Source organism: Triturus cristatus, chromosome 4_1 (assembly GCF_964204655.1).
Source record: "Triturus cristatus chromosome 4_1, aTriCri1.1, whole genome shotgun sequence".
NCBI lineage: Eukaryota > Metazoa > Chordata > Amphibia > Caudata > Salamandridae > Triturus > Triturus cristatus.
In genome coordinates, this window is record NC_140585.1 from 55,894,060 (window position 1) to 56,038,238 (window position 144,179).

At 45.8% G+C, this 144,179-nt stretch overlaps 1 pseudogene; it reads right to left on the bottom strand.

Moving 5' to 3' along the window:
• Positions 1-1,750: 1,750 nt before the first annotated feature.
• LOC146839477 (uncharacterized) lies at positions 1,751-117,162 on the bottom strand (annotated as a pseudogene).
• Positions 117,163-144,179: the final 27,017 nt, after the last annotated feature.

Sequence of the window (144,179 nt, forward strand, 5' to 3'; positions counted from 1 at the left end):
CTTAACTAAAGCAAAAATAACCTACAAAAACATGGCGGATAAGTTGCAGTAGGGGTCTAGTTATTTTTTGGGCATTTCATTTTTATCTTTTGTAGGCAGAAAGGTTGCTTAGATAAGTATATTTTCTCCATGTTACTTACATTTGCACTATTAATTAACTATACTATATGGCCTAGTCTGACCACCGGCTATCCCACCAGTACAATTCATTGGGTATATGAAACAACAGTTTCTGTGGTATGTGTTACTAAATATCATTTAGCCCGGAGATGTCATTGGATTAAATTAAAAATGTTTGTTTTACTTTGCTTTTTTAATGTATTTCACGTTTTGTTCTGCAAAGAGTGTACTTTGGTGGGGTAATAATATTTGATGCCTTGGGAAGATGTGTGTTGTAAAAATGTTATAGCTCATTTAATCTTGATTTTTGGCATTGCTGAATTAATGCTGTGTTCTCTGGGTTACCATACATTCTTTGTCTGGCCGGTGTGTGTGTGTGTGTTTGCTATAGGCCACCATTTGTCTTTGTTCTCCGTGCTGTGTGGCCGGTGACCACACAGCACAGCCTTGGAGAACGGCACACTGGTTTTATACAACACATCATACAAATTACTGGTTGTAGTATGCCACTCAGAGAGGGGTTTCCCTTTTAAGGATATAATTTGTTTAGTTTAGAACTTGTTGCTGTTAACATGAAAGTAAAGTGAGTTTGACCCTGGAGCAAACCCCTGTAGTGCGTTATGTATAAGGATGGGTGTGCTGAAGAGCAGTCTTGTTGCTGTTCCTCACTGGCTGTGTGGTGGTGGTGGTGGTGATGATGGTGGGCAGCAGGAAAAACTTCCCAGACTCAGCACTTTGTTAAAATGACCTCGGTGGAAAGCATTAGTTTTTACTATCTTTGGCTACTGAAGATGTATCCTTTCTTCTGATGTGCATATTATATTGGTGAACTCCTTCAATTAAGCAAGGCTGGGCCATAAGAACACTGTGTATTTGGCAGTTCCAGCAACACAAAAGCACCTTACAGATGATTCAGAATCCTACGATCTATCTTATTTGTGGTCTGAGGACATCCCAACGGCATCACAAAGATTCAATGTTTGCTCATGAGGCAGCACATACTTTTTATGTCCATTCATTGACCGGCAGTTTATACAACAGGTGTTTCTTTTTACTTGTAAACACAAACCTGAATATCATTTATGTCAAAAATCTGTATCATTTGTGTTCCTTTACTTCTGAATCCAGATTTATTTTCCAGTGCCAAGGTTCAAGAAATGTAAAGCAGGGAGTCAATAGTTCTGGACTCTAAGAGCTGGAATTCTTTACTGCTCAAGATTCAATCTTTACCTAACCATCAAGCTTTCAGAAACCTATTCAGAACTAAACTTTTCAACAGCTCTCTCTCCGATCAATAATTCTGCCATCATGCACTGATTCTGTCCTTTCACCAGTTAGGAGTTGGTTGGGTGATTCTTTGTAAATAAGACACGTCTAAAATATATTCATATACAATTAATCTCACCGTGAATCATTTACATAGTCAGTGGTGAGCCAGCAAATTTCCCAAGAGTCCAGCTTGATATTGGACACCACTAAGGAAGTGCCACTATGGTGGGTGCTTTTACATATGCATGTGATGATCGAAATGAGCATCATTTTTTCCCGCGTCAGGGTTTCGGAGGTAAATGTTGTGGACTGCAAGCATTAACTCTCAGAGTTACAGGTCACATTTTCTTACTTTGACTTCTTGTGCCTTTGGACGTTGTTCTCTAGCAGCTGTCATTAAACCAGTTGTCGCACAAAATGGCCAAACACCAAAACCAGCGACAAATATTCTCCAGTCTATGCTTGTTAAACTTATTTAAGTGTGTTGTTTTTATAGGTGTTATCACTAATCCCTGTAGTTAGCTGAAAATCCTTTCTGCAACTACTTCCAAATCCACTGCAATGGTATGGTTTCTCCCCTGTATGTGTTTGCTGATGTGTTCGTAGAACTGATAATCGACTAAAGCACTTCACACACTCACTGCACTTGAATGGCTTTTCCCCTAAGTGTGTTCGCTGATGATTTTTTAATGTTGAAGGGTCACTAAAACTATTTCCACATTTACTGCAGTGGTATGGTTTCTCCCCTGTGTGTGATCGTTGATGTCTTTGGAGTTGTGATAACTGACTGAAATTCTTCTCACATTCATTGCAATCGTATGGTTTTTCTCCTGTGTGTGTTCGCTGATGATCTTTTAGGAGTGCTAACTGACTAAAGTTCTTCACACATTCATTGCATTTGCACGTTGCTTCTCCTGTGTGTGTTTGTTGATGGCTCTTTAGTAGTGATGACAAACTAAAGCTCTTGCTGCATGTGTTTGATTCTTCTTTCTTGGTTAGTGTCTCTGGGTCGGCTTTAGAATTGTCTGCTTCCCATGACTGTGTTTCCTGAGGGGCTAACATGGTTGATAAAGCACTTGTGTTATTCTCACATTCTCTGTAAATGTGTGGTATGTTGGATGCTTGATTTCAGATTTCACAACGAAATACAAGACTCACCAACGACATATATTAGAATTGTGGCAAGTAAAGCTTCTTTGTAGGTGGTTATGTCTTTAGATTGTATAATGGTTTTGCATGTTTATGGGTAAAGATTAGTCTTCCTTCCGGTCGATGCAAATTGGGACAGTCTGTTGTAGATCAAAGACTCTCTCTTTCCTTTATCCTTCAGTTGTCTGGCTCCACTCCATTGTGCTTTTCTCTCGCTCCTGTGGTTTAGCCAGAAATAGTTTACAATATAACTAGCGCACTGAATGGTGGTCTGCCATCATTAGAGGAAACAGAGCAATGCTGTATCCACCTCACACCGATCTAATGATCAAAGCTTTGAGACTTGTTTATACAGGCAGTAGTTAGTTATTGTTGTTGTGTTATATTTCTAGAGGTCATTTCTTCGTCTTGTGGTGTGGAGGTGCACAGCTCAGGTTCTTACATCCACTGAATTGCTCTTGACTGCTTCTTCCAGGATCTATCAGTTTATGTTCAGGTTCCTCAGTCACTGACTGTGCAGCTCTTTACCTGAATATTGGAGCTCATTTTTTCTGATGGCTTTTTGGAGATTTACACGATTATTGTCATTATTCATAATCATTTGTGCATTCAAGGCTGGTTTCCTGTTGGATGTAAAGAGATTTATCACTAAATGGAAATGTAAGAGAATGTAAATACACAATATTTAAATATTTGTAAAAGACATCTCTTCTTTACCATTTTTTAAAGTAACCAAGAGACATTTCACCATACACAGATATTTAACTAAATGTTCTATTGAACATGCCACATCTTAATTCAGAAAAGGAGGTGATTTACCAGTGTTTACAGAGTAACTTAGTAAAGAAAGGGCACTCACGGAGCACCCATTCGCTAGAGGTATAGCTTTAGGAAGACGCACATGGTCAAGATTTCATTTAAACAAGAAGACATTGTGGAAAAAGAGATGAATCAGGATATGCTGCTTCAGTTTTACGAAGTGTATAATAACGGTAACTCTTCAGGAAGAATATGACAAAGGAAACTCTTCAAGATGTAATAAAGGTAACACTTCAGGAAGTATATAACAAATGCAGCTCCATTCACACTGTTCTTGACAATACTTTCCTGTTCACACAGGATCAGCTGAAGTTCCAACTCCTGTCTTTACTTTTCTGTTTGTTAAGTTATCTTTGCACTTACCTGGGGTTGGTCCAATCATTTGTGGGAAGATTGCAGCATTTATAATAGAGATTCAATCACTGCCAGTGATATACCGTCGATATCCCTGCTGCCAAGAAGTGTGTGCTTTTTGTCTTTTTCTACCTTACCATGGTATCTGACTTAATGTCTTACGCTTGCTTTAACTCGTCTAAGAAGTGGTCAGACGGACGCGCGCTGCTCCCGGAAGACATACAACTATTTTGTCATCACTGAATATTTAGTCAAGGCTCCCAACATGTGACTCCAACCAGCTGCTGGATGTCAATTGAGCCCATAGATGAGACTCCAACCGGCTGGTGGAGATTGTTTTGATCTCTGTAGAAAGACACCTGGAGCCAGGAGGTATTCTTAAGTCTTCTTTATTCAGTCTCCAGTTCAGGTTACATCTGTCTCTACTCCAGCCAGCCTAGTGTGGTACCAGCCCCACCAGGAGCAGCCTCCCTAGCTGCTCAGCCCATCTTCAACTGCCAACACTCATCCACTCAGACACCCAGGCATTCCATGCATCACTGGCACACCAACATTCTATGACCATCTGACGCTCTGGCTGAGCAGCTAGTGGCAGCAGGGCTGGACTACATGTTATACAATTAAGTAGGGTATAACAGAGATCCTCTGAGCAACAGTGATATTGCAGTTAGGAAGAACTCTCCTCATTGCGGCACTACTACTGAACTTGAACATTAGAGAAGTTTAACCATGGAAATGATTCACGCCTCCAAATTCCTGATCTCATTCATTGAAGAGTCTGCTTTGTGGCTGTCCACTCCTCCGTTCACAGTCCTGAGGAAGACCTCCTCTGATGCATACCAGTGTGCGCTGCTTCCAGGGTCGAAACGTCAACATCTTGATCACGATTTGATTCATCAATGGGTCTCGCATTCCATGTGTAAAATCATATAGGACAATACTTGAAAGATTTTTTTTCTTCCTTTTTTCATGTCACCAATGTATTTGTCATGTATATAGTGTACTGTTCATTTCACTATTCACTATATGTCACTCTCTCACGACAGTCACTCATTGTCTTCCTGCAATTTAATTTGTATTTGTGACAACCAGCGGTATTCAATACCCTTTACAATATATGATTAAATCTATTTCTCGTGTTGGTGTGTTCGTTTCTTTGTATGTGCTATAAATACTCTTTGGTTCGTTAAAGTAAATATATTACTCTAAGCAATTGTATAAACCCGATAGAACCATTTGTTCTATTTAATTCCGTTTGCTGCCAGCATGATACTCTGTGTGTGGTTGGGGCGTTGGCAGAGTGGGACAAGATGTCCGTTGCTTGAGGGTGAGTGCAGCATTTAAACCTTTGGGCATTTCTTAAATTCAGCTTTACCTTATTCCGTGTTCATCACTTTCCATACTCCTGTCACGTGGGTGCTAGAGTCATTGTCGACATCTTTTGTCGACATCTTTTAGTTAGCATGAGCCCGGTAGTATGTACCAACCCCGAACCTAGATGTCTTCAAGATAAAATGTGAGGCCGCCGAATTTTGTAGAAAGTTAAAACTCAAAGCCTTTTTCTCGAATAAAGATACTGAGAAAAAAGTAGGTGATACATCATTACGCCTCAAATCCACCTTCTGCCCACTAAATCACCAAGTTCCCATTGAGCTCCAGACATTTGAACAAGCCATAATGAAGGAAATCGGTGAACTGACAGAATCTACAAGAAAACCATTCATGAATTTAACAAGAGCTGAAAAACAAGCTCTGGAATCCTTGAAAAATGCCAAAGACATGATAATAAAACCAGCAGACAAGGGAGGAGGAATCGTCTTAATAAGTAAGGAAGGCTACAATCAACAATGCCTGAACCTACTATCCGACGAGAAATTCTACACTATTATTACAACAGATCCGACTGCAAGACTACAACAAACAATCAAGATCATGGTAGAAAAAGCCGAAATCAACAGGTGGATATCACAGAACGAAGCAGATTTCCTGAAGACTACATCCCCAAGAATACCATACTTCTATTCTCTCCCTAAGATACATAAAGAGAGGAGACCACCCCCAGGCCGCCCAATTGTGTCAGGCATTGGGTCTGTCCTAGAGCCTCTCTCACAATTTGCGGACCACTTCTTAAAACCTTTGGTTCAACAGACACCAACTTACCTGAAGGATACACGCGATCTATTGAACCTTTTGAAAAATGAAATTTACACTTCAAAAACAATGCTCCTAGCAGGTTTTGATGTAGCGAGTTTGTACACCAGCCTGCCTCAGCAGAAAACTCTCGAAACCCTCGAAACAATACTTTTTGATCAAGACTGGACATACCAGACTCCACGACATTTCGTATTGCAATGCTGCACCCTGGCGCTCACTGAGAACTACTTCGAGTACAAAGGGAAACTATACCATCAACGACACGGAACATCTATGGGGAGCACATTTGCGCCGAGCGTAGCGGGACTATACGTAAGCACCTTTGAAAAAATCTATATACAAAATGCAAGGAATCCATATCAAACTCACATCCGTTTTTGGAAACGATACATTGATGACATCATAGTGATTTTGGAAGGTGATCAAGAAAGCCTGAGGAAGTTCCACCAATGGATGAATGAACAAGATGAATGTTTGAGATTCACTTATACAGCTAATGACACACAGTTGGATTTTTTAGATCTCACGATTTACATTGAAGAAGACACCATCAAGACACAAACTTTCTTCAAACCGACTGCCAGAAACAGCCTATTATCATTTAACAGTTTCCACCGTCATCCGTTAAAAGAAAACCTACCATACAGCCAGTTCTTAAGGCTGAAGCGTAACTGCAGTGATTTAACGGAGTACAAGAAGCAAGCAAATGACCTTAGCCAAAAGCTTCTCAAACGAGACTATCCAACCAAAATAATATCTAAATGCAAAAAAAGGGCGAGAAATCAGCCAAGGGATTGTCTACTGGAAACAATGCAGAGAGATCCTACAGATGATACACCTACATGCGTGACAACCTACAGTACAGCGAGCAATGCTGTAAAGAAAATAATCAACAAAAATTGGCGGATTTTGACCTCAGGTACTTTAAAATGGCATAAACCCAGGTTTGCCAACAAAAGAACAAGGAACATAAAAGATACCTTGGTACATACTCGACCACCCCTTCCTTCCCCAAAAACGATCAACACCCTGTGGGACTTACAACCAGTCACAGGTCATTACCCTTGTGGACAGTGCTCAGTATGTCACCTAACTACATCAACAAAGACTATCCAACTAACACCAAACCTCAAGTGGACCATAAGACAACACACAAACTGTAATACATCCTTCGTTATCTACATGATCACATGTCCCTGTAACCTTAGATACATCGGAATGTCATGCAGGAAAATCAAAGTAAGAATTTGCGAACATAGAAGTAACGTAAAATGTAAACGAGAAACCACAAAGATGAGCCGACATTACATTGAACAAAAACACTCAGTGGATGATTTGAAATGGATTGTAATTGAAACACTACTAGGATCAAAGATTAATGCTGAAAAAATCCTATTTGAAAGAGAACAAAGATGGGTACACCGTCTATGTACAAATACCAAAGGATTGAACGATAACATACCCTGGTTAAGTTTCAAATAACTTCTCTGAATGATCTTGACTCTCTACACCCACAACGTGAGGAGCCCTTCCTGAACTAAGTCAGACGTACTTTCATTCTATACCTATGATGCGATGGACAATATTCTGCTTTATACGAGATAATCAAAACATTTTGACGCCAACTTGCTTTCACCATTTTTAATGCAACAAGATAACTATATCCACATGATTAGAACTTCTAAAGGCTTTGTTGTCAAAAAACGAAGTGTACAAATACATCACTATTACACATAAAAACACCTACACTTTTTAAAGTAAACCTTTGTATTTACAGTCCTTTTTCAAGAAAAACCTTACTTTAGTGCGCAAAACACGTCACACACAAAGTGAGTCTTTCTTCGATTGAATGACGTGTATAGTCCTTCCTCGATTTTCATCAAGAGAGCACAAAACGGCAAGAACACGGGATCTCGTTCAGTACGAGCCCTGCAAGCCAGCGTCAGCACAAGTTGTGCATAGCCCGCAAAGGAGGTACGATAGAGGAATCCTGTAAACAGCAACCAGCCCTGCAGCCTTCAACAACTACACGGTATTTCAAACCTCCCAACCCCTACCCATCCCAGCCCTATCCCGTTTTTAATTACAGGCTACGCGCTTACGGTGGCAAGGCAGCAGCCGCAACACGGATGCGCCTAAAGGTAACTCACGATGTTTTCTGTTCCTTTTCTGTCTCAAAGTATTAAGGGATACTTAAAGCTTGTAAACATACCGCTTATATGATTAACAATCTTTACGATGTGACGTGTTATTCTAATGCCAAATATTTCAGTTGAACATTTCCAGACCACTCCACTGCAATAACTTCTATTGTGATAGCGAGATCTATATACTATTTCTCCTCGCACCCAGCTCTCTATTCAAGTTCTTTGTGCTCAACTTAAATAGTAAACGGATACGAACTTTTGTGATCGCTCTCTCTAAATACAGTGAAGATTTGCCATTTTTGACATTGCTTTACAGTACAGTATTTTAAAGAATTGCCATTTTTTACAAAGATATCTGCTTTATAATCACCCTGATTGGTGTGCATTTCATTGTATTGTCTCTTTTATTTTATTTCATTTTACTTTATTTGTTCTTCCTTTCTGTAGGAAAAGAATAACCTTAAGATACTGATAGAGCCTTAGTTTATGGAAACAACCATAAACTTCCCCTTTTTTTGAACTGGATACTACCGGTTCACACATTCACTAGGTCCTGAAGAATGCCCAACGACCCCCTCCAGGGGCACTAGAGGGGCAGAAACATGTCGACCATTTTTTGATTTGGACACCATAATGTGCTGGGGTTACATAATTTGACCTACTGCACCACTATTTTAAATTTTTAAGAGTCTACCAACACACCTGACAGAATAAATTTTGTTTTTTGAGGGCAGTGTCGGTAAGACATTTTTAACGTCAACTTATCACTTTATTTTGCACCTTTTTGCACCAATATCTCTGATCACTACTGCGAATTAGCGGTTCCCTCCTGGTGGAGGAAGCATAACACACAAGAGACCCAATGATAATGCTGACACGTATTCATAAGGCGGAGAACCAAGATAAACCGCCAACACCACCAAAAATACGTGATTGAGGGTTCTCATAATACCTATTTAGGTATTAGTGGTTTAGATAACGACCTAAAAGACCCCTATTTCCAGTTACAAGTGATCCATTCCCTTATGATTCATGATATACAATTAGGAAGAAGAATGGATGACTGCTCCTTCTAGCTCCCTTTTTTGATTATAAGATATTGGTGTACACCGTCTCTTATTTCCGCAGCTGATAAGGTCACTTAGTGCATGGGTGCTACCACTTTGACCCTTTACAAGCGGGGGTGGGGTGAAGAGCCTTAGAAAGCAAACCACCTGGACGTTGCCTGCCTTGGGGAGAAGATGAGGGTCCAGGTGTCAGAAGATATCATAGAGGCAGAGAAGCAAAATCGTCAGTCTCTTTGCAGAAAAGTAAAGGATTTTGAATATTTCTAAGGTTAGGAGGCATAGAATTACATAGGGTCGGAGCTAGGACATGGAAGGAGTAACCTCCTGTTCTGGCTCGGCTGTGGCGAGGGATGTGGATGCACTGACAGAGAATAGTATTCTGAGGGCATTGAAAATTGCATCTAGGCAGCTAGGCTGGGTGCTCCTTGCTTGCATAGGATTTTGTGAGAGATGCATAGGGCTTTGAACTTTGAGCGCTTTCCAATAGGTAGCCAATGGAGCTTGCTCAAAAGTTGGGAAGCAGAGCTGAATTGGTTCAGAATAGATTTCTTTGAGCCCAAATAGAGACCGCAATATTCACTTCACCTGCAGAGCCATCAATTTGGGGAACAAAAGTGACAACAGATCATGTAGAGGTAGGTTGAATGACACTCTACTGACGCAATGCCAAGACCCCTGGAAATCAGAGACAGGATGGTACACATGGATAGAAGGTAAGAAGAAACTCAGTGTAGTCAGGTAGCTGTCAGTGTATTCCTTGTGTTTTAGGGGGAAAGGGACAATGCCCGTGGGGGGGGGGGGAGGAACAGCAAAATGCAAGAGTATAACCTATAATAATGATATCCAGTGGGGCACCTCCACCATGATGAACTGATACTGGTAATCGGCGCCCATGCCTACAGCCAGCTCGTCACAGACTGGAAAGGGGTTTGCTCACTGGTCACCCTCTACACGGCAACATTGGTCATACCCGGAGTAATATTTCTGCACTGCATCACCATCCCATCAGCAAAGGCACCCCGCTTCTACACCAAGTACGCAGAAGATGGTCAGCTGGGTACTTTGGTTTGGACAGATTCAAGACATTTCTGAAGTGTTCTGGCTCTTCACCGATGCGCAAATAGGTGTAGGAGGTTCAACCCGCTTCTTCACCGTGCAAACCAAGGCCTACACTCGGTGGCTGCAGATCACCAGGTGGGAACTGCTGAAAATGATAAACACCACCGAAGATGGCCTCAACAGAAAGAAAAAAGGCGCACCATCTTACTCCTGGTGATGCAGCACCGGTATGTGTTGGACTTAATGAACACAATGGAAGGGTGTGTATGCGCCAAGATAGGTACAACCTGCTGTACGTTCATCCCCATGAAAAACCTATACAAAGGCACACTGTCAACCTACAGCAGGTCATGATTAAAGAAGGTGGTGCCCCAAACATAGAATTGTTCACAGGTTTGTTTATGGATCGCAGACTTATGCAAAGCCTTGTTACCAGTGGTTGTAATCTTGCTCTTGCTGTGATGCAACCTACAACTAATATGTGGCTGTGTGAAGAAGGCTACCCAGAAAACAGGGGAATACACCTGATTAGGACAGCCAATGCCAGGGGAAACGCTCGTACCACAAGCCAGAAAGAGGAACCGTCCATGCTCAAGACACTCAATTAGATGGGGGAATGTTAGCTTCGGATTAATTTATAGAAAGATCCCGCTCTTAGGAGTCCAGCACACCACAGAACAACTGTTGCCTGCGCTACCTAAATTTACCATAAAACACTTGTTACGGTTTCAGAGTGACACTTTATCCGATCAACATAACACAGCCCCCTCTGTTCACCCCTAGCACTTCATGTGATGGAGACACCAGGGGCCAGATGTACTACCATGACAATTTGTGACTTGCGAATTGCGCTCGATTGGAAGTTGCAATTTGAGAGTCGGAAAACGCCATGTACAACAGTGTCTGAGACACTGTTAGCGATTCCCAATGGGGTCACAAATTGTATGCCTCATGAATATTCATGAGGCACTCGCAAATTGCAACCCCATTGGGAATGGCTGGTCCTCCCAGGGATGGTGGCCTGCTGGGTTCAGCAGACCTCCATGTCTGGGACTGATTTTAAATAAAGCAGCTTTTTTTTTTAAAGCAGTCTGATTTTGTTACATTTTTTTAAGGGCAGGTGGTGGTCCCTGGGACCCCTAAAAATATTTACCTGTGCAGTTGCAAACGGGACCTCTTCCCTTCATTTTTTAAAGGCAGGTTGTGGCCCCTGGGACCCCTAAAAAATATTTTCCCCTGCATTTGCAACGGGGACCCTTTCCTGTTTGTGAATGGGTTACCACCCTTTTGAAGAGGGTGGTAAATTACAAGTGTTTTGCAACCGCAATTGTGGTCACAAAACATTCTTACATAGGATAGCGAGTCGCTATTAGGAAGGGACCCCCTTGGAACGGCCCTTCCTAATAGAGAGTCTCAAATCCTATTTAGCGAGACGCAAAAAATTGTGACTCGCTACATAGGTTTTGTACATGGCCCTATTGTATTTTGCAAATCCGTTTGCGCATGCAAAATAGGGTCACCCATCTGGCCCGAGATATGGAACAAGTCTCAACACACCTGGAAGATTGCAGCAGTAAATCTCATATGGCCCCAGGATGTAATACCTAAATAAACAAGTCAGATGCACACACTCATAAACACAAATAAATGCACAGCAGAGAGCCTGCATTCCGGCTAAGGATGATTCCTGAGCAGCCAGTCAGTTGCACTCATCAAATAAAGCCCAAACAATGCCTAGCAGTAAGCGAGATAAAACACACAACACACTCAGCCATCTGGACCATCTCAGAATGTGACTTTCAGTTGGTATTTATGGTCCCTTCTATCAGAGGGAATCAAGCATGTAAAGACACAGTTTATGACCCACTGTACCAGTATTTCCTGCCCAAAGGGGGACAAGCTTCACTTTATTGCACCGGGCGTACAGAATAAAGCATGCCATGTACCTAATGCAAAGGGAATTTCAGCACGCAGCTGTAGGAGATGTGGCTGATGTTCCTGGCCATTATTGTTTAATTAAATGTAAACTGTTCCTGATTGCCAAGCCTCGCTGTTCTCCTTTTTGATAATCAGAACCTGCTTCAACATAGCAATCGTTACAACATTCCACATTATCTGCAGTTACGGAACATCTATATTTCCTTTCTGATGACATGGGTTAACAAGATTTCTTGTTGGGTCCTAGGTCACCACATTCTAAAAGATTCATATACACCACTTACAATGAACTGTGGAAACCGTTGAACGCTTAAGATAAATTGACAGGATTAATTTGGAAAATGCATCGGCTGTTGTGGACAATGCCTTGACAACATGGTCACATCACATATAGTCTTTAAATAATATTGTATCTTATGCATTCTATGTTACACTTAATGAAACGTCTCTCTTACAGCATGGACAAAGTCAACTGAGAACAATTATGCCATTGAGTGGAAATAGCAGGTTTTAAAATCAAACCGTGGGCCTTAGAAATGTCTAAACACAACAGAATTGTTTTTGCTTTAAAATTTAACACACACACAAAGACTGATGCAAAAACAGATGGAGGCTAACCATTCTACACAGGCTGGCTTTGTGATACATCTTAGTCAGGTATGGCAGTTTAGGCTAACCCAAGGTATCTGGCAAAGGGTACTTCCACTATGCCAGCAATCGTATAGATAGTGTTAGGTAGGAGTAGAATAATATAATCATATAACCACACAGTAATGTTATAATGGTGAACTTGTTGCACTGATTCCGTTGGTAAAGCAGAACTGTTTGTTAGGGCGACAGAATGTCAGAGTGTAGGGACTGAGTCTCTCTACAACGTCAGTACTTGTCGGCTCACTCCTGGCAGCTCACAGTGCCTCACTTGAACGCCTAATCTTTCCAGAGTAACAGGTGATTTCAGCAACCTCAAACAGGACCCTCTCTCCCCAAGGGCACTGTGGAAACAGATCCTCCCCTTGTGTTACTCACTCATGCATGCCCATTCTAAACACAAGAAAGACACAAAGAATGTTTACAATAAGTTTATTGAGACTATCATACTCTATTATGAAGCAAATGTGCTGCGATCATTAGGCAGATGCAACTAAAAGTTATTAGAATTACTAACTGATTGTAAAGGACAAGCATCCCAACCATGGCAAATTATATATGTGTCTAGTTCTACCCTTACTATGTGAGCATAGGGATACATTTGCGATCTCTGGGATTGGCCTAATACCCCATACCTAGTGTAAGTAGTAAGATGGTCGGTATCACAAGTGTAAACTTAGTTTATGCAGGGCTGCATGTCGGGCACTGCTGTCATTCCAGAACAGTCCTCTCTGCCGGAATTCTCCTCTCTGCCCCCAAGGAAACGGAACACCGTTTATATCATAAACTATTGTGCTGGAGTTGCAGTTGTGCGACCGTGTTATGTCTAAATGTAAGGAGCTGTTGCTGGATGAGCAAAGAAAACAGTACACTATGCTGTTATGTATTCCAAGCACCTTGTGTGAAATGTGTAGATGAAATCCCAAGAATAGTCTTTGAATAACAAAAGCGTACAGCGTATTCTCAAAATAATATCACAAACACAAATGTGTTATATTTGGCTATGCAGAGCGAGCACAGACAGCCTAAAATGCAAAACTAAGGGAGAACCGAAGTGGACCCAAAAGGGAAAGCATTATATCTTTGTCTTTTACACCATTCTTGTAATGTTGGTTACACTGCTTTGTTTGTTTTGCCTGATAATTGCAGCACACTCTTTTTACACAAGAATACGATTGTTTCAATAAATGTTTGAAAAGCAGCAATCACCATTTTGGAAGGGGACACGGATGTTCCTAGGTGCATCCAGCCAAATATCATGGGGTCTGTGGTGTTAGTTATCCTCCAAGGGAGGAAGCTCATTACCCTGAAGGATGCAGGTGCTGACAGGACTATAGTCGGGAGGGAGTATCCCGAGCATGAGGAGATTCTCTCTAGTGCCGGATGGCACAGGCTGGCTATCCAGTGGGGATGACATGGAGTGCCCATTGCCCGAGATGAAGGAGAAATTAATGTCACATCTACAACGGCCAATGAAGGTTGAGCGAGAAGCAAGGTGTAATGATGTGATTAACCCTGGTTAAGTACTGTTGTGTCCCCAATACAATTTAACACCACTGGACACAGTAGCTTAGTCTTCAGTATTTATTCGTGGGAACAACGAGCCAGCGCTCCTCTCACGACAGAAGAGAGGCACCAACTGTCTTTCTTAGAACTCCCCGCATCCCAACACCATGACAACACATGGGGTTCTGTATAGAACCTTAAACAAGCATATCTAGGTACAACATATTACCTCCTTTGGTTAAAAACAACCAAATTAAAAGCATACAATAAAAATAAACAAAGAAACAAAAATTAACAAAAGTCAGAATGCCTGAACATGGAAATACAAGGAAAATATCCAGTATAGAACAATTAATGCAGATGAGATAACATAGAAATTTTGAAAAGTTCATCGTAAACTCCAAGGAACTCGTCTAACACGAATAGACCTCCTTGGCACATGACTTGTCATAATGGTTTCAGAAGCATTACCTGAAGGTACATTAGTTGGTCCAGAATGAGAATTACCTGCAGAAACATTAGTTAGTCCAGAAGGCAAAACAACATCACCCCTGGTGCCATTACAATTATGTACAGTAGACTGAACTTTCACAACGTTTCCCGCATTCCACCAATGCCCACCACGTACCATAATGGCACCACCACAAACTTTCTCGACACAGACAGGTTCACCAAAGGACATACCACCTTTTTTGACAAAATTAGTGTTTCTGACCCGAACCATGTCCCCAGGACGCAAATTGACTGTCTTGGCTGACTTCTTTTGATCATACCTGTCGGACATCTTCTGCGCAACTTTGACTCGAGATTCTAAAGCAACATGATCCAACCAACATGAAACTTTGTCACAAACAGTTCTTAAAAGCCAAGCTGGATAAAGAGCAGAAGTGGGTACTCTACCTTTGAGTGAAACAAAGGGTGCAACTATTGTGAGAGAATGTGGCGTTGTGCGATAACACCACAACATGGATCTGACAGCACCCTCCACATCAAAACAATTATGTTTAGCCCACTTAATGCATTCCACCACAACCCTGTTCATCCTTTAAACCAGACCGTTGGTTTGAGGATGTCCAACCGAACTTCTTAGATGTTTCACGCCAGATTCATTCAAAAACACGCTCATTTCCTGATTGACAAACTGCACACCATTATCAGAAACTAGAGCCTCTGGAAACCCTTCTCTTATAAAGATCTATTTAAGGAAAAGAATAGCATTGCTTGCTGTGGGAGAAGCACAAAACTTGACTTCAGGCCACTTGCTGTGAAAATCCATTAACACAAACGCAAAGCGTAAGTTGGAGGGAAGAAAATTGAATGGACCCACCAAATCAATCCCCACCTTAAGCCATGGCTTTATAGGAAAAGAGATGAGCTGAAGAGGAGATCTGGGAATGTTGTATTCTGGGGAGTCTAATCACTTGATTCTCTGTGAGTGAGTAGGAGAGCAAGTGAGACACTATAGCTAGTCGGTCCTGGGCTTATGGGTACTCAGCTGGTAGGATGACTCAGTCCCTACTCACTAAGAACCCATAATCCTACGCATAGCTCTGTTCTTGGGCAGAATCCCTGCAACAGGGCCCTCTCTAAATTGTGTCCTGTCTGACATCCTACCCTGGGAGGCTTGATCAGTATCTTTAGTTGGGTCACAACCCTGCCCCTTGGAATGCAGGTGCCAATTCTACCCCTTCTTAACCAACCCAAGAAGGCCCCTCAAAGTCAGAGGTCTGCAATTTCTTTTGTGCCCCTAGATTATGGCTGTATTATTAGGAATGCACAAATGTTACTGTCCCCCCAGAACCCAGCTGTGAATTGGAGACCGTCAGATAGGCACATAGAGCCACGAGCACAGAAATGCCCACTTTCTCAAAGAGGTATTTCCAACATTGTAATGTCGGATCTACTCGCTCCACCGGAGAGGGTTAGCTATTTTGAATTCATCAATATCAAACACCATACTGCCACACTTCTGCATGCAAGAAATCCAGCTTCTGCGCCTTTCCACAGAACCCTCACAACAATCGAATGCGGGAAACATGCCCTACTGGACCGAACACACCACCTGGTGCCATTCATTACCAGTGCATGTAGCACAAACGCACACATGCCCTACCTCTTCCCGACACCGCACCCTGTCACTAGGAAGTACTCCGATATAGCAAGAGAATTGCAGAACCTTTCCAAGTAGCCTTTTAAATCCCAAGCCAAGTAACAGTAACCTACACACACAGACCCCGTCAGAGCAAACCTGTGGCACGTTTAAAGAGCTACCTCCGTGGGTGGCACAACAAGTGCAGCAGGCCCATGGAGGAGCCTTTGTGTTACATGTTCTAGATATATATCTCACCTATAGACAAAGGATTTACAGCTAACTCAATTCAGCCAATCATGTCTACACTAATCACCAGTATGTATATGACGGGCACAGCGTTTTGGCACTAAATGGCAGTGTCAAAAGGGCTCAAAATCCTAAGTCTAGCACATAGATCAGCGGAAAACCGGAAGGGAGAAAAGCAAAAAAAAGTCCAGGAAATGCACCATAGAAAGCGCTATTTCCAACAGAACTTATTAGGACTGGTATGTAGGATACAAAATTACAGATCTGTGCAGTATGTGTATTAACCTACGTGGAAGCTTACATTTGGCAATGAACCAACGTTATATGCTGAACTCACAAGCTGTTCCAGTAACATCAGAGCCTCGAGTGAGCAAATCAGGTTTGCCGAAAGGGAGTAGCCTTGACGAAGTTAGTAGACGTGCTCTGCCCAACATCTCGTAAGCGATTTGTCACGTCGTTTTAGACAGTATTCTAACTTCCGAGAATTTCTCATTTATTAACGTGCCTTCAGGGTTTGACTACAGGCGTCCCTTCAACTCCTCGAAGGACTCATGAGGCCCAGTGAAGGTCTCTGATCATGTATGTAATTAACCTCAATCACCACGGTAACATGACGATGTGCTTGCAATTTATGCTTTTTAAATGTTTATATGTTTGTAATGTCTTGTTAGTCCAATTATCACAGCATTTTCCCACTTTATACGCACTGTTTTGGTGTATTTTCACCACAGTGAATCACCAATGATTTTTAACCCATTGTAGACCAGAAGGTCGAGCCATTTTTTTAACCTTTTTCTTTCTCTTCGTACCTCTGCAAGACTTTTGAGATTTTAAGCAAACCAATTAGGTGCTGTATATATTTTTGTCCTTATTTTTATCACTTTAACTGTGCTGATAGCAACATCAGGAGTGGGAGCATCATTTCTCCTTTGAGGTCCTGACGAAAAGCCTTGGGGTAGGGCCTGAAACTAGTCGACCAACCAGGGAAACAGTAGGTAGTCACGCCTCTAGCATTTCCCGCTTGTCCCCAGATTTCTGTAACTCATTTAGGGGTAGAAAAAAAAAATTGTTTTTGTCACACTATTTTGATATTTTTAACGTTCACTTCCAAAACCCACTCCATCTTCATAACAAGACCACATAGGTGTTTAGGTGTACAGGGACACCCTTATTTTACTATTAAGTGCTCCCGCATATTTGTAGGTAGCAGCATGCCCCATCCATAGAGGGCAGGGATGGACCATGATGACGCATGCCACCGAGGGGAGACCTGGGGAAGGGGTGAGGGTTATTTGAAAGAAAACGTTTTTATTTTCTTTACAGTCCTAGCAAGGAGTGCGCTTTCCTTCTGCAATACAAGGGACTCTCGTTTTGGTTATTTGACAAGTTTCATGGAAGACGAGTCCCTATCTCTCCTACCTTTACTCTCCCCCTTGTGATTTGACATTAACCTATTTATACAGGAGGACGGTTGGAACCTAGGACCTCCTAGCTATCTCACTAAGGTAAAATTGGTAACACGCAGGAAAATACATTGATTCCTCCATTTGGTTAATTTACACCGTTTGTTGATTGGGAATAAATACCAGATCCACAGCTCTAAAGTTGGTTCAATTATTGGTGCCACTAAACAGCACATTACACCTATAACTCTTGAAGACTCACATTCAATTCACACTTAAATCACATTTTTAGCTCACAACATAATTAAACTTTTGGAAATTTCCACATAATGTTCATTACATTTCTTTTCCTGCCCTTCTTTAAGAAATCTCAGTCCCACCCCTACTAACGTATTTCTTTCACATTTTGATCAATATCTATTAACTACTTTACTCCACCCTTCGTGTTTTTCTGTCTGTTTCACTCTTATTTCTCTATTATGGCCTCTTCTAGCATTTTCTGCTTGTTCATCTTGTTCTCCCCTTACTGCTGAAGTGACAAGCAGAGCAGAATGGAATACTTTACATAGACTCCTATATCCTAGTACAATCCTCATCAACACACAGTTGACGAGAGAGTACAGTAACCCTTTGCAGCATTATCATACAAGTAGCCTTGGGTGCTTTTGTCACTCACACATTTGGAGGTTGTGCTGAAGTCTCACTCAAACCTTTATTGAGAACGCAGCCGATGTCTCTGTATTGTTTTGTTTTTGAAAATTAAATAAAGCTTTAAAAAAAAAAAAAAAAGTCTCACTCAAACCTGCCTAATTCTACCAAACTATGGGGAAGAACTTCACACGTGACTTTGCTCAGACGTCTGCAGTGTGCCGAGAAGTACCTGACTATTCTGCACAGAGCAGTCCCTCTTACATCCAGTGATCCTAAAGATTTCTGTACAGAGAGGAAAGGACAATAAGAGTGACTGACAGTCGCCAACATCTGCTAAGACAGACACCCTTTAAAAAGACACACTGTAGACGTGTCTCATAACACACACACACACACAGCCTGCAAGGACAACGCTACCCTGTTCACATGAACACACATAAAACCTGCAGAGATTAATCAAAAACACAGACACATACTGCTTGGAAGGCGTCCTACCTGAGAGACCCAAGGTCAATGCACATACACACAATCCCTGCAGCAGACACACAAAATCTGCAGCAGATAATGCTATAAGCCAACCTATGCCGCTGGAAACTATTGCAGTGACTGAGGTTTTACCTAGACTGAGATATGAAAACAGGGGCAAAGGGGCAAGGGAAGCCTTGACAGTAAACTGCCTGGGGGACATGCTTCTGACACAGGGGTACAGGTGGGCAAGTCAACAAACTAACAGCGAGAGCCGAGCAAAGAATGTGCACAGATTTCTCATAGAGCGCTAAGATGCAGTGCAATGTGAACAGATTTTTCACAGTGCAGTAAGATGCAGTGCAGTGGCACAAATTCCTCAGTACAGTAAGATGCATTGTAGTGACACAGATTCCTCATAGTGCAGTAAATGCAGTGTACATAGATCTGTCACAGTGCCTTAAGATGCAGTGCAGCGTGCACAGATTCCTCATAGTGCAGTAAGATGTAGTGCACAGATTCCTCACAGTGCAGTAAGATGCAGTGCAGCATGCACAGATTTTTCACAGTGCAGTATATGGCAGTGTAGTGCATAGATTCCTCATAGTGCAGTAAGGTGCACTGCAGCATGTACAGATTCCTCATAGTGTAGTGAGATGCACTGCAGCGTGTACAGATTCCTCACAATATAGTAAGATGAAGTGCAGGGACACAGATTTCTCATAGTGCAGTAAAATGCAGTGCAGTACACTGATTCCTCACAGTGCTGGAAGTTCAGTGCAGTGGCCCAGATTCTTCAGTGCAGTGACACAGATCCCTCATAGTGCAGTAAGATGCACTGCTGTGTGTACAAATTCCTCATAGTTCAGTAAAATGCAGTGCAGCATGCACAGATTTCTGATAGTGCAGTACAATGCAGTGCAGCATGCACAGATTTCTGATAGTGCAGTAAGATGCAAAGCACCGTGCACAGATCTTAATACAAATAATGACCACAAACACCCACAGGGCCAGAAGAAAAGCCTCCGTCCTCTCCCCCTCCTCACCCCTCACCCCTCACACCCCACCCCTCTCCCCCCTCCCCCCCCCCCCCCAAACACAGGAGAAGGTGCTGACAATCTCCTACCTGAGCAGAAACCTGTGCAGACATTTCCAGGCTCTCTCCTTCTCCTAGGGTGGAGGTGGGGCAGGTGCACATCTGGGGTCTGGGGGTGCTGTGAGGGTCTGAAGATGAAGATAATTGGACAGAAAGACAGGGCGTCCTTTGCCCTCTGCAGCAGGCTGGACACAGACGAAGAGGCCGGAAGTAATGTCAGCATCTGCTGCTGGTGCTGTCTCTGCCGGTGCTGACCTGGAACAGGAAACTCTTCTCCCTTTCATACAATGTGCCCAAGGATTAATCTCAGCAGGCGAGGAGCGCCCTCTACTGGCCACTAACAGAACCTCCATTTCCAGGCTCCAGGAGAGAATACATTTCACACGAACAAACATTTTGTGGCAGGAAAGACCTTTGATTTTAGATGCCACAGATATGGATGTTTTTAAGACACACACAGTCCTCGTACAGGGTCTCACTCTCGGTTGCTGCTGTAGAAAAGTATTTACAGCTTCAATTCACATGAGCATCTTCAAAACACTGATTTACAGGCAGTTGTCAACTGGAAGCGAGACTTTGTATTTCATTAAATATATGGGAACATGTGTTAGTGGTGCAATTAAACTGGAATGCTTATTTCTTTTTCATTTTATTTTTTAAACACTTTTATCGGGTTTTTCAAATGCACAGCAGGGTATACAGCAACGTAAATAGAGAAAAATACTATGAAGTTTTATTCACCAGATCAAATTCAGTTTGGCATAAGGCATGCTTTAATGCGGAAATTAAAAGAAGAGCCTGGAGGATTCATTACGGCAGTGCCAACACGTAAGTGTATTGTTTTGTTTGTGTTTGCTGGCTCTGCCTACAGCCCGTACACACTTTTCTTTGATGACTAGACATGTGGCAGCCGTTGGGCTCTGCAGGTGACAAGGCCAGGGTTTTTCAGGCCAGCTCAAGTCACTCTTCTTTCATTTCGCCGCTGCGCCTCCTTATCTCACTTTCCAGACCTTTGGCAGCAGGAGACAGCTCAGCGCCAGCCTCTGGCGCCCCTCCCCCATCCTGCAGGCTTGAGCAGAGCCCACTATGACTCTGCGGTGCTTTTCATGCTGTCCCCTCAGGTAGGGTTGACCCCTTTCCACAACATAATTACCGACCCGTTGTTGTTGTTTTAAGAGTCTGAAAGGCCTGGGTGTGACACCAAATAGGACTTTAAATAAAATCATATAAATAAGTTTATAACATCACTTTCTTAGTTTTCTCTTCATTATTAATCAGGGTATCGTACTCCGTACTCCTAGGTGCATCAGGGTACTCAATATGTCCTTGTGCTGTAAGGACACCGGTCTTAAGCCATTTTCCGCTCTCCTTACACACTTCACAATCCACAACACATGCCATGATCTGATCATCCATACAGGGTCACCAAAAATTCTCCCTTACCCGTTTTTTGTCATAGTTTGCCCTAAGTGCCCCTCACGATAATGTTTTTGCACCTCAAACCCTCAGGTGGAACAAACTTGTCATTTCTCATTAGAACTTTTGTGTCACTCGTTGTTAGTTCATCCAGAATCTTAACAAATGGTCTCACAGAAGGACCAACCACGCTCTCCCTACGCTCGCCATGCACTACCATTTGTTCCACACTCTTCAAGACTACGCCCGATCCATGCAGGAACGCCCACGGCATTAAGCGGGCCAGGTCCTGCCGGTGCTCACCGGCAGTTCTAAAAAGCAGGTACTGAGATTGTTCCCTATCGGGCTCTCCATTTATGACTTTATCCTCAGGGTGAAAAAAATATCTTAACTCTGCAGCAGTGCCACCCTTCACTGCCTTTGATGTAGCTTCAAAGCGCCTCGTTTTAGTTCTTTCACAATCTCATTTCAGAACGGAAGTATTTTCAGTACTATATACAACAAAGCCATAGTTGTTGCTTAATTATCGTAGGCAAATAACAACCAATGACAAAGCCAATAGTCCTAGTTTGTTGTAGGTGTAATCTTACGTGGTGTATTATATATGTGAATGCAATGACAGAAGCAGCATCATTTTTGTCAGGTGGCCCACTATGCTAAGCATAGGTTTTTAGCTTGTATGTTTTAAGCCACGCCCTTAATTACATCGACCACACCCCTTTAAGAGACCCCCAGTTTTCATCCCACTTAAGTCCCTGCGAACCCAATTCATCAGCACAGACCCAGCCACGGCTACATTCTTCCACATCGCACAATGAAGCCACAGCCCCTTCCTGATCCCAGGCAGACCCACTGGACACTCCAAAGACATACAAGAAGGCAGTCAGCTTGCGCGTTCTTCCATACTGATATGTGGGCAACGTTGCAACGATACTCCTGAAGTCTGGAAGCCAGTCTAGCTAGCCTAACTGAGCCCTTACCAGTACCACCAGGACTCAAAACTTTCACCAAGAGTTTGTGATCAATGCGTATGCAAAAATGTAAACCCCATAAATAGGTCCTAAAATGCTCGGCAGAGCAGGCAGCTGCTAGGGCCTCGAACTCTATAACTGAATAGTTGCTTTCATGTTCCCTCCATGGGCATGACGCAGAAGCCACCGTTTTTTTGGGTACCCGTCCACACCTGGGATAATACTGCCCCCAAACCATGCGCACTGGCATCCACCTTTAGAAATCTTTTAAGGTGAGTATCAAAAGGTGCAAGAATTCCCGCCTCACAAATGTCTCACCTTACACGATCAAAAGCACTTTGTTGAGCATTTCCCTAAACCACTGAACACCCCTTCCGCAATAACATTCTAGATTCTTCAGTCTTGTTTGCAAAATTAGGAAAATAAATTGTATAGTATTCGACCTAGCCCATAAATGAACGTAACTGGTCTTTATCATGTCAAATGGGTGCAGACTTAACAGCTTTCAAAAAGTAAATTTTAGATGGAATGCCCTGCCCCGAAATCGTACGGCCAAGGTTTTCAATTTCCTCTACAGGGAACTTGCAGTTCTCCTTCCTTAGGGTGAGACCAGCCTCCCTTATCCTACCCAACATGGACCTTAAGATGTTGTTGTGTTCCTGAATGGATGCTCCAAAAACCAGAATATTATCTTGGAAAAAGTTTAGGTTTTCCAGATCTCTGAAAACCTCCACCATAATCCTTTGAAGCATAAGACACACAATTGATGGCTGGAATGCAGAACAAATCAGAACATTCACCCCCAGTCAAGAGATCTGGGTTAAATTCATCATTCTTTTGCTCACCGTGCCACCTCAGTTTAGAACTGGCCATATGTAAATCAGTCTTGACCCTGTGCCTCATGGTAAGAGTCTAGCCCGAACTGCCAAGCCAGGTACTCCCTGGACCGGAAACAAGCATCCTGGTACCGGTTTCGGGGTTTCACCCATCATCAGCCAGGCTAGCTTGAATCCAGTGGCACAGTGAGCCTGGGACCCACGTCTGGGCATACCCTGCGCACTTAGGGTGAGACAACAGAAGACACACTATTCAGCCGCTGCAGGTAGGAGCAGTGGGGCCAGCTGGGAGAATTTCGAGAGACGACCACAAGGGAATATTAAATGAAAAATTAATTTTCCCTCCTGGTTGTCTCTCAAAATCCCCCCACCCCCAAGCCAGCCCACCTGCCTTACCGCTCTTACCTGCACCGGCCGTGACTGACACAATTGATCGACGGAATGGCGAACAAATCAGAACATCTATCCCCAGTCAAGAGATCTGGGTTAAATCCATCATTCTTTTGCTCACCATGCCACCCCAGTTTAGACCTGGCCATATGCAAATCAGTCTTGTCCCTGTGCCTCATGGGAACATTCCAGCCTGAACTGCCAAGTTAGGTCCTCACTGGACTGGAAACAAGCATCCTGGGACCAGTTTCGGGGTTTCGCCCCCTCATCAGCCAGGCTAAATTGAATCCAGTGGTACAGTGAGCCTGGGACCCACTTCTGGGTGCATACCAGGCGCACTTAGGGCAAAAAAACAAAAGACCAAGCAAAACCCCTTGTGCTAGGGTTAAAAACAGCAAGGTGAAAAAGAGGTATGACAGGAACCATTTTGATCAAGTCGTCCTCAACTTAAATCAACATGTTTCAGCCTATGACCTTGAAAGTGTCATGGCTTTCTTCAGGATAGTGAGTGAGCTACTGCTGTAATAGTGAAAAGAAATAACAACAATGGTAAGTGTTTCAGTAAACTGTATTTGATACTAGACCAGTGATCAAGGGGTAGCAAGATGGTGGATTCACTGGTGGTACCTGTAGGGGAACAAAAAATGTTTGAGTATGTATACAACTCATAGTGAGCCAGCCACTATGAGTTGTATACTTACTCATACATTGCCTGGTATGTTCTCCTTGCTGTTTTTAACCCTAGTATAAGGCAGCCAGAATAAAAGTATACGGTAAACCTTGTGGCTAGCTTTAATTCACGCTCATTAGCACTGTACCACTCACAACACTCTGCCAGCTCACATCGGGTCTGAATGAGAACCCCTCTGAAAACAAAACATCCCTGAGCTCTTCCCTCACAGCGAGAGGGTTGTAGCCCACATCATGACTAGGCTTCATTGTGCGAGGAGGATTCCCAATGATGAGGCATGCCAACTCTGCTGGGTAAGGGAAACTGTCCTTAAAAGGGACGCCTTCTACTTAGCCAGCCTCTCTTCCCTTTTTCGATCAATAACAATATGCAGGACAAACTGATATCCTTTGGCCCATCTTCAGCCACATAAGCTTTTCCCACGACCTGTTGTGATTTGAACTCAATGGGAGACAAAAAATATCCCAACACTTCTATCATTTCTCCCTGTAACCTCTAGGATTCATATCTTTGGGCAGAAGAGTAACATACGGCCTCTCCTTTCTGCACATCTTCTTAGGTACGAACTTCAATAAAGAGCTGGAGTCGATCCATCAGTTCCACCCATCTGTCCAGAATCTGGAATGATGCCTTTGCAGGGGCGGCTCCTCCACTAGGACGGAGGAGCGTCGCCCACCTGCTTTCTCGCAGTGCAAGAAAGCCAAAACATAAAATGATAATAACTTTTGGTTAGTACCATTTTATATTTCTTTCCACACTGCGGGCGGGCTGGTGAGCAGAGAGAAGTGGTTTGTCCACCCCTGGGTATGCCTGGGTATGCACGACTGGTTTGGTCGGCCCTCTCGGGCCGCCCAAACCAGTCATGCGTACTCTGGGTTGCAGCCTACATGGAGAATATGCAATCCCCTACAGCCCCTGGCTGGACGGCGTCCCGGCCAACCACAATGCTCCACTGGAGCATTGTGATTGGCTTAGGGGAGGGGAGGGAGGCTGCCTGCTTCCTGTTCTGGCCAGAGGCAGGAAAGCAGGAGCAGACCGAGCAGTGAAGACGCAGGTCCCGGGCCGGCAGAAAGATAGGTTTTATTTTTCTTAAATTATTGAACCCCCCTCCCAACGCGAACCCCTTCCCTCGTGACCCCTCGCCCGCCCCCCCCCCCCCACCCACCCATGAGCCATGCCGGCCATGACTGTGCCTTTGGTTGAATCCTTCTGACATATTCTCCCAAGCCAGGGAGAACCATCAACACACAATCCTCATTCTCGTCTTCCCAACTGAAGTCATCGGTAACTGCACCACGGGATTTGGCAGACTCTTTACAAACCCGGGCATATTGACCTCTATGGCCACGTCTTCTGCACTCCCTGTTTGAAGCAAAACACCACTTTGAGTCACTGGTATGATACGCACTGCCGCACCTGGAGCAACCATTTGCTTGTGCCTCTCTCTGTGCTTGATTATTGTATTTGCTTGGTCTTTCCAACTGCAGCAACTTCTCCTTCTACAGCCTCTTTCCTACTCATCTCTTTCATACAACCCTCCAATTCTTCAACAACCTTGGCAATGGAGATAGCATCCTTCAAGGAAGGATTTTTTGCTGCCCACATATGCTCTTTTTCACTCTGCCACTAGACAATAAGTTGGTCCCTGATCATCGGTCATTTGACCAAAATACAACTTTATAGAACGTTCACATAAATCTCATACACAGTCATCCAGCGATTTGCCTGGTTTTTGAGGGCTGCTATAAAACGCGTAACATTACATTACAATATTTTCCTCCTTGGCAAACCGTTTTTTCCAGACGTAGTTTTGCCTCCTTAAACACATCCTCGACAGGCTGATTGTCACTACCCAGCATCTCAGGTAAATATTTAAAAATATGATGAGCCTCCTTGCTAATGGTGTCTAATAACAACGCTTTATTCAATTCAGGAGTGAATTCCAGCCCATCCAGTGCAATAATGTAATTATCAAACAGGTCTATCCACTCCTCCCCTTGAATGGGAGGTTGACCCTGTTGTGCCAGAGGTGGGGGTGGAATCACAATTGAGGAACGTGCCATAATTAAATGCTAGGGGAGCTCTGGAAGGGTTAATGTCTTGCTGGGTCTTGCTTGCCGAGGTACTTTCTTCTACTGAAAACCACCCAGTCTACTCAGACAGAGGATACAGCCTTTCCTCTAATGTGTCACGTGAGCCATGACTCTCCGTCTTCAGAAGCGCCCCAGCCACAGAGCAGACTCGATGAATCGTCCTCCACAGTGTACACTGACCCAAAACGGTAGGGGACTGGCTCCAACAGGCGCGCCGTGTAGAGGGCGGGCAGACTTTACCAACACAAGACCAGTTGTGTAGTGTGTGTGCCCAGCCAGGCAGCTTAGCAGAGGCTTGTGCGGCAACGATACTCAGCAGCTACAGCGGGCAGACACCGCAGGCGAGACAGTCTGATGCGCCCATTACTCACAGCGATCCCCGGTCACACTTCGGCCCAAAACGCACATCTTGGCAGACGCAGTCTTCACACATTATAAGGCCAGCAGTGTAGAGCGCCCGACATGGCAGTTCAGCAGAGGCCTCGGTGCATGAGGCAATGTTACACTGCAGATAAAGCAGGCAGACACAGCAGGCAGGCATGCGAAAAGGAAAGGTGCCCATTGCTCACTTCGGCCACCTGACATGAATCTTGACTGGAAGCACTGACTTGAAACTCCTTTTCCAGTGCTACCCATGCCTCAAAATTCCTTTAGATGTGACACACACCCAGCGGCTGCTGCTGGCCCCAGCACCGACTCCACTCACACCACAGTCTGGTGTCATTCACAACATGTGACTGGCGATTGTTGCCAAAATGTTGAAGTGACTGCACCACACTAGTTGTAAAGGTAGAACACCTTTAGTAACAGACACCAATAATGTAGGATGATTGCCCCCTCCCCAGCCACAGAGAAACTTACTCGGGTCGAATCCCGCACCGACAACATTCCGACATGACATTGCATCATGACATTATCAAGACCATGAGCCCCGAGTACCACACAATGTATGTGGCACAGCCTGATAGTGGGCCTATCACGAGTGTCCAAACTGTACAGTGTGGAAAACTAGAATTCGAAATAAAAGCTGCGCCTTTCACCATGAGACCAGCTGCCTCAGGCTACAATGTAAAATAAAGTTGTGCCTGTTACAAGTTTGAAGTCATGTCTCAGCACTATACAAGCATTTCACATAGATGTAGCTGTCAACGTCTATGCTGTTATGCAATATCACAGGTAACAATAAATAAGCATATTTCCTGTTAGCTTCTTTACGATAGCTCCCTGCACTGTAAACAGACACCTGCATCTTGAGGGTGCTGTGCGGATCAGGCAAGCCTCTACTCCCAGAGTGTTATGTTCTGTATTGTATATGTTCACCCTGGTACTGTAATGCTGTTTCCCCGCAACATGGATGATTCCACTTCCGGAATCTGGTGTGTGTGGATGCTGAGAATCTCTGAAGCAGACAGTGCCCAGAGATCAGGGAGGTGCCAGGGGTCATTGTAACCTGCTGAATAACGCTCTAATTAATGTTATCCTCTGAGTCCTGTCTTACAAAACTGGCAACGAGGATGGGATTCTATTGAAGAGGACACAGTGCAGAGGAAGAAGATACTCGTTTTGACAGCGTTTTTACTTGTCAGCTCGACGTTATGGGGTTTTCAGTCTAAATTGTCGCCAAAATATAGTAAAGGACTCAGGAGAAGTTCCTGGGCGTTTTAACCTGTTTACTTTCGCCTCCCTGTTCAGCAAAGCACGACCGTTGCTAGTGCCTGCGTCATGTAGCTTTACACACGGGCGGTAACTCAACACTGGAACGCTCCAGTGAACAGGGAGGCGAAAGTAAACAGGTTAAAACGCCCCTGTGACTGGTTGGTGGCTGGTATGTGGGCCCATAGCTCCAACTAGTCCTTTTTAATGGTGTGTGTCCAGGGAGGTGATCTTTGACCTCTTCTTGCCCTGATGAATTTGCCACAAAATAATTGGCAATGAAACATGTTGGCCGTCATTAACAAGGTATTCAACATGCTGTGTTTTTAAACAGCGGGATAGACTCCTAACCAGAATAAATAAATATTTGAGAGTCTAACCCCCTTTTTTCTGTCTTTGTTGGCACAGTTTTTGTGTTCTTGTCTTCACAATACACCTCCTTTTGTTATGTGTTTCTTTTTTGCACTGGACACTGCACATTTTTCTTAAGAGAAAGTTACCAATGATGAAATAGACGTGGGCAAGCTGGTGAGAACCAACCAGTAGCTCCTCTGGTGGTGCGCACGTGAGGTACTTTCTCTTTCTTTACACATTTTTTCACCTCTTTTTTCCATTACTGAGGGTGTGTGTAGAGCTAATTAATCTGTGGACTGACTTCACATTTCTTTGTTTTCCCTTTCTCTGTTGACTTATACAATTTTTTTAATATTTGTAGCATACTGGATGGGGTGACACTATACAATACAATGAGCATTGGGGGTTTTTGACAAAGCATTCTCTCTCCCACCCGATCAAAAATAAATGTTTGCTACTGGGTGCCAGTACTTTTGTGTTGAAACTAAAGCCATATGTGGACAGGGCTGACATGGGCTTGCTCATGGCAACTGATGAGGGACAAGAAGAAGAGAGTGACCCACTCCCTGACCTCCTCTCACAGAACCCTGATGATGGGTTTGTTGATGGTGTAGCCTTGGCAGGCAGCCTCACTGCCCAGCAACAAGCTGATTGCAGACAGGTGTTCAATCAGTTCAGACACATGTTCTCACTGACTCCAAGTCAGACTACCTGGTGCACTCATGAAGTGGACACTGGGGACAGTCTGCCTATTAAAAATAAGATTTATAGGCAACCTGACCATGTCAGGGACTGTATCAGGACAGAAGTCCAGAAAATGTTGGATTTAGGTGTTATTGAACCCTCAGATAGCCCTTGGGCTAGTCCAGTGGTCCTTGTGCCAAAACCTCACACCAGTGGTGGAAAAAGAGAGATGAGGTTTTGTGTGGACGACAGGGGTCTCAATGCAATCACCAGGACTGATGTCCATCCAATACCAAGGGCAGATGAGCTTATAGATACTTTGGCCTCAGCCAAGTACATTAGCACATTTGACTTGACAGCTGGCTACCGGCAGATCAGGCTAGCTGATGATGCCAAGCCAAAGACAGCATTTTCAACCCCTAGTGGGCACTATCAATTTGTGGTAATGCCCTTTGGTCTGAAAAATGCGCCTGCCACTTTCCAAATGTTGGTGAATACAGTTCTCACAGGCCTGGAAGCCTTCAGTGCAGCATATCTAATGATATTGCTGTCTTTAGCTCCACCTGGGAGGATCACCTGGTCCACCTAAGGAAGCCCTGCAAAAAGCAGGCCTAACTTCCAAGGCTACTAAGTGTCAGATAGGGCAGAGTCAGGTTGTGTACCTGAGCCACCTTGTAGGTGGAGGCCAGGTTCAACCATTGCAGAGCAAAATCCAGACCATAATGGACTGGTTGCTCCCACTACCCAGACTCAGGTGAGAGCCTTCTTAGGCTGACTGGGTACTATAGGAGATTTGTCAAAGGCTATGGATCAATAGTGACACCCTTAAATGACTCAACTTCTAAGAAAATGCCCACAAAGTTTCAGTGCACAGCTAGCTGTCAAAAGGCATTTGATGACCTGAAGCAGGCCATGTGTACTGCTCCCATTCTGCAGACTCCTGACTACTCCAAAAAGTTCATTGTTCAAACTGATGCATCTGAATTGGGGGTTGGTGCTGTACTGTCACAATTGAATGAAGAAGGTCAGGATCAGCCAGTAGCTTTCATAAGCAGAAGGCTGACCCTTAGAGAGAAACGTTGGTCAGCCATCGAGAGGGAGGCCTTTGCTGTGGTTTAGGCTCTGAAGAAGTTGAGGCCATACTTATTTGGTACTCACTTCCTTCTTCAGACAGACCATAAGCTCCTCTTATGGCTCAAGCAAATGAAGGGTGAAAACCCCAAACTGCTTAGGTGGTCCATTTCCCTACAGGGGATGGACTTTACAGTGGAACATAGACCTGGGAGTAACCATGTCAATGCAGATGGACACTCTAGGTATTTCCACTTAGAACATGAAGACTCAACTGGTCAAGGTTAGTTTAATGTCCCTGCGTTTGAAGGGGGTGGGGGGGGTTTGTGTAGGAGAGTAGGATCTGCTTCACATGGGTACACCCACTTTTTGCTGGTGTTTCACTATTTTTCGACATTAGTCTGGCTGTGGCCCTGCCAATCAGGACCCCAGCCTAGCTGCTTCCTCTCTAAAATGGTTTGTGTTAGAAATGGGGGTCTCTAGTTGGCAAAGGCTGGCCACTGTCCAAGTAGGGACCCTTCTATCTAAGTCAGAGTAAGCGGACTACACCCTTTGATAACCCCTGCTCAACCCTGTGGTAATGTAGCACGAGCAGCTAGGCTTACCTAACAGTAAAAAGCCACAATACTAGAAAAATAGGGTTACTCTTGAAATACCGCAAAAATAGTTCAAAGTGTGCAAAGAGGAGTTCAGTTCAAAGCAGTGGTCTCTGCGATCCTTTTACTTAAAAAGCACCTGGATTATGTAGCAAAACAACCAAAATGTCGCAAAGGAGCTGTAGCGATGATTTACCTCATGCTAGGCCAGCGATGCGTTGAATCCTTGCCGCAAGGGAGGATGATGCGCTGATCTGCAGAAGCGTGTGGGACAAAGCGACAAACTTCTCCACTCTAAGCCGGCGATGCGTTGAAATCCTTGCCGCGAGGGAGGATGATGCGCCGGGCCTGTTGCATGTGCGATCCTGTTGCGATGAAAAGAAATGGCGGTTCGCGAGGGAGCGACAATCCCGGTGCGATGCGATGAAAATGGCGTATGCCCGGCGTCTGCGCTGCGATGTCGTGAAGGGATGAACTTGATGCGATGATCTTTAGTTAGCGAGCACTTGGAGGCCCGCAAACATGCGATGTGATAATCTTTGTGTTAGCGAGCAGTTGGCAGCCCGCAAACGTGCGATGCGATTATCCTCGGGTTAGCGAGCCTTTGGCAGCCCGCAAACGTGCGATGTGATGATTTCCGGTAGCGAGCCCTCAGTGGCAGCAGCGCGATGATTTTTCGTACGTGCTTCAGCTGCGGCGGCTCGCAAACGGGTGTTTGCGACGATTTTCAGCACTCTTTACTCTGTAGTAGAACTAGAGGCCCTGGAACTCACAGGAGCCTCACCTGCAGATAGAAATCCTCGCTGGGAGGAAACAGGAGGCTGGCGGTGGAGTCTGATGTGCCTGAGACTCCAGCAGGAGGCTAGCTCTCTTCTAGCCCTTGGGTGATTGCTTTAGCAAGTTGAAATAAAAGTTCTCTTCAAAGTCCTTTTCCTCTTCTTCCAAGTCCAGTAGTAACCACTGCAGGCCAATCCAAGAAACAGCACACAAGCACAAGGACAGTCACCTCCTGCGGATTCCTTCAGTTACACAGGCAGAGGTTCCTCTTGTTGTCCAGGAGCAATACAAATTGTAGGGGTTTCAGCACAGATATTTATACCCCAAAAGTCTTTGTTCTCAGAAGCTACAAGTCACTGAACCCAGCCAGAACCAGTTCTGCCCAGTCATGGAGCACATTGTTTACCAGGCTGCATCCTTCCTTTCAGAAAGAGGGGGTCTGCCATCAGACGCACAGTGGGAGGTGGAGCCAGCATTGTGGAGGGAAGGCACAGCCCTATTTCGGTCCCAGGTGCAACTCCTCCCATCCATCTAGATGCAGATCTATCTATTCACCACTGTGACACCTCACCCTGTCTCCTGGAATTCCCCAGCCCTGTCACTCCAAAACCAGACAGCCAATACACATAACAGCAGAGCACACTGGAAGGCTTAGGCAAGAAAATACCTACTTTCTAAAATAACTAAAAGGTGTATTTTAATATTCTGAGCTCAGGCATACTAAATTCGTTTATCTACCATGTTCTTTGGGTCAGTTAGGACTATAGAATGTAATAGTCAAACTGCCTATTCTGGCCTATGGAGAACAGGTAGCCTTACAGTAGTGAAAAATGAAATTGGGTGTAATTCGCTACCAGGACATGCTACACACAGCAGGGCATTTCCTACCTTACACATACAATGCATCCTACCATAGGGGTGGCTCACATGATGCCAAGGGAAGGTTCAGGGGCTGGGAAGTGGGTGCACTTCACAACCAAGATGGCAGTTCTGGACTGCGCACAGACACTGCAGTGGCAGGTCTGAGACACACTTTACAAGCTGCTTCTGTGGGTGATGCAAACCAGCGCTGCAGGCCCACCAGCAGCATTTGGGTTACCAGCCCTGGGCACACACAGGCCATGTTACTAGGGACTAACAGGTAAACCAAATAAGCCAATCAGGGACATACCAATTCACTGTCATATTTACCAAGGGAGAGCAAATGCACTTTAGCACTGATCAGCAGTCGTAAAGTGCCCATAGTCATAAAGCCAACAAAAACAGGTTAGGAAAAATCCAGGAGGAAGGCAAAAAGCTTAGGGATGACCCTGCAAAAAGGGCCATTTCCACCAGTTTGCATGTACATTAGGTACATATCTAATTGGATTCTGGAGTGCCTTATAAGCCCCTAGTATATGGTATACTATGTACCTAGGGCATAGGTACCTCAGAGGCCTACCAGGGGCTGCAGCATGTATTATGCCACCCCTGGGAAGCATTCCAATATGGCACCGCAGGTCTGCTACTGCAGCCTGGGTAAGGGTGTGATTGCACCCCTTACTGTGGTATAGGCTACCTATATCACTACCCTATACAGACACATATAAACCTATAAGCCACTCCTATGGCAGGCCTTGACAATCCTGAAGGCAGAGTGCTTGGTTTTATGCGAGAGGGTGCCCAAGCATGAGCTGAGCCCCTCTGCAGCTTTCGGAAATACTTCCTTATGGCTGTTCTGTGATACAGCCATACCATATACTCTTAAGTGCATTATAATCTCGCGGTAAATGATAACTTTGGAATGGCTGCATCAAAACATGTTGTGTTTGGTGTCAAACACTTTGGAATACTAACCCCCCACCAATTCTGGCGGCGGGTTTAGCATTCCACCCTTCTAGAGGGAGAGACATGTTCACACTGGCTAAACCCGGTAGGACTTTCCCGAGCCCTGCCATCACAGAATGGAAGCCTCTGCCACAGACATGGGTCTGGCCTCCTGCTGCTGACCGAAACTCCAGCAGGGGAGGCCTGGACAATAGGTTTCCTGCCGAAGGGAAGTGTGAGCACCTCTCCAGACAGGCTGATGTGTATTGGGGCTGGGCTGGAGCACTCTCTGGTGCTTTAAAGTCCTGCACTGGGGGCACGTTTGCGGTCCCTGTGCATAGCCCAGTTCAAACCGGTTGCAGGGGCTACATGCCCCTGCTCTGGTGTGAAACTGGACAAAGGAAATCGGTGTAACCAACCCTCTTTCCAAGCCCACCCATAGGTGGGGCCTTAGAGTTAGTCCATCCCCTAAACTTACTATAAGTATAGGAATCCAGTCCCTAGGACTTTAGATTACCCTGGACGAAACTCTCCAACATATATCCTGGACCTTCGACGTTCTATCCTGACTAGAAGACTGAAGAAATCTCTCTTGGGGTCAAGGAGTGACTCTCCTGCTTGGCAGGCACCAAAGAAGCAACTGACCGGTCTGCATCACTGAAGCTCCTGCTGGACGCAGAAGTCTTTGCATCACCAGAGGTGGATTTCCAGACTTCCCCGAGGCTACCCTGAGTCCACAGCAAAGCTGAGGCCCATGGCTATCATGGGTGACGTGGAACCGTGACCCCTGGACACCGTGAACTTTTGCAGCAACACTATCTTCCTGGTCCTCCTTGAAGTTGTGCTTTGGGCTCCGAGTAGCCCCAGCCTTGAGCACCTCCTGCACCGAAGATTGTTGGCCTCCACTCCACGAGTGACCTGTGGGCCAGCTTCAAGTGCGACCGCTCGAGGCTCCTTCACGATCAATAGCCCGTTGGCTAGCAAGTCCCCTCGAAGGAGACTCCTTTGTGATGTTGGGGCCCTAGGCCCTCATGCTGGGAATGACGGACACAGGACACATGCTTAGATAGTGGGTTAACTGGCCACGAGCACGCGCGCTCGGCCCTTTTATTAGCCTAGTCACCTGACCCAGTGACGTAGGTGGTGGGTGGGTGTAAAGTGTATGATTTACACATGTGAACACTAGAACGTGTCCATGCTAGGACACTACATCCTTTTCTGATTGGGCTTACCTGGTTGCTACAGACGTGCCCCGACTTACCCTCGCTGGGTGAGTCCCTCAGACCTTGCTGGTCTGCACCGCAGTATTTTCTCTGAATGGCAGTGACTTGCCGTTGCCAAGGCTTGTTGGGTCCATTCTGGTCGCCGACACCGCAGCACTCGACAGACTTCGTTCGACAGCTCGAATCCGGCTCGTGGACTTCGTCGACACCTCCTGGACCTCGTGGCTGAAGAGTCAAGACACCCATCAGCTCACCTGAAGCACCCATCTGTGGGCATTGGTCCATCCTGCCCTCAGTCACTGGCAAGTGACCCAGACTCTGTCCGCTCCGCTTTCAGGTTCCTTACATCCTAGATCCAGACTTGGATCTCTCCGGACACTTCTCTTCAAGGCAGCAGCAGTTCTTTGCAGGCTCCCATTGAAATCGACAACGCGACCCGACACCAAAAGACACCTATGCACCCGGCTTCCCTGGGTGAGGTAACTCGAGTACTCCGGTGCTCACGTCGGTGCTAGCCCTAGAACTACCCAAGTCGCAAAGGATTTGGTCCTGACTCGATTAGAAGTGTCCCTAATCTTTAAATTTCCAACCGCGACATTGCCCATAGAAGATAACGGGAACCCGCGGTTGTGTTTACACACTGCATACCGTCCTTGTGGGTCCCCTGTGTCACTACCTTGGGTGGTTCCTTGGGGTCCCAGCGATTCTAGAGGCAATAGACCTAGTGTCTATTCCAGTCGTGGTTCTTATACCACTTTTTTGGTATATGGTTTGGTACGCCCCTAGGGCCCAAACGTGTATTTGTGCTATTACTGATGATTGTTATCTTGTAACTTAAGTACTTCAAACTCTAGTCTCATAAAGAGACTAGAGGGGTGTGTGTTAACCTAAATACATATATTTTAAATATATACCTGGTGTGGTTGTCCTTTCATTTGATCATTCAAGAGATTATAGACTGGTAAAACAAGCTGCTTTACATTCCTTCAAGACTTAGCCTGAAGGCTGCTCTCCATAGCTACCTCTAGGATAGCTTTCAATAAAGGTTGTCTTTAACCTTTGCGCTTAATCTCTATTCAAATTTACTTTCACGTTTTCCTGAGCAACAGAGACCGCGCACCACCCTACCATGGATGACATTGAAATCAACAAAGAGAGCAGGACAGAGACTTTCATGTACACGCTCGAAGAAACACAACGTATCTACGCACTTTTTGAGGACACCACAGGAACCAGCTCTAATACAACTTCTGTTCAATCCAATATAAAACAGTTATTATACACATCCAAAAGAGCCATAAACCAACGTCTACATGCCAGCACCCTCATCAGGTACCACAAGGTTCAAAGGATCCCTAGAGGTTTACGCATCGCATTAAAATCAACCTTATGCAAGAATAATCCCAGATTTACAATACGTTGGGAAGCCATCCTCAACAAATGTTCGCTAGATTTAATACTCTTAATTGTGGAAGAACTATCCAAATTACTTGAAGAACTAACCAAAGAGATTGATGACTTGAGACAAGATATCTCCACGAACATGTCCGACACAGATTGGAATACTACACTCGCGGATATCAATAAACAACTTGATGCATACACCAATGAAATCACTGAGAGAAAAACCAGAAAATTTAAACGTGATACAGTGGACTACAAACTGGGAGAGGTCTACACTTGGGCTGATGTATATGCCACAAGAAGACAACAACGCAAACAAACAGGCCGTACGTTTGATGCAGATGCTACATCTTCAGATGAATCTTCTACCAACACTCGGCCCTCTACTAGCACAGCTACCAAAACATCCACTGAAACCCAAGAATCAACAGATACATTACAAACAACTCGTGATGAACCAACAACCACTGACAACAGACAACATTTTTTAGGATCAGGTTCAAAACCACCAGGAGATCCAGGAGGAAAATCAACGTTCAAAACCATAGCCAAAAGTACACGCAGTCAGAGAACTTAGTTATCAACATCTCCAGCCATACTCTCACACAGTTTCAAACACAAACCTTACAAAAAGGCACTTCATTCGTACCGACTTACCACTCCAACCAGTTTGAAACAGAAATCAGCCTTTTTAAATTCATGAGATCGTTGAGACTGAAACATTTTTTTCACAACATCTTAAAAACACCTGATACTCCTCGTGACAACACTTTACTTGGCCTAAGAAACAAAAGCACATTTATGGCCCCATCTAGCCATAAAGCACTAGATGCCTTTGAAACGATCGTGAAAAAAGATCTTAACAACATCACTTATCATACCAAAAGCAGTTTTGCCAACCTGACACGCAAAGAATACGATACTTTAAAACATCTTGCAAACAAACCTGAAATTACCTTCAGAGAAGCTGATAAAGGGGGAGCCCTGGTAATTATGGATTCTACTTTCTACCTAGACAGTGTCAATGAACATGTTCAAAACTCCGACATCTACATGCCCATAACATCAGATCCTACCAACGAATTCACTAATATTCTCAGAACCATCATCAATACTGCTCATGAAAAAGGCACCATCAAAGACGAGGATAGAAAATATCTTATCAAAGAACATCCGGCCATCCCATATATATACATGCTACCTAAGATCCATAAACACGCCACCAAACCTCCATTCAGACCCATCGTTTCTACAGTCAACTCAATCCATGAACCAGTGGGAGGATACTTGGACAGACACTTACAACCATTGGTACAATCCATGTCAACCTACATTGAGGATACTACCGACTTTCTTAATATCTTGGAGTCAACACAAAATCAAATCACCCCCAACATCATTCTAGCTACCATTGATGTAAAGGCATTATATACCTCAATTCCTCATGATCAAGGTCTCGAGGCAATCGAATCCTTTCTACTTCTAACAGACAAACCCAACGATCTGAAAATATTTCTCATGGAATTGATACACTTTACACTTTATCACAGTTACTTTGAATGGTCTGGAACATACTACATGCAATGCTCGGGCACATCCATGGGTAATTGTGCCGCGCCCACTTACGCCAACCTCTACATGTATCGTTTTGAACTTGATCATATCTTAAGTAAACAAGATTGGACAAACAACCTGATCCTTTACAAAAGATACATCGATGATATTTTCATCATTTGGAAAGGACCTGTTACTTTACTTAATCATCTAATCGACACACTGAATGCAGTGGATCATCGAATAGAATTCACCCACACCACCAGCCAAAATTCAGTTACCTTTCTAGATACTTTGGTTACCAACATTGGAGATCAACTCACTACACAAGTTTACACCAAACCAACTGATCGCAACAACTTATTACACTATGACAGTTTTCATCAACCATCCTTAAAAAAACACCTACCGTATTCTCAACTGTTACGATTGAAAAGAATTGCCAGTTCCAAGGACCTTTATGAAGCCAGTAAAGTTGCCTGCATTGACAAATTCAAAAAACGCAATTATCCATCCACCATACTGGAGAGTGCCATCACCAAAGCTAACACCCCTACGCGCCAGGACTTGCTTCAACCAAAGACGCAAGCCAAACAAGAAACCAGATCGGTATTTATCTCCAAATTTTCTACAAGAAGTCATCAAATTAAAAAAAACGTTTTAAGGTATTGGCCAATACTAAGTAACGAACCTGATTTTCAGCACATTTTTGATTCACCGCCCAGATTTGCCTACCAAAGATCCCGCAATCTGAAACAACTGCTGTCTACATCTTCAAATCAGACTACCACGGTTTACAAAGGCACTATTCCCTGCTCAAATTGTGGAAATTGCAACTCCATCATTAAAGGTAACAAGATCTCACATCCTCATAAAGGCTTTCCTATCAACTTGCTGGTTACAGCCACATGTAACAGTCAAAACGTAATTTACCTACTCAAATGCCCTTGTGGGCTTGTGTACGTTGGCAAGACAGAGAGAAAAATACGAATTCGACTCAACGAACACAAGAGTAACATACGTACCCATCATGCCAAATCTCCTATTGCCAACCATTTTGATTTACTACAACACAACATCTGCCAACTACGCTTTTTGATTTTGGAACAGGTTCCCATCATAAAAGGACGCAACAACACACAACATTTACTACAACGTGAAGCTTTTTGGATCAACAAACTAGACTCTATTCATCCCAAAGGACTTAATGAACGCTATGATCTGGGTTGTTTTTTGTAATGTTCTTTGATTCTTAAATATATTTCAATGTTCCGACTAACACGCTAGTATTCCATGTTTAGGAGCCCTACTCCTTGTCACCTGTGATCCCATAACCTTCTGCTTCCTGATGTTTCACACTTCTCGTACAGAAAAACACCACAAACTCTGTTAGTTTCATTCACTATTTTACTGCGACCGTCTTTTCTACACACAGGCTTTGTTCTTTTCATATATTACACCAACATAGACTGTTCAGTATTTTCCGCTTCCAGATTCCCGTTTCTCTCTCTCTCTGCTAACTCTTTTTTTTTCTCCCTCACTCTCACCACTATTCTCGATTATTTTTTTACCATTTTAACAAACGTGAACTTTTTTACATCTTCTCCTTTTTTACGTTCACACCCCATTCTCACACATTTGCCTTGGTTGGCATTACATTCTGTTCTCTGACCCCTCACTCACCCCAATGTTTTTTTAGTTTACCACTTTGTTTCAGGTTTCCCGTTTGCACCATTTTTGACCGTCTCAATACACACGCATCTTCTGATGCTTCTCACCAGGCTTTTACCTTTCACTTTTGATTGGTCGTTTACCTATCTCTGACGCCACTAACATAGACACACCTGTAACCCACTGACCTCCTGTAGACTCCGATTCATCTAATTGGTTCTACCGTCTCCCGACGCATTTACACGCTCCCTATACGTTCGCAGGTATACCCTCTAGACACACCATGTCATTGGCCAGTTTTGGCTTTCTGACACTTTGATTCGTGGCGATAAGCACGTGACAGAGTATAAATACCACTTACGTCACGCAGTAGATTCACCCGCCAAACGCCCACAGCTTATGAACACCGAGTAACGGATCTAAAGCTTGTATCACGTAAGTGTTTTTGTATTTTACCCCGTATCCCATACATGGGTTTTAACTCATTTCCCGTTCGCGTTTCCTGCTTACCTATGCACTTGTGACTTTGTTATCCGTTCATCCACCTTCCCTCACACTCACTATTTCGACGGTTTATGTACTCGTTCGTAGACCTACATCCCGCACGTATCTTTAAATCCACCGTGCACTGACGCACAACGGTTTCCTTGGGTTTCCCTCTTTTCTCACACATCTTTTCGTATTTTTGAATACCTTCTTTATTTTTTATTTTACGATATCACATATGCAAACTAGATACATGATTCTTTTCACAAACGGCACCTTTTCTTCACCACCAGCATCATCATCCTGTCAGGATCCGACCATGGCCGCGCCTCCCAAAATAACCCGACGAACTACAATACCCAGGAGCCCCTGAGGCTCACAGGATATAGGGAGTGCGGGCGCACCGGAAGTTGCGCGTAATTTTGAAACCAGGACTGAACACTTCCTCGGCGAGTTGCGGAGGAGTGAGGAATCAGAGCGCCGTTGGGGTTGCGGACGGAGTAGAAGCTCCGAAGGAAGACGCGAGCGGACACGGAGAGGGCAGTACGTGAGTACGTGTGGCACCGGTGGCGTGTCCGTCGAGTACTGAAGAGTTGCCGCGCAACTCCTAAAAGTAATAGGCATCAACCGGCAGGTGAGCAAACCGCGGTTGGGGGCCCCGTTGCCTATAGTTGTCAGAGCGGGAGCTGTTACACATCGAGGAAGGAATGTGCACCGTCTCTGTTCTCTGAGTAGCAAGGGCAAGTAACCTTACGGAACCGTTATTAGGGATACCGTTTTAGAGACTTTTGGGGGAATTCATTCGTGACTTTAGGGAGACAGCCTGGGAGAGCTTTCACATCTCCAGTGGATTTTGTGTTTATATTCTTTTGGGAGCGGGACTGTTCTTCCCCCTCGAACCAGCTGCTTATGTAAGGGAATGCTAGGGTAAACATGGTAGCGCTGAGCGTGATGGTAACGTGAAGCGTGTGACTTCCGTTTGTCTTCTTTTGTTTTACTAGGTTCAAGGAGAGCCTTAGGCGGGCCAGCTGTGTTCAGAGGTTGTGGCTTTTTGGTTGATACAGGTATATTCGAATACTAGTGAGACCTTATTGAGAGTAGCCATTCTTGCTGTGTATTGTCATTGTCTGTTTTGTCATTTCAGATCCTTTTATCCACTGCTGTCCCTTCCCTTCCTTTCCCCCGCCTGATCTTTCGCACACCCAGTTCCCCTTCGTGGTTGGGTGTGGGTCATATCTGGAGGTGGACCATTTTCTGCTGCGACCAAATCCTGCGAAGCTGGGCTTGACACATCCTGTCTTTATTAATCAGTTCATTCACTTTGAACACATCCATGTAAATTTTATTTACTGTTGTTCATCATTGATATGTACCATATTGTACCATATTGACTAAAGCTGCTTTCCTGTATCCTCTAATTTCAGTGCTGGCCCTGACGAAGGGCCACATTGGCCCGAAATGCATTGGGCTACATGGGCTATATCGAGTTATGACATTTAATATACTCGTTGTGATATGGAAATATTATGAAAACCTCGTCCTCGTAAGGACTCATTGAATGGATTTACTTGAATAAAAATTTCTTCGAATTACGGAACTTATCCTCGCTTGATTAATTTCTCCGTCGGAGTGCAATTCGAGTGACACGCTCTTGGCTAGAACGTGCTTTCTACTGTCTTTAACCTATCACCATAAGGGGTTGTTTGGACTGATACAAGGTGCCCACTAGAACTAGTGGACAGCATATATCAGGCCACCTTCTCACAGTATCCCTGAGACTTTGGTCAGGAGGCAACCTCACAACAAACCCTTGTAGTAGTATTCTGCAAGATGATAAAAGTTCTTTATAAGTTCCTTCTCCTTTCATTGGCAATGAAATGCAGGCCAACCCAGCAAACAGCACACTGGCAGAGGGGCAGTCCAAAATCCTGCAGCTTCCTTGGTTCTTCTCCTTGGCAAAAGGTTTGTCTTGTTCCCAGAAGTGATCTAAAGTCTTGAGGTCTGGGTCCCCATATTTATACTCACATTCTCTTTGTTCTCTGAAGGCAGAGAGGCCTCTGCCTAGTCCAAACTAGTTCTGGTCAGTCCTGGAGCACTTTGTTGACAAGACACCCTCTTTCCTTTCTCAGTGTAGGCCAGGGACATCAGACACAAAACAGGAGGTGGAGCCAGCATTGTGGAGGGAAGGCACAGCCCTATACAGGTCCCAGATGCAACTCCTCCCTCCCATCTAGATGCAGATCTCTCTATTCAGCACTGTGCTGACTCACCCTGTCTCCTGGAATCCCCCAGCCCATGTCACTCAAACTCCAGATAAGGAATACACAACCTAGCTGTGGCAGGATTGGATAGTTATGCAAGAAACAACCTACTTTCTAAAAAGTGGTACTTTCAAACACAGAATGTTAAAACCAACTTCACTAAAAGATATATTTTATCATTCTGAGTTCAGGCATACTAAACTAAATTTCTACCTAGTTTCCGAGTCAGTTAGGATTAGAAGATGTAATAATCAAACTGCCCATTCTGGCCTATGGGGAACAGATAGAATTGCAATAGTGAAAAACGAACATGGCTGTAATTCACTATTTGGACATGCCCCACAAACCAGGGCATGTCCTACCTTAAACTTAGAATGCACCCTGCCCTTGAGCCAACCTTGGGGGTGTCGGACATGAAGAAAGGGAAGGTTTAGGGACTGGCAAGTGGGTGCCCTTGCCAAGTCGACATGGCAGTCACAGACTGTGCACAGGCTCTGCAATGGCATTTAACATAGGGAGGACTTGCACTGTGGCACCGAATAGCAGTGGCACAGTGACAAAAAGCATCTAACCAGCAAAAATATATAAAAAAAAGAGGAGGCAATCAGTAAAAAATGGAAGGGAGGCTCACGCCAATGGTACCAGGTCTAACAGTAAGTAAGATAAGAAGTTCAGCCCCACCTGGAGCAGCATCCTTGCCGCTCAGCCCAAACACTCCAACTGTCTCTCTGTCACCCACACCAGGCACTCATGCATTCCACTACCTCATGAAGCATTCCAACAATCCACACACACCACATCTATAGTGGCTGAGCAGCAGGGAACAGGTAACTAAGGGAAAGGATGCATAATGAGGATACAAGTCATAACACACCTCCTTACAGCAGCCATGGAGCTGAGAGGCACACGGCAGTCAGAGGCAGGTTTGTTACATTCTGCACTGAAGCAGGCTGACTGACTCTGACACACTGGGCTCTAGCGCCATAAACAGAAGTATCTCTCATTCTTCCTTTGTTGCATCACAGACAACATGACACAGCACATTGGAGATGTGGAATGCACAGGTCTCACTGCATTCTCCTCTGGCTGTGTTCCTGGACGGCCTTCTTACTTTTTCTTCTTTTCTTCGTATCTCCCTTACAAAGTACTGTATGAACATCTCTCGGAGAGTTACTCCGCAACTCTCCAAGTCAGTCAGTGCTCCTCTAGATGTGTTGGACTCCATTCCTCAGTCAACAGTGTGAATAGGAGTAGGCCCAGAAAGAATTATAATTACACAAGCGGAGTTAGCGGAAATCAGAAACTCCGTGCTACGCGTGTAACGTGGAGTTCCTGGTAGATTCCACCATCTGGCGAGTAGCAGAATTATAATTCCATTCGCATGTACAAGACTTGTGTTGGAGTGTGCTGGCAAGTGCAATGAGATTTGCTGGTGCGGCTTCCGCTTGCACGGAGCCTACCCGTGCCACTTTTGTGATGCTGGCGAGTGCCTGCTGCTGCTTCTCGAGCAGATTCTATTCTCTAGAAGTAGCTAAATCAACTTAAAAATATGTTTTGAGTGACTATTCTACTCCAATGGACCATTCAGGTTGGTTTTTAGAACTTCCTGTTCCTGTCCAGCAGTAATTTGTCCATCTCTTGGTCACTTTTCATTTGGATTTTAAGGTGAAGGATCACTCTCTTTGTCTACAATTTCTTGTGCATATATATCATTGGATTTTGAAGGACTTTGTTTTTGCGATATCACAAATAAGTCCAAAAACGTTAGTATGAGGTGTTGTTTGATTGATAGAGGGCATTCACCAGTATTTATTTGTACTTTTATTCATTTTTAGGTCTTGCCTGGCATAGGCTGCGTGCATGTGCAGTCTCGCTGGCGAGATTTAATGAGAAGTGGTATTTTCTGTAAGGGGCTGTGGGAGCCGGCCTCGTGGCGTGGTCCTGTTTCCCCGCGCTAAGCCGCACGAGGTCCCATGCACATCGGGACTCCTCCATTTTGGATTGCACGTCACTCCACGTGACCACCTGTGTGACCCTGCTCTACCCGGCCTCGGTCCCAGCGAGGCCCGATATCGAGACGCCAACCCCTGGCCCGGGGGATACCACGTGAGCCCTTCCCACTCCCGGCGGAGGGCAGTATCGATGGGACCCCCAACCGTCTCTCCACACCTAGGTGTGATCGCCCCACAGCTCTCTGGGGCCTGGCGCCTCTCCTGCTGGGCGTCTGGCCGCTCCCTACCCGGCCTCTCCGCCCCCTCCGGGCGCAAGGGTCCGGACATCAAGGGGCTCCCGTCCTATATCTGGGGCGACCCGACAACAGGGCAGTAGTTGTATCCTGGAGTCCAGAGCCCTGCTGATCGGATCGCGGCTGACCCTACGGAAGAAGACTCACCCTGAACCACCACTTGAACCCTGCTGACGACGTCGCGGCTCCACCGTGCTTAAAGACCTTCACGAACCTTTGGGGCCCTGCTGACGCTGTCGCGGCCCGACCTTGTTGAACCTTACCACCAGAGCCCTGCTGACTGTGTCGCGGCTCGACCTGAGCGGAACGACCATCCGAGCCCTGCAGACGCCGTCGCGGCTCCCCACATCCGAGCCGCTCTGAGACCAGCATCCAAGGTCTGGCGCAGAGCCCTCCCGTACCTGCTTGGTACTAAGACTGTCCCGCTACCCTATCCTCCTAACGAACATTGAGACTCTGAAGGATCCCTCGATCCCTCTGGAACTATTGAACGTATTACTGCCGATAAAGAATCTAATCTCGCAACTGCTATTGAGTCCTGTGTGGTGGTGTTACTGGGCCTAGTACGATCATAGAAGAGAGACCTCCCCGAGGAGGCTTCTCAGCGGCGCTCGGCTATAACATTGCGGTAGGAAGGTGCCCTGCCCGGAATAGTCTCCCCGACTACCCGGTGGGCCTCCCTCCAATATTTGGTGGCCAGCGACGGGATCCGAGCCAGACGCAATCGTACAAGCAAGTAACGCAACCACTACCTGACCAGACGGGAAAAGAAAAAGGGAACCATGGATGGCCAAGAAGCAACCGTGGCCGCAACCTTCCAGTTGGAGAAACTGGAGGAATACACCCATAAAGAACTCAAACAATTCTGCAAGGACAAAGGGATCCCAACCACAGGATTGGGCACCAAGGAAGATATGCAGAGAGCCCTGAAAGCCTGGGCAGAGCTCGAGACCCCTCCACCCCGAGCCGAAGGGACCTCGGCCCGGGACAGAAACCTGCCGACCACGACCCCGACAAACGGGGAGCGAACCGTCCCTGACACCAGCCTTTCCCACGAAGAGATACGGGAACGGGAAAGGGCCCGGACACACGAAATGGACCTTGCCCGACTCCGGCTGGACGGCGAGCTCCTACTGGCGGAGAAAAAGATAGCCCTGGAGCAACTACGGCTGCAAGAGGAAATCGAGGAGAAGAAAAGGCATCGGGAGCTAGAGGAGAGACGGCTAACCCTCGAGCACGAGAGGAGCCTTAAAGAACTTGAACTAAAAGCTAAAACTGGGGAGACCAGCAACCCCGGAGCCCGGGACGCTCTGCCCCTGACCGAGCCAAAGGTTCACATCCCCAAGGATGTCGTCAAGGAGTACTATAAAAATGACGACATCCAGCAATGGTTCCGAGCGTACGAAGTAGCCATGACCTCCCATCGGGTACCCCGGAAGGATTGGGGTGCCGGCCTATGGGGGAGGTTCCTCAGCGAGGGACGGGATACCCTGCTGCAACTCCCCGACGCAGTGATGACCTCGTACGACCACATGAAGGAAGCCCTACTCACACGCTACGGACTATCGGCCGAGATGTACCGGCAACGCTTCCGGGACTGCAAGAAGATCCCCGGTACCACATGGGTCGAATACGTGGACTTCTTCAGCCGAGCGTTGGAAGGATGGATAAAAGGGAGCAAAGTCACCTCATATAATGAACTGTTCGACCTCATTGTCTGGGAACACCTCGCCAACAACTGCTTTGTGGAACTAAGGCAACACCTCCTGGACAGTAAACTGACCGAGCCCCGGAAGCTCGCCGCCGAAGCGGACCGATGGGTCAACACCCGGGTCCCCCGGAACCACGTGGGAGACTACACCCGGAGTACCACGGGACCTCCCCGCCAGCGGGGCGGAGGAGGGGGGTCCCACAGCAGTCGAGAATTCCCAGCCGGGCCGCCCAGAAGTCCGCCACGAGGGCAAGCAACCAACCCCGCTTCCCCGACCCAGGGCCGAAGGGGGACCCCTATCGCCCGGTCTGGACCACGACTGACAGTGACCTGCTTCGGATGTCAGCAGACCGGCCATTATGCCAGTGACCCGGCTTGCCCCGTGAACCGACGGAACGGGACCACGGGGCCACCTCCCCGACAAATAGCCGCCGCAGCCCTGGGGGAGGGAGAGGACGAGGAGGAAAACCACGATGACGGGTCCCCCGAGTGGGAGCCAGCCGCCATGTCACTTGTCTGCCTAGGCTCCCTGGAAATGGTGCCCCGGGCCACCATCCCAAGCAACACCCAGAAGTACCAGCAGTGGGTCACCATCAATGGGCGACGGGCCGAGGCCCTCCGGGACACCGGGGCCAGTGTGACCGCTGTCCGCTGCCATCTGGTAACCCCCGAACAGATCCTGCCACATGTCCTCTGCCCTGTCCGGACCGCAGACAACACCGAGAGCATGTGCCGAATGGCCCGAATCCCCTTCGAGTGGGGAGGAGTGTCCGGCACCCTAAAAGTAACTGTCCGCGACGACGCCCCGGTGGACTGCCTCCTGGGGAATGACCTAGAGAGCTCCCCCTGGGCCCAGGTGGAGCGCCGAGAGCATCTAGGGATGCTAGGACTACCAGAGTGGGCCTGTGCCACCACCCGGTCCATGACCACCCAGCCAGCCGCGGCCCCGGCCCCCGACAAGCCGGCGGGCCCGAACCATCCACCTCCTCCTGCCCGGAGGAACCTGACGAGGAGGCCGGACTATCCGAACTTTCTTCCAACGAGGCTGCTCCCCTCAGCGAGATCCCTGAGCTGGCCCAGTGGCGCCACGACGGGGGCCCCACCCGCGAACAATTCCAGCAAGAACAGAAGGGCTGCCCGTCCCTCGAGGGGGCCCGACAGCAGGCGGCCGCCCAGGCTGCGGGGGACCCCACGGGAACCCACTGGGTCCATTGGGACAATGACTTATTGTATAGCGAGCAGAAAATCGCCGAACTAGGGGCCAGCCGGGTGTTGGTGGTCCCCCTCCGATTTCGAGAGTTCCTCTTGAACCTGGCACATGACGTGCCCCTCGCCGGACATCTCGGGCGGGACAAGACTTACAGCCGCCTCGTGACCCATTTCTATTGGCCCCGAATGAGGCGAGACGTGGACCAGCACTGCCGGTCCTGCCCGACCTGCCAAGCTAGCGGGAAGACTGGGGGACGAGTGAAAGCCCCCCTACAACCATTTCCAGCCGTCCACACCCCGTTCGAGCGAGTGGGGATCGACATCGTGGGGCCCCTCAACCCCCGAACAGCCCTGGGCCACCGCTTCATCCTGGTACTGGTCGACCACGCCACCCGGTACCCAGAAGCTGTCCCCCTCCGAACTGTGACAGCTCCAGTGGTGGGCCGGGCCCTGATGGGCATCTTCTCCAGGGTGGGGTTCCCCCGAGAAGTGGTGAGCGACCGGGGGACGAACTTTATCTCGAAGTACATGAGATCCCTCTGGCAACAATGTGGGGTCACCTATAAATTCACCACCCCTTACCACCCCCAGGGGAACGGACTGGTCGAACGGTTTAACCGAACCCTGAAGGGGATGATCAAGGGTCTGGAAGAGCCCCTCAGGAGGAGATGGGATGTCCTGTTGCCCTGCCTCCTGTTCGCCTACTGGGAGGTACCACAGAAGTCTCTGGGCTTCAGCCCCTTCGAACTGTTGTATGGGCACCCCGTCCGAGGGCCCCTCAGCCTGGTCAAGGAGGGTTGGGAGGCGAACGTCCAAAATGCCCCGCCCGACGTCTACCGGTACCTCCTGACCCTGCGGAACCAGACTCGAAAGTTCCGGGCCCTGGCAGAAGCCAACCTTGAAGCCAGCCAAGAAGACATGAAACGCTGGTATGACGAGAATGCCTCAGCCGTCGAGTTTGAGCCGGGCCAGCAAGTCTGGGTCATGTCACCCGTGGACCCCTGCGCCCTGCAGGACAAGTGGACCGGGCCCTTCAAGGTAGTTGAGAGGAAGAGCCCCGTCACGTACCTGGTCGACATGGAGTCTCCGAGGAACCCCCTCCGGGTCCTGCACGCCAACCGGCTCAAGCCCCACTTTGCCCGAACTGAACTAAGCTTACTGCTGGCTACCGACGATGGGGGTGAAAGTGACTCCGAGCCCCTACCAGACCTCCTGGGGTCCTCGAGCCAAGACGGCTCCTTGGAGGGCGTCCGCCTCTCAGCCACCCTGACACCAGAACAACGCCATGATTGCCAGAAGCTACTGCAACCCTTCGCTGCCCTCTTCTCTCTCACGCCCGGGGTGACCCCCTGGTGCGTCCACGACGTGGACACGGGGGACAGCCCCCCTGTACGACACCGCGCTTATAGAGTGCCTGACCGAGTCCGGGCCTGCATAAAGACCGAGGTCGCCAAGATGCTTGCCCTCGGAGTCATCGAGCCTTCCGACAGCCCGTGGGCCAGCCCGGTAGTCTTGGTGCCGAAGGCCGCCGCCCCCGGCGCGGCCCCCAAACTCAGATTTTGTGTCGACTACCGGGGCCTGAACGCAGTCACCAAGACCGATGCCCACCCTTTGCCACGAGCCGATGAGCTGATTGATCGCTTAGGGGCCGCCCGCTACCTAAGCACCTTCGATCTCACCGCCGGGTACTGGCAGATCAAGCTCACTCCCGGCGCCCTAGAACGATCAGCTTTCTCTACCCCCCATGGTCACTACCACTTCCGGGTGATGCCCTTCGGCATGAAGAACGCCCCAGCGACCTTTCAGAGGCTAGTAAACAAGTTCCTGGCCGGTCTAGAAGCCTTCAGCGCGGCCTACCTCGATGACATTACTATCTTCAGCGACCACTGGGCCGCGCACCTAGGACACCTGGGGGAAGTCCTGGCCGCTCTCCAAAGAGCCGGGCTCACCATTAAAGCCAGTAAATGCCAGATCGGTCAAGGATCTGTGACCTATCTGGGCCACCAGGTGGGGAGTGGCCAGGTGGCCCCCCTCCAGTTAAAAGTCGACGCCATCCAGGCGTGGGAGCCTCCCGCCACCCAAACCGCTGTCCGGGCCTTCTTAGGCCTCACAGGTTACTACCGACGCTTCATAAAGGATTACAGCAGCATTGTGGGCCCCCTTACGGAACTCACTTCAAAGAAACAGCCCAAGACGGTGCACTGGACGCCCCGCTGCCCGACCGCATTTGATGCTCTCAAGGCGGCCATGTGCGCTGCCCCTGTGCTACAGGCCCCCGACTACAGCAAGGAATTTGTAGTCCAGACCGATGCATCGGAGTATGGGGTCGGGGCAGTCCTCTCCCAGCTGGACGCCAAGGGCCTCGACCGACCGGTGGCCTTTATCAGCCGCCGACTGCTGCCGCGAGAACAGAGGTGGAGCACCATCGAGCGGAAGGCCTTCGCTGTGGTATGGGCTCTCAAGAAGCTCCGGCCCTACCTTTTCGGTACCCACTTCAGGGTCCAGACTGACCACCGGCCCTTGCGGTGGCTCATGCAAATGCGGGGCGAGAACCCCAAGCTGTTACGCTGATCCATCTCGCTGCAAGGGATGGACTTCACAGTGGAACACCGGCCCGGCAACGACCACGCCAATGCTAACGGCCTGTACCGATTCTTCCGCCTCGGCGAGGAGAACCCCCAAGAAGATGGGTGACTCTCCCTGCCTTCAGCTGGGGGGGACGCGTGTGGGAGCCGGCCTCGTGGCGTGGTCCTGTTTCCCCGCGCTAAGCCGCACGAGGTCCCATGCACATCGGGACTCCTCCATTTTGGATTGCACGTCACTCCACGTGACCACCTGTGTGACCCTGCTCTACCCGGCCTTGGTCCCAGCGAGGCCCGACATCGAGACGCCAACCCCTGGCCCGGGGGATACCACATGAGCCCTTCCCACTCCCGGCAGAGGGCAGTATCGATGGGACCCCCAACCGTCTCTCCACACCTAGGTGTGATCGCCCCACAGCTCTCTGGGGCCTGGCGCCTCTCCTGCTGGGCGTCTGGCCGCTCCCTACCCGGCCTCTCTGCCCCTCCGGGCGCAAGGGTCCGGACATCAAGGGGCTCCCGTCCTATATCTGGGGCGACCCGACAACAGGGCAGTAGTTGTATCCTGGAGTCCAGAGCCCTGCTGATCGGATCGCGGATGAACCTACGGAAGAAGACTCACCCTGAACCACCACTTGAGCCCTGCTGACGACGTCGCGGCTCCACCGTGCTTAAAGACCTTCACGAACCTTTGGGGCCCTGCTGACGCTGTCGCGGCCCGACCTTGTTGAACCTTACCACCAGAGCCCTGCTGACTGTGTCGCGGCTCGACCGGAGCGGAACGACCATCCGAGCCCTGCAGACGCTGTCGCGGCTCCCCACGTCCGAGCCGCTCTGAGACCAGCATCCAAGGTCTGGCGCAGAGCCCTCCCGTACCTGCTTGGTACTAAGACTGTCCCGCTACCCTATCCTCCTAACGAACATTGAGACTCTGAAGGATCCCTCGATCCCTCTGTAACTATTGAACGTATTACTGCCGATAAAGAATCTAATCTCGCAACTGCTATTGAGTCCTGTGTGGTGGTGTTACTGGGCCTAGTACGATCATAGGAGAGAGACCTCCCCGAGGAGGCTTCTCAGCGGCGCTCGGCTATAACATTGCGGTAGGAAGGTGCCCGGAATAGTCTCCCCGACTACCCGGTGGGCCTCCCTCCAACAGGGGCATTAAGCCCCGCCCCTCTTTTCCAGTGGCTGGCATCACCGTTTATGCTAAAAGAGGGGTCAGTGACGTATTTGCTTGGCTTCCTGAGCCGTCCCTTTTGGACGGCCCCGCCTGGTTTGCGTTCGTTACTAAAGGTTTCTTATCTTTATGGGGCCAAACACATGGCCCCATAAAGACAAGAAACCTTTTGGCAGGCGAGGCCGTCCAAGTGGGACGGCAGATGAAGCTGAGCAAAATACGTCATCAGTCACGAGAAGGTAGATTTCTGATGAACTGAAGTCTGCTACAGTTTAGCGATTGTTGTAACTAAATCCAGAGAGTGGCCTCTGCGCGGTGCTGATTCCCTTCATGCGAGTTGTAAATAACACGAAGACGCTGGTAATTGACAATCAGTGATCTGACAGAGCCACCATGAGAATGGAACTGGGAGTCCCTTTACCCTGGGTATGGGCGGCTCGCTTTAATCCGGAGTGGTACCGTGCACACACCAGCACAATGCACAACGGTGCACCCGAGCTGTCGGGCACACACACTGGGCTAGGCTAGCTCGATGCAGCTCTTCCTGACAACACGTGCCACGCAAGGAGGGACCATTCGGTAAACAGTAAAGTGGTCAGTGCTTTTGCAGTACTCCATAGCCAGACTGCGAAGTCGGGCCTTGTATGATTTTTAGATATATTCAATAGATTCGGCGTGGCTTACTGTACCTGAAGAGGAGGGGATACATGCAAAAATTTAGTATAAAACCATAGCTTTTTCAGTGAATGACTACATATATGTATTTATATAAAAGCTCCTCTCACGGAGGTCTCTATAAATACATCCAGTAATAAATGCCTGGCCTTCTCTGGATCCAGGGAACAAGCTGAACCGGATTTTGAACGACTCCTCTGGAGCATTCCTCGGCCCTCTCCCTCCCCTCCTTACGGCCCGGTACCACACACAGACTCCCATTGTCACCTCTCTCCTATGTCATTTACAGCTTCGGTCCTTTTCTATTAGACATTTTTGGGAGGGCTTTGGCGTGTGGGGGGAATGAATGAGATAGTGGTTATTTTGGAAAAGACCACCCACTAATCCCAAGCATTTCCTGCCGTTCATGCCCCCCACCCCCTTAGTTTCACCTCCCCCCTTGCCCGTGCCATTAAATGGGCACTTTGTTTGCCAATCAGGGAGACAGAGGAGCAGGAAATTACGTGGTCAGTTTAAAAATGCCCCTACCCACCTCTTGCGTGTTTTTTTTCAGCACAGGAGCAATTCATGTGGCAGTGAGGTCCTGAGGTAACCTCGCTCTTGTCCTTCCTCTGGAGGAAGGGGCCGATACAAATAAGGAGGGTAGGTGGTGCTAATCTCGCACTACAGCCTCCTCCCTCTTACTACAGCACTCCGCCCAACCACCGCTCAGATATTCCAAGCAGTATTGTCTGTGCCTGGGCACTCCGAGCCGGAGTGCTTCTGGGCGGCGCCTGATGCTCCTGCGCTGAGGAGTTGCGCCCGCTGCCCACCCGCTGGCTGCCCAAGTTTCCAGGGTGGCAGGAAGGAGTTCGGGCAGAGGCTGAACTCTTTGAACGTCGGGAGACGCCTGCGTGGACCGCCGACCTAAGTTTGGGGAGCAGAGGGAGGTGAAGAGAAAGAAGATGTTAACAGACTTGGCACTGCTGGGCACTGCCTGGCACAGCCTTCTTGTGCATGGCAGGACACCATGTCTGTGAAGCTTCCTGCCTCACCGTGGAGAGAAGGTCTGCGGGGATGCCATTCCGTGGGGCAGCTCTGGTGACTGTTTACTCCTGAGGAGGGTGGGGCACTGCACTTCTCACCGGGGCTTCCCCGGGGATCACTATCAATGTTTGACCAGAATATGAGCGATGGGGTGTCCGAGGAGGACAGGAGTCCGCTGTGCGGATCTGGGGGTGAAGGACTGTGCTCGGAGCCCCCACCACCACCAGGGCTGAACTGGAGTGCGCCTTGCACGGTCACCGTGGGCTGAAGGAACTGCCAGGAAGCTCCAAGGAGGGAGGAGGAGTAGGAGGGCAGCACCGGGACATGGACGAGATCCCGACTGGGGGGGATTCTGACTACTGCCGCCGGATCCTAGTCAGAGGTAAGGTGCACGTGTGCTACCGCATCCTACCTCAGGAGTAAATACACCCTCCCCTAGAAAACTTCCCTACGGAACCCTCAAGTCCTGACAGCTCGCACGGGCGTTTGTGGGCGCAGGGGCACTGACCGCTCGACGGGCGTGTGTGGAGGCTGGAGACCTGACAGCACTGTCCCGCAACCGTGGGTCAGCATCAGAAGCGGAGGTCTGCAGAGACCAGGCAGCCCTTTCATGACGGACTGTTGGAGATGGAACATGTGGCTTGGCTTCCCTGGGACACCTGCAGCCTACTGCAGCCTAGGGGTCCGATGGGGGGTGGGGGCGGGGGGAGGGGTCCTAGGTGCTTTCTCCGTGCAGGCAGCAGATGAGCGGCTGCATTTCTGTGCCATTTTAGCAGCGCTGAGTAGCCCCACAGCCTCATTCCAGGTCAGAAACAAGCATTTGCAATGCAATAGGTCTCGCATTTACGCGAGTTTGAGCTATTGACATTGTAAATGACTATGCCTTTTATTTAGGTTTATCCATTATCATTTGCAATGTCAATATCTCAAACTCGCGTAAATGCAAGACCTATTGCATTGCAAATGCTTGTTTAAATTTGACTGTGGTTATGGTGGGTCACTTTGAGTTGCAGTAGGGGTCTAGTTATTTCTTAGGCATTTCATTTTTATCTTTTGTAGGCAGAAAGGTTGCTTAGATAAGTATATTTTCTCCATGTTACTTACTTTTGCACTATTAATTAATTATACTATGTGGCCTAGTCTGAGCACCGGCCATCCCACCAGTACAATTCATTGGGTATATGAAACAACGGTTTCTGTGGTATATGTTACTAAATATCATTTAGCCCGGAGATGTCATTGGATTAAATTAAAAATGTGGGTTTTACTTTGCTTTTTTAATGTATTTCACGTTTTGTTCTGCAAAGAGTGTATTTTGGTGGGGTAATAATATTTGATGCCATGGGAAGATGTGTGTTGTTGTAAAAATGTTATAGCTCATTTAATCTTGATTTTTGGCATTGCTGAATTAATGCTGTGTTCTCTGGGTTACCATGCCTTCTTTGTCTGGCCAATGTGTGTGTGTGTGTGTTTGCTATAGGCCACCATTTGTCTTTGTTCTCCGTGCTGTGTGGCCGGTGACCATTTTTTTTAAGCCAGCTAGTGTGCTTTTGCCATAGGCATGCATGTGTTCTTTGTTGTGTACACCATGCCTCCTTGCTTGTAGTTGTTGTTTGATCATGTGGCCGGGGGCCATTTTATATAGACAGCCAGTACTTTGGCCATAGGCCTCAATGTTTCTTTGTTGTGTCCACCATTCCTCCTTGATTGTAGTTGTTGTTTGACCATGTGGCCTGTAGCTATTTTGTGTAGCCAGCCAGTGTGCTTTTGCCATAGGTCTGCATGTGCTCTCCAGCATGCCTACTTGCCTTTAGCTGTTGTTTAACCATGTGGCCAGTGGCCATTTTGTGTAGTCAACCAATGTGCTTTTGCCAAAGGTCTAGATATGTTCTATGTTGTGTCCACCATGCCTCCTTGCTTGTAGTTGTTGTTTGACTATGTGCCTGGCAACCATTTTGTATAGCCAGCCAGTATGCTGTTGGCGTAGGCCTGCATGCGTTCTTTGCTGTCCATGCCTTCTTGCTTGCAATTGTTGTTTGACCATGTGGCCATTTTGTGTGGCTAGACAGTGTTCTTTTGCTATAGGCCAGCATGTGTTCTTTGTTGTGTCCACCATGCCTCCTTGCTTGTTGTTGTTAGGTCGGGGCGTAGTTCGCGGAACTCTGCGAAGTTACAAAAAACTCTGCGAACTACGCGAGTGGCGGAGTGCAGTGCGAACTGCAGTTTGTGCTGGTATTCCTTCCACTCGGGTAGAAATTCTACCCGAGCGGCAGCGCACGCTCGCAAACTTACTGTACGCAATCGCGAACTTACCGTTCCCGAGCGGCAAAAAGACTCAGCAGCACATCGCGAAGCGGAGTATTCTGCACTCCGTGAGCTCCGCGGAGTGCATAAAACTCCACAAACGAAGCAAAGTTCACCGCCCAGGCCAAGTTATTTGACCATGTGGTCGGTGGCCATTTTGTGTAGCCAGCTGTGTGCTTTTACCATAGGCCTACATGCATTCTTTGTTGTCCATGCCTCCTTGTTTGTAGTTGTTGTTTTACCATGTGACCGGTTGCCATTTTGTGTATGTTGTATACACAAGCGTGGCCTTCCTATGTCATGCTCGTGCTCATGCTCATCGGTGCACCGCTTGTAATGGTTTAAGGTTGACACGGGTGTGAAACTACTGTTCGCGCTCGTGTCCACCTTTTACATAATGCGGTGGGAGGTTGGCATTGTGGGAGGGCGCGTGGGTGCATCTTTACTATGGAAGAGAGGGGAGATATAAGTGGGTGTGAACGACGGTTGTCATTTCTCCAACTGGACTTACCTCTGTTAACTTGCTGAATAAAGATTTCCACCTACAATTCCTGAACCATCTTTCATTTGAAGCTAATGAGCCTTTGCTACAGGGTAGCCAGCCAGTGTACCTTTGCCATAGGCCTGCAAGTGTTCTTTGTTGTGTCCACATGCTTCTAGTAGTTTTTCGACCATGTGGCCGGCAGCCATTTTGTGTAGCCAGCTAGTGTGTGTTTTATCCAGTTTTCAAAGCCCTTTTCTATGGTGATTGATAGAAGAGGGCTATGCCATTCTTTTTTTATTCTTTTTTGTAAACTTTTTTTTCCATGAAATCACTTAGTTTAACATGCTTGCCTGCTTGCCATAGGCGCCTGCCACACATGAGCATTCAGCATAACATTTTTAAGGATTGTCATTAATCATTTTCCCCTGGACACCCTCCCTGCCATAGGCTTACACCAGCATTCATTTTTTAAGGATTATTCAATTTTCCCCTGCACTCCCCTGCCTGTCACAGGTGTCTCCCCTTAGATGCACATAAAGCAAACAGTTACATCTGTATGTTGATATCTATTGAAATATTATATATGGTGAAAGTGTGGTTTGACTATCGAATGGAAAGGATACACTATTGTTGTTCATTATTTCTGAGAAGATAACTTCACTAAATTATATTGTCTGTACTATGAATAATCAGATTGCAAAAATGCCAAGTTGCACTAAATGTTTTTCTTGCTTTTAGCCTGATGCATAACAGATAACAGCCACTTTACCTCCAGCACAAATTGACTTGACCGCAACACGTGAGACATTCTCTCTTCTGCTTGTGCAGCAAAGTGCAAACTGACAGAGCTTGAAGACAGCCCCAAAGAAAGGTGCTGCCTAAAAAGGGTCCCAGGCGGAAGAGAAAAACACTTTGCCTGTGCCACCACTGGCGTGACGACAAACACCTTTTCAGGAAATGTGGTGTGGCACTCCCACATCAATGCCACCACCCAACCTAAGCCCAAGGCCATGTCTCCCAGCGAGGCAGCCACTGCCATCATGGCGACAAGCACTGCGTCTGAATTGGATTTGTCTCAGCCGTAAATTAGTACCCAGTCGTTGCAGGAAACTTAGCAAAGTGAACAACAGGAGAGGCAGCCAGCTATACATCTTTCTGAAGTACGAGGAGAACAGGAGGTTGAGCTTCCTGCTGAGCTTGATGTACCTCTTCTTGAACCATTGGATTTCTGATCTCCGGCAAAAAAAAAGAAAAGGTACTCCATCATCTTCTCCAAATTCCAAGCACCCCCTCTGATGATCTGGACATGGATTGGACCCTGGCTGAATCCAAGACCCGCCATGAGTGACAAGGGAAAAAGAAAGTTCCTGAAAGCCTTAGAATAATGGATGGGGATGAGGAGGAAGAGCCAGTCATAGTCATGGAAGCTGGCTCAGAAGACACCTACATTACCCCTCCAATTCAACCTACTCCGATGGATGTGGCAATGGTTCCACCACAACGGCCAGCTTCCATATTTGTAAGGAGACCGCTGAGACCTGCATCCACCACTACCTTAAAGTAATCACTGCAGAGGAGCAATCAACTTTTCTTTAATACATAATCAAATATTGAAAAAGGTTTACAATTTTCAGTTTTGCTTATTCATTCGTACATCCTTTATTAATTTTAATTAGGCCTCGCAGAGCCCCAGGGGTCCTCGGACCACAGGTTAAAGACCACTGCATCAGAGAACAAATTAGGGAGGGACAATATATATTAAACAGAGTCAAACCGCTATCCACAAAATTAAAGATAGTCGACTAAGTGCATTTAATTAAATTAGGACTTTCCATCATAGACACTGGGAACACCTGGATTTTCTTGAAAGACTTGAGACTACCATCATGCTATTTTAAAACTGCTTAATAACAGAAGAAGCATGAACAATTGGTTTGTAATGGAAAGTTTTGAAAGTGGAAGCCCAAACCAATTTGCTGCTCTCACAATGTTCTTTTATTGGAAAGGTTTAGGAAGCCATGGCAGGCCTAGAGGAATGACCTCATGAAACAGGTTCTATTAATTGCAGATTGTTTCATCGACCACGTAACCCATCTGGAGAGTAGCAAAGGACAGAGGACAATGAAGTTTCCTAAAGTAAATAAATAAGTAAATAAGGATTTGAGGATCAAGCACTCGATGTTCCAGTTTCCTTCTCTTTACTGGATGCTTCCCCACAGGTTTCTCATCAATAAAGTGTGGTGTATACAATGGTCGATCTATGTGTGTTCACCATTCTGTAAGACTTACATGGAGGCGCTGGGTATTTAAGATATTTGCCACAATAGTGACAGAGTCACAGTTTGAATGAATTGTAACTTGCCATAGTAACATTTTAGTAACAACACATTATTAGTGAATCCTCATGCCCTTCTTTCTGCAGCTCCTGCGTCGCATAATGATGGCGACAAACAGATAGGATCCAGAGTGGAAGGGGGACACTACAACTCCACAGTTGGAAGCAAACAGATAGGATCCCAGGTAGAAGGTGGAAACAAATACGCCGCAGTTGGCAGCAAGTGTATGGAGACACAATGGGTTTAGATAGGTCTTTATGCAGCCAAAGAAGGCTGCACACTACTTTTACACATAGTCTGATTCAACAGCACAGCCTCGTGGGGTGGCACACTGCTTTTACACAACATTTGATGCAACTGCACAGCCTTGGAGAACGGCACACTGGTTTCACACAACAGCTCATACAAATTACTGGGTGTAGTATGCCACTCAGAGAGGGGTTTCCCTTTAAAGGACGGTGCCCCTTCATGATGAACCATGACACCGCTAGTGTGTGAGGGTAACCATCCTTAAAAGGGAAATCCCCCTCTGAGTGGCATAGTACACCCAGTAATTTGTATAACCTCCTGTTGATTTCGGACCCGTGGCCTTTTTTGTAATATGAATAATTAGTGGGGAGTTGGCCCACGCAGCTCCTCTAGCCCCCTTGTGTGATTGCGTGTTTACACAACACCAGACACAATGTTGCACACTTCCAACCAAGGTCTCTAAGGAAGAATCTCCACTTTCAACAGTTTTACAAATTTGGAGAAACTGTTCTAATAAGGCTCTTTGAAAAACAACAGAAATCCTTGAAGGATAAATTGGTGAAAGAGGTTATCCCAGAAGGACTGAAGCAGGCGAATAAGAGGCCAAGAATCATAGACAACCTCCTGATCCCTAATGCATGAGTAAGAGAAGAAAGCATGGCCGTGGTTGTCATGTGTAATCCCTTAGCAAATTGTATTAAACGGATTACAAAAATAAATTGGAGAATGTTTGAGGTTGGTAAGAAGAATCTATCACAGTTCCCCTCTGATTCAACTGAGGTCAGAACCTCAGAAACCCTCACAACAATGACCGACATACCTGGGGCGGTTGGTGTAAGTGCATCAGACCGTCCGCCCTACTTATGGTAGGCATTCTGACCTACTTGTTTTTCTTCAGGAGCACTATGAAGAGACTGGCAGTCTCTAACAGAAAAATACTAGGAAAAAATGACCCTTCTTCCGAAGGAGAAAGGGCTCTCGGAGAAAACCCATCCGGGATTATTAGATAAAGAAGCGCTGTATAAGAAGCTTAGAATAAAAATGTAAGTCAATTTTGTATTTGACAAATGCATATTTAAATCCCTCGTATGACAGAATGCTTTCAAGTACTCAGCATTCTGTAGCATTTTTATGGATTATTAACAAGAGGAGTGCCGCCACAATACACGCATATTTTTCTTTTTCCAAAATAAATCCGGTATTTATTGACACCTCCATTGCCAAATGATCTAGGCTCTTTGCTGACATCACAAATTATCTTTATAGTTTAGGGAAGAAATCACATTTAACATCTCTTTCCATACAACCAGCAGTCAAATACCATGAATGCAAATACATTTTTTTATTACATATCAAAAAACATACATTTGTTAGTAATATGTCAAATCTAGTCATCATTGTGTACATTTCATAGCATTATGACTGTTCTTGCTGTATAATAAATTAGTTCATGTTAACGTTAAAGTAAATTGAGTTTGATCCTAGTACACACCTCTGTAGTTTGGTTTGTAAAGGCTCTTGGATGTCCATACATAGGTGGTGTTTGGATTTTTGGTTATGTATCATTAATACAGATTTATAAAGTATTGGGTTTCAAATGTATTATGCCACTAATGGCCGTACAAACCACTTGTTCCTAAATTTAATTTGTTCAGTTTAGAACTTGTTGCTGTTAACGTGAAAGTAATGTGAGTTTGACCCTGGAGCAAACCCTGTAGTGTGTTATGTATAAGGATGGGTGTGCTGAAGAGCAGTCTTGTTGCTGTTCCTCACTGGCTGTGTGGTGGTGGTGGTGATGATGATGATGGTCGGCAGCAGGAAAAACTTCCCAGACTCAGCACTTTGTTAAAATGACCTCGGTGGAAAGCATTAGTTTTTACTATCTTTGGCTACTGAAGATGTATCCTTTCTTCTGATGTGCATATTATATTGGTGAACTCCTTCAATTAAGCAAGGCTGGGCCATAAGAACACTGTGTATTTGGCTGTTCCAGCAACACAAAAGCACCTTACAGATGATTCAGAATCCTACGATCTATCTTATTTGTGGTCTGAGGACATCCCAACGGCATCACAAAGATTCAATGTTTGCTCATGAGGCAGCACGTACTTTTTATGTCCATTCATTCACCGGCAGTTTATAAAACAAGTGTTTCTTTTTACTTGTAAACACAAACCTCAATATAATTTATGTGAAAAATCTGTATCATTTGTGTTCCTTTACTTCTGAATCCAGATGTATTTTCCAGTGCCAAGGTTCAAGAAATGTAAAGCAGGGAGTCGATAGTTCTGGACTCTAAGAGCTGGAATTCTTTACTGCTCAAGATTCAATCTTTACCTAACCATCAAGCTTTCAGAAACCTATTCAGAACTAAACTTTTCAACAGCTCTCTCTCCGATCCATAATTCTGCCATCATGCACTGATTCTGTCCTTTCAGCAGTTAGGAGTTGGTTGGGTGATTCTTTGTAAATAAGACACGTCTAAAATATATTCATATACAATTAATCTCACCGTGAATCATTTACATAGTCAGTGGTGAGCCAGCAAATTTCCCAAGAGTCCACCTTGATATTGGACACCGCTGAGGAAGTGCCACTATGGTGGGTGCTTTTACATATGCATGTGATGATCGAAATGAGCATCATTTTTTCCCACGTCAGGGCTTCGGAGGTAAATGTTGTGCACTGCAGGTATTAACTCTCAGAGTTACAGGTCACACTTTCCTACTTTGACTTCTTGTGCCTTTGGACGCTGTTCTCTAGCAGCTGTCATTGAACCAGTTCTTGCACAAAATGGCCAAACACCAAAACCAGCTACAAATATTCTCCAGTCTGTGCTTGTTAAACTTATTTAAGTGTGTTGTTTTTATAGGTGTTATCACTAATCCCTGTAGTTAGCTGAAAATCCTTTCTGCAACTACTTCCAAATCCACTGCAATGGTATGGTTTCTCCCCTGTATGTGTTTGCTGATGTCTTCATAGAATTGATAATCGACTAAAGCACTTCACACACTCACTGCACTTGAATGGCTTTTCTCCAGTGTGTATTCTCTGATGATTCCTTAATTTTGAAGATTCGTTATAACTACCTCCACATTCGCTACAATGGAATGGTTTCTCCCCTGTGTGTGATCGCTGATGTATTTTGAGTTGTGATAAACGACTGAAGCTCTTCACACATTCACTGCAATGGTACGGTTTTTCCCCCGTGTGTGTTCGCTGGTGGCGCCGGAGGGTTGATAAACTACTGAAGCTCTTCACACATTCACTGCAATGGTAAGGTTTATCCACTGTGTGTGTCCGCTGATGTCCTCGTAGGTGTGATAACTGACTGAATCTCTTCACACATTCACTGCACTTGAATGGCTTTTCTCCTGTGTGTGTTCGGTGATGTATCCTGAGAGTTGATGACTGACTAAAAGTACTTCCACATTCATTGCAATGGTATGGCTTTTCCCCAGTGTGTGTTCGCTGATGTCCTTGTAGGTGTGATAACTGACTGAAGCTCTTCACACATTCACTGCACTGGAATGGCTTTTCTCCTGTGTGTGTTCGGTGATGTATCCTGAGAGTTGAGGAATGACTAAAAGTACTTCCACATTCATTGCAATGGTATGGCTTTTCCCCAGTGTGTGTTCGCTGATGTCTTCGCAGGATTGATAATTGACTGAAGCTCTTCACACATTCACTGCACTGGAATGGCTTTTCTCCAGTGTGTGTTCGCTGATGATTCCTTAATTTTGAAGATTCCTTAAAACTACTTCCACATTCGCTACAATGGAATGGTTTCTCCCCTGTGTGTGATCGCTGATGTATTTTGAGGTGTGATAACTGACTGAAGTCCTTCACACATTCACTGCAATGGTACGGTTTTTCCCCAGTGTGCGTTTGCTGATGTCTTCGCAGGATTGATAATTGACTGAAGCTCTTCACACATTCACTGCACTGGAATGGCTTTTCTCCAGTGTGTATTCGCTGATCATTCCTTAATTTTGAAGATTCCTTAAAACTACTTCCACATTCGCTACAATGGAATGGTTTCTCCCCTGTGTGTGATCGCTGATGTATTTTGAGGTGTGATAACTGACTAAAGTTCTTCACACATTCATTGCATTTGCACGTTGCTTCTCCTGTGTGTGTTTGCTGATGGCTCTTTAGTAGTGATGACAAACTAAAGTTCTTGCTGCATGTGTTTGATTCTTCTTTCTTGGTTAGTGTCTCTGGGTCGGCTTTATAATTGTCTGCTTCCCATGACTGTGTTTCCTGAAGAGCTAACATGGTTGATAAAGCACTTGTGTTATTCTCACATTCTCTGTATGTGTGTGGTATGTTGGATGCTTGATTTCAGATTTCACAACGAAATACAAGACTCACCAACAACATATATTATAATTGTGCCAAGTAAAGCTTCTTTGTAGGTGGTTATGTCTTTAGATTGTATAATGGTTTTGCATGTTTATGGGTAAAGATTAGTCTTCCTTCAGGTCGATGCAAATTGGGACAGTCTGTTGTAGATCAACGACTCTCTCTTTCCTTTATTCTTCAGATGTCTGGCTCCACTCCATTGTGCTTTTCTCTTGCTCCTGTGGTTTAGCCAGAAATAGTTTACAATACAACTAGCGCACTGAATGGTGGTCTGCCATCATTACAGGAAACAGAGCAATGATGTATCCACCTCACACCGATCCAATGATCAAAGCTTTGAGACTTATTTATACAGGCAGTAGTTAGTTATTGTTGTTGTGTTATATTTCTAGAGGTCATTTCTTCGTCTTGTGGTGTGGAGGTGCACAGCTCAGGTTCTTACATCCACTGAATTGCTCTTGACTGCTTCTTCCAGGATCTATCAGTTTATGTTCAGGTTCCTCAGTCTCTGACTGTGCAGCTCTTTACCTGAATATTGGAGCTCATTTTTTCTGACGGCTTTTTGGAGATTTACACGATTATTGTCATTATTCATAATCATTTGTGCATTCAAGGCTGGTTTCCTGTTGGATGTAAAGAGATTTATCACTAAATGGAAATGTAAGAGAATGTAAATACACAATATTTAAATATTTGTAAAAGACATCTCTTCTTTACCATTTTTTAAAGTAACCAAGAGACATTTCACCATACACAGATATTTAACTAAATGTTCTATTGAACATGCCACAACGTAATTCAGAAAAGGAGGTGATTTACCAGTGTTTACAGAGTAACTTAGTAAAGAAAGGGCACTCACGGAGCACCCATTCGCTAGAGGTATAGCTTTAGGAAGACGCACATGGTCAAGATTTCATTTAACAGGGCTCGAAAAATCTGAAAAATGGTACTAGTCCTGCAGGTCTAGTACCTTAAAAAATCTCATCGACCTAACAGTAACCTACTTGACCTCCGTCTCTGAAAGCGTAGCAAAAGTGACAAGATAACAAGATTTAAAGGCATCTTTATTGCTCATTTACTTTGTGAGCAATAAAAAGGCCTTTAAATCTTGTTATGTTGTCACATTTGCTCCGTTTTCAAAGACGGAGGACAAAAGTTAGTAGGTTTTCCTACTCGCCAGAAAGGGCGAATGGGACATAAAAGTAGCTCGAACACATAAAATTTACCTCGCAAATGCGAGCGGTCGAGTGGATTTGTCGAGCCCTGTTTAAACAAGAAGACATTGTGGAAAAAGAGATGAATCAGGATATGCTGCTTCAGTTTTACGAAGTGTATAATAACGGTAACTCTTCAGGAAGTGTATGACAAAGGAAACTCTTCACGATGTAATAAAGGTAACACTTCAGGAAGTATATAACAAATGCAGCTCCATTCACACTGTTCTTGACAATACTTTCCTGTTCACACAGGATCAGCTGAAGTTCCAACTCCTATCTTTACTTTTCTGTTTGTTAAGTTATCTTTGCACTTACCTGGGGTTGGTACAATCATTTGTGGGAAGATTGCAGCATTTATAATAGAGATTTAATCACTGCCAGTGATATACCTTCGATATCCCTACTGCCAAGAAGTGTGTGCTTTTTGTCTTTTTCTACCTTACCATGGTATCTGACTTAATGTCTTATGTTTGCTTTAACTCGTCTAAGAAGCGGTCAGACGGACGAGCGCTGCTCCTGGAAGACACACAACTATTTTGTCATCACTGAATATTTAGTCAAGGCTCCCAACATGTGACTCCAACCAGCTGCTGGATGTCAATTGAGCCCATAGAGATCCTCTGAGCAACAGTGCCATTGCAGTTAGGATGAACTCTCCTAATTGCGGCACTACTACTGAACTTGAACATTAGTGAAGTTTAACCTTGGAATTGATTCACGGCTCCAAATTCCTGATCTCATTCATTGAAGAGTCTGCTTTGTGGCTGTCCACTCCTCCGTTCACAGTCCTGAGGAAGACCTGCTCTGATGCATACCAGTGTGAGCTGCTTCCAGGGTCGAAACATCGACATCTAACATATGTCCACACAGTTCTCTTGATCACGATTTGATTCATCAATGGGTCTCACATTCCATGTGTAAAATCATATAGGACAATACTTTAAAGATTTTTTTTCTTCCTTTTTTCATGTCACCAATGTATTTGTCATGTATATAGTGTACTGTTCATTTCACTATTCACTATATGTCACTCTCTCATGACAGTCACTCATTGTCTTCCTGCAATTTAATTTGTATTTGTGACAGCCAGCGGTATTCAATACCCTTTACAATATATGATTAAATCTATTTCTCGTGTTGGTGTGTTCGTTTCTTTGTATGTGCTTTAAATACTCTTTGGTTCGGTAAAGTAAATATATTACACTAAGCAATTGTATAAACCCGATAGAACAAATGGTTCTATTTAATTCCGTTTGCTGCGAGCATGATACTCTGTGGGTGGTTGGGGCGTTGGCAGAGTGGGACAAGATGTCCGTTGCTTGAGGGTGAATGCAGCATTTAAACCTTTGGGCATTTCTTAAATTCAGCTTTACTTTATTCCGTGTTCATCACTTTCCATACTCCTGTCATGTGGGTGCTAGAGTCATTGTCGACATCTTTTAGTTAGCATGAGCCCGGTAGCCATGATGCTGCTTTTGCGCACAACACTACATGCCTTTATTTTTACGAAACTCTGTTCATGCCTTTCACATGAGAACTCTCTGCTGTGCTTGTTCTCTGTCTGTTCCTGGAGTTTAGTCTGAACATTGTGAGCAAGGTCGATAAACACAGACTCTTGTTATTCTGTTCTGGCCAGGCCCTAGCATCTTAGACAAAACATACCAAGGCATCTGTTCTTGCTGGAAGCTTGTACTTTGATATTATGGGGATACACGTTTGGGTGACACACACTTGGAAAGGGACCTTTCCAGGGAGAAGAGCAACATGCACCTGTGATGTAGAAATGCGATCTATGGCATGAGGTATGGGGTCTGCTGACAAAGCCCAGATATCTTCTATTATATAATAATACTTCTGCTTACAAAGGGGAGGGTGGTTAGGCCTTATAGTCCTTTATCCACAGTCTTTATAACATGACATCTCCCCTTATGATACATTGCCTTGCTGCAATGCTAACTGTATTGATATTATACATGTTGCTGCTGGTTGTGGCACGTATACTGCATTTTTGAGCACGTTAGTCTGATCTTATTGTGGACAAGTACGAGAATGTGAGAGAAAAAGGTGTGTCTTGTTACCGTGATTCCGGAAAGATACAGGAGTGTTGTGTTCTTGGTTGTCTTATCATTGGTTCCTCCGTTTGTGAGTAGGAGAGCGAGTGAGACACTATAGCTAGTCAGACCTGGGCTCGTGGGCACTAAGGTGGTAGGAAGGCTTAGCCCCTATACACCGAGGTCCCATAATCCTGCGCATGGTTCTGTGTATGTGCAGAAACCCTGCAACACTCCCTTATGTCTGTGTGCTCGCTCAGCAAGGTTCACTGACAACTAAATCAGGGGAGTGACTTGATGCACACGGCAGACATCAGCCATGGTTGACAGTACAAGGATCACAAGCATCAACAAAGAAGCTTGCCCGGGACATACAAATGGAGGAAGTGCACAGGTAGCTCCTTATGAGGTACAAATAGAGGAGGTGAACACGTAGTACACATTCCTTTTTGTGTCTGTTTCAGGCCTTCACTGGGCATTGGTGTACACAGTCTTTTATTTCCGCAGCTGATAAGGGCACTTAGTGCATGGGTGCTACCACTTTGACCCTTTACAAGCGGGGGTGGGGTGAAGAGCCTTAGAAAGCAAAACACCTGGAGGTTGCCTGCCTTGGGGAGGAGATGAGGGTCCAGGTGTCAGAAGATATCACAGAGGCAGAGAAGCAAAATCGTCAGTCTGTTTGCAGAAAAGTAAAGGATTTTGAATCTTTCTAAGGTTAGGAGGCATAGAATTACATAGAGTCGGAGCTAGGACATGGAAGGAGTAACCTCCTGTTCTGGCTCTGCTGTGGCGAGGGATGTGGATGCACTGACAGAGAATAGTATTCTGAGGGCATTGAAAATTGCATCTAGGCAGCTAGGCTGGGTGCTCCTTGCTTGCATAGGATTTTGTGAGAGATGCATAGGGCTTTGAACTTTGAGCGCTTTCCAATAGGTAGCCAATGGAGCTTGCTCAAAAGTTGGGAAGCAGAGCTGAATTGGTTCAGAATAGATATCTTTGAGCCCAAATAGAGACCGCAATATTCACTTCACCTGCAGAGCCATTAATTTGGGGAACAAAAGTGACAACAGATCGTGTACAGGTAGGTTGAATGACACTCTACTGACGCAATGCCAAGACCCCTGGAAATCAGAGACAGGATGGTACATATGGATAGAAGGTAAGAAGAAACTCAGTGTAGTCAGGTAGCTGTCAGTGTATTCCTTGTGTTTTAGGGGGAAAGGGACAATGCCCAGGGGCGGGGGGGGTTGGGGGGGGGGAAACAGCAAAATGCAAGAGTATAACCTATAATAATGATATCCAGTGGGGCACCTCCACCATGATGAACTAATACTGGTAATGCAGCGCCCACGCCTACAGCCAGCTCGTCCCAGACTGGAGAGGGGTCTGCTCACTGGTCACCCTCTACACGGCAACATTGGTCATACCCGGAGTAATATTTCTGCACTGCATCACCATCCCATCAGCAAAGGCACCCCGCTTCTACACCAAGTACGCAGAAGATGGTCAGCTGGGTACTTTGGTTTGGACAGATTCAAGGCATTTCTGAAGAGTTCTGGCTCTTCACCGATGCGCAAATATGTGTAGGAGGTTCAACCCGCTTCTTCATCGTGCAAACCAAGGCCTACACTCGGTGGCTGCAGATCACCAGGTGGGAACTGCTGAAAATGATGAACACCACTGAAGATGGCCTCAACAGAATGAAAAAATGCACACCATCTTACTCCCGGTGATGCAGCACCGGTATGTGTTGGACTTAATGAACACAATGGAAGGGTGTGTATGCGCCAAGATAGGTACAACCTGCTGTACCTTCATCCCCATGAAAAACCTATACAAAGGCTCACTGTCAACCTACAGCAGGTCATGATTAAAGAAGGTGGTGCCCCAAACATAGAATTGTTCACAGGTTTGTTTATGGATCGCAGACTTATGCAAAGCCTTGTTACCAGTGGTTGTAATCTTGCTCTTGCTGTGCTGCAACCTACAACTAATATGTGCCTGTGTGAAGAAGGCTACCCAGAAAGCAGGGGGAATACGCCTGATTAGGACAGCCAATGCCAGGGGAAACGCTCGTACCACAAGCCAGAAAGAGGAACCGTCCATGCTCAAGACACTCAAATAGATGGGGGAATGTTAGCTTCGGATTAATCTATAGAAAGATCCCGCTCTTAGGAGTCCAGCACACCACAGAACAACTGTTGCCTGCGCTACCTAAATTCACCATAAAACACTTGTTACGGTTTCAGAGTGACACTTTATCCGATCAACGTAACACAGCCCCCTCTGTTCACCGCTAGCACTTCATGTGATGGAGACACCAGGGGCCAGATGTACTACCATGAAAATTTGTGACTCGCGAATTGCGCTCGATTGGAAGTTGCAATTTGAGAGTCGGTAAACGCCATGTACAAAAGTGTCTGAGACACTGTTAGCGATTCCCAATGGGGTCACAAATTTCATGCCCCATGAATATTCATGAGGCACTTGCAAATTGCAACCCCATTGGGAATGGCTGGCCCTCCCAAGGATGGTGGCCTGCTGGGTTCAGCAGACCTCCATGTCTGGGACTGATTGAAAATAAAGCAGCTTTTTTTTTTAAAGCAGTCTGTTTTTGTTTCCTTTTTTTAAGGGCAGGTGGTGGTCCCTGGGATCCCTAAAAATATGTACCTGTGCAGTTGCAAACGGGACCTCTTCCCTTCATTTTTTAAAGGCAGGTTGTGGACCCTGGGACCCCTAAAAAATATTTCCCCCTGCATTTGCAACGGGGACCCTTTCCCGTTTGTGAATGGGTTACCACCCTTTTGAAGAGGGTGGTAAATTACAAGTGTTTTGCAACCGCAATTGTGGTCACAAAACATTCTTACATAGGATAGCGAGTCGCTATTAGGAAGGGACCCCCTTGGAACGACCCTTCCTAATAAAGAGTCTCAAATCCTATTTAGTGAGTCGCAAAAAATTGTGACTCGCTACATAGGGTATGTACATGGCCCTATTGTATTTTGCATGCGCAAAGGGGTCGCAAATCCGTTTGCGCATGCAAAATAGGGTCGCCCACCTGGCCCGAGATATGGAACAAGTCTCAACACACCTGGGAGATTGCAGCAGTAAATCTCATATGGCCCCAGGATGTAATACCTAAAGAAACAAGTCAGATGCACACACTCATAAACACAAATAAATGCACAGCAGAGAGCCTGCATTCCGGCTAAGGACGATTCCAGAGCAGCCAGTCAGTTGCAGTCATCAAATAAAGCCCAAACAATGCCTAGCAGTAAGCGAGATAATACACACAACACACCCAGCCACCTGGACCACCTCAGAATGTGACTTTCAGTTGGTATTTATGGTCCCTTCTATCAGAGGGAATCAAACATGTAAAGACACAATTTATGATCCACTGTACCAGTATTTCCTGCCCAAAGGGGGACAAGCTTCACTTTATTGCACCGGGCGTACAGAATAAAGCATGCCATGTACCTAATGCAAAGGGAATTTCAGCATGCAGCTGTAGGAGATGTGGCTGATGTTTCTGGTCATTATTGTTTCATTAAATGTAAACTGTTCCTGATTGCCAAGCCTCGCTGTTCTCCTTTTTGATAATCAGAACCTGCTTCAACATAGCAATGGTTACAACATTCCACATTATCTGCAGTTACGGAACATCTATATTTCCTTTCTGATGACATGGGTTTACAAGATTTCTTGTTGGGTCCTAGGTCACCACATTCTAAAAGATTCATATACACCACTTACAATGAACTGTGGAAACCGCTGAACGCTTAAGATAAATTGACAGGATTCATTTGGAAAATGCATCGGCTGTTGTGGACAATGCCTTGACAGCATGGTCAAATCACATATATTCTTTAAATAATATTGTACCTTATACATTCTATGTTACACTTCATGACACGTCTCTCTTACAGCATGGACAAAGTCAACTGAGAACGATTCTGCCATTGAGTGGAAATAGCAGGTTTTAAAATCAAACCGTGGGCCTTAGAAATGTCTAAACACAACAGAATTGTTTTTGCTTTAAAATTTAACACACACACAAAGACTGATGCAAACACAGATGGAGGCTAACCATTCTACACAGGCTGGCTTAGTTTATGCAGGGCTGCATGTCGGGCACTGCTGTCATTCCAGAACAGTCCTCTCTGCCGGAATTCTCCTCTCTGCCCCCAAGGGGACGGAACACCATTTATATCATAAACTATTGTGCTGGAGTTGCAGTTGTGCGACCGTGTTATGTCTAAATGTAAGGAGCTGTTGCTGGACGAGCAAAGAAAACAGTACACTATGCTGTTATGTATTCCAAGCACCTTGTGTGAAATGTGTAGATGAAATCCCAAGAATAGTCCTTGAATAACAAAAGCGTACAGCGTATTCTCAAAATAATATCACAAACACAAATGTGTTATATGTGGTTATGCAGAGCGAGCACAGACAGCCTAAAACGCAAAACTAAGGGAGAACCAAAGTGGACCCAAAAGGGAAAGCATTACATCTTTGTCTTTTATACTATTCTTGTAATGCTGGTTACACTGCTTTGTTTGTTTTGCCTGATAATTGCAGCACACTCTGTTTCAATAAATGTTTGAAAAGCCAATTTGTATCTTTCTTGTGTTCACCTTGGGCATGCAAAAGTAAACAACAAAAGGGTAGGTCTGTTTCCATGTTTCCCTTGGAAAGTAATAAAGTGGTCATGTTCGTGGTTGCTGATACCATCTGGTACCTTAGAGAGTTTAGGGGGTTCAGATCGGGCACTATGAGCTAGTTAGGAACCAGGCCAACAATTCCTGATGATACTCGTGAACCAAGTTCCCATATTTTGACGTTTATGTTGTGCAGAATACACAGTCCTACTTAATTTGTAGGAACCGTAGAACATTCAAATCGGTAGGACGCAGACAAAAAGGAATTGGGTTTCAAGTCAGTACAAAAGGAAAAGAACATCCTTTCAAGCTCAAAGGGATAACTTGCAACAGGGGTCCCACTGAGGGTGCATTCAGTAAAGAACTGTCAGGTGACAGACGTGTCCCAGCAGCACCCATTATAGTGAGTTGTTAACTTGGGTAATGGGCCCCTGTTGGACTCAATCTAGCAGCAATCACCATTTTGGAAGGGGACACGGATGTTCCTAGGTGCATCCATTCAAATATCTTGGGGTCTGTGTTGTTAGTTATCCTCCAAGGGAGGAAGCTCATTACCCTGGAGGATGCAGGTGCTGACAGGACTATAGTCGGGAGGGAGTATCCCGAGCACGAGGAGGTTCTCTCTAGTGCCGGATGGCACAGGCTGGCTATCCAGTGGGGATGACATGGAGTGCCCATTGCCCGAGATGAGGTAGAAATTAATGTCACATCTACAACGGCCAATGAAGGTTGAGCGAGAAGCAAGGTGTAATGATGTGATTAACCCTGGTTAAGTACTGTTGTGTCCCCAAACACAATTTAACACCACTGGACACAGTAGCTTAGTCTTCAGTATTTATTCGTGGGAACAACGAGCCACCGCTCCTCTCACGACAGAAGAGAGGCACCAACTGTCTTTCTTAGAACTCCCCGCATCCCAACACCATGACAACACATGGGGTTCTGTATAGAACCTTAAACAAGCATATCTAGGTACAACATATTACCTCCTTTTGTTAAAAACAACCAAATTAAAAGCATACAATAAAAATAAACGAAGAAACAATAATTAACAAAAGTCAGAATGCCTGAACATGGAAATACAAGAAAAATATCTAGTATAGAACAATTAATGCAGATGAGATAACATAGAAATTTTGAAAAGTTCATCGTAAACTCCAAGGAACTCGTCTAACACGAATAGACCTCCTTGGCACATGACTTGTCATAATGGTTTCAGAAGCTTTACCTGCAGAAACATTAGTTAGTCCAGAAGGCAAAACAACATCACCCCTGGTGCCATTACAATTATGTACAGTAGACTGAACTTTCACAACGTTTCCCGCATGCCACCAATGCCCACCACGTACCATAATGGCACCACCACATACTTTCTCGACACAGACAGGTTCATCAAAGGACATACCACCTTTTGTGACAAAATTAGTGTTTCTGACCCGAACCATGTCCCCAGGACGCAAATTGACTGTCTTGGCTGACTTCTTTTGATTATACCTGTCGGATATCTTCTGCGCAACTTTGACTCGAGATTCTAAAGCAACATGATCCACCCAACATGAAACTTTGTCACAAACAGTTCTTAAAAGCCAAGCTGGATAAAGAGCAGAAGTGGGTACTCTACCTTTGAGTGAAACAAAGGGTGCAACTATTGTGAGAGAATGTGGCGTTGTGCGATAACACCACAACATGGATCTGACAGCACCCTCCACATCAAAACAATTATGTTTAGCCCACTTAATGCATCCACCACAACCCTGTTCATCCTTTAAACCAGACCGTTGGTTTGCGGATGTCCAACCGAACTTCTTAGATGTTTCACGCCAGATTCATTCAAAAACACGCTCATTTCCTGATTGACAAACTGCACACCATTATCAGAAACTAGAGCCTCTGGAAACCCTTCTCTTATAAAGATCTATTTAAGGAAAAGAATAGCATTGCCTGCTGTGGGAGAAGCACAAAACTTGACTTCAGGCCACTTGCTGTGAAAATCCATTAACACAAACGCAAAGCGTAAGTTGTAGGGAAGAAAATTGAACGGACCCACCAAATCAATCCCCACCTTAAGCCATGGCTTTACAGGAAAAGAGATGAGCTGAAGAGGAGATCTGGGAATGTCGTATTTTGGGGTGTCTAATCACTTGTTTCTCTGTGAGTGAGTAGGAGAGCAAGTGACACACTATAGCTAGTCAGTCCTGGGCTTATGGGTACTCATGTGGTAGGATGACTCAGTCCCTACTCACTAAGAACCCATAATCCTACGCATAGCTCTGTTCTTGGGCAGAATCCCTGCAACAGGGCCCTCTCTAAATTGTGTCCTGTCTGACATCCTACCCTGGGAGGCTTGATCAGTATCTTTAGTGGGGCCACACAAGCTGTTCCAGTAACATCAGAGCCTCGAGTGAGCAAATCAGGTTTGCCGAAAGGGAGTAGCCTTGACGAAGTTAGTAGACGTGCTCTGCCCAACATCTCGTAAGCGATTTGTCACGTCGTTTTAGACAGTATTCTAACTTCCGAGAATTTCTCATTTATTAACGTGCCTTCAGGGTTTGACTACAGGCGTCTCTTCAACTCCTCGAAGGACTCATGAGGCCCAGTGAAGGTCTCTGATCATGTATGTAATTAACCTCAATCACCACGGTAACATGACAATGTGCTTGCAATTTATGCTTTTTAAATGTTTATACGTTTGTAATGTCTTGTTAGTCCAATTATCACAGCATTTTCCCACTTAATACGCACTGTTTTGGTGTATTTTCACCACTATATAACCAGTGAATCACCAATGATTTTTAACCCATTGTAGACCAGAAGGTCGAGCAATTTTTCCTTTGTCTCTCTCTTCGTACCTCTGCAAGACTTTTGAGATTTAAAGCAAACCAATTAGGTGCTGTATATACTTTTGTCCTTATTTTTATCACTTTAACTGTGCTGATAGCAACATCAGGAGTGGGAGCATCATTTCTCCTTTGAGGTCCTGAAGAAAAGCCTTGGGGTATGGCCTGAAACTAGTCGACCAACCAGGGAAACAGTTGGTAGTCACGCCTCTAGCATTTCCCGCTTGTCCCCAGATTTCTGTAACTCATTTAGGGGTAGAATTGTTTTTTTGTTTTTGTCACACTATTTTGATATTTTTTACGTTCACTTCCAAAACCCACTCCATCTTCATAACAAGACCACATAGGTGTATAGGTGTACAGGGACACCCTTATTTTTCTATTAAGTGCTCCCGCATATTTGTAGGTAGCAGCATGCCCCTGTCCATAGAGGGCAGGGATGGACCATGATGACGCATGCCACCGAGGGGAGACCTGGGGAAGGGGTGAGGGTTATTTGAAAGAAAACGTTTTTATTTTCTTTACAGTCCTAGCAAGGAGTGCGCTTTCCTTCTGCAATACAAGGGACTCTCTTTTTGGTTATTTGACAAGTTTCGTGGAGGACGAGTCCCTATCTCTCCTACCTCTACTCTCCCCCCTTGTGATTTGACATTAACCTATTTATACAGGAGGACAGTTGAAACCTAGGACCTCCTAGCTATCTCACTAAGGTAAAATTGGTAACAAGCAGGAAAATACACTGATTCCAACATTTGGTTCATTTACACCGTTTGTTGATTGGGAATAAATACCAGATCCATAGCTCTAAAGTTGGTTCAATTATTGGTACCACTAAACAGCACATTACACCTATAACTCTTGAAGACTCACATTCAATTCACACTTAAATCACATTTTTAGCTCACAACATATCATTACACTTTTGGAAATTTCCACATAATGTTCATTACATTTCTTTTCCTGCCCTTCTTCAAGAATTCTCAGTCCCTCCCCTACAAACGTATTTCTTTCACATTTTGATCAATATCTATTAACTACTTTACTCCACCCTTCGTGTTTTTCTCTCTGTGTCGCGCTTATTTCTCTATTCTGGCCTCTTCTAGCATTTTCTGCTTGTTCATCTTGTTCTCCCCTTCCTGCTGAAGTGACAAGCAGAGCAGAATGGAATCCTTCACATAGACTCCTATATCATAGTACAATCCTCATCAACACACAGTTGACGAGAGAGTACAGTAACCCTTTGCAGCATTATCATACAAGTAGCCTTGGGTGCTTTTGTCACTCACACATTTGGAGGTTGTGCTGAAGTCTCACTCAAACCTGCCTAATTCTACCAAACTATGGGGAAGAACTTCACACGTGACTTTGCTCAGACGTCTGCAGTGTGCCGAGAAGTACCTGACTATTCTGCACAGAGCAGACCCTCTTACATCCAGTGTTCTTATAGATTTCTGTACAGAGAGGAAAGGCCAATAAGAGTGACTGACAGTCGCCAACATCTGCTAAGACAGACACCCTTTAAAAAGACACACTGTCGACGTGTCTCATAACAACACACACACACACAAACACACACAGCCTGCAAAGACAACGCTACCCTGTTCACATGAACACATATAAAACCTGCAGAGATTAATCAAAAACACAGACACATACTGCTTGGAAGGCCTCCTACCTGGGAGATTCAAGGCCAATGCACATACACACAATCCCTGCAGCAGACACACAAAATCTGCAGCAGATAATGCTATAAGCCAACCTATGCCGCTGGAAACTATTGCAGTGACTGCGGTTTTACCTAGACTGAGATAGGAAAACAGGGGCAAAGGGGCATAGGGCAGCAGGGAAGCCTTGACAGTAAACTGCCTGGGGGACATGCTTCTGACACAGGGGTACAGGTGGGCAAGTCAACAAGCAGCGAGAGACGAGCATAGAATGTGCACAGATTTCTCATAGAGCGCTAAGATGCAGTGCAGCGTGCACAGATTCCTCATAGTGCAGTAAGATGTAGTGCACAGATTCCTCACAGTGCAGTAAGATGCAGTGCAGCATGCACAGATTTCTTATAGTGCAGTAAAATGCAGTGCAGTGTGCACAGATTTTTTACAGTGCAGTATATGGCAGTGCAGTGCATCGATTCCTTATAGTGCAGTAAGGTGCACTGCAGCATGTACAGATTCCTCATAGTGCAGTAAGATGCACTGCAGCGTGTACAGATTCCTCACAATATAGTAAGATGAAGTGCAGGGACAGAGATTTCTCATAGTGCATTAAGATGCAGTGCAGTACACTGATTCCTCACAGTGCTGGAAGATGCAGTGCAGTGGTCCAGACTCTTCAGTGCAGTAAGATGCAGTGCAGTGACATAGATCCCTCATAGTGCAGTAAGATGCACTGCTGTGTGTACAGATTCCTCATAGTTCAGTAAAATGCAAAGCACCGTGCACAGATCTTAATACAAATAATGACCACAAACACCCACAGGGCCAGAAGAAAAGCCTCCGTCCTCTCCCCCTCCTAACCCCCCCCCCCCCAAACACAGGAGAAGGTGCTGGCAATCTCCTACCTGAGCAGAAACCTGTGCAGACATTTCCAGGCTCTCTCCTCCTCCTATGGCTGGGGTGGGGCAGGTGCACGTCTGGGAGGGTTGTGAGGGTCTGAAGATGAAGATAATTGCACAGAAAGACAGGGCGTCCTTTGCCCTCTGCAGCAAGCTGGACACAGACGAAGAGGCCGGAAGTGATGTTAGCATCTGCTGCTGATGCTGTCTCTGCCACCGCTGACCTGGAACAGGAAACCCTTCTCCCTTTTATACAATGTGCCCAGTGGATTAATCTCAGCATGCGAGGAGCGCCCTCTGCTGGCCACTAACAGAACCTCCATTTCCAGGCTCCAGGAGAGAATACATTTCACACGAACAAACATTTTGTGGCAGGAAAGACCTATGATTTTAGATGCCACAGATATGGATGTTTTTAAGACACACACAGTCCTCGTACAGGGTCTCACTCTCAGTTGCTGCTGTAGAAAAGTATTTACAGCTTCAATTCACATGAGCATCTTCAAAACACTGATGCAGAGGACTAAGGAGTATTTACAGGAAGTTGTCAACTGGAAGCGAGACTTTGTATTTCATTAAGTATACGAGAACATGTGTTAGTGGTGGAATTAAACTGGACAGCTTATTTCTTTTTCATTTTATTTTTTATCGGGTTTTTCAAATGCACAGCAGGGTATACAGCAACGTAAATGGAGAAAAATACCATGAAGTTTTATTCACCAGATCAAATTCAGTTTGGCATAAAGCATGCTTTAATGCGGAAATTAAAAGAAGAGCCTGGAGGATTCATTACGGCAGTGCCAACACGTAAGTGTATTGTTTTGTTTGTGTTTGCTGGCTCTGCCTACAGCCCGTACACACTTTTCATTGATGACTAGACATGTGGCAGACGTTGGGCTCTGCAGGTGACAAGGCCATGGTTTTTCAAGCCAGCTCAAGTCACTCTTCTTTCATTTCACCACTGCGCCTCCTTATCTCACTTTCCAGACCTATGGCAGCAGGAGACAGCTCAGCGCCAGCCTATGGTGCCCCTCCCCCCATCCTGCAGGCTTGAGCAGAGCCCACTGTGACTCTGCTGTGCTTTTCATGCTGTCCCCTCAGGTAGGGTTGACCCCTTTCCACAAGATAAATACCGACCAGTTGTTGTTGTCATAGTTTGCCCTAAGTGCCCCTCACGATAATGTTTTTGCACCTCAAACCCTCAGGTGGAACAAACTTGTCATTTCTCATTAGAACTTTTGTGTCACTCGTTGTTAGTTCATCCAGAATCTTAACAAATGGTCTCACAGAAGGACCAACCATGCTCTCACTATGCTCGCCATGCACTACCATTTGTTCCACACTCTTCAAGACCACGCCCGATCCATGCAGGAACGCCCAAGGCATTAAGCGGGCCAGGCCCTGCCGGTGCTCACTGGCAGTTCTAAAAAGCAGGTACTGAGATGGTTCCCTATCGGGCTCTCCATTTTTTACCTTACCCTCAGGGTGAAAAAAAATATCTTAACTCTGCAGCAGGGCCACCCTTCACTGCCTTTGATGTAACTTCAAAGAGCCTCATTTTAGTTCTTTCACAATCTCATTTCAGAACGGAAGTATTTTCAGTACTATATACAACAAAGCCATAGTTGTTACTTAATTATCGTAGACAAATAACAACCAATGACAAAGCCAATAGTCCTAGTTTGTTGTAGGTGTAATCTTACGTGGTGTATTATATATGTGAATGCAATGACCGAAGCAGCATCATTTTTGTCTGGTGGCACAGTATGCTAAGCATAGGTTTTTAGCTTCTATGTTTTTAAGCCACGCCCTTAATTACATCGACCACACCCCTTTGAGAGACCCCCAGTTTTCATCCCACTTAAGTCCTTGCGAACCCAATTCATCAGCACAGACCCAGCCACGGCTACATTCTTCCACATCGCACAATGAAGCCAAAGCCCCTTCCTGATCCCAGGCAGACCCACTGGACACTCCAAAGACATACAAGAAGGCAGTCAGCTTGCGCGTTCTTCCATATTGATATGTGGGCAACGTTGTAACGATACTTCTGAAGTCTGGAAGCCAGTCTAGCCAGCCTAACTGAGCCCTTACCAGTACCACCAGGACTCAAAACTTTCACCAAGGGTTTGTGATCTGTCAAGTTTGTCAGACTGTCAGTCACACACACAGGAGCGCACCACTGACCTGTTGTCTTGATCTCAGCGGGGACGATGATTGCAGATAATATCCCCAATTCCCCGGAGTACAACCCCGGCAGGAGAATGGAAACTCGACTACCGGAGACTGGACCCAGGGGGAAAGGAAAACACACGGGACTGGGAGGAGGAGAATCCCTTCGGAGCAGTGGCTGGGAGGTAGGGAGTTCCTGGGAGGCTTGCAACCTGCAGTGATGAGAAAGCGAGAGTCAAGGATGCAGTGATGATCTCTACACGTAAGTATTGAAGCTACACGCTCCCTGGTTAAATACCCACCTGTTACGACACAGGAGGTGTGGATGCCCACTGAGAGAAAATAAGTCCCTTCCTGCTACTCTCCCTGCATTGTCTCTGAATAGTCCGGTAACAACCTTTCTGGTGTGGTGAAGGAGTTTGATCACTGAGTATATCCAATAAGAGAATCCACCTATGTAAATCATCAGTACTTGATAGCGTCTCACATAGGAATACCAGAAAGCCTTCCCCACTGTTCCTGTAGGAAAAATAAACGATAGGCTAGCACTGCTCGCAATGTCTCGATAGTACTACCAGGAGGAGTGTTACATCACACTCGAATACTTTGGTGTACGAGAACGGGGAAGAGTTCTTGACCCTGGTCCCGCTATAAACAAAAGGTGCCACTACGTGAGCGTACTCGTACTGAGCGCTTAATTCACTAGAAAACCAACGGCACGGAATCAGCACGCATGTGCGAGTCTCGGAGGTACTTGAAAATAAAGCAGGAAGCGGACTTTGGAAAGAAATTCCCGGGCGTCTCTCCCGGGTTACCTGGTCTGTTCCGCGGGTTCCTTGGACTTGTCTCGTTGCTTCTCTCGTTGCAGTTGTCTGGGGGAAACGGGTCTATCCTCTGGAAACGCTGAAAAGTCTTCAAGCTGAATTCCGGCGGGGAACACCCTCCGCCATTTGTCTCCACTGAATACAATTGACAAGCACTTTCCGCTTCCAGCGGAAGTGCTTAAGTAGTATCTTCCGGGGTTTGCGCCCCAGTGCATGCAGGGACATGTAGTTTTTTCTTCGTTTCCGCTGTTGGAGTCTGGAACGGGGCTCTCGCGCTCCACGCTGTTGGGCCAATGTTTGCGCTCTTGCGCTGGTGATCGCTACAGTACCCCTTCTCAAGGACCGACGATTCGGCGGTCGTCCCGGTTTACCTGGATGTCCCTCATGAAACTACTCCAACACCTCGGGGCAATGTAGATTTTCCTCGGGTTCCCATGTCCTATCTTCTACCCCAAACCCCTTCCAGTCAACTAGATATTGAACCCTTTCCCGCACCAGTCGGGAATCGAGAATCACCTCTACCTCATACTCTTCTTGCCCGTCTATGTTTATAGGCTGTGGTTTTGATGGTAAACGGGTACTGATTGGACATGGCTGGAGTAGGGACACATGGAAAACAGGGTGGATTCTCCAGGAACTAGGCAACGATAGTCGCATAGCCACTGGATTGATAATCTCCTCTATACTATAGGGACCCACGTATCTTGGTTTTAATTTATCTACCCCCTTTAAATGTAGATGTTTTGTAGAGAGCCATACTTTGTCCCCCACTTGATACTCCGGCTCTGTGGTTCTTTTCCTGTCTGCATAGGTCTTTTGCATGGTTTGTGCCGTTGCTAGACTCTGTTTGACTTCTAGTAAGACCGCTCTGAGGTGTGCATGGTGCTCGTGGATGCTGGGTATGGGGGAGTGAATCGGCCATTCAAACGGGAGCATGTTGGGGTGATACCCATAAGTGCAATAAAATGGAGAGCAGCCTAGTGTGGCATGTTTAGCATTATTATAGGCGAATTCTGCTAGCCATAACAAGGTGGGCCAGTGTATGGGGTTTTGCAGAGTGAAGCAGCGTAGGTATTGTTCATGGGTTTGATTTAGGCGTTCGGTCTTTCCATCTGTTTGTGGGTGGTAACTGGAGGAGAGTCGTGCATCTATGTGAAGAGTTTTGCATAAGGATTTCCTGAAGCGCGACGTGAACTGCGTACCCCTATCAGTAATCAAGACGCTTGCGATTCCATGAGCACGGATCACATGTTGGAGAAAAACGAAAGTGAGCTCTGAGGATGTAGGTAACCTTCTTAGCGATATGAAATGGCCCATCTTCATTAGGTGATCAACCAATACTAATATTACTGTTTTATCTTCACAGGGGGGCATTTCTACAATAAAGTCCATGGATATGGTGTGCCATGGCCGTGGGGGAGTGGGTAAAGATTGTAGGAGGCCCACTGGTTTTGTATGAATGGCTTTTCCCTGCATACAGATAGCACAGTCCTGGATGTATTCCTTTACATCTTTCCGCAGTCCGGGCCACCAGAAGGAGCGTTCCACACAGGCAATGGTCTTATGGATTCCAAGGTGTCCTCCTAAAACCGAATCGTGGCTCCACGTCAAGACTTGTCGTTGCTGGGTCGTGTGTGGTACATACAGTGCATGGTAGTGATAGGCTAACCCATCTACTTCTGATCGGTGCTCTTGTTCTTCTTTGATCCATGCCTGTACGCCTAGGTCCGCTAAGGTTACTCTCACATCTTCTAGAAAGTCTTGGGAGGTAATTAGAGCGATGACATCTCTGGGTGATGTGGTTTCTGTAAGTATGAGCGGTGGATTCTGCGAAGTTATGGAGGTATCGTTCTCCCATTCTCCTACACGTGAAAGGGCATCCGCCTTCCCGTTTTGAGGTCCTGGTCGGTATTTAATGACAAAATCATAATCCGAAAATAATAAAGTCCATCGCAACTGACGGGGTGTCAGCACCTTTGCGGTTTTTAAAAACAGTAGATTTCTGTGGTCTGTGTAGATTTCTACCGTGTGCAAGGCTCCTAAAAGGTAGTGCCGCCATTCTTCTCACGCCCTCTTGATGGCCAGTAATTCCTTGTCGGAGATGGTATAATTGATCTCACTGGGTGTAAGTTTCTTGGAATAAAACGCGACAGGGTGGAGCTGTCCGTTTACTGGATGTCATTGTGAGAGTACCCCTCCCAGAGCGTGCTGAGATGCGTCGGTTTCGAGAACAAATGGGAGTTGTGGGTCTGGATGGCGTAGGATGGGGGCCCGAGTGAATCTATCCTTCAACATCTGGAATGAGCGGGCTGCTTCCTCTCCCCACTTGAACGGGACGTTTTTCTGCGGCAGTTGGGAAATAGGGTGTATTATCTTTGAAAAGTCCTGAATAAACCGCCGATAAAAATTGGCAAAACCGAGAAAACTTTGCACAGCCTTGACGTTCTGCGGGGTTTTCCACTGGGTGATGGCTCCCACCTTACTCGTTTCCATTTGGAAACCTTGGGAATTGATGATGTAGCCCAAAAACGCAACCTCCTGAACATGAAAGAGGCATTTTTCGAGTTTAACATACAAGGAATGTTGTTGCAGTCGTTCTAAGATGGCTTGTACGTGGGTGATGTGTTCTGGAAGAGTAGCGGAATAGATTAAAATGTCATCAATGTACACCACGCAGAAAACATCCAGATATCCACGCAGCACCTCATCCATGAAGAATTGGAAGGCCGCCGGGGCGTTGCAGAGTCCGAAAGGCATCACACGATATTCGAACAGACCGAACTTAGTTCGGAAATCGGTCTTCCACTCGTCGCCTTTTCGGACTCGCACGAGGTGATATGCTCCCCGGAGGTCGAGTTTGGTGAAGTATTGTGCTCCTTTTAGTTGATCCAAAAGTACTGGTATGAGGGGAAGAGGGTAACGGTTTTTTATAGTGATCCTATTGAGGGCGCGGTAGTCAATACAAGTCCTCAATTCTTCGCAGTCCTTCTTCGGTATGAAGAAAAGGGGAGAGGACGCCGGTGAGGAAGAGTGCCTGATAAATCCGGAAGCCATATTGTCTTCTAAGTATTTTTTGAGGTATAGCGTTTCGGGTTCCGTCTAGGCGTACACTCGGCTGCAAGGGATGTTTGCTCCAGCAATGAGCTCAATCCGGCAGTCATACTCCCGATGAGGAGGCAATCTGGTCGCCTTTTGTTTATCAAATAACTCCTGATACTCTCGATAGTGAACAGGCAGGGTGATGGAACAACAGTAATGCTCTTGAGTACCGATTGCAGCTAAGTGCGTGGCTGGCGTTTCCTCGTGTTCCGTACCTTCTTCTTGGTGTTTACAATGTTCTTGGCAATAAACCGAAGCCATAGTAACTGTGCGATCTGTCCAGCTGATTACGGGGTCGTGTAACGTCAACCAGGGCATGCCCAGGATGAGCCGGAACTGGGGAGCGTCAATGAGGTAGAATTGGATACATTCGTGATGATCAGGACCAACCGCCATCTGAAGAGCCCGCGTCCGGTACTTCACTGGCCCAGAAGAGAGGGTCGTCCCATCGACCGCTTTTACTAGTTCAGGGATCTCTTTCTTTTCGCAGGGTAGTCCAAGTCGGCGGGCATATTCCTGATCGATATAATTGCCCGTTGCTCCTGAGTCTAACAGGGCGTCCGTTTCTAGCACATCCCTGGAAGTGAGCCATAGAGACACTCCAAGATTCAGATGAGCCACAGCAGGTTGTAGGGTATTCGCTAATACAGAGGAGATCATCTCGCTTGTCCTACCCAAATCAGAGACCTCATCCTGACTTGGGCTTCTTAGTTTTCCGCCGGTTCGTCTCGTCTTGATGTGACTTGTACCCTGGAAATAGAAGGCCTGCTGTTGACCGGTGTCCGAGCCCGACATTCTTCTAATAAAGTGCCCTCCTTTTCCGCAATAAAGACACAACTTCATTCTTCGGCGTTTGTCTCTTTCCTCGGAAGTAAGAGGGCCTCTGATTCCACCCAACTGCATCGGCTCTGGTCCCTCGACGGTTTTTGGTGGCTCACCCACCGAGTCCTTTGGTCTAGGGTAAGAAAACTTCGTCCCTCCTCGGCTCTTGTCACCTTTTCTCTCCAGGAGACGATGGTCTAACTGTACTGTTAAGTCTATAAGTTCTTCGCATGTTTGCGGTAGTTGCACCACTTGGGCGGGAACATCTTTGAGTTCCCCCCTCAGTCCTTGATAGAACAGGGTGATCCTTTTTTCAGGCGGCCACACCGTTTCCACGACCAACCGACTGAAGGTGGTAATGTACGTCAGCAAGTCTTGGGATCCCTGTCTCAAGGTGAGTAGTTCCCGATCCAATGACAGCATGTGGGACTTCTGATCGAACAACTTCCTTAAGGCGAGGCAAAAATCCGGAAAATGGTGCAAAACCGAATCGTTTCTTTCCATTAACGGGATGGTCCAACTTGCGCGTTACCCCCCATGTAGGACATCATGAATGCCGTCTTTGCGGCTTCTCCTTGAAACACGGCTGGTTTGCATAGAAAATGCAGTCTGCATTGGTTCAGGAAGGTTTCGAACTTCTTAGGGTCCCCATAAAAGCGCTCTGGGGGGGCTAAAGGGATACCTGTGTTTTGTAATACGTGGACCGTGGGCACTGTGTCTGAGGTTTTGGGGGGATATGTGGTGGCTGTGAAAAACCCACCTCCAGTGTTAACGGGATTCACTTGAGGTGTAGCAGACCCAGGCGGAGGTAGAGTAGCGGGCCTTATGTACGAACCTTCCCCCTGACCCCTACGTGTAAGACCCGCCACCTCCCTACGTAGCGAGCTCACCTCTCTCTGTACATTCTGATTCTCTAACCGAGTGGTCTGCACCTCCTGCTGCAGAGCCGTCAGGCTTTCCAACAACGAGGTCAGCACCACGTTAGTATCCATCGTCCAGGCTGGGTGCAAACGTGGGCTTGTCAATCTGTCAAGTTTGTCAGACTGTCAGTCGCACACATAGGAGCGCACCACTGACCTGTTGTCTTGATCTCAGCGGGGACGATGATTGCAGATAATATCCCCAATTCCCCGGAGTACAACCCCGGCAGGAGAATGGAAACTCGACTACCGGAGACTGGACCCAGGGGGAAAGGAAAACACACGGGACTGGGAGGAGGAGAATCCCTTCGGAGCAGTGGCTGGGAGGTAGGGAGTTCCTGGGAGGCTTGCAACCTGCAGTGATGAGAAAGCGAGAGTCAAGGATGCAGTGATGATCTCTACACGTAAGTATTGAAGCTACACGCTCCCTGGTTAAATACCCACCTGTTACGACACAGGAGGTGTGGATGCCCACTGAGAGAAAATAAGTCCCTTCCTGCTACTCTCCCTGCATTGTCTCTGAATAGTCCGGTAACAACCTTTCTGGTGTGGTGAAGGAGTTTGATCACTGAGTATATCTAATAAGAGAATCCCCCAATGTAAATCACCTGTACTTGATAGCGTCTCACATAGGAATACCAGAAAGCCTTCCCCACTGTTCCTATAGGAAAAATAAACGATAGGCTAGCACTGCTCGCAATGTCTCGATAGTACTACCAGGAGGAGTGTTACATCACACTCGAATACTTTGGTGTACGAGAACGGGGAAGAGTTCTTGACCCTGGTCTCACTATAAACAAAAGGTGCCACTACGTGAGCGTACTCGTACTGAGCGCTTAATTCACTAGAAAACCAACGCCACGAAATCAGCACGCATGTGCGAGTCTCAGAGGTACTGGAAAATAAAGCAGGAAACGGACTTTGGAAAGAAATTCCCGGGCGTCTCTCCCGGGTTACCTGGTCTGTTCCGTGGGTTCCTTGGACTTGTCTCGTTGCTTCTCTCTTTGCAGTTGTCTGGGGGAAACGGGTCTATCCTCTGGTAACGCTGAAAAGTCTTCAAGCTGAATTCCGGCGGGGAACACCCTCCGTCATTTGTCTCCACTGAATACAATTGACAAGCACTTTCCGCTTCCAGCGGAAGTGCTTAAGTAGTATCTTCCGGGGTTTGCGCCCCAGTGCATGCAGGGACATGTAGTTTTTTCTTCGTTTCCGCTGTTGGAGTCTGGAACGGGGCTCTCGCGCTCCACGCTGTTGGGCCAATGTTTGCGCTCTTGCGCTGGTGATCTCTACAGATCAATGCGTATGCAAAAATGTAAACCCCATAAACAGGTCCTAAAATGCTCGACAGAGCGGGCAGCTGCTAGGGCCTCGAACTATATAACTGAATAGTTGCTTTCACGTTCCCTCAATGGGCATGAGGGAGAAGCCACAGTTTTTTTGGGTACCCGTCCGCACCTGGGATAATACTGCCCCCAAACCATGTGCACTGGCATCCACCATTAGAAATCTTTTAAGGTGAGCGTCAAAAGGTGCAAGAATTCCAGCCTCACAAATGTCTCACCTTACACGATCAAAAGCACTTTGCTGAGCATTACCCTAAACCAATGAACACCCCTTCCGCAATAACATTCTAGATTCTTCAGTCTTTGTTTGCAAAATTAGGAAAATAAATTGTATAGTATTCGACCAAGACCATAAATGAACGTAACTGGTCTTTATCATGTCGAATGGGTGCAGACTTAATAGCTTTCAAAAAGTAAATTTTAGGTGGAATGCCCTGCCCCGAAATCGTACGGCCAAGATTTTAAATTTCCTCTACAAGGAACTTGCAGTTCTCCTTCCTTAGGGTTAGACCAGCCTCCCTTAGCCTACCTAACATGGACCTTAAGATGTTGTTGTGTTCCTGAATGGATGCTCCAAAAACCAGAATATTATCTTGGAAAAAGTTTAGGTTTTCCAGATCTCTGAAAACCTCCACCATAATCCTTTGAAGCATAAGACACACAATTGATGGCTGGAACGCAGAACAAATCAGAACATTCACCCCCAGTCAAGAGATCTGGGTTAAATTCATCATTCTTTTGCTCACCATGCCACCTCAGTTTAGACCTGGCCATATGCAAATCAGTCTTGACCCTGTGCCTCATGGTAAGAGTCTAGCCTGAACTGCCAAGCAAGGTACTCCCTGGACCGGAAACAAGCATCCTGGGACCGGTTTCGGGGTTTCACCCATCATCAGCCAGGCTAGCTTGAATCCAGTGGCACAGTGAGCCTGGGACCCACATCTGGCCATACCCTGCGCAATTAGGGTGAGACAGCAAAATACACACTATTCAGTCGCTGCAGGTAGGAGCGGTGGGGCCAGCTGGGAGGATTTCGAGAGACGACCACAATGAATAATTAATTTTCCCTCTTGGTTGTCTCTCAAAATCCCCCCCCCAAAGCCGGCCCAACTGCCTCACCGCTCTTACATGCACCGGCCGCGACTGACACAATTGATCGATGGAATGGCAAACAAATCAGAACATTCATCCCCAGTCAAGAGATCTGGGTTAAATCCATCATTCTTTTGCTCACCATGCCACCCCAGTTTAGATCTGGCCATATGCAAATCAGTCTTGTCCCTGTGCCTCATGGGAACAGTCCAGCCTGAACTGCCAAGTTAGGTCCTCCCTGAACTGGAAACAAGCATCATGCGACCAGTTTCGGGGTTTCACCCCCTCATCAGCCAGGCTAAATTGAATCCAGTGGTACAGTGAGCCCGGGGCCCACTTCTGGGGGCATACCCGGCGCACTTAGGGCGAAAAAAAAAAAGACCAAGCAAAACCCCTTGTGCTAGGGTTAAAAACAGCAAGGAGGAAAAGAGGTATGACAGGAACCATTAGATCAAGTCGTCCTCAACTTAAATCGACATGTTTCAGCCTATGACCTTGAAAGTGTCATGGCTTTCTTCAGGATAGTGAGTGAGCTACTGCTGTAATAGTGAAAAGAAATAACAACAATGGTAAGTGTTTCAGTAAACTGTATTTGATACTAGACCAGTGATCAAGGGGTAGCAAGATGGTGGATTCACTGGTGGTACCTGTAGGGGAACAAAAAACAACATACTGAGAAATGTATGAGTATGTATACAACTCATAGTGAGCCAGCCACTATGAGTTGTATACTTACTCATACATTGCCTGGTATGTTCTCCTTGCTGTTTTTAACCCTAGTATAAGGCAGCCAGAATAAAAGTATGCGGTAAACCTTGTGGCTAGCTTTAATTCACCCTCATTAGCACTGTACCACTCACAACACTCTGCCAGCTCACATCGGGTCTGAATGAGAAACCCTCTGAAAAAAAAACATCCCTGAGCTCTTCCCTCACAGCGAGAGGGTTGTAGCCCGCACCATGACTAGGCTTCATTGTGCGAGGAGGATTCCCAATGATGAAGCATGCCAACTCTGCTGGGTGAGGGAAACTGTCCTCTAAAGGGACGCCTTCTACTTAGCCAGCCTCTCTTACCTTTTTCGATCAATAACAATATGCAGGTCAAACTGATATCCTGACCCCAAAGTCTTTGGCCCATCTTCAGCCACATAAGCTTTTCCCACGACCTGTTGTGATTTGAACTCAATGGGAGACAAAAAATATCCCAACACTTCTTTCTTTTCTCCCTGTAACCTCTAGGATTAATATCTTTGGGCAGAAGAGTAACATACGGCCTCTCCTTTCTCCACATCTTCTTAGGTACGAACTTCAATAAAGAGCTGGAGTCGATCCATCAGTTCCACCCATCTGTCCAGAATCTGGAATGATGCCTTTGCAGGGGTGGCTCCTCCACTAGGACGGAGGAGCATCGCCCAACTGCTTTCTCGCAGTGCAAGAAAGCCAAAACATAAAATGATAATAACTTTTGGTTAGTACCATTTTATATTTCTTTCCACACTGCGGGCGGGCTGGTGGGCAGAGATGGGCAGGGCAGGAGTGGTTTGTCCACTCCTGGGTACGCACGACTGGTTTGGTCGGCCCTCTCGGGCCGCCCAAACCAGTCATGTGTACTCTGGGTTGCAGCCTACATGGAGAATATGCAATCCCCTACAGTCCCTGGCTGAACGGCGTCCCGGCCAATGACAACGCTCCACTGGAGCGTTGTGATTGACTTACGGGAGGGGAGGGAGGCTGCCTGCTTCCTGTTCTGGCCAGAGGCAGGAAAGCAGGAGCAGACCGAGCAGTGAAGACGCAAGTCCCGGGCCGTCAGAAAGATAGGTTTTATTTTTCTTAAATTATTGAAACCCCCTCCCAACGTGAACCCCTTCCCTCGTGACCCTCTACTCCCAGAGTGTTATGTTCTGTATTGTATATGTTCAACCTGGTACTGTAATGCTGTTTCCCCGCAACATGGATGATTCCACTTCCTGAATCTGGTGTGTGTGGATGCTGAGAATCTCTGAAGCAGACAGTTGCCAGAGATCAGGGAGGTGCCAGGGGTCATTGTAACCTGCTGAATAACGCTCTAATTAATGTTATCTTCTATGTCCTGTCTTACAAAACTGGCAACGAGGATGGGATTCTATTGAAGAGGACACAGTGCAGACGAAGAAGATACGTATTGTGACAATGTTTTTACTTGAAAGCTCCATCTCGATGTTATGGGGTTTTCAGTCTAAAAGGGAGAACAACACAAGGTACACAACCCTTGAATGCACACCTCAGGTTAACAACAGCACAGGGTGCCTGATCCCTCAACGCACACCTCAGGTTAAACGACAGCACAGGGTACCTGACCCCTCAACGCATACCTCAGGTTAAACAACAGCACAGGGTACCTGACCCCTCAATGCACACCTCAGGTTAAACAACAGCTCAGGGTACCTGACCCCTCAACGCACACCTCAGGTTAAACAACATTACAGAGTACACGACCCTTCAATGCACACCTCAGGTTAAACAACAACACAAAGTCAGAACCTATAAATAAATATGGCCAGAATATGCAATCATGTACATAGGTGAAATCACAGCCAAGCCAACACATGCAGACTATCACCATGACGAGAATGTTTTCAAATATAAGTAGGAATAGATCAAGAATGGAAAAAACAGTTACAAGCAAGCAGCAAAACTAGCACACCACATGCTTAAATGCACGTTTAAAATTTGTATTGGCAAAATAGAAAAGGTTAAATATTGCACTGTTCACCATCAAATTATTGCTATGCACAAATGCAGAAAGAAAAAATTTGTGCAAATAACAAGGCATGCTAAGAAGATTGGTGAGAAATGATAAGACATTGTAAGAAAATTAGTGAGCAGGGCCGTTTCTACCACTAGGCAAGACTAGGCGGCCGCCTAGGGCGGCAAAATGGCTAGGGCGGCAAAAGCGGGGAATGGTAGAAACGGCTCTGCATGCACGCTACTGACTACCTCTACCTAATGCCTAAGAGGAAGTGTGCTTTAGCACGCTCAATTGATAAACTCGAAAAAAGTACTAGTGATACAAGACATCTCACAAACACGCACATTTCACATCTAAACAAAATGTATTTCGTTAATCCAACCTCAAAGTGGATACGTACTCAAATACGCCGGCTTTTGAACAAAAATATCCCCTCCTCTTCCTAAATTAAAAAGAAGAACCTGTTGCATCGCCAGAACCCTCAAAACTATGGAAAACTATGAATTTCCATCCAGTCTTAAGGGCTTAGGGTGCGTATGCGCACCACGACTGACTCACCAGTGTGGTTGATTCAACGCCTAACCTAGAGAAGCGTCCTTTTACTGCTCTAAAAGGACTAACGCTCTGTAAGAAGGAACACAAATAAGGGGTTGAGAGACCAGCCACCAGGTGCGGTCAACGTGTGGAAAGATTTCGGGGAAGTGTCTTGTCTGTAATTTTTCCATGAAGAAGTGGGAGAGCTGCAGAGAACAGCTCTCGTTTTCACCGTTCATATCCCCAGGGACAGGCTATGGTGCTGTCATTCCTCGTTATGCGTTTTTGCCTGGCCCGTAGATTTTTCTGCACAACGGCTTCCTACATCGTGCCCTGCGTGCTCTGCATGATTTTTCTGTCCCGCAGATCAGTGCTGCACTTTGTTGATCTCCACCAGACTGCTCGGCCCGGTCCTGCAACAATTCACTGCAGAGTTTAATGAGGTGAGAGGACCCGGGAGAGGAGGTGATAAGACTGGGGAGTTCAGAGAGGAGAGGTGCAGAGGAGGACCAAAGGAAGAGAGAGGTGCACAGGAACAACTGCAAACTGAAGCATGAGAAGAGGTGAGGAAAACGTGCAGAAGGAGACGCGACGGGTGAAGAGAAAGACCCGTGGGAGGAGAGGTGCACGGGGTGACATCTGAGAGTCAGAGGGAGCCATGCATGAGGGGCAGTGACTGGTGCAGAGAGCCCTGCAGAGGAGAGAGGGGATCCAGAAGGAGGCCTCCTGGTAGAGAGGCGCCGAACACCGAGGTTGTGGGGATACGAAGGGAGCGCAGGAGAAGAAGTGAAAGGTAGAAGGAGGAAGCAGGGAGCGCTCCAGGGTAAGCGGGAGGCACCATGGGAGAAGCGAGAGCTGCCGGGTGAAGATGGGAGTGCCGGTATCGGCATGTGGGATGAGAAGGGCACGAGAACAGAGAGTTTAATGATCCATGCAAGAGGGAAGGTGCACCGGTGACGCGAGAGCAAGGACACTACTGAGGACTGTCACTGAGCGAGAGGTTCTGAGGGGTGCTACCCACGGAGAGGCACTGAGGACTGGCACTGATTGAATGAAAGTGAAGGGCACTGAGGACTGGCACTGAGGATTGGTACTCACAGACTGTCTTGAGGATTGGTACTCACAGAGGGGCACTGAGGACGGTCACTGAGCGAGAGGTGCTGAGAGGCGCTACCCACGGAGAGGCACTGAGGACTGGCACTGATTGAATGATAGTGAAGGGCACTGAGGACTGGCATCGAGGATTGGTACTCACAGACTGCCTTGAGGATTTGGTACTCACAGAGGGACACTGAGGACAACTACTGAGCGAGGTGTATCGAAGACTGGCGCTGAGGACTACTACTAACAGAGGGGCACTGAGGACTGTCACTGGAGAGGGATTATGCGGACTGGCACTGAGCGAACGGCACTGAGGATTGGTACTCATGCAGGGCCACTGAGGACAATTACTGAGCGAGCAGTACTGAGGTCTGCTGCTTAAAGAGGACTGACCCTGAACAAGAAGTACGGAAGACTACTATTAACGAGGGGAGGGGTAAGGGGGTCCGAGGACTAGTATTTGTGAAGGTCACTGAGGACTGGCACTGAGCAAACTGAGAATGGCATTGAGCGAGGAGCACTGAGGACTGGCACAATGGGGAGGGGTATTAAGGACTGGCACTGAGAATTGGTACTCACGTAGGGTCTCTCAGGACTGATCCGGCCCAATTGAGCATTGAAGACTGTGTTGAGTGAGGGGTACAGAGGACAGGTACTGACCAAGAGACCCTGAAGACTGTGGTCACTGTGGATTACTGAGGGCAGGTACTGACGGAGTGAGCCCTGAAGACTGTGTTCACTAAGGGGTACTGAGGGCAGGTAGTGACCGAGTGAGCATGAAGACTGTGTTCACTGATGGGTACTGAAGACAGGTACCTACCGATGAAGCATTGACGACTGTGTTCACTGAGGGGTACTGAAGACAGGTACTGACAGTGAGCCTTGACGACTGTGTTCACTGAGGGGTATTGAGGACAGGTACTGGCCGAGTGAGCATTGAAAACTGTGTTCACTGAGGGGTATTGAGGACAGGTACTGGCCGAGTGAGCATTGAAAACTGTGTTCACTGATGGGTACTGAAGACAGGTACCTACCGATGAAGCATTGACGACTGTGTTCACTGAGGGGTACTGAGGGCAGGCACTGACAGAGTGAGCATTGAAAACTGTGTTCACTGAGGGGTATTGAGGACAGGTACTGACAGTGACTTTGAAAACTGTGTTCATCGAAGGGTACTGAGGACAGGTACTGGCCGAGTGAGCACGGAAGACTGTGTTCACTGATGGGTACTGAGGACAGGTACGACCAAGTGAGCCCCGATGTCTGTGTTCACTGATGGATACTGAGGACAGGTACTGGGTGAGTGGGCAGTGCAAGTTTCTATTTTTGTTGTTTATGGTTTTGAAAACGAGGTGCACTTGATGCCTTGGTGGTATTTAAACACAAGGTTCTATTGGTCATCCATGTACATAATTCTGTGAGTGTATGGCTACTGTAACGGTCTGGTCTGGGCCTTTCGTTGAGGTTGTTTGCAGGACTGACTGTTGTGTTTCCTGATAGTAAATAAGAACAACATAGAAGGGATCGGCAGTAGAGGGTGTGCTTTTCTAGCCTGGATGGCAGGGGGAGAGAGTGATGGTAGTAAAATGGAGGGGCGGCATTTTTCAGTTCTCGCCTAGGGCGGCAAAACACCTAGAAACGGCCCTGGCTGGCCCCTTTTTAATAACTCTCAGGTTACCGGCAGTCAGATTGAAGGGCAGAAAAACAAAATCCAGTGACAGCAGGTCCATTACGAACTCACCACTGGCACAAAAAGGACGGTTCAATCCCATAAAATGCTGGTGTACAATTTCAAATAAACTGCCAATTTAATGCAATAGAGGGTGGTAAATATATGTTCTCCCTAAACATTTGACATAATTCCTGGATCCCCTTTACTTTTGAAGTACTCACAGCAAGGAACCGTTGGCTCACTCCGCATCAGTACAGCCAGAAAACGTTTAAGTTGGTTCCAAAGGCACGTTACCTCTGCAGTGCTTGTACAAATGCCCTGTGCTGAGGCCATCTGATGGAAACTGACACTGGTGGGGCTCCCAAACACATTTTCTCTCAGCAGGCTTAAAATAGGTTCTCTTAAAAGTATTTCTAATGTCTCTCCTCCCCTGTTGCAGCAAACATGACTCCTCTTAAGTATCAGAAGCGACGTTTTTCTCACAGGAGGTCCTTTTCCGCTTTTCACCATTGATACAATCCAAAGGAAGTCCAAATTTAACCATGAAGTAGGTTATAAGTAGATGGTTTATTAGGCTTAGTTGCAGGATAATCAAGATGGTAAGTGTTAGAACTGGGGGTCTCAAGCTGGCAATGGAATACACCTTTGACCAAATAGGGAGCCTTGCTTCTAAGTCAGGGAAAGGGGATAACACTACTGGATAACTCCTGCTTACCCCCTTGGTAGCTTCGCACGAGCAGACAGGCTTATCTCAGAGGCAGTGTGTTAAGAATTTGTGTATACATTCAGTAATACAGTGAAAACACTACAGATTGACACTACACAGGTTTTATGAAATAAGTATTCTTTATATAGACTTATCACAGGCCATAAACGACAAAAATCCACAATAGTGTAATCAATAACAATTTTTCTAGATGGCCGAAATGGTTCTAAAATAGATTATTCACTTAAAAATAGTCTTTAGCAACAGATAACTCCAACTTCAAGGTCAAAGAAATCCCAAAGTACGGCGCCGACTGCGAGGTGCGCGGCGTCGGGCCCGGAGTCAAAACAGACCCAAAAAGAAGAGTACCTTGGAAAAGTGGAAACAAAGACAGCTCACGGCATCAGGGAGAAGCGGCGTCGTTGGCGCGTTACGGCGTCGGTTCCTTACTTTGGGGAGATGATGCGTCGGGACCTGGATGCTTGCGCAGGCAGGGGAGGCGTCGGTTCCTGACCGGAGAGGAGGTGACATCATCATGGTGCCGAAATCACGGTTCAGTACGATGTCAAGCTGTTGATGGATTCTTGACCACCCACATCGACGATCGGCCCCGCGATGATGTCGGCTTTGGAGTCGATGAGGCACAGCAGCATGCGTCGCAAGTTGGAGCAGCGCTCACGGCTATGGCAGACCTACGATGTCATTACCTGGCGTCGATGTGGCACGGCGGCCGGCGTCGGGTCCACGTTGCAAGTCGGAGCAGCGCTCGCGATTTCGTTGCAGATTCCGGCGTCGCTCGCCGGCGTCGGTATTGCAGAGTCCTTCTGTAGCACTAGAACAGCAAGTTCCAGATGCAGGCAAATAGAAGGGGGTGAAGTCTTTTTGCTGGTGTTTCACTGTTTTTCGACATTAGTCTGGCTGTTGCCCTGCTAATCAGGACCACAGCCTAGCTGCTTCCTCTCTAAAATGGTTTGCATGTACATTAGGTACATATCTAATTGGATTCTGGAGTGCCTTATAAGCCCCTAGTATATGGTATACTATGTACCTAGGGCATAGGTACTTCAGAGGCCTACCAGGGGCTGCAGCATGTATTATGCCACCCCTAGGAAGCACTCCAAAATGGCACCGCAGGTCTGCTACTGCAGCCTGGGTAAGGGTGTGCTTGCACCCCTTACTGTGGTATAGGCTACCTATATCACTACCCTATACAGACACAAATAAACCTATAAGCCACTCCTATGGCAGACCTTGACAATCCTGAAGGCAGAGTGTTTGGTTTTATGCAAGAGGGTGCCCACGCATGAGCTGAGCCCCTCTGCAGCTTTCGGAAATACTTCCTTATGGCTGTGCTGTGATACAGCCATACCATATTCTCTTAAGTGCATTATAACCTCGCGGTAAATGCTAACTTTGGAATGGCTGCATCAAAACATGTCGTGTTTGGCGTCAAACGCTTTGGAATACTACCCCCCACCAATTCTGGTGGCGGTGGTAGCATTCCACCCTTCTAGAGGGAGAGACATGTTCACACTGGCTAAACCCGGTAGGACTTTCCTGAGCCCTGGCATCACAAAATGGATGCCTCTGTCACAGACACGGGTCTGGCCTCCTGCTGCTGACCGAAACTCCGGCAGGGGAGGACTGGACAATAGGTTTCCTGCTGAAGGGAGGTGTGACCACCTTCCCAGACAGGCTGATGTGTATTGGGGCTGGGCGGGAGCACTCTCTGGTGCTTTGAAGTCCTGTACTGGGGGCACGTTTGCTGTCCCTGTGCATAGCCCAGTTCAAACCGGTTGCAGGGGTACCTGCCCCTGCTCTGGCGCGAAACTGGACAAAGGAAATGGGTGTAGCCACCCCTCTTTCCAAGCCCACCCATAGGTGGGGCCTTAGAGTTAGTCCATTCCCTAAACTTACTATAAGTATAGGAATCCAGTCCCTAGGACTTTAGATTACACTGGACGAAACTCTCAAACATATATCCTGACGTTCTATCCTGACTAGAAAACTGAAGAAATCTCCCTTGGGGTCAAGGAGTGACTCCCCTGCTTGGCAGGCATCAAAGAAGCAACTGACCGGTCTGCATCGCTGAAGCTCCCGCCGGACGCAGAAGTCTTTGCATCACCAGAGGTGAATTTCCAGACTTCCCCGAGGCTACCCTGAGTCCACAGCAAAGCTGAGGCCCGTGGCTACCATGGGTGACGTGGAACCATGACCCCTGGACACCGTGAACTTTTGCAGCAACACTATCTTCCTGGTCCTCCTCGAAGTTGTGCTTTGGGCTCCGAGTAGCCCCAGCCTTGAGCACCTCCTGCACCGAAGATTGTTGGCCTCCACTCCACGAGTGACCCGTGGGCCAGCTTCAAGTGCGACCGCTCGAGGCTCCTTCGCGATCACTAGCCCGTTGGCTAGCAGGTCCCCACGAAGGCAACTCCTTTTCTGCTTGAGCTTACCTGGTTGCTCCAGACATGCCCTGACTTACCCTCGCTGGGTGAGTCCCTCAGACCTTGCTGGTCTGCACCACACTCCTTTCTCTGAATTCCAGTGACTTGCCGTTGCCATGGTTTGTTGGGTCCATTCTGGTCGCCGACACCGCAGCACTCGACAGACTTCGTGGGACAGCTCGAATCCAGCTCATGGACTATGTCGACGCCTTCTGGACCTCGTGGCTGAAGAGTCAAGACACCCATCAACTCACCTGAAGCACCCGACATATGTGGGCATTGGTCCATCCTGCCCTCGGTCACTGGCAAGTGACCCAGACTCTGTCCCCTCTGCTTTCAGGTTCCTTACATCCTAGATCCAGGCTTGGATCTCTCCGGACACTTCTCCTCTTCATGGCAGCATCAGTTCTTTGCAGGCTCGCATTGCAATCGGCGCCGCGACCCGACACCAAAAGACACCTATGCACTCGGCTTTCCTGGGTGAGGTAACTCGAGTACTCCGGTGCTCACGTGGGTGCTGGCCCTAGAACTACCTAAGTCCCAAAGGGTTTGGTCCTGACTCGATTAGAAGTGTCCCTAATCTTCAAATTTCCAACCGCGACATTGCCCATTGAAGATAACGGGAACCCGTGGTTGTGTTTACACATGGCATAAAGTCCCCGTGTGTCCCCTGTGTCACTACCTTGGGTGGTTCCTTTGGGTCCCAGCGATTCTAGAGGCTAAAGGCCTTGTGTCTATTGCAGTCGTGGTTCTTATAACACTTTTTTGGCATATGGTTTGGTATGCCCCCAGGGCCCAAACGTGTATTTGTGCTATTACTGATGATTGCTATCTTGTAACTTAAGTACTTCGAACTCCAGTCTCATAAAGGGACTAGAAGGGTGTGTGTTAACCTAAATACATATATTTTAAATATATACCTGGTGTGGTTGTCCTTTCATTTGATCATTCAAGAGATTATAGACTGGTAAAACAAGCTGCTTTACATTCTTTCAAGACTTAGCCTGAAGGCTGCTCTCGTTAGCTACCACTCGGATAGCTTTCAATAAACGTTCTCTTTAACCTATCACCATAAGGGGTTGTTTGGACTGATACAAGGTGCCCACTAGAACTAGTGGACAGCATATATCAGGCCACCTTCTCACATTGGTGTGCAGCGTGTGGGATTCCAGCTTGCTATTGTTTTACCAGATAATCTCAATTGAATTGATCAACTGAAAACCACTAAAGGTACCTGAGGTACATATAATATCAAGTTTAGCTACAGTAAGTTCTACTGAACTTAGAGTTGTGTGTTAAGGGATAGCACACCCTTTCTACAACTCAAGAGAGTTTTGGTAGGCCACTCTGGTGTAGGTAGTGCAATACACCACACCACATTAGTAATGTCTAACCAGCCAGGAACCAGTGGGTCCCTACCAGGAACCAGTGAGCTCCTTCCCTATAAATATGAGGATCTCACCTTTGTTCAGCTTAGGGCCTTATGTTCCATTAGGAAGCTGAAGACAGGCAAAAGTCCATCCACCCAGCATCTCATGAAGATACTGAAACTGGATGATATCACAGGGCCTAGTGTTAAAATCTGGTTTGCGATGTCAACATAATCGGCGCCACCTTGTCCCCTCTCAGGCCCGTACGCTCACTTAAGCAGTAGCCATTTTGAAAGCACCATGGCCCCTCTGCCCCTCGCCGATCACCAGCGCGTTCCCTTGGCGCTGCAAACATCTCCCCGCGCGCCGGCCACCCCCCGCTCTCTCATACATGGGCCATAAACCCTCTCCTTCTGCGCGACCCGGCCATGGAACCACATCCCGCGCCTGACCAACACCTCCTTTCATCCCATGCATGGTCATACGTCCTTTTGATAACCCCCTTCCTCTGCGCACGATTGTCCAAAACGATCCCAGCCCATCACCTAGCCCTGCGGATGCAGTTTATTGCCCCCACTGTAAGGGAAACACCTCACATCAAAGGGATTACAGTAGATCAAGGCCCCCACCCCCTGAGACCCGACCAGTAGTACACACCCCCGGGAATTGGCGGAATGTCCACCTGTGTGATAGCCATCTCTTACTGTGGGTGGGGTGGGGACTTCCACTGTAGATATGTGTAGGAACAAGCTTGAAGTGGGGATTCCAAGGATGCCTTTCCGTACATCAAAGTCTTAACAAGAATGTGTCACGTGTAATAAAGCAATAAACCTGTGTATAAGAGGCCAGGCCTCAGAGATGTGGGTAGAGCACCTCGTGACGATACCTTGCTGTCTGATCTGATGTGTTCTCCTCCGGAGAGAATAAACCCTTGTTTCTTGCCTTCCAGTCTCCAGCGCCTATCCTTTTTTTGGTTAATCATCGAATGGTATAAGAGGCAATTACCGCCGGGCAATACTTGAAAGGTTATCGACCGAAGGTGCCGCTACCATTTAACAATTGGCGCCCCTCGTAGGGCCCATCAGCGACATGTGGATCCAGTGGGAGAGGTCCTGACGACAAAGTGAACGACTGCAACGATCGGGAAGAGCTCCTGCCTGATAGACCCTCGTCTGGCAGCCGATCATCCGAACTTCACTGGTTCCGAACAGACCTCTCTCGAGTGATCTACGGTCGGGCGCTGGAGGCGGAAGACGAGAAACTGTCCATGCGGTCCGGGTAAGGTCGTGTAACACGACAAATTGCGAAATGATTGATTGATTGATTGAAAATACTAGTATTGCTTACTTGATTGTTCCTTTTGAGATATTCGCTGTCTACAAACGGGGAAGAGTAGAAATACTCTCTCTTCCTTTGCAGATAGTGAAGGGTAGGTAACGCAGACTTTTGTCCCCGTTGTAACCCGTCGTGCCTAGTTTTTTTCTCCCCACTGATTGATTGTCCGAACATTGATTGTTTTGAAGAATATTGGTTCTTTGAGATATTCTCTGTTTGCAAATAACGAAGAATAAAAATATTCTGTCTAGTCTTTGCAAATAGTGATGGGTAGGTAACGCAGACTTTTGTCCCCGTTGTAACCCGTCGTGCCAATCTCTTTCTCACCATTTGATTGATTGATTGTCCGAACATTGGTTGTTCGATATTGGTTCTTTGGAGGTATTCTCTACTTGCAAATAACGTAGAATAGAGATGTTCTATCTAGTCTTTGCAAGCAGTGAAAAGATAGGTAGTGCAGACTTTTATCCCCGTTGTAACCCGTCATGCCTATCTTCTCCCCACTGATTGGTAGTTGGTTATGCCCGGACCGCTTATTAGAGATGAACCATCCGGCTCCACTGGAAGGCACCCCTAATAAGGACATGTTTACTAAATATGGACTAGTCGCTGTAGCTTATAGCAAACTATGGCATAAATATACAAAGAAGGACTCCGAAAGTCAGTGGCCACTGACGGGATCCTTTGATGATCATAAAATAGAAACGCTAGAAATAGCTCTACGTAGCAATTAAACGACGCCCACTATGCTCGACAGTATCGGCATGTGGCGCAAAGAAACAACGCAACGGAAAAAGAGAGAAGAAGTAAAGGCAGAAAAAGAACTACAAAAGGCAGCTCACCTTGTCGCTAGAAAGTTAGAAGAAGCAATAAAGGAGAGAAAGGAAGCTAAACAAAAACAAGAATCTGAAACATCAGGCCAGTGCCCTGTTAGGACCCCCTCTACGCTCTACCCTGAGTTGCCTTCCAAGCAACGGGCGAACGACGAATTGCTATTAGGTCCTCCGATCACCTATATGCCCCCTCCATACGCTCCCTCCCAACCTATATATACCACACTCCAACAAAGTAGTATGATTAAAACGCTTTAATAACTTGTAGGTATATGCAACGCTCCAACAGGGTAAAACACGTTAAAACACTCTTTTTAACCAACCATTTACATGGCAGCCTGCTGCAACATCCATCCCAAAGCATTTCACCGTCCACGTGACACAGTCCCCGCCCCTCCTTCTTCAAAGTAGCAACATTGCTGTCTCTTATTCGGCTTTGGGCTATAAAAAGGGCCTACAAAATCCATCCGCCTGTGAGACGGCATCAGTGACGGTCCGTTGTGCGAAGAGGCCGGAGGCAACACGATGCGCCGATACCCGGACGGCATCGAGGTGGTGTCCAGCAAGTTGTTGTGCCGGCCTGGCCGTCCTACAATGCAGCACCGAAAGACGGCGTGGGGTGCCCTGGGGGGAGGCGACGCGAACGGGCCTCCCCCGCCTCCCCAGGTGGAGGATCACCAGTTGCAGTAGGGCACCCCTTGACGCTTCACTTACCGGCCAGCTGCAGCAGGGCAGCCATTAAACGTTTCACCTGCCGGACGACCACCCAGGCGGAAGTTCCTTTCTGCACCAAGGTTCCACTAGCGCCCCACCCAAGAAGTGGGCCCCCGCAGTTGGCTGGTCGGGGGACCCACTCTGGTGGCTGTGGTGTAGAACTGCTGCTGCCACAGGACTCTCAAAATGGCGGCCGGGTCTTCGGATTCGGGCCTGGTCCACTAAGATGGCTCTGGGCTACCTTGGAACTCGGAAGCTCGCCTGCTCGGGCATGGGCCCCACCCTTGAAGATGTCCTCTCAGCTTTGCAGATTCTATGGGAGTCATTGGCCCTCGACTCCCGCGGACTTCCAGTGAGGGCAACCGCCACTATCGCTCGATCATTCCACATTAACTTGCCTTTGCCCCGGGCGGCAGCCACCTTGTCCTCGTTTGGTGCCGTGAGAGAGACTGATTCAGGGTATCGGCGGAGAGACACGCCTGCTGTCCCGCTCTCCGAAAGGACCACGGCGTCGCTGCGAGATGGTGGTGCCCTCATGCTGACGCCAGTTTCTGTTTGAATTACCAGGAGACACTGTAGTCTACCAACCAGAATCAGTTCTGGTGGAACCTCAGCATGATCCGGTAGGAAACAACTTTGCTTTCCCCACCTTCGAGTCACGATTCATGCTGTCTGTTCTTTCTGTTGGCATTACTGGAAATTTTTTGGACTGCCGAAAGGGATTCTGGTCCGACCGTTAGCTAGTGGAAACATCTAGACTGTACCCTGGACCCACCCAACCTCGCCCCAAAATGGCGCCGATGTGGGAGGGGCCTACAACTCCTTATGGCGTTCCAGGTTACTTGGCATTGATGTTAAGGGATGTACGGTCTTTTTTTTGTTTTGCACATGACGGGCGGGGAACAAGGAGGGTACTGACTGGGCATGCGAACAACCTTATTTTATGCTGGTCTTCTCATTATTGATTATTTTTATTTTCGCATTAAGGTAGTATTGCTCATGATACTCGACGCCCCTTGCACCGTGGCCGGCCTATACGGTTGTAGGCCCGTATTTGTGTACTGACATTTCTTTTCAATAAAGGGTTTTCGAATGAATTATGGGATCAGCGTCATAGCAAATCATTAGGGTTGGCGAAGGTTTTTAATAATGACCAATATTCCCAAACAATAGAAGACAGATAATACAGACTCTTTGCCTGAATTTTGGATTGATGAAAAATTTGTATCCATCACACCTGTCTTTTTTTTTCCAGAGTTGTTAGAAAATGGTTGACTGTAGCTTAAGGTATCTGCCGAATGCAAGGTATGGTACTCTGTCCCATAATATACGACTGATTGAGAAACAACTGCACGACGAGGGAACTCGAATTTAGGGACAAATAAAATGAAGCATCTTTGTATAGTAAAAAGGAAGGATATAGTAGATCTGTGGTATTAAACGCTCCTACAGCTAGCCTGGTACGTGGTAAGTAGAACTTTTTCGTGTTTACGCGCGCTGACGTACTTTGAATGCTGCCCCCCCCCCCCCCTTCTTTTCTTCCCTGTAGGCTACATCGGAGTTCCGACTGAAGAATGGAGTGGCCATGGACCGCACTATGCTCAAATGTAGGGAAAGACATAGACAAACGTTGTGAGATGGTGCGTGGAGTGCAGACAACCACTGAGAGCACGAAAAACTGTATTGTATGACTGTGCGTACGTGCCCTGATTGTACAGTATGAATGTGTATGTATTGCATATTGTAACACTGAACAACCTGGGTCTAGTACTGGGTCAGCAGGGATAAACAAAAGGCAAAACCACTCATTCTAACATCTCTTGGTTAGAGAAGAACCCTTTAGGGAACAGAACCCATCAATCACCGAAGAATCAGTGTATTGTCATCATCTGGGTCTGTCTCTCCTGTCACACCACACCAGAGCTAGAGAGAACAGCCTGGTCGCGGGTCAGGGGAGAAGGCGTACAAGGGTTGTAAACAGTACCAGAAATGACAAGAAAACAGTGGGTTCTCCTTCGTGTGAAAAGGGGTTCAAAAAAAGTGCAGCGCTAAATCAAAAAATGTGAATAAAAATGGCTAGAGAAACTCAAAAGTGCTTTAATCGGTAGAGCACCTCTGCCAAAATTAAAAAGCAAAATGGCAATTTAGCATAAATACATCGTCATTATGCTCATTGTCCATAGTATGTGGTCGACATGTTTCTGCCCACTGGGATCTACAAAGTATCGAGGGCATTCATCAGGACCTTAATATTGCTGCTACTATGAATAAGTAAAATTGTAAAAGTATATTAAATTACAGACATTCCTACCACCGGTTGAACTCCATGGATGTAAAAACCGGATACCCTACAAATGTGGGTGATACCCTCACCTCAACCTGGCTCTACTCAGGGAAGGGGGCCCCGCTCTCTCCGTCGGTACCCCAGGGCGGTCTATGAGTAAAGACCAGACCTCTGCCATCTCTAACTGTGGGTGGGGTGGGGACTTCCACTGTAGATATGTGTAGGAACAAGCTTGAAGTGGGGATTCCAAGGATGCCTTTCCGTACATCAAAGTCTTAACAAGAATGTGTCACGTGTAATAAAGCAATAAACCTGTGTATAAGAGGCCAGGCCTCAGAGATGTGGGTAGAGCACCTCGTGACGATACCTTGCTGTCTGATCTGATGTGTTCTCCTCCAGAGAGAATATACCCTTGTTTCTTGCCTTTCAGTCTCCAGCGCCTATCCTTTTTTTGGTTAATCATCGAATTGTATAAGAGGCAATTACCGCCGGGCAATACTTGAAAGGTTATCGACCGAAGGTGCCGCTACCATTTAACACTAGTGGGCCTGATGATTTAGACAGTGTGGGTGGCGCAGCACCCGAGGGTGGGTCCAGGAGTGGAAACTCCCCTGACCCTAACTCTAATGCTGACCAGACTGGTGACAATGACCAGACTCTGATGAACACAGACCACCAGGATGAGGATGAGAAGGATGACAATAATGCCACTTCCTTTATTCCTCCTGGTAGGACTGACAACAGGGCTAGAATAGATATATCTCTGTCAAGGGGATCTATCCAGTCTAACTCTCTATAGGAACCTCTGTTTCTTCACACAGAGGGAGGGAAATCTCCCAGGAGAGGAGAGAGAGACTGCTGAAGTATGAGCAATACAAGTACAACCTCAGAGAGCAGCAGATGGCCTTAGATAGGGAAGCCCTGGAGTTCTACAGAGCTAGTAAAAAGGAGGGACTAGAGTCCCTTGGTGGCAGCAATTTCCCTAGAGATAGGGAGAGGTCTTATGACCATAGAAACCTAGTAAGATTGTCCCTCCCTACCAGAGTGGGGATGACATCCACAAATTGATAACTGCCTTGGAGAGGGCCTGTAAAGTACAGAAGGCCCCTCAAGGTCAGTGGGCAGCAATCTTATGGCTCTCCTTTGCAGACAAATGTAGAGACAAGCTCCTCACTGTAAGAGAAGAGGTTGCTGATGACTACAAAGTCTTGAAAAGTGCTCTAATAGATGGGTTTAGCCTAACCACTGAACAATACAGGTTAAAGTTCAGAGACACCCAAAAAGCACAAAATTAGGACTGGGTTGACTTTGTTGACTGTGCTGCTAAGGCTTTAGAGGGTTGGTTATTGGGCAGTAAAGTGTGTGACTTCATAGGATTGTACAATCTGATAATGAGGGAGCAGATTCTTAATAACTCTCAAAATCAGCTGTTGCACCAGTACCTGGTAGACTCTGATCTGACCTCTCCCCAAGAATTGGGAAAGAAGGCAGACAAATGGGTCAGAACCAGGGTGAGGCAGAAGGTACAGAACCAAGGTGGTAACCCAAAGAAGCAAGATTCCAAAAACTCTGACAAGGGTGGGGACAAGGGTAAAGACCAGAAGTCTTCTCAAGGGCTCCAAAAATCTTTTTCAGGTGGGGATTCACAGTCAAGAAAGGGTAAAGGCCAAAGAAAATACTCCAGCCCCCACCAATACCCCTAAGGCACCTGCTCCCCCTAGTGCAGTTACAATTGGTGGTGGGAATATACAGAATAAGGATGTAGTAGGGTTGACCCTGGGTTCTAAGATGGACTCTGCCTTAGTCAGAGTACCAACTCAGGTTGTGCTTGTCATTGGTGGAGGCATGGATATGTCCTCCTTTGTGAGTCCCAGTAACTTGGGCAAATACAGACAGCAGCCTTTAATTAATGGAGTAGAAGCTTGGGCATTCAGGGACACAGGAGCAAGTGTCACAATGGTGACAAAAGATCTTGTGGATCCTGGGCAGATTATACTTGGTGAAATGTACCAAGTGACCAATGCTAGCAATGTCAGAACAGACCATTCTCTGGCAGTTGTTAACTTCTCCTGGGGAGGGGTAACTGGCCTTAAGAAGGTTGTGGTAAGTGCAGACCTACCAGTACAGTGCTTGCTTGGCAATGATCTAGAGACTTCAGCTCGGGCTGAAGTGGAGCTCAGGACACATGCAGAAATGTTAGGGTTCCCTGCAAATGTCTTTGCTGTGACTAGGTCACAGACAAAAATGTCAAAAGCTGGACAGGCCCTGGATTCTGGAATAATGGACCAGGTGCCTCAAAAGAGGAGGAGCAGTAGGGTCAAGGCAGAGCCTTCCCACCTGTCTCAGGATACTGATCAGTCTCCTCAGGGAGATGATCTTGAGCCTGCAGAAGGAACTGTCCTAGAGGAGCTTGAACCTGACCAGGTTGAGTTCTTGGAGACAGGGGGCCCTTCCAGGTCTGATCTGAGCCAGGAGCAGAAAACCTGCCCCTCTCTTGAACCCCTCAAAAAAAAGCTGCTGATGAAGCTGTTGGGAATGCTAGTGGCACCCATAAAGTTTATTGGGATGATGGACTCCTATACTCAGAGAGTAGAGACCCCAAGCCTGGTGCATCCAGGAGGTTGGTTATACCTCTGAAGTTTAGGGGTTTCCTATTGACACTAGCCCATGATATCCCTTCATTTGGGAGATGTCTAGCTCAAAGGCTGCGGGGTAGACAAACCTCACAGCGAATAGATGCACTGGAAGATGGTAAAGGTGGTGTAGTAGAGACTATAGAAGGTATATTGGAGGTATTTCATTTATATTACAAAGAATTATATACTCATGATTTGGCGACGCAGGGCACTATAGAGCAATATCTTCGTAACCTAGACTTAATTGAGATAGGGTTAGCTGATCGAGAGGAACTAGAAGCCCCAATATCAATGTTAGAAGTACAAACAGCGATAGTGGGGTTAGCGTCAGGGAAAGCGGCAGGGCCGGACAAACTTCCCCTGGAGGTATATCGGATAATTTTCCCAATCATTAAGGACGATATGCTAGCTACGTTTTTAGAAGTCCAACGTGGAAATCCCCCACCATCATGGAATGATGCTAATATAGTCATATTTAAGAAACCGGACAAGCCTTCTAGAAATCCGGGGTCTTATAGGCCGATATCATTAATTAATGCTGACAACAAGGTGTACTCAAAAATCCTCGCGACTCGATTAGCCAAAATTATACCATTGTTGGTTTCTCGATATCAGCATGGCTTTTTGCCCAGTAGGAGCACGGTAAACCACATACATAGGGTAATTTCGTTGTTAGATTATGCTAATATCTGTCAAGAGCATATAGGGTTAGTCTTTCTTGATGCTGAAAAAGCATTTGATCGTGTATCTTGGCCCTTTTTGTGGGCCACAATGCAAAAGATGGGGTTTGGTCCGCAATTTCTGTTAGCTTTGCAGACTATGTATAAACGACCACGGGCTAGAATCTGTACGATGGGGAAGGAGTCACCTTTTGTATATATATCCAGGGGCACCAGGCAGGGGTGCCCCTGTTCACCTTTACTTTTTGCCATTTATATTAATCCACTAGTGCAAATGTTGGAAACCACTAATGGTATAAAGTCAATGTTAGTGGGGGATCAACAGACACGTGTTCTCGCTTATGCCGATGATATAGTGGTAGTAACATCTGATCCGGAGCAGGTAATTAGGGAGAATGAGATTCAGACTCAGCAGTATGGGGAAGTTGCTGGGTATAAGTTAAATATTTTTAAAACTCAGATTGTATGTACTGAGGGACTTTGTCCTGGCGATGCGCGTGTTACACCGGAAGCAAGATATTTGGGCATAAAGATTAGAATGTCACCTCAAGAGATAGTTGAAGTAAATTGGGCTGGTATACTTGCCGCTACAAAACGGCAATTGGAAAAGGTAGAGTGTCTACATTTATCAATGGTGGGACGCTGTAATGTTTTAAAAATGTGTGTACTTCCTCGGGCAATGTACTATTTCAGGACGGTAATGCTGGAGTTGACAAGCGCACAATTAATGCAGTTACAGCCTATTGTAGATAGGTTTATATGGGGATGGAAAAAAAGTCGACGGGCTTCAAAATATATGACACTTCCATTGACACGTGGTGGATGGGGTGTGCCGAATTTTACTTTTTATTATTTAGTTTGCTTTTTGCAGAATATGCAATACTTGGTGACTGGGGCCGAAGCAGGGTCTTTCGAAACTCCGGATATATACCAGATGTTGTTGGGAACTCAGGCGAGGGAGGCCCTGCTTAAGTTCTATGAACCAAATTATTTTAAAAGAACTCGATTCAAAATTGTACTTGCTGCATATAAAGCCTGGAGGATGATCCGAAAAATTATTCCTATAAATCGGATCAGCTACTACACACCATTTAACTCTATGGAAATCTTTCCTTCGGTGTTTTGGGACACAAAAATGGCTATTTGGCAGGGCAAGGGCATACGACGTCTAGGGTATATTTATAGGGATGGGTCAATCATTCCCTTCTCCGAATTGGTGGATCGTTATAAAATATCCAAACACGACTTCTTCAAATATCTGCAAATTCGAGATTTTATTAATAAACACTGTAGATGCACCCTTATAGCAACAAATTATTTATTAGAGGCATTGTTAAAAAAAGCTAAAATTGGGGCTTTGTATGATATTCTATTGGCAACTCAGCGGGATGATATAGAGGTGCAGGATGCGAAATGGAGGGATAGATTCGGTAATTCTGGTTCATATGTGCAATCCTCAATTGTTATGGCAAGTAAAGTCATATTGACGGCAAATTTACGCACACAACACTATAAAACTTTGTTTAATTTATACTGTACACCTGTTAAGATGATGAAGTGGGGTGGGATACATGATGGGAAATGTTTCAGGTGTCAGGCGGATAAAGCTGATATTGTACATGTATTTTTTGATTGTATAGCCCTTAAACAATATATATCTGATATTTCAGAAATTTTATCGCATACTACTGGGGTAGATGTTCATATATCTAGAGAGGTTACGTTATTGGGTGTGGGTGATGATATTGAACCTATCCACATATGTTATCCTTTTCGTTATTTTATATTTATAGCGATGGCTGTTGCTCGATTATGTGTTGCATCTATGTGGCTGCAAGTAGATGCACCACCATTAGAAATGTGGTGCTCTAAGTTTCATAATGTGTTTAATTTAGAATATAGCCTCTATCGTATACGATCTTTGAGGAAGAAACAATTAGGGCTTAAAATTTGGCAGCCAATGCTACAATATATGGAGTTGTATATGTTATACGAGGCCATGCTCGTGTTTTCATAAATTAATGTGAGTTATATTTTGTGTTACTATATGTAATGATTCAATATTTTGGCTGATTTAATTGATTGATTTATGTATGATGTTTTTCCTGCGAACTGAATAATAAAAAAAAAAAAAAAAAAAGAGACATTCTCTCTTCTGCTTGTGCAGCAAATTGCAAACGGACAGAGCTTGAAGACAGCCCCAAAGAAAGGTGCTGCCTAAAAAGGGTCCCAGGCGGAAGAGAAAAACACTTTGCCTGTGCCACCACTGGCGTGATGACAAACACCTTTTCAGGAAATGTGGTGTGGCACTCCCACATCAATGCCACCACCCCAACCTAAACCCAAGGCCATGTCTCCCAGCGAGGCAGCCACTGCCATCATGGCGACAAGCACTGCGTCTGAATTAGATGTGTCTCAGCCGTAAATTAGTACCCAGTCGTTGCAGGAAACTTAGCAAAGTGAACAACAGGAGAGGCAGCCAGCTATACATCTTTCTGAAGTACGAGGAGAACAGGAGGTTGAGCTTCCTGCTGAGCATGATGTACCTCTTCTTGAACCATTGGATTTCTGATCTCCGGCAGAAAAGGTACTCCATCATCTTCTCCAAATTCCAAGCACCCCCTCTGATGATCTGGACATGGATTGGACCCTGGCTGAGTCCAAGACCCGCCATGAGTGACAAGTGAAAAATAAAGTTCCTGAAAGCCTTAGAATAATGGATGGGGATGAGGAGGAAGAGCCAGTCATAGTCATGGAGGCTGGCTCAGAAGACACCTACATTACCCCTCCAATTCAACCTGCTCCGAGGGATGTGGCAATGGTTCCACCACAACGGCCAGCTTCCATATTTGTAAGGAGACCGCTGAGACCTGCATCTACCTTAAAGTAATCACTGCAGAGGAGCAATCAACTTTTGTTTAATACATAATCAAATATTGAAAAAGGTTTACAATTTTCAGTTTTGCTTCTTCATTCGTACATCCTTTATTAATTTTAATATTATTTAATTTTGTAAAAACATTTGCAGACTCCCTGAGTAGGCCTCGCAGAGCCCCAGGGGTCCTCGGACCACAGGTTAAAGACCACTGCATCACAGAACAAATTAGAGAGGGACAATACATATTAAACAGAGTCAAACCGCTATCCACAAAATTAAAGATAGTCGACTAAGTGCATTTAATTAAATTAGGACTTTCCATCATAGACACTGGGAACACCTGGATTTTCTTGAAAGACTTGAGACTACCATCATGCTATTTTAAAACTGCTTAATAACAGAAGAAGCATGAACAATTGGTTTGTAATGGAAAGTTTTGAAAGTGGAAGCCGAAACCAATTTGCTGCTCTCACAATGTTCTTTTATTGAAAAGGTTTAGGAAGCCATGGCAGGCCTAGAGTAATGAGCTCATGAAACAGGTTCTATTAATTGCCCAGATTGTTTCATGGACCACGTAACCCATCTGGAGAGTGGCAAAGGATAGAGGACAATGAAGTTTCCTAAAGTAAATACATAAGTAAATAAGGATTTGAGGATCAAGCACTCGATGTTCCAGTTTCCTTCTCTTTACTGGATGCTTCCCCACAGGTTTCTCATCAATAAAGTGTGGTGTATATAATGGTCGATCTATGTGTGTTCACCATTCTGTAAGACTTACATGGAGTCGCTGGGTATTTAAGATATTTGCCACAATAGTGACAGAGCCACAGTTTGAATGAATTGTAACTTGTCATTGTGATCTGTAACATTTTAGTAACAACACATTATTAGTGAATCCTCATGCCCTTCTTTCTGCAGCTCCTGCATCTCATAATGATGGCGACAAACAGATAGGACCCCAGGAAGAAGGTGGACACTATGACCCCACAGTTGGAAGCAAACAGATAGGATCCCAGGTAGAAGGTGGACACTTTGACGCCGCAGTCGGCAGCAAACAGATAGGATCCCAGGTAGAAGGTGGAAACAAATACGCTGCAGTTGGCAGCAAGTGTATGGAGACACAATGGTTTTAGATAGGTCTTTATGCAGCCAAAGAAGGCTGCACACTACTTTTACACATAGTCTGATTCAACAGCACAGCCTCGTGGGGTGGCACACTGCTTTTACACAACATTTGATGCAACTGCACAGCCTTGGAGAACGGCACACTGGTTTCACACAACAGCTCATACAAATTACTGGGTGTAGTATGCCACTCAGAGAGGGGTTTCCCTTTTAAGGACATTGCCCCTTCATGATGAACCATGACACCGCTAGTGTGTGAGGGTAACCATCCTTAAAAGGGAAATCCCCCTCTGAGTGGCATAGTACACCCAGTAATTTGTATAACCTCCTGTTGATTTCGGACCCGTGGCCTTTTTTGTAATATGAATAATTAGTGGGGAGTTGGCCCACGCAGGTCCTGAAATCTCCTCTAGCCCCCTTGTGTGATTGCGTGTTTACACAACACCAGACACAATGTTGCAAACTTCCAACCAAGGTCTCTAAGGAAGAATCTCCACTTTCAACAGTTTTACAAATTTGGAGAAACTGTTCTAATAAGGCTCTTTGAAAAACAACAGAAATCCTTGAAGGATAAATTGGTGAAACAGGATATCCCAGAAGGACTGAAGCAGGCGAATAAGAGGCCAAGAATCATAGACAACCTCCTGATCCCTAATGCAGGAGTAGGAGAAGAAAGCATGGCCATGGTTCTCATGTGTAATCCCTTAGCAAATTGTATTAAACGGATTACAAAAATAAATTGGAGAATGTTTGAGGTTGGTAAGAAGAATCTAACACAGTTCCCCTCTGATTCAACTGAGGTCAGAACCTCAGAAACCCTCACAACAATGACCGACATACCTGGGGCGGTTGGTGTAAGTACATCAGACTGTCCGCCCTACTTATGGTAGGCATTCTGACCTACTTCTTTTTCTTCAGGAACACTATGAAAAGACTGGCAGTCTCAAACAGAAAAATACTAGGAAAAAATGACCCTTCTTCCGAAGGAGAAAGGGCTCTTGGAGAAAACCCATCCGGGATTATTAGATAAAGAAGCGCTGTATAAGAAGCTTAAAATAAAAATGTAAGTCAATTTTGTATTTGACAAATGCATATTTAAATCCCTCGTATGACAGAATGCTTTCAAGTACTCAGCATTCTGTAGCATTTTTATGGATTATTAACAAGAGGAGTGCCACAATACACGCATATTTTTCGTTTTCCAAAATAAATCCGGTATTTAATGACACCTCCATTGCCAAATAATCTAGGCTCCTTGCTGACATCACAAATTATCTTTATAGTTTAGGGAAGAAATCACATTTAACATCTCTTTCCATACAACCAGCAGTCAAATACCATGAATGCAAATACATTTTTTTTATTACATATCAAAAAACATACATTTGTTAGTAATATGTCAAATCTAGTCATCATTGTGTACATTTCATAGCATTATGACTGTTCTTGCTGTATAATAAATTAGTTCATGTTAACGTTAAAGTAAATTGAGTTTGATCCTAGTACACACCTCTGTAGTGTGGTTTTTAAAGGCTCTTGGATGTCCATACATAGGTGGTGTTTGGATGTTTGGTTATGTATCATTAATACAGATTTATAAAGTATTGGGTTTCAAATGTATTATGCCACTAATGGCCGTACAAACCACTTGTTCCTAAATTTAATTTGTTCAGTTTAGAACTTGTTGCTGTTAACGTGAAAGTAATGTGAGTTTGACCCTGGAGCAAACCCCTGTAGTGTGTTATGTATAAGGATGGGTGTGCTGAAGAGCAGTCTTGTTGCTGTTCCTCACTGGCTGTGAGGTGGTGGTGGTGGTGATGATGGTCGGCAGCAGGAAAAACTTCTCAGACTCAGCACTTTGTTAAAATGACCTCGGTGGAAAGCATTAGTTTTTACTATATTTGGCTACTGAAGATGTATCCTTTCTTTTGATGTGCATATTATATTGGTGAACTCCTTCAATTAAGCAAGGCTGGGCCATAAGAACACTGTGTATTTGGCTGTTCCAGCAACACAAAAGCACCTTACAGATTTTTGTAACTGAAGAAATGTACTGTCGTCATAAGTATACCAGGAGCCAGGGATGTAGTTAGGTAGATTTATTGTTCAAGTAAGATGGTACAGGATTGCCCCACCGGGAGCAGCATCCTGCTGCTCAGCCCCATTCAATCTAACTGATCACTCTTTCAAAGCATGCACACACTCCCAACATTCCATGACATCACACTCATGCAGGCTGAGCAGCCAGGACTAGGAAGTATAGGATATAACATATCTCCTTCCTTTAGAAACAATTAACAACAAAAAACAACAAAAACAAATTGCTGGAACAATATCACAATTTGTTACTTAGGAAATAAAATCAATTAAATCACGAAAATCACATTAAATAGGTAAATGCTTACTTAGATCCCAAAATCAATCAATTAGCATTCTCGGATATTTAAATCGACAAGATCAAATAAATTGATAAGAGATAAATGATTTTTCTCTAGTTCACATAAGAACATATAGCATAAATGATAGTGTTCTTCATATAGAATGGTATGAAACATGTAAAATCACATTAAAATTTGCACATGTTTCATGCAGGGTGCAATCACAAAATATGGCATGTGTTTCACAGACAATGCATTCAAAACACTTACCCAGCACACCCAGAAGAACATCACAACACACCTATCTCCCTCTGCTAACAACATGAAAGAAAAACATGTAACAACGCACACTAACTGATGTGCGAGAGAACAAAACAAATATAATGCACGCCAAACATTACAAATTAAAAACTAGTGCACTGCCAATGCAACCCGGACGTGCAAAGCAAAGCACCTTCCCAACACAACCCTGACGTGTGAGGGACATTCCCAACGCAACCATGACGTGCAAAGGACATTCCCAACGCAACCATGATGTGCGAGGGACACTGCCAACGCAACCCTGACGTACGAGGCCAATCACATTCCCAACACAATCCTGACGTGTGAAGGACACTCAAAACGCAACCATGACGTGCGAGGGACACTGCCAACGCAACCATGGCGTGCGAGGCAAATCACATTCCCAACACAACCCTGACGTGTGAAGGACACTCCCAACGCAACCATGACGTGCGAGGCAAAACAAAATAAATACTACACGGGCTACATCTAGAAATAGACAAAATACTAGCACATAAGAAACACTGTACACCTGGAAATGTATGTGTACCTTATAGTTAAAATATGCACATATCCATTGTGCCGATCACATCCGCACTAAAGATTCACTCACAAACTTAACACAACCAAATACCTGAAAATACAAAACGACATAAAACAACACACAAGGCAAAATAACCTTCCATAACACCCACACGTACCATTCACTATTGCCACTCACATGTATAACTCACTACCACATAAGTGGCACGTCCTAAACTTACTAATAGTATGCCCCACAATTGAATGGCTATAAACACAACCAATTCAAATCAATTAAGACATCAGGTGAGTGACTTCTTACCCAAACCATAACGCAAATAGCATAAAAACTAATTCACTATCAACTCGGAAGGTGACAGGGAAAATTAGAAAACAGGCTTGCGAGAAACAATACACTAGTTCAAAATATGGATTCACAAATCGACTATCACGAGTCATAATAGCGCAGTGCCACTGTTGGGAAATAATCACTTTTGAACGATACCCAGTTCATTGGTCTTGCGCCATTGTTTTATAGCAGGAACAGTCACCTTGAAATCTCCAAAACTTCGCACAGGCATCTTTCGCATTAGGACGTTTTCTACGTTAGTTTTGCCGCACCCGACATGCCGTAGATAAGGAGGCCGGACAGCTTTTCATTCTGAACGTTACCATGACAACCTCCACGTGATGACAACAATCATTGGTAACTCACGCCGAACGTGCTACAGATCACAGTGTGGTGGAAGAAGAATCCTCTAGAGAATGTTGGCTTGCATAATTCGCTTCGAAGTTCCAGACATGCATTCATGTAAGTTTGAATCATAAGAAGCTTGCTCAGTCACGTTCTACCAGATTCGTTTTTAACTTTTGAATAATAGCGCATGAACGGTAACATTTATGCATCGAGTTTCATGAGTTTGTCTGAATCGAGTAGAAAAAAAAAACATTTAACTCACGTCTTGGTTCCCCTTTTCTTTTTTTTTTTTTTTTTTAAATGCCAACAAGTCCGTCACAATTCACAAAAGCCAGCGCGATGCTCACCAATACTCCCCAAGCGTTTGAAGTTTTACCAAACGAATGCCCCCAGATAAACAAAAGCAATTTCTGTTCGTTGAGTCCTCCGCCGCAAGTCAGTCTCACACTCCGACTGTCACAGCACTCCCCCAAATGTGAGCGTGAAATTCTTTTTGTTCAGGTTGTAACTCCGAGCATTTCAGTTTCTCTTTTTAGTGATTAGATGGTCATCTGACACCACCCTGGAAACTTTGCCAAACGTTTCAAGGGGCCCGACTCATGCCCCCGATTTCAGAATGCTTTAAAATGCAGACAGTCAGCTAAGGCTACAGTAAGTGTTCCAACATCCATGCACGGTTTAAAAAATAAACGCTGCTCAAACATTTTCTTGGTGCCAGCAGTTGAAAAAAAAATCTAATACTGCTCATTTACTCCATGTGGCATGCAGTGCATAACAGAATCCATAACGCGCCTCCCTTCAATATTTCTAATTGACTTCAAATATTTTCCAGGCAGGTTAACACGCCAAGACCAATAGTTTGTAGGTTGGCAGGTTTCAAACATCAGATGGTTTAAAAATCTTCAGTTCAAAATTCCACAGCAAAAACGTATGTTTTATGCAGTCTGTAGACAGGTTTCAAACATCAGGTAATTTAAATAGCTTCAGTTCAAGATCACACAGCAAAAAAACATTCATTTTATGCAGTCTGTAGGCATGACTCCTCTATGTGCTTTTCTTAACTGCACAGGCAGGTTTCAAGCCACCCAAGCCACTTAATGCCTAACGCCCAACACATACCTTTGTGGACTGTCTGTTGGAAAAGACACCGGTGGGGCATCCAAGGCGTTGCGCAGGCTTAATTTTCAGGCTTCTTTTCAGACACTGGCCATCTTCTTTTAGTTCCTTCTTTCAGTTCCTTGTTTCTTGGTTCATCACGCGTGGTTCTTTTAAAAATCGTCGCCATTTTTGTAACTGAAGAAATGTACTGTCGTCATAAGTATACCAGGAGCCAGGGATGTAGTTAGGTAGATTTATTGTTCAAGTAAGATGGTACAGGATTGCCCCACCGGGAGCAGCATCCTCCTGCTCAGCCCCATTCAATCTAACTGATCACTCTTTCAAAGCATGCACACACTCCCAACATTCCATGACATCACACTCATGCAGGCTGAGCAGCCAGGACTAGGAAGTATAGGATATAACACAGATGATTCAGAATCCTACGATCTGTCTTATTTGTGGTCTGAGGACGTCCCAACGGCATCACAAAGATTCAATGTTTGCTCATGAGGCAGCACATACTTTTTATGTCCATTCATTCACCGGCAGTTTATAAAACAAGTGTTTCTTTTTACTTGTAAACACAAACCTGAATATCATTTATGTCAAAAATCTGTATCATTTGTGTTCCTTTACTGCTGAATCCAGATGTATTTTCCAGTGCCAAGGTTCAAGAAATGTAAAGCAGGGAGTCGATAGTTCTGGACTCTAAGAGCTGGAATTCTTTACTGCTCAAGATTCAATCTTTACCTAACCATCAAGCTTTCAGAAACCTATTCAGAACTAAACTTTTCAACAGCTCTCTCTCTGATCAATAATTCTGCCATCATGCACTGATTCTGTCCTTTCAGCAGTTAGGAGTTGGTTGGGTGATTCTTTGTAAATAAGACATGTATAAAATATATTCATATACAACCAATCTCACCGTGAATCATTAACATAGTCAGTGGTGAGCCAGCAAATTTCCCAAGAGTCCAGCTTGATATTGGACACCGCTGAGGAAGTGCCACTATGGTGGGTGCTTTTACATATGCATGTGATGATCGAAATGAGCATCATTTTTTCCCACGTCAGGGCTTCGGAGGTAAATGTTGTGCACTGCAAGCATTAACTCTCAGAGTTACAGGTCACATTTTCCTACTTTGACTTCTTGTGCCTTTGGACGTTGTTCTCTAGCAGCTGTCATTGAACCAGTTGTTGCACAAAATGGCCAAGCACCAAAACCAGCTACAAATATTCTCCAGTCTGTGCTTGTTAAACTTATTTAAGTGTGTTGTTTTTATAGGTGTTATCACTAATCCCTGTAGTTAGCTGAAAATCCTTTCTGCAACTACTTCCAAATCCACTGCAATGGTATGGTTTCTACCCTCTATGTGTTCGCTGATGTCTTCGCAGGGTTGATAATTGACTGAATCTCTTCACACACTCACTGCACTGGAATGGCTTTTCTACTCTGTGTGTTCGGTGATGAATCCTGAGAGTTGAGGAATGAGTAAAAGTACTTCCACATTCATTGCAGTGGTATGGCTTTTCCCCAGTGTGTGTTCGCTGATGTTCTTGTAGGTGTGATAACTGACTGAAGCTCTTCACACATTCACTGCACTGGAATGGCTTTTCTCCTGTGTGTGTTCGGTGATGAATCCTGAGAGTTGAGAAATGACTAAAAGAACTTCCACATTCATTGCAATGGTATGGCTTTTCCCCAGTGTGTGTTCGCTGATGAACTTGGAGTTGTGATAACTCACTGAAGCTCTTCACACATTCACTGCACTGGAATGGCTTTTCCCCTGTGTGTGTTCGCTGATGTTTTTGAAGATGTGACAACTGACTGAATTTCTTCACACATTCATTGCAATCGTATGGTTTTTCTCCTGTGTGTGTTCGCTGATGTCTTTGAAGATTTGATAACTGACTGAAGCTCTTTACACATTCACTGCACTGGAATGGCTTATTCCCTGTGTGTGTTCGCTGATGTTTTTGAAGGTGTGACAACCGACTGAATTTCTTCACACATTCATTGCAATGGTACGGTTTTCCCCCAGTGTGTGTTCGCTGATGTCTTTGGAGTTGTGATAACTGACTGAAGCTCTTCACGCATTCAGTGCAATGGTACGGTTTTCCCCCAGTGTGTGTTCGCCGATGATCTTTTAGGAGTGCTAACTGACTAAAGTTCTTCACACATTCATTGCATTTGCACGTTGCTTCTCCTGTGTGTGTTTGTTGATGGCTCTTTAGTAGTGATGACAAACTAAAGCTCTTGCTGCATGTGTTTGATTCTTCTTTCTTGGTTAGTGTCTCTGGGTCGGGTTTATAATTGTCTGCTTCCCATGACTGTGTTTCCTGAAGAGCTAACATGGTTGATAAAGCACTTGTGTTATACTCACATTCTCTGTATGTGTGTGGTATGTTGGATGCTTGATTTCAGATTTCACAACGAAATACAAGACTCACCAACGACACATATTATAATTGTGGCAAGTGAAGCTTCTTTGTAGGTGGTTATGTCTTTAGATTGTATAATGGTGTTGCATGTTTATGGGTAAAGATTAGTCTTCCTTCAGGTCGATGCAAATTGGGACAGTCTGTTGTAGATCAAAGACTCTCTCTTTCCTTTATCCTTCAGTTGTCTGGCTCCACTCTATTGTGCTTTTCTCTTGCTCCTGTGGTTTAGCCAGAAATAGTTTACAATATAACCAGCGCACTGAATGGTGGTCTGCCATCATTACATGAAACAGAGCAATGCTGTATCCACCTCACACCGATCCAATGATCAAAGCTTTGAGACTTGTTTATACAGGCAGTAGTTAGTTATTGTTGTTGTGTTATATTTCTAGAGGTCATTTCTTCGTCTTGTGGTGTGGAGGTGCACAGCTCAGGTTCTTACATCCACTGAATTGCTCTTGACTGCTTCTTCCAGGATCTATCAGTTTATGTTCAGGTTCCTCAGTCTCTGACTGTGCAGCTCTTTACCTGAATATTGGAGCTCATTTTTTCTGACGGCTTTTTGGAGATTTACACGATTATTGTCATTATTCATAATCATTTGTGCATTCAAGGCTGGTTTCCTGTTGGATGTAAAGAGATTTATCACTAAATGGAAATGTAAGAGAATGTAAATACACAATATTTAAATATTTGTAAAAGACATCTCTTCTTTACCATTTTTGAAAGTAATCAAGATACATTTCACCATACACAGATATTTAACTAAATGTTCTATTGAACATGCCACATCGTAATTCAGAAAAGGAGGTGATTTACCAGTGTTTACAGAGTTACTTAGTAAAGAAAGGGCACTCACGGAGCACCCATTCGCTAGAGGTATAGCTTTAGGAAGACGCACATGGTCAAGATTTCATTTAAACAAGAAGACATTGTGGAAAAAGAGATGAATCAGGATATGCTGCTTCAGTTTTACGAAGTGTATAATAACGGTAACTCTTCAGGAAGTATATGACAAAGGAAACTCTTCAAGATGTAATAAAGGTAACACTTCAGGAAGTATATAACAAATGCAGCTCCATTCACACTGTTCTTGACAATACTTTCCTGTTCACACAGGATCAGCTGAAGTTCCAACTCCTGTCTTTACTTTTCTGTTTGTTAAGTTATCGTTGCACTTACCTGGGGTTCGTCCAATCATTTGTGGGAAGATTGCAGCATTTATAATAGCGATTCAATCACTGCCAGTGATATACCTTCGATATCTCTGCTGCCAAGAAGTGTGTGCTTTTTGTCTTTTTCTACCTTACCATGGTATCTGACTTAATGTCTTATGTTTTCTTTAACTCGTCTAAGAAGCGGTCAGACGGACGAGCGCTGCTCCTGGAAGACACACAACTATTTTGTCATCACTGAATATTTAGTCAAGGCTCCCAACATGTGACTCCAACCAGCTGCTGGATGTCAATTGAGCCCATAGAGATCCTCTGAGCAACAGTGCCATTGCAGTTAGGAAGAACTCTCCTGATTGCGGCACTACTACTGAACTTGAACATTAGTGAAGTTTAACCTTGGAATTGATTCACGCCTCCAAATTCCTGATCTCATTCATTGAAGAGTCTGCTTTGTGGCTGTCCACTCCTCCGTTCACAGTCCTGAGGAAGACCTGCTCTGATGCATACCAGTGTGCGCTGCTTCCAGGGTCGAAACGTCGACATCTAACATATCTCCACACAGTTCTCTTGATCACGATTTGATTCATCAATGGGTCTCGCATTCTATGTGTAAAATCATATAGGACAATACTTTAAAGATTTTTTTTTCTTCCTTCTTTCATGTCACCAATGTATTTGTCATGTATATAGCGTACTGTTCATTTCACTATTCACTATATGTCACTCTCTCACGACAGTCACTCATTGTCTTCCTGCAATTTAATTTGTATTTGTGACAGCCAGCGGTATTCAATACCCTTTACAATATATGATTAAATCTATTTCTCGTGTTGGTGTTTTCGTTTCTTTGTATGTGCTATAAATACTCTTTGGTTCGTTAAAGTAAATATATTACTCTAAGCAATTGTATAAACCCGATAGAACCATTTGTTCTATTTAATTCCGTTTGCTGCCAGCATGATACTCTGTGGGTGGTTGGGGCGTTGGCAGAGTGGGACAAGATGTCCGTTGCTTGAGGGTGAGTGTAGCATTTAAACCTTTGGCCATTTCTTAAATTCAGCTTTACCTTATTCCGTGTTCATCACTTTCCATACTCCTGTAACGTGGGTGCTAGAGTCATTGTCGACCTCTTTTAATTAGCATGAGCCCGGTAGCCATGATGCTGCTTTTGCGCACAACACTACATGCCTTTATTTTTACGAAACTCTGTTTATGCCTTTCACATGAGAACTCTCTGCTGTGCTTGTTCTCTGTCTGTTCCTGGAGTTTAGTCTGAACATTGTGAGCAAGGCCGATAAACACAGACTCTTGTTATTCTGTTCTGGCCAGGCCCTAGCATCTTAGACAAAACATACCAAGGCATCTGTTCTTGCTGGAAGCTTGTACTTTGATATTATGGGGATACACGTTTGGGTGACACACACTTGGAGAGGGACCTTTCCAGGGAGAAGAGCAACATGTACCTGTGATGTAGAAATGCGATCTATGGTATGGGGTCTGCTGACAAAGCCCAGAGATCTTCTATTATATAATAATACTTCTGCTTACAAAGGGGAGGGTGGTTAGGCCTTATAGTCCTTTATCCACAGTCTTTATAACATAACATCTCCCCTTATGATACATTGCCTTGCTGCAATGCTAACTGTATTGATATTATACATGTTGCTGCTGGTTGTGGCACGTATACTGCATTTTTGAGCACGTTAGTCTGATCTTATTGTGGACAAGTACGAGAATGTGAGAGAAAAGGTGTGTCTTATTACCGTGATTCCTGAGAGATACAGGAGTGTTGTGTTCTTGGTTGTCTTATCATTGGTTCCTCCGTTTGTGAGTATCAGAGCAAGTGAGACACTATAGCTAGTCAGTCCTGGGCTCGTGGGCACTGAGGTGGTAGGAAGGCTTAGCCCCTATACACCGAGGTCCCATAATCCTGCGCATGGTTCTGTGTATGTGCAGAAACCCTGCAACACTCCCTTATGTCTGTGTGCTCGCTCAGCAAGGTTCACTGACAACTAAAGCAGGGGAGTGACTTGATGCACACAGCAGACATCGGCCATGGTTGACAGTACAAGGATCACAAGCATCAACAAAGAAGCTTGCCCGGGACATACAAATGGAGGAAGTGCACAGGTAGCTCCTTATGAGGTACAAATAGAGGAGGTGAACACGTAGCACACATTCCTTTTTGTGTCTGTTTCAGGCCTTCACTGCGCTGGGTATTGGTGTACAATGTCTCTTATTTCCGCAGCTGATAAGGGCACTTAGTGCATGGGTGCTACCACTTTGACCCTTTACAAGCGGGGGTGGGGTGAAGAGCCTTAGAAAGCAAAACACCTGGAGGTTGCCTGCCTTGGGGAGAAGATGAGGGTCCAGGTGTCAGAAGATATCACAGAGGCAGAGAAGCAAAATCGTCAGTCTGTTTGGAGAAAAGTAAAGGATTTTGAATCTTTCTAAGGTTAGGAGGCATAGAATTACATAGGGTCGGAGCTAGGACATGGAAGGAGTAACCTCCTGTTCTGGCTCTGCTGTGGCGTGGGATGTGGATGCACTGACAGAGAATAGTATTCTGAGGGCATTGAAAATTGCATCTAGGCAGCTAGGCTGGGTGCTCCTTGCTTGCATAAGATTTTGTGAGAGATGCATAGGGCTTTATACTTTGAGCGCTTTCCAATAGGTAGCCAATGGAGCTTGCTCAAAAGTTGGGAAGCAGAGATGAATTGGCTCAGAATAGATTTCTTTGAGCCCAAATAGAGACCGCAATATTCACTTCACCTGCAGAGACATCAATTTGGGGAACAAAAGTGACAACGGATCGTGTAGAGGTAGGTTGAATGACACTCTACTGACGCAATGCCAAGACCCCTGGAAATCAGAGACAGGATGGTACATATGGATAGAAGGTAAGAAGAAACTCAGTGTAGTCAGGTAGCTGTCAGTGTATTCCTTGTGTTTTAGGGGTAAAGGGACAATGCCCGTCGTGGGGGGGGCAGGGGGACAGTAAAATGCAAGAGTATAACTAATGTGGAAATGTGGATTTCTCTGATCAGTTATGTCCCCTATCTTAGACCCCAACGGTTCCATGTATATGTTACAAATACATGTATGTTCCTTCCAGTTCCAGTTATGAAGACGCAAATACATGTGCGCCCACCGTTAACATGTCCTCTTTCAGATCCGCCATGGATGGGTCGGATATTCCGTTCCTAAGTATGAAAGGCCACCGACTTTATGTGGTTCACTTTCCCCATTTTACAGTTCAGGCGAGTAGGCCCTGAATTCTGCCATCAAGCCTTTTCCTGCCTTCTACCTCTGACAGCTCCAGTCTGAGCTCACATCTGTATCCATGAACTTTGTCCTACTCCCTGCACGGCTAACGGTGCCTGACTCGGCCTGTCTGCTTGCCTGCCAAAAACTGTATTTCACCTTCAAGTTATCTGCTCCGCCCCTCGAGAAATACATTCTTGCCTGGTGAAGGAGGAATGAACGCGACCCATCTGCAAGGAGGGAGCCCAGCCTTACTGTCTCTCTTTGTGAGATTGCAAAGCTCACGTCAGTAAAAAGCCCATAGCCCCCATGTAAGGCCTCTGCAGTAAATGAAGTAAATGAAGAAATAGATGCCACATCGGCTCTTGGTGATGAGCAACCTATGTCACAAATCAGTCCCTGCTCCAGACATCGGATATCAGATAATACAAGATGTGCTGGTCGTTCTGACACTGAAGGCCTCACTTCCAGACTTGTTTGGTTGCATAGCAACCCTCCCCACGTCAGTTACACGTCATGCTCGAGTTGAGCACAAGTAAAGCAAAGTTCCAGTACAATTCCAGCAGATCACGCAACCCCCTCCAGGTATCCACCCACACATGACAAATTACCTATTATCATCAAGTGGACGCCCACATGGACGCCCACCTTCACGCCTACTTACACGCCCACATGCTCTTATCTCATTCTCTCTTGCTCTTTTGCTTACGTACAATTGAGAAATGTATATATACTGTACTCTGTGAATAATGTTTTGAGAATATTGAGAATACTTTTCAGCCCCGTCCAGATCCTTTTTTGGTGATGGTAATATTCTCCCTTTGACTCGAGTTATTGGAATAAAGCCCTTTTAGAACCTGATACCACAGACTCAGCCTCTTGCTTTATGCATGATCCTATTGATATTCTGAAAAATTCTGAGAGCGTAATATTTTATTTACCACATAATGGCGCCCGAACAGTTTAATCTCTTTCCCCACACGCCGGAGATGAAGGTCCAGTTTTGCCCCCTTCCATAGCCGTGATGGACTTCAAGCGCGCACGTCGCGGGTCTTCCCGCCAACTCCCTCAGGCCAACGAAGGGGACAGACTGCGACCAGGCATCCATACGAGGCGGTGAGGAACGCAGATTGTCCTACCCAGAGCCCACCTGCGAGAGAGCTGTGTCCGAGGTATACAGAGGCCCACCAGATTCCGAAGTTCCGAAGTTTCGAAGTTCCGCGTCGAGTCCAGTCCGGTTCAGTCCAGTCCAGTTCAGTTCCGAGGCCTTCCGTTCCGAGCTACCCGGTGAGTACCATTGCCGGGGAGGCGTTCTGACGTGCACATAGGTTGTGCCGGTCAAGACGGGTTTGGGTACACAAATCCGGTCTGCACTGTTTCAGCAGTGTATCTGTACTGTTTAGCAGTATATCTAGTATGTCTAGTATATAATTCAGAATCACCTAGTTAGTGTCGAGTATTATGCTAAGTGATTAGTTCCCTAATGGCCATCATTGTTGTTCGTTAAATGTTAAATGTTAAATGTTTTAAATACGTTCTACATATTGTGGTGTGAATGACTGTTCATTATTGTGTTTATTGTATTAAGTGTGTTCAAGTAATAAGGTCTAAAAATGCCGCTCTTTTCAAAATTAAGACAGATAAAAACCAGAAAAGGGGTACTCGAAGAAGCTGTTCCCATTCCACCTAGGGACACTCCAGGGTACTTTATGTATCATAAGCATGGCCTAGATGCCGTATTATTTCTTGATTTATGGGTGGACTACACCAAGGATTTACCAGAAAGTCAGAGGTGGCCCGCAGCTGGGACCTGGGATGCAGTTGCATCATGAGAGTAGAAGAAGCATTATGGATAAAGAAAGCGAGACAGTCACAGAAAAAAGCCATTGAATTATGGCGTAAAGAATTGCATAGACGCACAGAGAAAGCGCTCAGAAAAGAAGAGAAAAGTAGGGAGGATTCAGACAAAGCCCGAGAAAGCGTATTAGTTGAGGAAGGTATCCGAGTAAAAGCAGAACAAGTAGACAGACAACGAAACACTCTTATGAAAGAGGAAATGTAGACGAGCTTGGAAGGATGCCATTGAGTTTTGGCGCAAGGAGTGACATAGGAGGACAGAGTAAGTGTTTCACGAAGCAGAGAGAAGTAGACTGGAGTCTGGAAAAGCCAAGGAAAATATGTTACAGGGGGAAGTGGAGCAGGTAAAATGAGCACAGGCTGACAGATAAAGAAATACTGACGTTGCTGGTATTTATCACGTCCTTTCAGAGGACCTATCAAGAGTGGCCCCAGTAGAAAGACCAGTTAGAGTGCCACCGCAAGTACCACGATACATATAATAATGATATAGTAGCCCAAAGGTTCTTGAGCCACCAACCAAATGAACAGCGCATAGCTGGTGTTTACATGGTCCAACATTTGACTACGTTGTCAATAGGAAATTGAGAGGGGTGTAGCTAGAGAAGGAGCAACACCTGTGATTTGATGACATCCCTAATGTACAAAGTGTTAACGAAAAAATAATTAGTGAAAAGTTTAGCTTGAAAAAAGAATTGTGGGTATTTCGAATTTGCAAATTGTTCAAGAATACAGGTTTGTGTTCTTGGTGGTCCAGTGAGCCAATGTGCTGGGTCAAGTCGGTAAGATTATGACCCCCTGAGTGCAAATTGTATGTAAAAATAATTTTTCAATTGGGCGAATTATTGCAGTTTTTATGGAATTGAGTAGTCTTTTTGTCTTTGACAGCTTCAGAGTGAGGAGAAGGTGGGGGCTGTGTAGAGCAGAATGTGATACAGAAATCGGAGACAGATTCTGACCTTGTAGCCAGTGTAGGTGGGGGCCGGTGAGAGGAGCAGAACAGAGGCACTGCTTAGAAAGCTTCTCTGACATCGCATCTGTGTAATGCCTGCAGCCGGAGAGCCTTGGGGGCCAGGAGTAGGAAAAAAAAAAAGATGGCTGGCAGCCCAGGCTCAGGCCGCGCTGAGGGGCTATTTTTAGCTTCTCTGATAAGACAGGGCAGCTGAGAAATGTAAGTCGAGAAAGATTCCCTTGTTCTATTCTGTGCAAAACAAGTGCCCCGAGGAAATGTATATGGAGAAGATTTGTTTTATTTTTTAGCAAATGTTATATTGCTTCTGGCCAGAAAGTAAAATGTTGCTCTTGCTTGGAATTTTAAGGGCTATGTGCCTATATAAAAACGATTTTCAAATTCAGACATTTTTGAATTGTGGCCACAAGCTGCCACCAGTTGCATTGGATAAATGATCCAGTGGTTACGGGTCTGTGAGGAAAGATGGGAGATGCATCTTCGACTAGGACATGAGGGTACATTGTGTACGAAGATTCATAGCTCATTTAAAAAAAAAAAAAAAAAAAAAAAAAAGACAGGTTCGTGTGTTCTTCGTTTTTGATTATTATTGCTGATTCTGTGTGTCAGACTTGACACGGTCATCATTGGGATGACCCACTGTCAGATGGAGGTGTATAGAGCAGGTAAATCAGTTATTGATTATAAGCCTGACAAATTAAGCGGGCCAGAATGTTCGCATCTGAGCTGTAGGTACTGTAATTGCGCATCATTGCTCATTTATATATGTTAGTGTAATTGTCTATGCTTTCTGTGCTTGGTATACTGATGGCTTGGCATATGTATTTTATATATGTTTTGTTTTTGTGTTGTATTGACCAGTCTGTTTAGCGCTTAATACAAAGTTCTCCTGTGCAAGTACAGAGATAGTCGTGACGACGGCGATCTTTGCACAGCGCTTGGCTGGAACTTGTTCACAATTACTAAATTTCACAGACGTGATATTACCTTTATCATGCTGTCAAAATAGCAGACAACACGTTATCAGTGTATGTCTAATTGGTGTTGGAGATGAATGAAATAAAAGAAAAAGTTATGCAAGACTAAAATATTTTTCACATGACTGCCTTTCTCTTATAGACAGGCAGCCTCGGTCATATGTTTCCAGATTGGACATTAAGGAACAATTATGATCTGTGCACTCGCATCTTAACTCTTGAAAGGCCTGTTTTAGATAAGGACTGCCACCACAGAGTGACAAATGAGGCTCGGTATTTAGGGTAATGAGAAAATATCTGACAGGATTTCCTTTTTAAAGTTTGCTTTAGTATGCTCATTCTTGTAAGTGGTGGCCCCAAAAGTTGACTTGTTTTTAAATTAGGCTGTTTATTGTATAGGTGGAAATTATTGCAAAATGACTGATTTCTTTAGCAGATAAATTATTAATTATCAACATTAACAACTGTTCTTAAACTTGGTTTTCCGAATATTTAGGTAATTTAGCATTCCTATTAGGGCCTCCTAGCATTAATATTGACTTCAGGTTGGTGTAGGTTCATGTAATAGGGACATTTGAGATGTCATTTGGCCAGCTTATGAGCTAACACAATGAGGTTTGTACAATAATTTGAAGGATTTCTCGCCATTTCAAATACGCTGTGTATCTCCCATAATTTTGCTTACGCCCAGTAGCTACACACAGGGATTAATAGTGTTGACAAGACACAGGGTTTGATAGTGTTTGACAGCAGTGAAATCTGTTTCAGATTTCCTCCTGTCAAAAAGGGGGGGAAGGAGGAGAATATTGGCTTTCTGCTGGCCCCTGAGGAGGTTCGCTTCCCGCTAGCCCCTTAAGAAATTAAGCCCCTTAGAAATTAGCCCCCTTAGAAATTAAGCCGAGGAAATAGGTATGGTGCTTTCCCCTTTTTCTCATGTTTTATTGTGATCTTTCAGGGGAATTAGTTGTGGGCACCGGAACGTATTCAATTGATTTCTGGTTTTTCACAGCCCAAGACACAAAAGGAAGTACGTGCATTCATTGGCCTCACTTCATATTGCAGGCAGTGGATTCCCCAGTATGCTTACATAGCCAAGCCCCTAATACAGTTGACGACACAGGAGGCAGTTTCTACTAAAGTCCTCTCTTGGACACAAGAACACACTGTGGCATTTGAAGAATTAAAGAGAGCTTTATGTCAAGCACCAGTTTTAGCAAACCCTGATTACAACAAATCGTTTATGCTTTTTGTGACAGAGCGGGATGGAACAGCACTATCTGTCCTAACACAAGATCATGCAGGAAAACACGAGCCCTGTGCTTATTTTTCTAGTACATTAGACCCAGTAGCACAGGCTTTGCCTGCGTGCCTAAAATCAGTTGCAGTAACGGCCTTAGCCATAAGACAAAGTGACTCGATAGTGCTGGGCCACCCTCTGACAGTACAAGTACCACACGCAGTAGAGGTTCTCTTGAACCGGACACAAACACAACACCTGACTGTAGCTAGACTGACAGGTTATGAGTTGACGCTATTTCAACCACACATAGAGATCAGACTATGCAACATACTGAATCCTGCTACCCTTTTGCCCTCCAGTACAGAAAGCGTTTCACCACATGACTATGTTGAAGTAATACATACTGTGACTAAGCCAAGACAAGACTTGACAGACGTTGCACTCCCAGACCCCGACCTAACACTATAAGTTGACGGCTCATGCATGAGGACAGGGGCGGGAGAATTAGTGGCAGCATATGCAGTGACTACTGATACTGTAATAATAGAGACTAAAAGAATAGACATATTGTCAGCACAAGCAGCAGAGCTCATCACCCTGACACAAGCGTGCATAAGAGCTAAGCACCTGAGAGTAAACATTTACACCGATTTTCTGGCGAGAAAGAGGTTTCTTGACCTCTCATGGGGCCAAGATACAGCATGGCCCCCATATTCAAGCCCTTCTGGAAGCGATACATTTACTAACAGCCATAGCTATCCTAAAATGTAAAGCACATACTAGAGCCACAGATCCCATTTCCCAAGGCAATGATCTGGCAGACCGAACTGCTAAACAGACAGCTCAGACCCCACTAGACATGACAAAGTTACAGGTTCAATAAGTGTCCAAAGCCATGACAGTTAGGGATGTACAAGACATACAGACACATGCTACTATGGACGAATTAAAGAAATGGTCGGAACAAGGAGGGGTGCTGACTGATCAGGGTTGGATGAATAAGGGCAAATCCACATGGTTTCTTCCTGATTCGATGGTACAAGTGATTATAAATACCGCACATAGTCCTGCACGCTTAGGAGAGAAAGCAATGATAGATAGCTTACAGAATATATGGTTCAACAAGCACCTGCGTGCAGCAGCGAAACAAAAGGTCAGAACATGTATGATCTGTTGCCAATTCAATCCAGGTAAAGGCATTCCGATGGAACAAGGTGGATTCCATCCACCTGACCACCCTTTTGAAGTGCTCCAAATGGATTATATCCAAATAAACAGATGTAGAGGTTACAAATATGTCCTGGTACTAATGAAGCAGGTGTCCCTTGTGTTAGGGTATACCTGGAAATTCCATTGTGTGCGACATCCTGAAGCAGCAGGCCTTGTAGAAAGACATAATGGGACATTAAAAATTTGCGCAGACAAAGGTGTAGATTGGATGGTAGCCCTGCCGGTTGCCCTCTTTTACATGCGAATGGTAGCTCATTCTAGAACAGGCTTATCTCCCTATGAAGTGGTCTTTGGTAGACCACCAAATATGTGGGGCACTCCAATGCCTAAAAGATTACTGATGTTAATAGTAACATGCTGACAGATTACCTGGCTTCCTTGATGTCTGCACTACTCTCTTGTTGTTCGCAGGTTGCTGCCGCCTTCCCTGACAACACCCAGGTCAAAGAATACTCCATCGCTCCTGGATGGAAGGCGCCAAAGTCAGTGCTCTGGACCACGGGGACGGCCGTTAAAGTCAAAGGGCGGAAAAGATGGTTGCACCTTCACCACTCTTTTACAAAGGAAAGACTCTAAACACCATTTTCTAGAGGAGACTCCCCAGAAGTTTCCACAAAGCTAAACTTTGATCTAAAAAGTCAGAACCCGTTTGATCAATTAAGTCCACTAGGTGGTGAAGCGGTTGAACATGTATTCTGGCTCGCATAAGATCTTGGACAATAACATAAAGCAAAAATAAGAGAGTAAGATAAGAAGCAAATAGATGTATAGTGACTGTAATTTTTCTATCTCTTCTGTGCATCACGATAATATGTATCAGCTTAATACTACATGCTATTTTTTCTCCTATTGCCTCACTCTTATACTCCTCCACTAATGATACCATAAAGCACACATTTAGTGATCTGCCATCCCATGAGCTATCATATCGACTTGCCCTACGCAACAATACCTTTATTCAGATGCTGCACCATTCACATCAGACTAGCAATGCTACAGACTGCTGGGTCTGTGGCCAACTTCCCCCGTATCAAAAGATGAAGGGAGTGTTGCCTCTTTTCCCATAATGGTTCTTGCGGAGCATGGTTTGCCTTAATGACATCCATCAACGGTGATGCCAAAGAATGTCAAGACAAGGAGTGTAGGGGCGAGTGGGTATGGGGTAACTTGAATAAAGTCATGAACAAAGCATGTTTCCCAGATGAAGAGGGACTTCCCCAAATGAAAGGTACAGATCTAGAAAATGAAGAGTATCTGCAAGGAAATGCGACCCTCGATTTCATAGTGTTGAACGTAAAGCCCCAACACATGTTAGGTCCGCCTTCAATTACTGTTCTGCCAGTAAAAGGGAACTTGTGTGTCAGAAAAGAAGGCTCAGTACATTTGGGGCACAGTGAGTGTGATACTATAATAGTATTCAAAGACAAAGGAAAGTCCTATTTCAGAGCATCACGACACACCTACTTTATTTGTGGCCAGACAGCCTATGTGCAACTGCCCTTAGACTGGGGTGGGACGTGCTACATATCATTTCTTTCATTCCTAATAACGCACCGTCTGTATACAAAGCAATAACAAGGCTCCACAAGATTACCCAAAGCATACATCAAGACCCAGGCACGTGGACATGGTCCGGTTGGCTCTGGGGATTAATATCGGCTTGGGGATGGAAAGTGTTGACCGTCTGTGGGTTGATACTATTAATAATATTCAGTTGCTGCCTGTGTCTACAATGTGGGCCAGCGATTTGTGGTCTGTGTGCCACATCGTGTATTCCACATTCAAGTTTTCATTCAAAATCCCGGAAGAAGAAAGAAGAGCAAATGATGTTACATGAACAGATCAATGGATTAATGAAGATTGATATCTCCTAAGGGCCAAGTAGGGGACAAGGAGGGAATGTGGAAATGTGGATTTCTCTGATCAGTTATGTCCCCTATCTTAGACCCCAACGGTTCCATGTATATGTTACAAATACATGTATGTTCCTTCCAGTTCCAGTTATGAAGACGCAAATACATGTGCGCCCACCGTTAACATGTCCTCTTTCAGATCCGCCATGGATGGGTCGGATATTCCGTTCCTAAGTATGAAAGGCCACCGACTTTATGTGGTTCACTTTCCCCATTTTACAGTTCAGGCGAGTAGGCCCTGAATTCTGCCATCAAGCCTTTTCCTGCCTTCTACCTCTGACAGCTCCAGTCTGAGCTCACATCTGTATCCATGAACTTTGTCCTACTCCCTGCACGGCTAACGGTGCCTGACTCGGCCTGTCTGCTTGCCTGCCAAAAACTGTATTTCACCTTCAAGTTATCTGCTCCGCCCCTCGAGAAATACATTCTTGCCTGGTGAAGGAGGAATGAACGCGACCCATCTGCAAGGAGGGAGCCCAGCCTTACTGTCTCTCTTTGTGAGATTGCAAAGCTCACGTCAGTAAAAAGCCCATAGCCCCCATGTAAGGCCTCTGCAGTAAATGAAGTAAATGAAGAAATAGATGCCACATCGGCTCTTGGTGATGAGCAACCTATGTCACAAATCAGTCCCTGCTCCAGACATCGGATATCAGATAATACAAGATGTGCTGGTCGTTCTGACACTGAAGGCCTCACTTCCAGACTTGTTCGGTTGCATAGCAACCCTCCCCACGTCAGTTACACGTCATGCTCGAGTTGAGCACAAGTAAGGCAAAGTTCCAGTACAATTCCAGCAGATCACGCAACCCCCTCCAGGTATCCACCCACACATGACAAATTACCTATTATCATCAAGTGGACGCCCACATGGACGCCCACCTTCACGCCTACTTACACGCCCACATGCTCTTATCTCATTCTCTCTTGCTCTTTTGCTTACGTACAATTGAGAAATGTATATATACTGTACTCTGTGAATAATGTTTTGAGAATATTGAGAATACTTTTCAGCCCCGTCCAGATCCTTTTTTGGTGATGGTAATATTCTCCCTTTGACTCGAGTTATTGGAATAAAGCCCTTTTAGAACCTGATACCACAGACTCAGCCTCTTGCTTTATGCATGATCCTATTGATATTCTGAAAAATTCTGAGAGCGTAATATTTTATTTACCACACTATAACCTATAATAATGATATCCAGTGGGGCACCTCCACCATGATGAACTAATACTGGTAATGCAGCGCCCATGCCTACAGCCAGCTGGTCCCAGAGTAGAGAGGGGTCGGCTCACTGGTCACCCTCTACACGGCAACATTGGTCATACCCAGAGTAATATTTCTGCACTGCATCACCATCCCATCAGCAAAGGCACCCCGCTTCTACACCAAGTATGCAGAAGATGGTCAGCTGGGTACTTTGGTTTGGACAGATTCAAGACATTTCTGAAGAGGTCTGGCTCTTCACCGATGCGCCAATATGTGTAGGAGGTTCAACCCGCTTCTCCACCGTGCAAACCAAGGCCTACTCTCGGTGGCTGCAGATCACCAGGTGGGAACTGCTGAAAATGATGAACACCACCAAAGATGGCCTCAACAGAAAGAAAAAATGCGCACCATCTTACTCCTGGTGATGCAGCACCGGTATGTGTTGGACTTAATGAACACAATGGAAGGGTGTGTATGCGCCAAGATAGGTACAACCTGCTGTACCTTCATCCCCATGAAAAACCTATACAAAGGCACAGTCAACCTACAGCAGGTCATGATTAAAGAAGGTGGTGCCCCAAACATAGATTTGTACACAGGTTTGTTTATGGATCGCAGACTTATGCAAAGCCTTGTTACCAGTGGTTGTAATCTTGCTCTTGCTGTGCTGCAACCTACAACTAATATGTGCCTGTGTGAAGAAGGCTACCCAGAAAACAGTGGGAATACACCTGATTAGGACAGCCAATGCCAGGGGAAACGCTCGTACCACAAGCCAGAAAGAGGAACCGTCCATGCTCAAGACACTCAATTAGATGGAGGAATGTTAGCTTCGGATTAATTTATAGAAAGATCCCGCTCTTAGGAGTCCAGCACACCACAGAACAACTGTTGCCTGCGCTACCTAAATTCACCATAAAACACTTGTTACGGTTTCAGAGTGACACTTTATCCGATCAATGTAACACAGCCCCCTCTGTTGGATGTATGATGTTACAACGTATGCTTTTACAACGCATGCTGTTACAACAAATTTTTTACAACACAAATGCTGTGACAACGCAAGTCTTTACAACGCAAGTCTTTACATCGACTTGCAGTAGATGGCGTGCTAACATTAAAAAAGGGTAATTTACTATTCTAACTCCAGTCCACGTTGCAGTAGGGAAGGTGTTTGGATAGTAAACTACACAATTTTTAATGTTAGCACGCCATCTAGTGCAAGTCGATGTAAAGACTTGCGTTGTAATGGCATGCGTTGTCACAGCATTTGCGTTGTAACAGTTTCGTTGTAATGGCAGTGCGTTGTAAAAGTTGCGTTGTAATGGTTGTTCCCCCCTCTGTTCACCCCTAGCACTTCATGTGATGGAGACACCAGGGGCCAGATGTACTACCATGACAATTTGTGACTCGCGAATTGCGCTCGATTGGAAGTTGCAATATGAGAGTCGGAAACCGCCATGTACAACAGTGTCTGAGACACTGTTAGCGATTCCCAATGGGGTCACAAATTTCATGCCTCATGAATATTCATGAGGCACTCGCAAAAAAATATTTTCCCCTGCATTTGCAACGGGGACCCTTTCCCGTTTGTGAATGGGTTACCACCCTTTTGAAGAGGGTGGTAAATTACAAGTGTTTTGCAACCGCAATTGTGGTCACAAAACATTCTAAAATAAGATAGCGAGTCGCTATTAGGAAGGGACCCCCTTGGAACGGCCCTTCCTAATAAAGAGTCTCAAATCCTATTTAGCGAGTCGCAAAAAATTGTGACTCGCTCCATAGGGTTTGTACATGGCCCTATTGTATTTTGCATGCGCAAACGGGTCGCAAATCCATTTGCGCATGCAAAATAGGGTCGCCCATCTGGCCCGAGATATGGAACAAGTCTCAACACACCTGGAAGATTGCAGCAGTAAATCTCATATGGCCCCAGGATGTAATACCTAAAGAAACAAGTCAGATGCACACACTCATAAACACAAATAAATGCACAGCAGAGAGCCTGCATTCCGGCTAAGGACGATTCCAGAGCAGCCAGTCAGTTGTACTCATCAAATAAAGCCCAAACAATGCCTAGCAGTAAGCGAGATAATACACACAACACACCCAGCCACCTGGACCACCTCAGAATGTGACTTTCAGTTGGTATTTATGGACCCTTCTATCAGAGGGAATCAAGCATGTAAAGACACAATTTATGACCCACTGTACCAGTATTTCCTGCCCAAAGGGGGACAAGCTTCACTTTATTGCACCGGGCGTACAGAATAAAGCATGCCATGTACCTAATGAAAAGGGAATTTCAGCACGCAGCTGTAGGAGATGTGGCTGATGTTCCTGGCCATTATTGTTTAATTAAATGTAAACTGTTCCTGATTGCCAAGCCTCGCTGTTCTCCTTTTTGATAATCAGAACCTGCTTCAACATAGCAATGGTTACAACATTCCACATTATCTGCAGTTACGGAACATCTATATTTCCTTTCTGATGACATGGGTTTACAAGATTTCTTGTTGAGTCCTAGGTCACCACATTCCAAAAGATTCATATACACCACTTTTAATGAACTGTGGAAACCGTTGAACGCTTTAGATAAATTGACAGGATTAATTTGGAAACTGCATTGGCTGTTGTGGACAATGCCTTGACAACATGGTCAAATCACATATATTCTTTAAATAATATTGTATCTTATGCATTCTATGTTACACTTAATAACACGTCTCTCTTACAGCATGGACAAAGTCAACTGAGAACAATTATGCCATTGATTGGAAATAGCAGGTTTTAAAATCAAACCGTGGGCCTTAGAAATGTCTAAACACAACAGAATTGTTTTTGATTTAAAATTTAACACACACACAAAGACTGATGCAAAAAAAGATGGAGGCTAACCATTCTACACAGGCTGGCTTTGTGATACATCTTAGTCAGGTATGGCAGTTTAAGCTATCCCAAGGTATCTGGCAAAGGATACTTCCACTATGCCAGCAATCGTATAGATAGTGTTAGGTAGGAGTAGAATAATATAATCATATAACCACACAGTAATGTTATAATGGTGAACTTGTTGCACTGATTCCGTTGGTAAAGCAGAACTGTTTGTTAGGGCGACAGAATGTCAGAGTGTAGGGACTGAGTCTCTCTACAACGTCAGTACTTGTCGGCTCAATCCTGGCAGCTCAGAGTGCCTCACTTGAACGCCTAATCTTTCCAGAGTAACAGGTGATTTCAGCAACCTCAAACATGACCCTCTCTCCCCAAGGGCACTGTGGAAACGGATCTTCCCCTTGTGTTACTCACTTACTCACTCATGCATGCCCATAGTAAACATAAGAAAGACACAAAGAAAGTTTACAATACATTTATTGAAACGATCATATTCTATTATGAAGCAAATGTGCTGCGATTATTAGGCAGATGCAACTAAAAGTTATTAGAATTACTAACTGATTGTATAGGACAAGCATCCCAACCATGGCAAATTAAATATGTGTCTAGTTCTACCCTTACTATGTGAGCATAGGGACACATTTGCGATCTCTGGGATTGGCCTAAGACCCCATACCTAGTGTAAGTAGTAAGATGGTCGGGATCACAAGTGTAAACTTAGTTTATGCAGGGCTGCATGTCGGGCACTGCTGTCATTCCAGAACAGTCCGCTCTGCCGGAATTCTCCTCTCTGCCCCCAAGGGGACGGAACACCATTTATATCATAAACTATTGTGCTGGAGTTGCAGTTGTGCGACCGTGTTATCTCTAAATGTAAGGAGCTGTTGCTGGACGAGCAAAGAAAACAGTACACTATGCTGTTATGTATTCCAAGCACCTTGTGTGAAATGTGTAGATGAAATCCCAAGAATAGTCCTTGAATAACAAAAGCGTACAGCGTATTCTCAAAACAATATCACAAACACAAATGTGTTATATGTGGCTATGCAGAGCCTAAAACACAAAACTAAGGGAGAACCAAAGAGGACTCAAAAGGGAAAGCATTATATCTTTGTCTTTTACACCATTCTTGTAATGTTGGTTACACTGCTTTGTTTGTTTTGCCTGATAATTGCAGCACACTCTTTTTACACAAGAATACGATTGTTTCAATAAATGTTTAAAAAGAAAATTCGTATCTTTCTTGAGTTCACCATGGGCATTCAAAAGTAAACAACAAAAGGGTAGGTCTGTTTCCATGTTTCCCTTGGGGAGTAATAAAGTAGTCATGTTCGTGGTTGCTGATACCATCTGGTCCCCTAGTGAGTTTAGGGGGTTCAGATCGGTAAAAATGGTGCATCACAGGCAAGGGCCCAAATATGTTTTGGGATAGGCAATATTGATGTCCCATCACTACGTTTTGGGCCCTTGCCTGTCGCGGGTACTTGGGCCTCCCACACAAGTGAGGCACCATTTTTACCGGGAGACCCGGGGGAACGCTGGGTGGTGGGATATTTGAGTGAGCCCGGTGATGCCACAACTTTCCCACACAAAAATGAGTGAAAATGTGATTTTTTTAGATAAAATTGAGGTTTGCAGGGGATTCTGGGTAAGGAAACATTGGGGGATCCACGCAAGCGATACCTCCCTGGAAGCCCACGGGTGTCTAGTTTTCAGAAATGTATGGGTTTGGTAGGTTTCCCTAGATGGCCGCCAAGCACCGGGCCAAAACCCCAAGTGACCCCCCTTGCAAAACCAGGTGGTTTTGAGATAGGCAATTTTGATGTCGCCTCACTACGTTTTGGGCCCTTGCCTGTCGCGGGTACTTGGGCCTCCCACACAAGTGAGGCCCCATTTTTACCGGGAGACCCGGGGGAACGCTGGGTGGTGGGAAATTTGAGTGAGCCCGGAGATGCCACAACTTTCCCACACAAAAATGTGTGAAAAATTTGATTTTTTCTGCTAAAATTGAGGTTTGCAGGGGATTCTGGGAAAGGAAACATTGGGGGATCCACGCAAGCCATACTTCCCTGGAAGCCCCCGGGTGTCTAGTTTTCAGAAATGTATGGGTTTGGTATGTTTCCCTAGATGGCCGCCGAGCACCGGGCCAAAAACCCAGGTGACCCCCCTGGCAAAACCAGGTGGTTTTGAGATAGGCAATTTTGATGTCGCCTCACTACGTTTTGGGCCCTTGCCTGTCGCGGGTACTTGGGCCTCCCACACAAGTGAGGCACCATTTTTACCGGGAGACCCGGGGGAACGCTGGGTGGTGGGAAATTTGAGTGAGCCCGGTGATGCCACAACTTTCCCACACAAAAATGTGTGAAAAATGTGATTTTTCCAGCTAAAAATGAGGTTTGCAGGGGATTCTAGGTAGGGAAACGTTGGGGGATCCACGCAAGCCATGCCTCCCTGGAAGCACACGGGTGTCTAGTTTTCAGAAATGTATGGGTTTGGTAGGTTTCCCTAGATGGCCGCCAAGCACCGGGCCAAAACCCCAAGTGACCCCCCTTGCAAAACCAGGTGGTTTTGAGATAGGCAATTTTGATGTCGCCTCACTACGTTTTGGGCCCTTGCCTGTCGCGGGTACTTGGGCCTCCCACACAAGTGAGGCCCCATTTTTACCGGGAGACCCGGGGGAACGCTGGGTGGTGGGAAATTTGAGTGAGCCCGGAGATGCCACAACTTTCCCACACAAAAATGTGTGAAAAATTTGATTTTTTCTGCTAAAATTGAGGTTTGCAGGGGATTCTGGGAAAGGAAACATTGGGGGATCCACGCAAGCCATACTTCCCTGGAAGCCCCCGGGTGTCTAGTTTTCAGAAATGTATGGGTTTGGTATGTTTCCCTAGATGGCCGCCGAGCACCGGGCCAAAAACCCAGGTGACCCCCCTGGCAAAACCAGGTGGTTTTGAGATAGGCAATTTTGATGTCGCCTCACTACGTTTTGGGCCCTTGCCTGTCGCGGGTACTTGGGCCTCCCACACAAGTGAGGCACCATTTTTACCGGGAGACCCGGGGGAACGCTGGGTGGTGGGAAATTTGAGTGAGCCCGGTGATGCCACAACTTTCCCACACAAAAATGTGTGAAAAATGTGATTTTTCCAGCTAAAAATGAGGTTTGCAGGGGATTCTAGGTAGGGAAACGTTGGGGGATCCACGCAAGCCATGCCTCCCTGGAAGCACACGGGTGTCTAGTTTTCAGAAATGTATGGCTTTGCGAGGTTTCCTAAGGTGCCCGCAGAGCTAGGGTTAAAAAACTACAGCTACGCACTTTGCCGAAAAAGGGTTATTTTTCACTGCGAAATTGAGTTGCGTTTTGCGCCGTTTCCTGTCGCGGGCACTACGCCGACCCACACAAGTGAGGTACCGTTTTTCTCATAAGACTTTGGGGAACGCGGGGTGGGTGGAAATTTGTGGATCCACGCAGATTCCGGAACTTTCCACCACAGAAATGTGGGGAAAATGTGTTTTTTTTGACAATTTTTTAGGTTTGCAAGGGATTCTGGGTAACAGACCCTGGTGGGAGGCAGTCAAGTCACACCATCCTGGATTCCCCTGGGTGTCTAGTTTTCAAAAATGTATAGGTTTGCTAGGTTTCCCAAGGTGCCCGCAGAGCTAGGGTTCAAAAACTACAGCTAGACATTTTGCAAAAAAAGGGTAATTTTTCACTGCGAAATTGAGGTGTGACCACGTTGCGTTTTGCGCCGTTTCCTGTCGCGGGCACTAGGGCGTCCCACACAAGTGAGGTGCCGTTTTCCCCGTAAGACTTTGGGAAACGCGGGGTGGGTGGAAATTTGTGGATCCACGCAGATTCCGGAACTTTCCACCACAGAAATGTGGGGAAAATGTGTTTTTTTTGACAATTTTTTAGGTTTGCAAGGGATTCTGGGTAACAGACCCTGGTGGGAGGCAGTCAAGTCACCCCATCCTGGATTCCCCTGGGTGTCTAGTTTTAAAAAATCAATAGGTTTGCTAGGTTTCTCAAGGTGCCCGCAGAGCTAGGGTTCAAAAACTACAGCTAGACATTTTGCCAAAAAAGGGTCATTTTCACTGCGAAATTGAGGTGTGACCACGTTGCGTTTTGCGCCGTTTCCTGTCGCGGGCACTAGGGCGACCCACACAAGTGAGGTACCGTTTTCCTCGTAAGACTTTGGGGAACGCGGGGTGGGTGGAAATTTGTGGATCCACACAGATTCCGGAACTTTCCACCACAGAAATGTGGGGAAAATGTGTTTTTTTGGACAATTTTTTAGGTTTGCAAGGGATTCTGGGTAACAGACCCTGGTGGGAGGCAGTCAAGTCACCCCATCCTGGATTCCCCTGGGTGTCTAGTTTTCAAAAATAAATAGGTTTGCTAGGTTTCCCAAGGTGCTCGCAGAGCTAGGGTTCAAAAACTACAGCTAGACATTTTGCCAAAAAAGGGTCATTTTTCACTGCGAAATTGAGGTGTGACCACATTGCGTTTTGCGCCGTTTCCTGTCGCGGGCACTAGGCCGACCCACACAAGTGAGGTACCGTTTTTCTCGTAAGACTTTGGGGAACGCGGGGTGGGTGGAAATTTGTGGATCCACGCAGATTCCGGAACTTTCCACCACAGAAATGTGGGGAAAATGTGTTTTTTTTGACAATTTTTTAGGTTTGCAAGGGATTCTGGGTAACAGACCCTGGTGGGAGGCAGTCAAGTCACCCCATCCTGGATTCCCCTGGGTGTCTAGTTTTCAAAAATGTATAGGTTTGCTAGGTTTCCCAAGGTGCCCGCAGAGCTAGGGTTCAAAAACTACAGCTAGACATTTTGCAAAAAAAGGGTAATTTTTCACTGCGAAAATGAGGTGTGACCATGTTGCGTTTTGCGCCGTTTCCTGTCGCGGGCACTAGGGCGACCCACACAAGTGAGGTACCGTTTTCCTCGTAAGACTTTGGGGAACGCGGGGTGGGTGGAAATTTGTGGATCCACGCAGATTCCGGAACTTTCCACCACAGAAATGTAGGGAAAATGTGTTTTTTTGGACAATTTTTTAGGTTTGCAAGGGATTCTGGGTAACAGACCCTGGTGGGAGGCAGTCAAGTCACCCCATCCTGGATTCCCCTGGGTGTCTAGTTTTCAAAAATGTATAGGTTTGCTAGGTTTCCCAAGGTGCCCGCAGAGCTAGGGTTCAAAAACTACAGCTAGACATTTTGCCAAAAAAGGGTCATTTTTCACTGCGAAATTGAGGTGTGACCACGTTGCGTTTTGCGCCGTTTCCTGTCGCGGGCACTAGGCCGACCCACACAAGTGAGGCACCGTTTTTCTCGTAAGACTTTGGGGAACGTGGGGTGGGTGGAAATTTGTGGATCCACACAGATTCCGGAACTTTCCACCACAAAAATGTGGAGAAAATGTTATTTTTGACAATTTTTTAGGTTTGCAAGGAATTCTGGGTAACAGACCCTGGTGGGAGGCAGTCAAGTCACCCCATCCTGGATTCCCCTGGGTGTCTAGTTTTCAAAAATGTATAGGTTTGCTAGGTTTCCCAAGGTGCCCGCAGAGCTAGGGTTCAAAAACTACAGCTAGACACTTTGCCAAAAAAGGGTCATTTTTCACTGCGAAATTGAGGTGTGACCACGTTGCGGTTTGCACCGTTTCCTGTCGTGGGCACTAGGCCGACCCACACAAGTGAGGTACCGTTTGTCTCGTAAGACTTTGGGGAACACGGGGTGGGTGCAAATTTGTGGATCCACGCAGATTCCGGAACTTTCCACCACAGAAATGTGGGGAAAATATGGTTTTTTTGACAATTTTTGAGGTTTGCAAGGAATTCTGGGTAACAGACCCTGGTGGGAGGCAGTCAAGTCACCCCATCCTGGATTCCCCTGGGTGTCTAGTTTTAAAAAAACTGTATAGGTTTGCTAGGTTTCCCAAGGTGCCTGCAGAGCTAGGGTTCAAAAACTACAGCTAGACACTTTGCCAAAAAAGGGTCATTTTTCACAGCGATATTGAGGTGTGACCACGTTGCGTTTTGCGCCGTTTCCTGTCACGGGCACTAGGCCGACCCCCACAAGTGAGGTACCATTTTTTTCGTAAGACTTTGGGGGACGCGGGGTGGGTGGAAATTTGTAGATCCACACAGGTTCCAGAACTTTCCACCACAGAAATGTGGGGAAAATTTGTTTTTTTTGATAATTTTTTAGGTTTGCAAGGGATTTTGGGTAACAGAACCTGGTGGGAGGCAGTCAAGTCACCCCATCCTGGATTCCCCTGGGTGTCTAGTTTTCAAAAATGTATAGGTTTGCAACATTTCACTAGGTGCCGGCAGAGCTAGTGTTCAAAAGCTACAGCTAGACACTTCGCAAAAAAAAGGTACATTTTCATTATGAAAATGTGGTGTGTTCACGTTGGGTTTTGAGCCATTTCCTGTCGTGGGCACGATGCCTACCCACACAAGCGGGGTACCATTTTTATCGGGAGACTTAGGGTAATTCAGATTTGTAAAGGAACTGTTATTACCACCACCAGCTGTAATCATCCAAGATCCATTAAAAGCGCCCATGACTATCAAGAGCCCCATACCTATACCCCCTAAAACTAAGGGAACAAGCATTGGCATAGCCAATAGGTCTCGCCTTTTGGACCTTATAAGTGTTTAGCCATGCAACAGTTGCATAACTAAATACTTATAAGGTCCCAAAAGCGAGACCTATTGGCTATGCAATGCGCCCGTGTGGAAGCGAAAGTGAAAGTAATCGCGGTAAAGCGCGGCGCCCGCGCACATGCACTGTAGCTCTAGGCTGGCCTGGTAGCACTTTTTGGAGCCCTCTCAATAAGTCTCGCCAGACCAGCGCATGCGCTGGGTCAGGCGAGACCTAAAAAGGAAAGCTGTAAGAGTCAGTAGTAAGACCAAGAAGGCTAAGGGGAGCCTCACTAAGGAAACCACTTGTTCTAGTACACAATCTACTGCCACTACCATCGCATCAACACTCCCTCAGGACACACCGTACCCTGGTTGGGTTCACTTAGTGATGACTAATATTGTTGACCAATGCAGGTCTATCATAAAGGAGGAGATAGCTCCTATTTTAAAACTAGTCCAAAGCCTTCTGACAACTTGTACTGATCCCCCATGTAGTTCTAAACCTAGTACATCCAACGCCCAAAATGTCGGCCCATCTATACTCCAGACCCTACCGATAGCCCCAGTGGCTCTACAACGTAGGACTAATCAAACCAAGGTAACTCAGCCCTCTCTATTAACCAAGGGACCCCCTATAAATAGAGATACTACAAGATTACCTTCCCATGCTCCCCTCGTACAAGATTCGAGCTCTAACAACCCAAATTCTCCAATACAGATTACTAACACCAACGAGCCTCTAGTTAATCCTATAATAGCACCTAAAAAACCTTTGGGAAATAATATGGTGCCTATGGCTACCAACCTCCCAACGATTAATCTTCCTCCAGCTGCATCCCCGTTTGTGACTATATTGACCGGTGTCCACGAACTTAGGGAAGGGACTAATGAAAATTACCTTGATCTCCGCAACAAAGTCCTCTTTTGGCTGGCAAGATATAAACAGTACCCTTATGAGATGGCTAATGAGATTCTGATGGTAAGAAGGGTTGCATGGATAGGTCCAACAGGAAAAAATCTTACGGGGGACTGCGTGGTCATCAACTTTAGACACCCGCGGACCAATCTAAAGGTCCTTGACCACCCTACACTATTCTTAGGCCAACAAACCTCAATTAATGCATCCCCCCTTGAATTTTTCTATCCCCAGGTACCCTGGATTCCTGTCCCGCACCGAATTGGTCCTACTTTTTTAGACAACGGGCTACCCCAAAACGTGCAATACAGAACTAATCTAAATACTCCACACTTTGGAATTTCTGTACACAATCGATTCGCTCCGTTAGAGGACGTCGATTGACTGGTAGATCCGACTGACACTGGGCCAATTAACAGGGGTTCGTTCAATCCTCTGCTAAATGATGCAAATATCATGAGCAATTTCACCAATAGTTTGATCCCTACTTCCTTATATATTGCCCCCCAAAATACCATTGTCCCCATTAAACCCATTCTCTCCAGACCCACACCAAGCAAGGCGTCCAGCTATTCTTCTCCCCCCACGTCTACCATTCCACGTCTTGAAACAAAGAACCCTCAATTAAATAATCTATTAAAGGTTCTATCTTGGAATGTCGCGGGCATTGTTAACAAACTTCTCTTCCCGGACTGGGACTCTTTCATCAACCAGTACGACATTTGCCTGCTCCAAGAGACTTGGGCAAAAGAAGATTTTATAAAAAAGTTTTTTTTTACAGCCAATACTTTAGCCTCTGTGGGTCCTAGGGGTAGGCCATTCGGTGGGTTGTCTATTTTTATAGGGTCACACCTGGGATGTGTAACTTCAGAAATTACCACGCAGACACCTGATCTTCAATGTTTACAGCTTACGTTTCCTTCAGGTTCTCCACTTATCTTGCTTAATGTATATTCCCGTTCTACTAAGTCAGGTTGTGAATCACCTACATTGGACACTTTGGATAAGCTTATCCAATCGATAAAAAATAAGGGTACCCTGATTGTCGCTGGAGATTTTAATTGTCAATTTGAGCCTCTACCGGGGCTCATCGATTCTATCACCAGGGAGGAAGATGAACAATGGTCCATACCGGCTCTCCAAACTCCTCCTGCCAAGGCTTGGACACCTCTAGCCCTGCAAATCAATTCCCTAGTACTAGCTAACTCACTCAGAGCCTGTAATGGGCGCTCTCTGTCGGACCTAGAGGGTAATCATACTTTTAATCGTCCTGGTCAGACCTCGCGCATTGATTATATCATGGTTGATGTCAAAACGTGGTCGAGGGTAATGGACTTTGTAATTCACCCCCGACACGATAGTGACCACAATGCTCTGACCCTCGATTTGTCTATAGTACTGGAGAATAGTTCCACACAAAATAGCTGTAGGCCTCGACCCTTACTCCTTTCTGGTGACCGTAGACGCCTTAAGTGTCCGATGATTCTTAAATCTCCCGATAAAATTAGTTCCATCTACTCGGCCACATGCAATGCCCTCGCACAAATGTGTTTCACCTTGGACCAGGCCAGTGATTCTAGAGAAAATTATGTGACCCAAATCCACACAGTGCTAGTCACTACACTGGGAAATCTCTTCAACCCAATGGCATCTAGGAAAAAGAAAACCCTGAAGGCCCTCTCCTGGTTTAACACCGAATGTAGAAGGGCTAAAACAGCTTTACTGGCCTCACTAAAATCTGGTGATAGGAATAGGGTTGCTGCGAGTAGCGATGAATATAAGCAGGTTGTAAAAGTGGCCAAGCAGAATTGGGAATATGATAAATGGGAGGACATTAAAAGAGCTCTTATCAAAAAGGACATGAGAGAATTTTGGGCAATCATCAGATCAGAATCTAAGGAAGGCCTAATAGCAGACGACCCTAATATTGCTTCGAGCCAATGGATCGACCATTTTCAGAGCTTATACGCCACCTTGGTTCCTGTTATGGAGACCTTATCCCTCCCTGATTTGAATGATGAAGCCACTGACAATATATCTCTAAAGGAGGTAGAAAGGGCTGGAAACAGACTTCCAGCAGGAAAGGCACCAGGCCTTGATAAAATTCCAGGGGATTTATACAAGCACAAACCGGAGGTATGGACCCCTTATCTATGCTCCCTCTTTAACGCCATTCTCCATGGTGCTTCTATTCCCAATACCTGGGCAGGCGCCGAGATAGTCCCGGTCTTCAAGAAGGGCTCTCCCCTCTTGCCAAGTAATTACCGCCCGATAAGTTTAATTGATGTCAGTCAAAAGCTCTTTGCGCGTATCATTCTAGATCGAGTGCAAGCCTGGATGGATGAAAAATCAATACTAACCCCCTACCAGGCTGGCTTTAGAGAGAAGACATCCACGGTAGACCAACTTTTTCGTTTACAACTCCTTTATTGGAAAACCGTGAGGGTAGAGGGTGGCAGCCTCTACCTTATCTTCGTCGATCTTGAAGCAGCTTTTGACTTAAGTTCCCCGGCACACCTTGTGGGCGGTCTTGGCTGAGATGGGGATGCCCGCCTGCTTACTGGGGATTATAAAACGGCTCCACAACGACAACTTCGCCCAAGTAAGGTGTGGCAAGTGGGGCAACTTGACTCCAAAGTTCCCTGTTAACCGCGGTGTTAGACAGGGATGTGTCCTGGCCCCTACCTTATTCTCTCTCTATACCAACGCATTAGTGTCCCACCTGAGGGGAGTCAAGGACATTGATGCCCCCAAACTTAACAACGAGCAGGTGGTCGCACTAATGTTTGCCGACGACACCCTCCTGGTGTCAAAATCCCCTATGGGGATCCAGCGTGCCCTCGATAGTTTTTCTGAATTTTGTTCCCACAGAGGACTTGAGGTTAATTCCTCGAAAACAAAATTTGTGGTATGCAACCCACCCAAAAAAAGTGCCCCTAACCCGTCACTTAATGGTGTTACCTTGGACAGGGTTTTAGTGTTTGAATATCTAGGCGTCACACTCTCGGACAGGATGGATTGGGGTCCCCAGTTAGCAAAAGCTAAATTACGACATACGCAGACTTGCGGTGGGATCCTTAAAATTTAAAATTCACAGAGCATCCATCACCAAACCGATAGCACCCACCATTGAGATATACAAAGCACAAGCCCGGGCTGCAACTCTCTATGGGGTTGAACTATGGGGGCATTCTCCAACTGGAGATATCGGCAGATCTGAGAATTTGTTCCTAAGATCGCTACTGTCCCTACCACCTAGCACCCCCCTTATACCACTCAGAATGGACCTGGGAGTTAATTCCATCCAAGATGAAATTGCTTTAAGGCCTTTACTGTATTGGCG